The sequence below is a fragment of the Achroia grisella genome, unplaced genomic scaffold, assembly GCF_030625045.1.
Source record: "Achroia grisella isolate CSIRO2021 unplaced genomic scaffold, CSIRO_AGI_Agris_v1 utg660, whole genome shotgun sequence".
Classification (NCBI taxonomy): domain Eukaryota; kingdom Metazoa; phylum Arthropoda; class Insecta; order Lepidoptera; family Pyralidae; genus Achroia; species Achroia grisella.
Window position 1 is genome coordinate 7,377,370 of NW_026712984.1, and position 117,273 is coordinate 7,494,642.

Sequence of the window (117,273 nt, forward strand, 5' to 3'; positions counted from 1 at the left end):
CCGGCTAATCTCTGAAATTGCTAGCAATTTCAGAGATTAGCCGTTTGGACGGGACTTTTATTGGCAAATAGCTGACTTTTGACTACTGTTATTTTAGAAATATTCATTTAATTTAGAAAAATAAAGTAATATTGCAAAATTCCACGCGGACGAAGTCGCGGGTACAACTAGTACCTAATATTTCTTTTATCTTTAAAACTTTTAATTAAATTAAAAGTTTTAGAATAAAATTTTATTTTATTTATTTATTTTTGTTAGAGATTTATTTAGTTAATTTTGTGTCAATTAATGAAGGCTATTAATTTTAATTAAAAAAAAACACTGAATCACAAAAACTCCTGGAACCTTGAAAAAATATTATTTGTTTATAAATAAAGAGGTCACCTTATCAACTGTGATAAAGTGATCGCTTTGTTTATACATGACCGGTTTTTCTTAGAATGTAGTTATCAACGCACACTCACTCTTGTCCTACTGGATTGAAGTCGAGTCAGTTGGTCCATCGTGGTGAATCATCTGCGTTTTTTTAGAGGAAAGATCGCGTTCTGGTCGACCTAATGGATATATTATACTAGCTGTCCTGCCAAACGTTGTTTGGCCTTAAATTAAAAAAGAAAATTCAGGGGTGGACTACCACTAACATTTAGGGGGATGAAAAATAGCTGTTGGCCGATTCTCAGACCTACTCAATACGCTCACAAAATTTGATGAGAATCGATCAAGCCGTTTCGGAGGAGTATGGGAACGAAAACTGTGACACGAGAATTGTATATATAAGATTATTATAAAGCTAAAGACTTTGTTTGTTAGAACGCTCTAATCTCAAAAACTACTGGTTCGAAATGAAAAATTCTCTTTGTGTTGGATAGTCCATTTGTCGAGGAAGGCTTTAAGCTATATAACATTACGCTACGACCAATAGGAGCGGAGCTGCAATGAAAAATATTGCAAAAGGTGGGGAAATGAAATGCAGACGAAGTTGCGTGGGTCAGCTAGTAAGGTATAATGCTCAAAATGTGTCCACTAATATTGTCCAGATGTCAGTAATATTTTATTTTGTTGGTTGACAGAATTACTAATAATTATGACGAAGTAAATGGTGCTTCGATGCGTATTTTGCACTGGTTTACAACTAACAACCTTATGTTAAACGCTAAGAAAACAAAATGTGTTAATGTTAATTTTTCTCCGTCTAAAAGTTCTAATTTCTTTTACAACATAAAATTAAACGTCGAATCTCTCGAATTTATGGATTCTACTGTCTTTCTAGGAGTTATACTAAATAATAAAACTCAATGGGGTACCCAAATTCAGAGCCTTGCAGCAAAATTGTGGAATATAACTCTTTTTAATTTAAAAATTAAATTTAAGTTCTTAAATAAAAGTAACTTAAGTTACTGCTTATAACATTAGCTATTTGCTAATGAAAGTTTCATCAAAGTACGTCCACCCGATCTAGAGATTAGTAAGAACAAATAGATTTTTTTTTAAAATAATTTTTGATGTTGACATCGCGCGTGGATTCCAACCCGCCAGCATCGGAAGTAAGATGTGCTAGTGCGGGTAGTGGCTCCAATAGACAACCTAGTCCGTCTCAATAAAGTTACATGCATCTCTCTCAGACACGATCGGATCAGTTGAAGGTAAACTGCTCCCGGTGTAAAAAAAACCGACCTTGAGAACATGCGAACGTTGGGTCAGTATCCCGACGTTGTATGGCTAGGTTCGGATCGAGTTTTTGTAAGGATTCGCGGCCCACCAGCCTATATCCCGTCGGACACTGGCCATAGCCTGCAGTGTTGCCAACAACGCTTGAGCGAATCCACTCGACTGGATAACCAAAAACAACTAAATTGCTACTATTTTTTAAACGTTTATTTAAATTTAACTTTAGAACTAGAAGTAGAAATAATCTTCATTGAAATAAACTTAATATAAGCACTTTTAACAATCATATTTTTGTATTCTACCACTCATTCCGAACGCATGCTCAGCACAAGAAGAATGAGCGTGAAACTTGCGTATTGCTATTTTAAATAAATGATCTTCAGAATGTAATTTTTAAGAAGAGAATATACATTTACCTCCTCAATATTTGGGTTTTAAAAATCAAGATAATATATGTTTACCTGCTCATAATTTGCGTACCAAAGAATAAAATCCGCTAACCATTAGACACTAATTTTGCCCAACAAAATCTTTATACAAATAAACTTAATATAAGTACTTTTGAGTGAAAACACTTGTTCTTATTTTTTTTATTATAATGCTTATTCGGAACGCACACTCATCACAAGAAGAATGAGAAAGAAACTTACGTGTTGCAATTTTTAATAAATGTTGATATGGTGAAATAAGTGGTGAAAGCACTAAGGTGGCAACACTGATAGACTTGTCACCTCAGTGCTTGCGTGTTGCCCTGTTAAATTAATGTTGTTCAGAATGACATTTTTAAGAAGAGAATATATATTTTACCTTCTCCGAGACTAATATTGGCCACCAAGAGCACAGGCAAATTAACCAGATTTAGTGGTGAAACAGAAATAAAAATAAATTTCATTCGAATAAACTTTTAAACGGTTTTAAGAGTCATATTTTTTATTCTACCACTCATTCGGAACGCAGACTCATCACACGAAGAATGAGAAAGAAACTTACGTGATGCTGTTTTAAATAAATGTTGATATGCTAAAATAAGTGGTGAAAGCGCTTAGGTGGCAACACTGATAGGCTTGGCCAACTGCTGCCCACAGATAACCGGTTGCAATCAAATGGACCTTCACTCAGGGTTGCCAACAGTTTCAAGTCTACCGTCCATATAAAAGCAGACGAGATGGGATGGGGGGAGCATCTATATTCTGGTCTCCCCCATGGTGGGCGAAGGCGGGGAAGCTGGGATGAGTTCAGTTCAGTTCAGTTCTCAGCTTGTTTGTCATTTTAATAAAAAAAAACGGTCAACTTGGTTGCCATTTCGGTTACTTGGTCACTTATGGTCCACGCAGAATCATGTGACAGTGATCTGTCACAGTATATACTGAGTGTGGACCATATTGGTAAATCTTATTATTAATATTATAAACGCGAAAGTTTGTGAATAATGATGTTTGTTACTCTATCACGTAATAACTACTGAATGGATTTTGATGAAACTTTACAGTAATATAGCTTATACACCAGAATAACGTATAGTGAAACCGCGGGCATAACCAGTAATAACGTATACGTATAATTTTATATAGTTTTATATCTTTTCTTTTTTTCTCACATGAAAAAAAATAGAGTTTCTTTGTGCTTAGGAAAATTTTGTAAGGTTGACAACCCTGCCCTCATGCTGCAAACATCGGCAACACTTGTGAAGTTAATGAACTGTCTAGTGGCGATCAGTTTACGATGTAAACAAAAACTATTGTAAAAATGCTTATGTTAAATTACAATATATAAAATTCTCGTGTCACACCATACTCCTCCGAAATGGCTTGATTTTTATGAAATGTTTATGAAATATGCATATTCAGTAGGTCCGAGAAACGGCTACTATTTTTCATACCCCTAAGTAATTGTAATGTAATTTATTTATTTATACATCAAGAATAATAATATATTATAGATTTACGTGATAAGGTTTTTCCACTACTAACGTTTTTTTTTGGTCAATTTTTATTTTATAACTAGTTACCCACCCGCCTTCGCACGGGTGTACATGTATTAGACAAATAAACCTTCCTCTTGAATCACTATTAAAAAACCGCTTCAAAATCCGTTGTGTAGTTTTAAAGTTTAAGCGTACATATGGACAGACAGCGACAGCGACTTTATACTATGTAACTAGCTTTTACCCGCGGCTTCACAAGTCTCAGCCCGATCGGTTTAAAATTGACAAAGTTTCATACAAACTTTCATCCCCTATTTTATCCCCTTGGGGGTAGAATTAATCAAAATCCTTTCTTAGCGGATGTCTACGTCACAACATCTACCTGCATGCCAAATTTCAGCCCGATCCGTCCAGTGGTTTGGGCTGTGCGTTGATAGATCACTATGTCAGTCAGTCAATTTTGAGTTATATGTATATTAAACACGAAAGGTTAAAATTTTCTTTAAACAAATTTTGCATGTCATTGGAAAACTCTGTTCCCAAAAACTGGACCTATGTTTAACTCATTCGCATGAACAATCCAAGACACTATATAAATATGAAAAAATCTGGAAATCATTGCTGTTATAGTGAATTTTTAGAATAAGAATCCGTTCAGTATTTCGTAAGCTCTAGGGGGGGGGGGGGGTTGATTTTTGCATGACATGGGGGAGTGTAGATGATGATTACGTCATCGGTAATTATTTACTTTTTTTTACGCGAATGGCAACCCTCACATTAAAACAATACGTTAATTGAAAAACGTTTACGTAAGCATGGTGGGAGGGGGTAAGAGCTTTACTTGCTGACAAGGGGGATGGGGGGGAGTAAATAATTGTAATAAATCTGGACCCTAAGGAAATAAAATACTATATATTTACTGTAATAATAGAGTAAGTCGTGAAGAACTCAAAATTTACGGCATAATTTCAATTGAAAGTATTAGTATCGCGCTTGGGAGACGCAAGTGAATAGAGATAGAACGAACGCCGAAGAATATCCACCGTAACTTTATTGTGTGTACACTCGTCATAATAAGATTATGTAGAGTACGCACTCTACGTGCATACAGCTCCGCACAGCCGCTCCGCTCTCAATTGCCCCTGCATCCTGCGCCGGTCGTGATCAATACGCTTGTATCAAGCTTTAAATTGCTAGTAAACAAGTGGCCATTATTGTCAACTGCCGCAAATATATGTGTAACAACATAGGTCTCTATTCAGTTATGGTTTGTATCTATTATTATAACGTACGCATTTGTAGCGTTATCTAGATTATGTTATAAAAAGTAATGAGTTTTTATTTTTTGGGACTACTCTAAAGCCGCAGCTGGCCTTTATAGCTTCACCGGACGATAGGGACGATTGCAGATGGCACTCTAAACCTGCGGAAGGACGTATGTAATGGCTGAATGCAAACTCCCGCCTGACGGATACGACTTTAGTCTGAGGGCACCGCTAGGAGTTGAAACCTCGGATTAGGCCGTCGTAATTTCGATCCCCGTTTCAATTAGATGGGGGATCGATCGGAGGGGCAACCGAGAGGACTGGTGTGGAGCGCCCGGGCGCGCACTTCATCCGGTTGATTGCGCGGTATGGTGTTGTTGAGGTTGTCGTCTCCGCCGGCGGGGACGGTGTCGTGTGTGAAAGAGTGGTCGGGACAGAACGGGCGGACTCGTAGGGAGATTAACTGCTATTATTGTGTCGTCGGGAGACTATTGGAGAATAGTACAGGACTGGAATCTAACGACAAAAATCTTTACTTATATCTTATTTATTAAGTACTCTATATTCGTCTTCTCGCAAAACTACGTATATCATTACGGTTGTTAATATGAGTTGGTCAGAAGGTTTAAATCTATATATATATAACTCAAAGGTGACTGACATAGTGATCTATCAACGCACAGTCCAAACCACCTGACAGATTGGGCTGAAATTTGGTATGCAGGTAGAAGTTATGACGTAGGCATCCGCTAAGAAAGGATTTTGATTACTTCTACCCCCAAGGGGATAAAATAGGGGAAAAAAGTTTGTATGAAACTTTGTCAATTTTAAACCGATCGGGCTGAGACTTTGCATGCATAAAGCTACTATGACGTAGACATCCCCTAAGAAAGGATTTTGATAAATTCCACCCATAAGGGGATAAATTAACACGAGCGAAGCCGCGGGCAAAAGCTAGTTAAAGATAGGAAGAAAATAGAATTGTTTAACAAAATCTTCTCCAAAAAAGTCTCGTCTCTGATATTTGCCAATGCCACAAGAGGTGTTCTTTAATGTTTTTTATGTCTTTTCTTTACTGTATGTTACAAATAAAGTTTTGTCTATTTATTTCAACCTTGGAATCATTCGTTTAATCTGTCGGTCCCTCTCAATTGCACGTAATTGTGTCTCACTGCACAACATGATGCCAGAGGGGACGGCAGACATGCAGCGTTCTCATGCAAACGTAATTGATGTCGATGATCCAGCGGTTCTGTACACGGCCTTACATTCAATAGTCGCGGGTTCGAAACACGGTGTGAATTTTAGGTTTAAAAAAATATTCTACATATAGCAAGCTACATAATCGGCTAGTAGTACATATTTAACTAATAATTATAACTGTAGCATGTAAATGTTGGTTTTTTAGCGAAGATGGACCAAAATGTGGGCGATAGAATGAATGGACTGTATGTGTGATGTAAATCAAGCAATGGATAGAAAATGGTAAATACTTGTAATGAAGATACGTGTACAAACGGTTGTAAGACAAAAAGTGACAATAAACAAATATGACAATTATAAAAGATAATACATTTAAAATTGATAGAAAAATATACATATAAAAATTTGTAGAGTTTGCAACAATAATTCTGGCCAATTCACACAGGGCCTAGTCCCAAGTCTAATCCAAAGGTAAGCAGAACTTGTGTTATGGATACTACACACTCACGAAACTTTGTGTGTATAGATGGATGTTGGTACTCGTTCACGCAAAAACTACTAAACGGATTTTCATGAAACTTTACAGTAATGTAGCTTGTACATCAGATAACAGATAGGCTATAATTAAAAAAGATATGTAATTGAGCGAAATATAACGATAAATGTCAAGTAAGTGTGATGCAGACGAAGCGCGGGTCAGTTAGTACATAATATAGGTACATAGAAAGCCGCTAGACTGATACAAATAATTATACTCATGAATACAAATGTTTGTACCGTTCGAAGAATCGAATACAGGATCATAGGAGTCTGCGCCGTGCGAGGAATCTAACCTGCTACCATCGGAAGTAAGACGGTTTGCTAAATCACCAGACCGCCGATCTTGGGGACGGTACAGACCGTCCCATTTTCCATTCAATTACATTCACGTGTGGTTTGCGCAGTGCAAATAACCTTCGGCTGGGGGGAAAGGGGACTGTTAGTAATGTGGACTGATGATCTTATTGCTAGCAATGTACCATGTCAGGTCGACCTCCACGCGGTTCCCCCTGGAAACCATTGTGATAAATTCTTGGTGCATTTGTCACGATGGGCTAACTGACCTGACCTCATGCTCATCTTATCATCCTCCACTGGTGCCCCGCCAGCGTAAACCGTTAGCGCAGGCGGGAGCACCATTCCATTATCATCGTAAAAAAAAAAAAATAACCTTTGGCTGAAGACTCCTACTCATACATCTAGCTACTACACAAAATCCTTCAGTGTACAGGCGGTGCGTTTGTGGCACTCGCTGCCGCCCTCCATACGTAATGCTCAGAGCCAGCTCTCTTTCCAAAGATTGTCTGTAAGAGATTGAATTATCGATAATACCGCCTTTTTGTACTTAGTTTTTTTTTATGTTTTTAATTTTGTTCATGTCCTATATATGTTGGTGCAATAAAGTGTTATAATAATAATAATTCAATTTCAACATTTTACATTCAATTACATTCATTTACATTCAACCTGTGTTTAATCTTCCTAATATTATAAACGCAAAAGTTTCCGAGTATGGATGGATATTTATTACTCTTTCACGCAAAAACTACTGAACGGATTTTGATGAAACTTTGCAATAATATAGCTTACACATCAGAATAACACATAGGCTATAAATATCACGTGTGAGACAGCGGCTGCAGCAAATTTTGGATAAACTCAAGATCTCTACAATTGAAAGATTTTATTTAAACCTATTATGATAGGTTTAGTGGAATTTCAGTGGAAGTCACTCGAAGCGGGGTGGGGGAAGGAATGGAGGGGGAGGGGGTGGCGGGCTGCTAGTTTCAGTGAATAGCTACGGCTAACATATACGGCGTGTTTACGGCGTTACATCAGGACAAAGAACCAGTTATGTACAAGGGCCGCCTGGCTAATGTGTCGGCATTTAAGAAAGCATCTCAACCATGCTCAGCCGGATAAAGACGGCGCGGGGCCTGTAGCAAATAATTTCGAGAGGAATTGAACTAGCTTGTTAAATTACGTTTTATAAAACACTAGCTACTGGCCCCGGCTTCGCACGGGTGTACATGTATTATATATATAAAACTTTCTCTTGAATCACTCTATCTATTAAAAACCGCTTCAAAATCCGTTGCGTAGTTTTACCATTTAAGCATACATAGGGATAAACAGCGACAGCGACTTTGTTTTATACTATGTAACTAGCTACTCGCCCGGCTTCACGCGGATGTACATGTATTATATATATAAACCTTCCTCTTGAATCACTCTATTAAAAAAACCGCTTAGGAGGTCAACCTGATATGATACATTGCTAGCAATAAGATCATCAGTCCACATTACTAACAATTTCCTTTACCGTCCTTTCTTATTGTGTATTTCCAAAAAAAATCTATGTATTTGTATCAGTTCAGTCTACTACCCATAACACAAGCTCTGCTTAGCTTGGGACTAGATGGCGCTGTGTGAGTTGTCCTAAAAAATATACTCATTAATATTGGTGTGTAATACGGACAAACATAATAGTCGATATCGCATGTTTATTAATAGTCTGTAGTGTTAATGTCAGAAGATTACCACAAAGCAGACGGGTGTTTGTGGTTGACTGGTAGGCACATATATATGAGTTATTCACTGTTTACGCTAACTACAAGCCTACCTAGTGATGTTATGGGTATGAATTGTCGGATACGGATAGTCTTTCGGATATCCACTTATTAATTATTTAACCAGTTGTTGTGTATTCAATATTTTTTCTATTTGATTATTTAATTGAATTAGTGCTAATCGGCAGTTTGTATTCACACACTTAAACTTAAATTGTTAAAGTAAGAATAAAATTATTTAAAAGAGCAACATGCAAATTTTTTGCTCGTTCTTCTTGTGATGGCAGCAGCAGACAGCTTTCCGAATGAGCGATAGATTAAAAAAAATGTGATGACTATTCAAAAGTGCTTCAATGTAAGTTTATTTGAATGAATGATTTTATATTTCTATTTTTATAGTAATGATTATTATACCGGATAAGTATACGGATGCGGATATGAAAGTATTTCGGATTATCCGTTAGTTTCAGATAATTTCGGTTACGGATATTTTTTCTAGGAATTCTAAAAGTAAAGTACAAATAGCTAATAAAATGGTTACATATCGTGTCTCAATTAGGCTCCACCCCGATCCGATATTATCCGAAACTTTTATTTCGGATTCTGTTACGATTACGAATATTTTTTTATATCAGATATCCGATAGTTTCGGTTGCGGTTACAGAGCTCCCTAACATCCCTGATGCCTACCAAGTATAATCTGTGTAATGAGCAAGGGGATTTTTGTACACATGTTCTTGAAGGTATTAGAATGAACATAGGATACTTTTTATTATAAAAAGACAAATATTTTTTTATAAATACAAAAAAATAAAATAACATCATTTTGCTACTTTAGCGCCATCTATATAGCAGCCGGTAATGAAGTAATTTAATGGATTCAATGCGAGCGAAGCCGCGAGTAAAAGCTAGTAGAAAATAAAAAATAGTTTATTAGTATAGGACATTATAGCTTATGAACGTAATTTTTTTTTGTATCACTATTTTTTCCCTACCGTTCAGTTTAGTATGGTGATTCTACGATAAGAGGTTTTGTGTCCTAGAGGTCGTGGCCAAGCAAAAAAGTTTGCAATTTTTGATGAAACACAATATCAATTGAGAAGAATAGGCAAGAAATACATGCAACTGAATTTCTTTTTTTTAAAGGACAGTTCGTTTATGTCTTACATTAAATGAAAATCCCGTGCATCTACTATTGCCATCACGTTTGTCATTTTGTTTTTTGTTATCACTTTTATCAATCGGCCATCTTGAACCACCGAGAGCAATTCAAATTCAAAATATCTTTATTCATGTAAGTCTATTAGAGACTCTTATGATATGTCAAATCTACCGTCAGTTCGGAATGATTTCGAGATGAGAAGAACTGATAACAAACTCAGCTCGTATTCTTTTGAAATAAATGTTGTACATGTTTACTCGACTGACGACCTCGCTGGTCTAGTGGTCTAGCACACCGCTTTACGACCGATGGTCGCGGGTTCGATTCCTCGCACGGCACAAACATTTGTATTCATGAGTATGATTGTTTGTATCGGTCTGGGTGTTTTCTATGTATAATATGTATGTATTTACAAAAAAAAAATATCTATGTATTTGTATCAGTTATCTAGTACCCATAACACAAGCTTTAGCTAGCTTAACTTGGGTCTAGATGGCGCTGTGTGAATTGTCCTTAGATTATTATTATTATTATTACTATAATACAGATTCATTTTTAATTCAAATTATAGAATAGACCACCAACATATGCTATTGCAAAAGCAAAAAGTCTAATCAGTGTTCGTAACCTTCACAGACCGTTCACGAGTATGACGGATAACATTAAATAGCTCCCAACTCTTGAAGGTATGGTGCCTTACATTGTACGATAAGAGCACAGCGGCCGCACACCTCTGAACCCGAGATAACGCTATCTCTCGCTGGCGGCCGACACTTGCTCTAGGTTTTATCTTAGTATTTTTAATTTACTGGAATGTCAGACTTACTGACTGCTTACTTAGGACCAAGTGGTAATAAACGACTATATAATACTAGCTGATCCGCGCAACTTCGTCTGCGTTTCATATCCTCACCTTTTGCAATATTTTTCATTGCAGCTCCGCTCCTATTGGTCGTAGCGTAATGTTATATAGCTTAAAGCCTTCCTCGATAAATGAACTATCCAACACATAAAATAATGTTTCATTTCGAACCATTAGTTCCTGAGATTAGCGCGTTCAAACATACAAACTCTTCAGCTTTTAATATTAGTATAGATATTTAATACCATATTCAGATTTTAACAATTGCCTCATCTATACATCTATACATATAAATAAAATTGAAGTATCTGTTTGTAATAATAAAATAAGCGTTTTTTACTACATGCATATGAATATAAATACGGCACATACACCAAAATAACATTTTCTACAATTTTTGTCTGTCTGTCTGTTTATTCCGGCTAAACTCTGACATGGCTAGACCAATTTTGACGGGACTTTTTTTGGCAGGTAGCTGACGTAATAAGCAGTAACTTAGGCTATTTTTATTTTAGAAAAATAAAGTTAAATTCCACGCAGACGAAGTTGCGGGTACAGCTAGTTGTAAATAAGAATATAACACTCCTCTATATTTTGTATTTATATATAATATGTATGTATTAGTATATATAAATTGTATTATATATATATGTTAGTAGTATATGTAAATTATTATTATTTAGTATTGCTATGCCTTTTTTATTTCTCTAGTCGATTCTTGCGCCATCTACCACTTTCTGTCCTTTACCCAAAGGTTGTCTGGAAGAGTTTGCTTACGCGATAAGACAGCCTTTTGTAACTTATTACTTATTATTTGTTTGTTCTTTATTTAATTGTTTCTATTTCTGGTGCATCAAAGTGTTAATACGTAAATAATTATATAATAATAATAATGGCAATTTATATTAATGACTATATATGTCAGAATAAAGAGAAAAGTGTGATCGGATACGAACACAAAAAATTCGTACGTATATATTTACTACATTTATCTGAATAAATATATATAATAATTTTTGACGACCTCGGTGGTCTAGCGGTCAAGCACACCGCTTCACGACCGATGGTCGCGGGTTCGATTCCTCGCACGGCACAAACATTTGTATCCATGAGTATGATTGTTTCTATCGGTCTGGGTGTTTTCTGAGTATAATATGTATGTATTTACAAAAAAAATATATCTATGTATATGTATCAGTTATCTAGTACCCATAACACAAGCTTTAGCTAGCTTAACTTGGGTCTAGATGGCGCTGTGTGAATTGTCCTGAGATTATTATTATTATAATAATTGCCGTTTGTTTCCAGGCGTGCCAGGCGAGAAGCCGTCAAGTGGAAGTGCTCGTGTGATGCCCTCATGCGGCCAGGACCAGCTGTCGTGTGCAGACGGCTCCAGGTGTATACCAACAGCATGGCGATGCGATGGTCGCCCGCATTGCCGTGACGGATCCGACGAGATCGACTGCTGTCAGTACTATTTGTGTAATACTAGCCGTGCCCGTGACTTCACCCGCATGAAATATATAGCCTATTTGTTATTCTGATGTGTAAGCTATATTTCCGTAAAGTTTTATATAAATCCATTCAGTAGTTTTTAAAAATGACGATACTGCCATACAACCTTTCATCCCCCTTTCAACCCCTTACAACCCTTTTTCGCATTAAAAAGTCGCCTATATCCTTTCTAAGGATCTAGACTATCTGGGTACGAAATTTCCTATTTCTATTAATTTTTTTGACAATTTTTTATTTGTATAGTATAATGACTTGACATTTTCCTCATGTGGTGGTATGAGACCACCAATCCCTAATTTTAGTACTTAAATTTGTATAGCAAATCAACTTTTGCCGTGACAGCTAATGTATATATATAAAAATGAATTGCTGTTCGTTAGTCTCGCTAAAACTCGAGAACGGCTGAACCGATTTGCTTAATTTTAATCTTGAAATATTCGTGGAAGTCCAGGGAAGGTTTAAAACGGTGATAAAATATAAAGAAAATGCATGTAAAATAGTAAAAACAACAATTATATTTTCCTATACTAACGGCTGATACCTGTCAAACAGGGTGCGTTAAGAAATGTATGGCGTAACTAGACTTCAAAAAATCTTTGACATATTTAATTTTGAGGCAGAACGGAGTACGCGGGGTCAGCTAGTATATTATATGAATTTATAATATCCTTACTAATATTATATATACGAAAGTAACTATGTCTGTCTGTCTGTCTCGCTTTCACATCAAAACTACTGAACCGATTTAATTGAAATTTGGTGTGATAGTCTGGACCCTGAGAAAGGACATAGGTTACTTTTGAATGCGAAAAAAGGGTTGTAAGGGGTTGAAAGTGGGGATGAAAGATTATATGGAAGAATCGTCATTTTTGAAACTAAAAGCTTGAAACTTATTTTTGAGGCTGTTGATTAAATATGAATAAATAATACATTCAAAGTTTGTAAAAATTTTACCCTTAAGGTGGTAAAGTGTCATATATGCTATAATTTAAAAATATATAAATTGGGCGATATATAATGATAAGTGTGATGCAGACGAACTCGCGCGGGGCAGCTAGTAACAGTATAAAATATAAAATAATTAACGATAACATATGATGCAAGGTATCAGGTAGTCCGTATTAAGTTGTGATTCCGAGGCGACATTGTTTCAGTTTCGAACCGGACGTGCACTGCGGGACAGTTCCGGTGCCCGGGCAGCGGGCTGTGCATCGCGGCCAGCTGGCGGTGCGACGGTGACCCCGACTGCGGACCCCATGACCACTCCGACGAGGATCCGCACCTCTGTAAGTTTTTTTATACTACAATGGTTGCAAACAAGCATAAGGTCTCAACAACATATTTATAACACCTTATTGTTTACCTAGAGTGCTGCTACGAGTGCTGCTTGTAGGAACTGGTCTGCTCTTATCACTACGACTGATTTAATCTTATTGCATGATTATGTTTGACCCAAAAAATTAGTGCTTGTTGGTAGTTTGTATTCACACGTTTCGACTTGTAAATGTAAACTTACAAGGATTATTTAAAAGAGCAACACACAAGTTTCTTGCTCGTTCTTCTTGTGATGAGACAGCTTTCCGAACGAGTGGTAGATAAAAAACAAATTGTTATGACTATTCAAAATTGCTTAAATTAAGTTTATTTGAATAAATGATTTTCTATTCTATTCTATTCCTACATTTGGCAAATAAAGTATTATTATTATTATTATATTATTATTATTACGGTCCATCTGATGGTAAATGGTTACAGTAGCCTAAGTACGCGTGAAACATCAGGGGTCTCACCCCCTACCCTTCTTGAAAACCCCCATGATGTAGTGTCATTAGAAAACCTCGGCAGGTAAGTATTTCATTTCACAGTCTAATCTAATGCTGTTAACCGCAGCTGGCTCTACAGCTTCACCGAACCATAGAGTGCAGTGTGCACTCCAAACGCAGAAGGACTTATGAAGCGGCTGAATGCCACTCGCCTGACGGATATGACTTTAGTTTGAGGGCACTGTTAGGGGTTCTAACGTCGGCTCGTGCCGTATTAATTTCGATCTCAGTTTGAATTGGACGAGGGGATATTTACACCCCACACCCTTCCTATTTAACAGCTTGTTAACCCGTTACAGCTCACCATTTTAAATTGAAATTAAAAAAATCATTTATTCATGTAGGGCATTTTAGCCGCTTATGAACGTCAATTTTTTTATATTATAATTTTGCCCCTACCGTCCAGTTCAGTATATAGATCCAATTGAGAAGAACTGGCAAGAAACTCAATTGAATTACTTTTTTTTAATAGCCAGTTTATTTACAATGTATATTTATATAGGTGTCTATGTCTAACATTAAATGAAAAGCCTGTGCATGAATAACTATTGCCATGCACGCTCGTCATTCATGTAATCATTTAGTGGGTAATAGGCTTTTCTATTTCTTTGCTATTTATTAATTAATAGATAATTAAAAGTTATTAGAATTAGAGTGACTAGATTTTTAACATCTCTATTGTGCAGGCGAGGAGGACTTCAAGTGTCCCGGCAACCAGGCCAAATGCGAGGAGCCGTTTGGCGGGCAGTTCTTGTGCGTGCCCATCGTAGCGTTCTGTGACGGCGTGCAACACTGCCCCGACCGCAGCGACGAGTACAATGACATCTGCGGCCACTGTACGTCACCACCTCACCACACCATTTTACTATTTTTATTGTCACTTATTCTCGTGATAGCTTGTATGTTTTAATTAATTTCACTTTCTTTTAAAATGTTGTCTATTATTGTACAGAATTTATTTTCGAAAGATATGTTTAAGACTTGTAATTTATAAATTACTCTAGTAAATAGGGCTTCAAAAATACTTACAAATATATATACATAAAAGTAAATATATACCTACTATAATACAATCTATATATATATATATAACTCAAAGATGACTGACATAATGATCTATCAACGCACAGCCCAAACCACTGGATGGATCGGGCTGAAATTTGGCATGCTGGTAGATGTTATGACGTAGGCATCCGCTAAGAAAGGATTTTAATTAATTCTACCCCCAAGGGGATGAAACTTTGTCAATTTCAAACCAATCGGGCTGAGACTTTGCACGCATAAAGCTACTATGACGTAGGCATCCCCTAAGAGATTTTGATGAAATCCACCCCTAGGAGGATAAATTAACGCGAGCTAAGGCGCGGGCAAAAGTTAGTACATAATAATATTACAAATTTATACACGAATAAAAAGAAATAAAAGAGATATTTACATATATATTACGACAACAATATATAATTAAAAACCGTTTTGTAAACTCGGAAGTAAATCAAAAATTTCCCGTTTGAAAACAGGCTTACTCTGTGCTCTGTGCTGGGCTACAGGCAATCCATAGGGTATGTTATATTTCCAGTCAATGATGCGGATTGCTCCCCGCTGGGCTGCGAGTTGGGGTGTCGCCCGACGCGGGATGGTCTCGCCTGTTACTGCCACGAGGGATATGAGCCCAAGGACGGCCGGTGTATTGGTTAGTATACCTCGCTTACACACCATACAACCGTCATACCGTACATCAGCGCTGGATATTAATCAATAATCTTATATTATTAGATATTTTCTAATATATAAGTAACCTAAGTTACTTCAAGAAGAATGAGCAAGAAACTTGTGTGTTGCTCTTTTCAATAGATGTTTTTTTTTTATATTATTACATAATATATATTTTTTTTTAGAATAATAAAATTAAATTCCACGCGGACGATGTCGCGGGTACAGATAGTTTATAATAATGCTCTTCTCTTACTATTCATAAATATAATTGATTGAATAGCTAAAACAGAAGTTTTAATTATGATTAAATATTAAAATGAAATATATGGCAAGTAATGAACTACAAAACAAAAAATAATAAAACACATACTACAAAACATACATTATTTTGCTCCTACGCTTGGCCGTACTATTCAGTTTCTTCAGGAACAAACAGACAGACAGACAACAATTGTAAAAAATGTGGTTTTGGTGTATGTACCTTATTTATATTCATATGCATGTAGTAAAAAACGTTTATTTCAATATTACAAACAGACACTCCAATTTTATTTATATGTATAGATATTCTTTCTTGATATATGATAGCGTAGCGGCTTTTGTATTGATTGCCGCATGCATCCTCATGTAAAGTGCGAATACTGTAACTACCATATAGTAATTTTTGTAGCTGTGACGTGGTCGAGTGGAATGAGTAGTCATGCTCATTAAAATGTCCAGACATGTGGCGGCGTGGTGGGCCGGGTCATTGGGCTCCCTAAAATATGGTCGAGCGCAGTGATGGCTGGCTCATCCGTCATACTCGTGAACAAGTGCTTCTTGTAGGGACTGGTCTGCTCTAATCACTATGACTGATTTAATCTTATTGTGTTTTTATATTTAAGCCTAAATAAATTAGTGCTGGTTGGTAGTTTGTATTCACACGTTTCGACTTGTAAAATGTGAACTTACAAGGATTGTTTAAAAGAGCAACACACAAGTTTCTTGCTTATTCTTCTTGTGATGAGACAGCTTTCCGAATAAGCGGTAGATTTAAAAAAATGTTGACTATTCAAAAGTGCTTAAATTAAGTTTATTTGAATAAATGATTTTCTATTCTATTCTATTCTTTGTAATTTCTTAATGTTGGTAATAAAGGTTTCATCTGACTATCTATGTGCGTGCACAGATACTGACGAGTGCGCACTGGAGGCGTCGTGCGCGCAGAACTGCACGAACAAGGTGGGCTCGTACGAGTGCAGCTGCCTGCCAGGGTATCGGCTGGCCGACGACCACGTCTCCTGCACTGCCATCAACGGTACGTGTCTATAATACACTTTTTTTTTATTTATCTCAGGACAACTCACACATTTATTTGAAAAGAATACGAGTTGGGTTTTTTGTCTGTTCTTGTCATTTCGAAATCATTCCGAACTGACGGTAGATTTGACATATCATAAGAGTCTGTAATAGACCTACATAAATAGAGAGATTTGAATTTGAATTTGAACAGTCCCATCTAGTACCGAACTAAGCAAAGTTTGTGTTATGCGTAATAGATAATTGTTATATAGTAGTAAAGTTAATAGAAATATCTAAATATATATAACTCAAAGGTGACTGACATAGTGATCTATCAACGCACAGCCCAAACCACTGGACGGATCGGGTTGAAATTTGGCATGCAGGTAGATGTTTTGACGTAGGCATCCGCTACGAAAGGATTTTGATTAATTCTACCCCCAAGGGGATAAAATAAGGGATGAAAGTTTGTATGAAACTTTGTCAATTTTAAACTGATCGGGCTGAGATTTTGCATGCATAAAGCTACTATGACGTAGGCATCCCCTAAGAACGGATTTTGATAAATTCCTCCCCTAAGGGGATAAATTAACGCGAGCGAAGCCGCGGGCAAAAGCTAGTAATGTATATAAACAAACGAGTATATATGCTTGCGTCAAATGCGAGTATGTGTAACGTGTTTTTGTTAATTTAATGTATTTTTATGCTTAATTAAAAAACAATATTAGCATTCAGCGCTCCTTCTTTATATAAACTACTACCTACTCGTCCCGGCTTCGCCCGGGTGTACGTGTATTATATATAAACCTTCCTCTAGAATCACTATCTATAACCATATCCTAAACCTTAACCATATCTAAAAAATCCGCTTCAAATTCTGTTGCGTAGTTTTAAAGATTTATAGGGACAGACAGATGTGTGCGATATTGTATACTCCGTCGCCGTAATTACCGTAAAAAGGGGTACAAAGTTTTTGCTTCACGTATTAATATATAGATAAGTATATAAAAAAAAATTGTTTATTGTTGATATATTGAATGCTATTTGAGTACCTAAAAGTAACATCAACTGTTATATATTGCTCCTTTTTAAATGTGACATGTGATATGTATATTTATGGTATACAAATTAAGGATAATTATTATTATTGGCAGAGCCTGCTGACGCGCCGCTATCTCTAGTGGTGGTGACACAAACGGGCGTCGAACGCGTGTGGCTCGACGGCAATACGAGCACAAACACGCACGAGCACGCAAACAAAACGTCTCTGTCCGCACTCAACGTACACGCCATCGATTTTGACTACACTAATGGGTGTGTACAATTTTTTTTCCTTGTATATCCGCAATCAGTAATTGTTCTATAAGTATATGTTTTTTAAATAACGATAATATTTTAAGAAAGTGTTACATATGAATGTGGATGGTTATAAAGACAGAGGAAGGCCAAAAATGAGATGGATAGACTGTGTGAAAGATGATATGGTGAGAAAGGAAGTAAATAACGAGATGACTGCGAACAGGGATGAATGGAAGAGAAAAATATATTACGCCGACCCTATATAAATGGGATAAGGAAGAAGCAGATCATGAGTAAGTGTTCTATAATCGGGTAGGTTGTTAAATGTAGTCCAGTTCATTCATTTAAATAAAAGACTTTTATTTAAATGAATGAATTGGACTACACTTTATCCAACTTTAACGTTTGTGTCCTTTTCTGGCGTTTAGACCCTCTAAATGAGCTGACCTGTTAATGAGTAACTTCTGGGCTGGTTCATTAGGGTGGACTTTCAGTGGAGCCTTATATTTTGAGCTTGTGCTAGTAAGCTTCTCTGGTACTGTGGGTACATTCGAGAAATGTTGGATCTCCGAGTTGGATATAAACCATTGTGGGGGGTATAAGCCCACCATTCCGTGATAATGCTATTGATTGATTGATGAGGGGTTTTTCTAAATAAAACCGCCTTGGTTGAATGCTACTCGAACACTGATTTTTATTACTAAAATAAATATAATGAGGTGAAATTGCATGTGTAGGCAATTTACACAATTACCTACACATGCAATTTCACAGTAAGCAGGAATGTGCGGTTGCCCGTACAACCATGGTGTTTTAAGAATGTCCTATATGATGGCGTTCTGGGACCGTTGGAGCTACTAGAACTTCCCCACAGTTGTATGCCATAGGTCCAAATTGGTTTGATGGCCACTCTATATATAAGCAAGTTTTTGCCTACTAAGAGGTAGAGTTTCTATTGAAAAGCCGGTACAAATTCCTGAATCTCAGGTTGGTTTCATCGTTTTGTTTGATGTGGGTTTTCCAGATGAACCTCCGATCCAGATGTGTGTATAATTTAGTGATGTTGTTGACTTCTAACGATATATGGTGTTACTGAATAATGCGAAGGCGCTGTTAAGATGCTTTGTGACTTTGAGAGGAGTCCACGAATACAACTAAGATAGAGGTTTTATTCTAATGTTTACGCACCCAACGCACCGCTACGCGGGCTGCGGGGGCGGTGCTGCGCATCGGCAACTGCAGCCGGTGGCAGACACCACTTCTTGTCCGATCGGCACCGACACTTACCGGCTTACTAAATCATCCCACCATTCTAAGTGTTAGGAAATTTACTCTCTGCTACCAAAATGTTAGGGAAAGTACTATGTATATATATAGGGAAAAATATGTGGAAGCGTCTGTCTCGTACCTGTATGGTTCTGCGGATTTCTTGGGCTTCAGGGTCTCGAAGATATCTTCGCTAGCTTTCCAGTTTCACAGTAGGTTTAACACAGTTCTAATTTATTTTAATTCACAACAAATGCGCGCGCGCCTCAAGGCCGCTGTACGGTCAGTTCAGTACTAGGTAAGGGAGGGGAAGGCAAAGCGCGGGAACAGTCCACTAGTTTTCCAGGACTTAACAATAACCTACACCGACCTACAAGTATTATACAAAGTGTTTTATGCGTGCAGTACGATATGCTACGTGCATCACAACTTGAGCAAGTCGGGTATTGTGTGCGTGGACGCAGATGATTTCAGTCGCCGCACCACGCTGCCCACGCCCGCACTCTTCCCGGACGTCAACTGTGAGTAGCTCTACACATATACACAATACGCTACATTCATATATAACACGCTACATTAAGACATAACACGCTACATTAATACATAACACAGTATATTAATACACATGAAGATATGTTGATTTGATGATGTGTATGTGTACATCCAGCGGTGAGTCACATGGCGATCGATTGGGTATCAGAGAAACTAACTGCATTAATACATATACTGCTACATTAATACATAACACGTGTTCACCCCTCCGATCGATCCCTCGTCCAATTCAAATGGGGATCGAAATTATTTCGGGCTGAGCAGAGGTTCGAACCCCTTGCGGTGCCCTCAGACTAAAGTCGTATCCGTCAGGCGGGAGTTGGCCCTCAGCTGCTCCATAAATCCTTCCTTAGGTTTGGAGTGCCATCCGCACTCGACCCCTAACGTCTGGTGAAGCTGTAAAGGCAAGTTTTGGCCAACACCATTAGAGTAGTCCGAATAGAAAAATAACAGCGCTATATTGATCCATAACACGCTACATTAATACATATTATGCTACATTAATACATAACACACTATTTTAATATATATGAAGATCGATTTGTGTGTGTGTGCAGCGGTGAGTCACATGGCGATCGAGTGGATATCAGGCAACTGGTACCTGGTGGACGACGCGCGCGAGGCGCTGTACGTGTGCACCCGACAGCTGGACAGCTGCCGGCTGCTGCTCGACTCCGGCCTCGACAAGGTGCACGGGTTCGCGGTCGACCCCACCGCCGGGTCAGTACCACCCTACTATAATAGATTTCTGAACGAATGAACGAAACAAAAGTACCATAGAATTGTTATAGTCATGATTTCTGAACAAGTGAACAAAATCAAAGTACAACAGAATTGTCATAGTCATGATTTCCGAACGAGTGAACGAAACAAAAGTATCATAAAATTGTTATAGTCATGTGTAATGTGATTTCGGAACGAGTAAATTGCCAAAGAGGATACGGGTTTTGGAGTGATACTGACAAAAAATGAAAAATATTCAAACACTCAATCAACAATTGAGTGTTTGAATATTTTTAGTAAAAAGGTGTGTTTTGAAATATTACAAATGAAATTGTTCGATTTAGTCCTTGTTTTTAATACTACACATGTGTAGTTCTTCAACGCGCGGAATTCTCTTTCTCTATGTCTAAATTGACATGTACATTATTTTCTGCGTGAAAAGGCAACTAATGTGTAACCGGTCCTCGTCTCCGACGCGTTAGGTTGATGTTCTGGACGGTGTGGGGCGCGTCGGCCCCGAGCGTGGAGCGCGCGGAGCTGGGCGGCGAGGCTCGTAGCGCGCTGGCCCGCCTCAAGCTGGTGTACCCGTCGGCGCTGACCCTGGACCTGCCCGCCCGCGCGCTCTACTGGCTGGACGCCTACCTGGACACCATCGACCGCCTCCACTACGACGGCACGCACCGCCGCACGCTGCGATACCAGCCGCTGCGGAAGGGATACGTGGTCAGTCTTATACTGCCGTATGACGGCCTCTATGATGGAGCGCAGTGGCTGCGTACCACTTCAAAAAAAATAAAAACACCAAACCATGCGTACCCCTTAACGTAGCAATCACACTAATATTATAAATGTGCAAGTTTGTGAGTGTGTTTATATGTTTGTTTTACTGATAGCCGCACGTACCCCTCCTAGGGGTACGCGTACCATTAATTGGGAAACTCCGATCTAGCGCATTTCCCCTCAGTTTCCCAACGTGGGATTCACGTACCACAGGGGGACAATTCAAAAATAGAATCTTATTTATTATGATATGTTACATAGATAAAAATGTTGGCACTAAAACGATTGTATCATAATCATTGTAATCACAAGTATGATTGTGTTAAAAATTTAAAGAATTCGTTCAAACCACTACTGATTTGAATCGGTCTGAGTGTTTTCTATATATATATTATGTATGTATTTACAAAAAAAAATATCTAAGTATTTATATCAGTTGTCTATAACATAAGCTCTGCTTTATACTGAGAATAGATGGCGCTGTGTAAATTGTCCCGAGATATTCTTTCATTTAGATCGATTTATCTAAAAAATATTTCACACACTAATAGTTTATATAACAAATTATTTTATACTACAGTATGCTAGAAAATCGTAAACGATACATTCTCGGGTACAAAAATAATAACCATTGAATGAATGGAAATTAAAGAGAAATAGCACATCACGCTATCATAGCCGACTGCACTACATATGGGCATAACATAATATTAGCGCTCGACTGTTCAGGTACAAAAGCTACAGCTCATGTCGATCCTGGAGAGCACGGTGTACCTGCCGGTGTGGGACAACTCGAGCGTGGTGGGCGTGGCCCGGCACGAGCGGGAGCGTGCACGTGCACGTGTCGGCAACGTGCGTGCCCACGTGCACTCCCCGCCCGCAGCCGTGCTGGTCTACCACCGTCAGCGACAGCCGATAGGTAAGTTCGTTTGTGTTTATAGCATCTACAAGCGTCCAATGGCAGCTCTATTCATAAATTAAGGGTATCCATAAATTAAGTCATAAGTTAAGGAGGGGAAAAATGTTTTGATGTGCGCGGCCCTTATTACTTAGAGGTATAAAATATAAATAACAACCTATTCTTAGACCTGTATGTACCTATGAAATATCATGACTACTTCTCCGACACCGCTTCACTGATTGTTAAGCAGTTTCGGAGAAGTATGGCAACTATTTTTGTTTTTTTATATAGAAGGTTTTGGGCTATTATCTGGTGTTGAGATTTGTGACACTTCGATTTAAATAGATCTATTGTGCTCGCCCTTTTTCAAAACTACCTAGAGCCGTGAGGGACAAAAATGTAAAGGATATTCTTTGGAACGATGGTTTTGGTGGAAGAACCTTCCAAGGTTCTACATTTGGCATAACATGACGGGCGTCGACACCGACAATTTATGCCTGGCTGAAATTAGGCGAGGTACAATATCCAACTGTTGTTATTTTTTTTAATTAAATTTAATAAAATGAATGTCTCAATGTCCGAAATACAGTGCAGCACCCGTGCGCGCATAACCGCGGCGGCTGCGCGCACATGTGCGTGCCGGCGTACACGGCCGACGGAGCTCCCCACGCGCGCTGTCTGTGTCGCCACGGGTACCGCCGCGCCGGCCGCGGGGACTGCGTGCGTGAGTACCGCACCACGTGCTTCATCACTTTCCAGAGCTGAAGCTGTAGGCCTCGGGGCGATGTGTTTGCTCCAATTTTGTCTCGAGAAGCAACTAGACTGGACCCCTGGAATTATACCACTGATGTACTATTATTGACGACCTCGGTGGTCTGGCGGTCTAGCACACCGCTTTACGTCCGATGGTCGCGGGTTCGATTCCTCGCATAATTTCTTTCTATGTATAATATATATGTATTTATAAAAAAAAATTGTATCAGTTATCTAGTACCCATAACACAAGCTTTAGCTAGTTTAACTTGGGTCTAGAGTGCGTTGTGTGAATTGTCCTGTATTATTATTCTTATTAATTTATCTAGAAATTTTAAAGTGATAATTTTTTTTATGTATTGTCTTGTATATACTGTATAAATTTTCGGCAAGTTTTTTAATATCAATTTTTATAATGGATAAATATAGAATGATGCACTCACTTGTGCTAACGGTATACGCTGGGCTCGCTCCGAGCTTCAGGTCAGTGAACCCATTTTGATGAAATCACCACGGGGAACCGTGTGAAGGTCGACTTAATATATTACTTTGCGGTTCTAATTATTAACAAGCCCCTTCCCCCCGAAGAGGATATACTGCGTGTTGACTTAAAATAATGGGATAAAGGAAGGACAATTTTTATTATTGGTGTGTCGTGTGGTGCAGGTCCGGAGGTGGATCAGTACCTGGTGGTGGCGCGCGGGTCGCCGCCGCTGGTGCAGGTGCTGGCGGCCGCCGCCGACGCGGAGGTGGCCGCGCCCGCCGCCGACGCCGCGCGGCCCACCGCCGCCGACGTGGACCTCGCCCGCCGCCACCTCTACTACTGCGACGTGCACAAGTCAGTACTCAGCACTCAGCACTCAGCACTCAGCACTCAGTACCGCCCACCTCAGCCGACGCGGAGGTGGCCGCGCCCGCCGCCGACGCCGCGCGGCCCACCGCCGCCGACGTGGACCTCGCCCGCCGCCACCTCTACTACTGCGACGTGCACAAGTCAGTACTCAGCACTCAGCACTCAGCACTCAGCACTCAGCACTCAGTACCGCCCACCTCAGCCGGTGCAGGTCTCCGACCCCTCCATACTATTAGTGCAGGTGATGCAGCCGCGGCCCACGCTAAGGTACACAACTCAGAACTCCATGCATTAACGCTGAAAAAGGTATATAATCTCTTTAAGAGAAAAGCTCACATTTGTTCACATTATTTTTAATAATCATGTACTATTTTAAATCACAAGTGCAATAAAAAATATTTACAACATACAAAAAAACGTAAAAATTAATACCCAATAATGGCATTACTTCTTAAGTTACGTTAAGTTATACGATATACGTCTTTTCATAGAATAGACCTTATGCAGTACAATTTTAAAGTCCATTTTAATCAGTAATAGCGAGGGTGGACGAAATGTCCTCGCTCTTTCTCTAGCTACTAAAATGCGTTCCTTTGTAAATGGACGTTAATTCTTACAGATATGAGATAGTTCGACAAAAGCTGGACGGTACCGGCCGCGAGGAGTTCGTCGGACAGGACGTGGACAACTGCGAGGGGCTCGCCGTCGATTGGATGGGTAAGATTCTAGCTTTTCTATGGTTTGGTATGGTCAATGGTTTAGAGATATGGTAGAGTAAATAAGAGTAAGGTTAATGTTAAAGGTAGAAAGATTCCTGATAAAAATTAATTTATTTGTTTTGTATATACAAGAAATCTAAATATATATAACTCAAAGGTGACTGACATAGTGATCTATCAACGTACAGCCCAAACCACTGGCTGGGCCACTCGGGCTGAAATTTGGCATGCAGGTAGATGTTATGACGTAGCCATCTGCTAATAAAGGATTTTGATTAATTCTACCCCCAACGGGATAAAATAGGGGGTGAAAGTTTGTATGAAACTTTGTCAATTTTAAACCGATTGGGCTGAGACTTTGCATGCATAAAGCTGCTATGACGTGGGCATCCTGGACGGAACCTGCGTTCAAAAACCGAATGCCGCGGCTTTTTTTTTCGGTCTACTCTAATGCTGTTGGCCGCAGCTGGCCTTTACAGCTTCACCGGAAGATACGGGGCGAGTGCAGATGGCACTCCAAACCTAAGGAAGGATTTATGGAGCGGCTGAAGGCCAACTCCTGCCTGACGGATACGACTTTAGTCTGAGGGCACCACTAGGGGTTCGAACCTCGGCTCAGGCCGTCGTAATTTCGATCCCCGTTTGAATTGGACGGGGGATCGATCGGAGTGGTGCCGCGACTTACAAAATCCCTCCCTTATATACAGAGAAGATATGAGTGGGGGTTATACGCAACTAGTTTAACGATACCCAGTAATAATGAAACTAACCAATGCGGGCTGTCCGTACTAGTGAAATATGTATTCTAAAAATATAGAAAAAAAAACAATGGTCTGATGTAAAAATAAATTATATTTTTAAACAGAACATTTGTTACATACAGAATGTTACATTAAAGAAATGAAAAGTCAAAACCATAGAGTTAAAACACTATCCCACACACACATGTGAGATGCTTTGGTGATAGGTCGCAACCTGTACTGGACTGATGACGCACTGGGCCGTGTGAGCGTGGCGCGACTGGACTCGGAGGGCGACGCACGCGTGCAGCGCGTACTCATCAACGAGCCCAACTTCAACCCGCGCGCACTGGCGCTCGACCCTGCCAACGGGTACGTACTAGCACATGTTTTTTTTTATTTTAAACTGTGATTGATAAAACTAAAGAAAGTTTTATGGAAATTGCGTAAGGTTTCACAAGGTTTGAGCTTAGCAGTTTCCAGAGTCTGTCCTCAATTTGCCAGAAAAAGATTAAAATGTCTTATAAAGCATTTCCTTTGCAAAAAAAAGCTTATTATAAAATTGAAGAGTTTATAAATGATAATAATGTTGTTGTAGAAAAAAGACTAACTTAAAATTCATAGCGCTGACAATGTTATCTGATTGAACAAAGATTGAATGCGTAGCGGTTTCAATGTTAATTGTCGCATGCCTAATCCTTGTTATCATTATCGCAGCCCGGAAGACGTCCACTGCTGGACATAGGCCTTGTTAATGTGTATTTAATGAGAACAACATTTATTTAAAAGAGCATCACTCGAGTTTATTGCTCATTCTACTTGTGTACAGTGTATTCTAATTTCTCGTTGTCGTAAATGTTGACTAGTGAGCTATGTGTGCACAGAGTAATGTACTGGACGGTATGGGCGAGCGCAATGTCAGCGCACGGGCGAATAGAGCGCGCCAACATGGACGCGAGCAGTCGACACACGCTCCTGGACTCCGACCTGCACTGGCCCAACGGACTCGCGCTGCACCCCGACGGGGCCGCGCTCTACTGGTGAGTAGTACTGTCTAGCGGCCGACGCTGAAGAAGGGGACCCATTAAATATGTTTTGGATATCATCTGGCTCTCACTCCACTCCATGACCACGACCGTTCTGTCAAGAGCGTATCGAATAAAAAGAAGAAATGGTCCTTTGAGCCGGATAATGCACGAGTAAGTTATTTTAAAGTCTGCTCTATTTAGGTGATGTTAGATTTATATAACTAGCTACTCGTCAGCTTCGCCCGGGGGTACATGTATTATACATATAAACCTTCCTGTTGAATAACTCTATTTAAAATAAACATTAAAGATTTCAGCATACATAAGGACGGACAGGTAGCGACAGTGATTTTGTTGTATACTATGTAATGATGCTAATAACGTGTGTACATCAGGTGTGATACGTACCTGAACAAGATCGAACGGCTCGTGCTGGACTCGGGCACGCGAGAGCTGGTCGTGAGCGATACCTCGCAGACGCCCGTCCTCAAACCGTACGGGCTGGCGCTCTACGAAGGTAATATTATATTATCTTATACTAGTGCCCGCAGAAATTTATATGAAACGGATGAAACGTTTCATATAAATTTCAATATAAACCATAGTCTGTGTTACTCTGATGCATAAGCTATATTAGTGTAAAGTTTCATCAAAATCCGTTCAGTAGTTTTCGCGTGAAAGAATTACATATTACCATGATTACAAACTGTCGCGTTTATATTATTATAAAAAAAATATATAAAATTATGTGAAATTTTATATCTGAGGCTACTGTCTATTGTTTTAAAAATCACTTCGTAAATAAGCCCGTAAAAGGTAAAGGATAAAAAATGGTTATTGTGGGTTGTCCTTAAGAGATTGAACTTTTTAAGGTGTACAATACTGTAATACATTTTAAAGATTTAAGCATACATAGGGGCAGAGAGACAGCGACAGCGACTTTGTTTTATACTATGTAGTGATATAAATAAAAATCATACATTTACAAACATGCAGGGCCGTCATTCACCTATTAGAGGCCCTGGGCACATTAGGGTAATGGGGACCCTATGGCCATAGTAATAAAGCACTATTTTGTTAGAATAGACAAAGTTATTTTTAATTTAGAGATGTTTGTAGGGATGCCCTACCTTCACAAACCAACCAGGCAAAAATAATTTTAAAAAGTCGTTATGTGATGATGGGTTCAAGTTCTTACTAGACATTTATAAAAAATATAACAAAAACGAACTATAGTCGGTAATTTGTTAAGATTGATTTTCAGGTGAGAGTAGAGTAGCTATCGGTTATCGTTTGGTAAAGCAGTAGAGACTAGATTAGACTAGGGGGCCCCAATCCATCGCGGGGCCCTGGGCACGTGCCCAGTGTGCAGTGGAGAAGAGGGCTTGCATATATGGGTGTATTTTCACTAGGTATGGTGGTGTGGAGCGAGCACGGCACGGGTGCCATCCGGCAGCTGACGGCGGACGGTAAAGTGCGGCAGATGCGCAAACTGCCTCCACCACTCTACGACCTCAAGCTGGTCTCAGCCGCCGCCAGGACAGGTACCTACCATCTACCATCTACCACACACGTCACATGGCAATTGTTGAAATGACTGCGTATATTCTCGTAAAAGATTATTTATTTATTAAAGGAAAACCAAGGCTATTCAAGTACATCTTAAATAAAATCAATATATACGTCATAATAAGCCACTGACAGGCTTTCACTAATAACAATAGACTAATTCTTAAAAAAAATTACATCACTACGTATAAATTACCAATTTACTACCGATGGTCGCAGGTTCGATTCCACGCACGCAACATTTGTAATATGTTAAGATTTGTTGCATAAACTTAAAAGCGTATATTGTATGGTGAAATAAACCATTTATATTCGTATTCTTTAGTATGACTGTTTGTATCGGTCTGGGTGTTTTCCATGAATATTTTGTATGTATTAAAAAACTTAATTATTAATGTCAGTTGTCTAGTACACATAACACAAGCTCTGCTTAGTTTGGGACTAGAGGCCGTTACTTTTAAGGTATATTATATTATTATACTAAACTGCTAGACTCTACGATAAATCAGACAGAGAGGCAATTCAAATTTTATATATAAACAAATGTTATGTAAAAAAGCCTATTATAGGATAGATGAATTTATAGATGATAGCAATATATAGCAAGAATAAGTTTGTTTGCGGACAACGTTATAATTTCTTTTTCATACTGCTTTCTTGATATATGATAGCGTAGCTTTTGTATTGATTGCCGCATGCATCCTCATGTAAAGTGCGAATACTGTAACTACCATATAGTAATTTTAAGTAGCTGTGACGTGGTCGAGTGGAATGAGTAGTCATGCTCACTAAAATGTCCAGACATATGGCGGCGTGGTGGGCCGGTTCATTGAGCTTCCTAAAATATGGTCGAGCGCAGTGATGGCTGGCTCATCCGTCATACTCGTGCTGCTTGTAGGGACTGGTCTGCTCTTAACACTACGACTGATTTAATCTTATTGTGTTTTTATATTTGAGCCTAAATAAATTAGTGCTGGTTGGTAGTTTGTATTCACACGTTTCGACTTGTAAAATGTGGACTTACAAGGATTATTTAAAAGAGCAATACACAAGTTTCTTGGTCGTTCTTCTTGTGATGAGACAGCTTTCCGAAAGAGCTGTAGATAAAAAAAAATGTTATGACTATTCAAAAGTGCTTAAATTAAGTTTATTTGAATAATTGATTTTCTATTTTATTCTATTCTATTATACCTAAAAAATATATGTTATTTGGAAATTACGAATTATTATGTAATTAATTATTTCCTTTTGACAAAAATGCAATAGTATATGTTTATATATGTAATTGAATTTAAAAATAAATCTCTATTTTTGTAATCATTTATATTACATTTACAAGCTCATTAGGAAAGAATAATTGCTATATTTGCGCCGAAATGACTGTAACAAACGCGTATGTTTGTGTTGATAGATGAAAAAATGTGTTAATCGAGCATATGACGAAGAGCAGCAAACATCCGAAGGTTTACGTGCTGGAATAACTAATTTTGTTGGATCTCTTCTTATCCAATCTGGAGAATGCTGTAATCTTTAATTGTGTTTTTATATTTGAGCCTAAATAAATTAGTGCTGGTTGGTAGTTTGTATTCACACGTTTCGACTTGTAAAATGTGAATTTACAAGGATTGTTTAAAAGAGCAACACACAAGTTTCTTGCCTATTCTTCTTGTGATGAGACAGCTTTCCGAATAAGCGGTAGATTTAAAAAATTTTAACTATTCAAAAGTGCTTAAATTAAGTTTATTTGAATAAATGTATTTCTATTCTATTCTTTTGGAACAAATGTGGATGTTTTTTAACGAATACACCGATCTCCATGATAATCTCTGTCCATGATGGTCACTGAGAATCTTATTGTTCCGGAAATACTGCCTGCAAGACATCCTAGGCTGTACACCATTGATTTGTAGATACTATTTTTATATGTACGTTGGCATCCAGGACGCAACTCATGCTCAAAGGACAACGGCGGGTGCGCCGAGCTGTGCCTGGCCCGCAGCAGCGTCGGCGGGGGGTCGGGCCGCGTGTGCGCTTGCGGGGGCAGCCGCGTGCTGGTGGCGGACGGACGCACGTGCGCCGCGCCCGGCCCCGCCTCCGGCCCCGGCCCCGGCCCCGCGCCCCCGCCGCCGCCCCCGCGCTGCCCCGACGGACAGTTCCACTGCGGCCGAGGGTACGTGTGCGCTATATACGCTATACGTGGAATTGTAGATTTAATAATCCTCACTGTAACTCTGTCTCGCGTTCAGGCCACAACTACTGAACCGACTTAAATGAAATTTGGTACACAGATAGTTTAGACCAGTGATTCCCAAAGTGGTCTATATCGACCCCCAGTGGTCTATGACAAACTGCAAGGGGTCTACGACAGCGGTCGTTCGTTGTTTTTACTTTATGTTTTTAACACTAAACTTTACTATGGCAACGGCACAAAAAAGTTTGAGAACCTCTGGTCTAGTCCCTAAAAAGGACATAGGTTACTTTTTAATCCGAAAAAAGAGTTTTTTGGTCTCGAAAAGGGAGATGGAAAGTTGTATGGAAGTATCATCATTTTTAAAGCTAGAAACAATGATGAAGTTTATCTTTGGTTTTTTTTTTTAGATAGTGTTTATTGTAATAACTAGACAGTGAGTATACAGGAATAATAATAGTACTATTTATTGTACATTAATAAGTTTATTTCACAGTGTACTATATGGCTTATTAGTAACGCCTACATTCAACGCGCAATCGGAATTAGAACTATTGTACACTGAACTTAAATCTATGTTAGTGGAGACGTAAACTAATGGAAGGGTCTCAAGTGTCGACAGAAATATTACAGGTGTAGGCACAACATTAATAGATATTGTGTATTGTGCAGTCGGTGCATCGATTCGCTGTACGTGTGCGACGGCGACGCGGACTGCCCCGACGCCTCCGACGAGGACTCCTCGCCGGCTGGACCCTGCGGTCAGTACATACGCACATATACAAACATACACACACACACGCACGCACGCACGCACGCACGCACGCACGCACGCACGCACGCACGCACGCACGCACGCACGCACGCACGCACGCACGCACACACAGACTGTGCTACGCAACCCACAAAATTAATATGCAATTCATTCTCTTCTCTATTAGACAGTACCTTAAATTTAATAAACACACGCAGATTTTGCCAAGCTGAAGAGGAAATCGTTTAAGCCATAAGACCGCCTTTTGAACCTACAAAAGATGGCCTTATCGCTTAAGCGTTCTCTTCCAGACAACCTTTGAGTAGAGGAGAAAAAACTGAAGGTGGTGGATGGCGCATGATGGAATGAATAAAATATAAAAGATCGAATAAAAATTTCTTTTCTATTATTCCAGTTAACGTGACTTGCAGCGAGGATAAGTACATGCAGTGCGACGTTACCCGCTGTATACCCAAGAGCTGGGTGTGCGACGGACTTGAAGGTCGGTATTTTGATCAGAACTTCAAATCTATGCAGACTAATTTTTGTACTAATACAAAGTTACCAAAGGTGGAAGGACATACACACAACACACAATCTGGTGATTTGTAACTTGGGGGCGGTTTTCTGGTAACTTTATTTATCTAAATCGTCGGTGGATTCATTCTAAAAGAAAAAGAAATGTGTTTATATATTTATATCAGTTGTCTAGTATTCATAAAAGAAACTTGGGACTATGAATTGTCCAGGGATTGTCATATGCGATTCTGTATTAGGTTGATTTTAGCGTGTAGATATTTTGATAACACAAGTTCTGTTACTACGAGTACATCGCGCTTTGTAATTTATACAGGGAAATTATTATTGTTACTTATATTCTCTATAGGGATGACTTTAGTGTGCAGATCGTAGTAGTAGTAGTTAGTATAACATGTAGATTTTATTGTTACTTCCTATCTTGTTCTCTGTGGGGTGGACTTCAGTGTGGCTGATATATAGTTAGTATAATCTGTAGATTGTGCTGACGGCGCGGACGAGGCGGCTGCGTCTTGCTGCGGGCCCGCTCAGTTCGCTTGCGCGCGCTCCCGGCGCTGCGTGCCGGCCGCCTGGCGCTGCGACGGCGCGCAGGACTGCGGCCGACACGACGACAGCGACGAGCGCGGCTGCGGTGAGTGTACACGCGCACTACGGCCGGCGTGTGCCGGCCGCCACGACGACAGCGACGAGCGCGGCTGCGGTGAGTGTACACGCGCACTACGGTCGGCGTGTGCCGGCCGCCACGACGACAGCGACGAGCGCGGCTGCGGTGAGTGTACACGCGCACTACGGTCGGCGTGTGCCGGCCGCCACGACGACAGCGACGAGCGCGGCTGCGGTGAGTGTACACGCGCACTACGGTCGGCGTGTGCCGGCCGCCACGACGACAGCGACGAGCGCGGCTGCGGTGAGTGTACACGCGCACTACGGTCGGCGTGTGCCGGCCGCCACGACGACAGCGACGAGCGCGGCTGCGGTGAGTGTACACGCGCACTACGGTCGGCGTGTGCCGGCCGCCACGACGACAGCGACGAGCGCGGCTGCGGTGAGTGTACACGCGCACTACGGCCGGCGTGTGCCGGCCGCCACGACGACAGCGACGAGCGCGGCTGCGGTGAGTGTACACGCGCACTACGGTCGGCGTGTGCCGGCCGCCACGACGACAGCGACGAGCGCGGCTGCGGTGAGTGTACACGCGCACTACGGTCGGCGTGTGCCGGCCGCCACGACGACAGCGACGAGCGCGGCTGCGGTGAGTGTACACGCGCACTACGGTCGGCGTGTGCCGGCCGCCACGACGACAGCGACGAGCGCGGCTGCGGTGAGTGTACACGCGCACTACGGTCGGCGTGTGCCGGCCGCCACGACGACAGCGACGAGCGCGGCTGCGGTGAGTGTACACGCGCACTACGGTCGGCGTGTGCCGGCCGCCACGACGACAGCGACGAGCGCGGCTGCGGTGAGTGTACACGCGCACTACGGTCGGCGTGTGCCGGCCGCCACGACGACAGCGACGAGCGCGGCTGCGGTGAGTGTACACGCGCACTACGGTCGGCGTGTGCCGGCCGCCACGACGACAGCGACGAGCGAGGCTGCGGTGAGTGTACACGCGCACTACGGTCGGCGTGTGCCGGCCGCCACGACGACAGCGACGAGCGCGGCTGCGGTGAGTGTACACGCGCACTACGGTCGGCGTGTGCCGGCCGCCACGACGACAGCGACGAGCGAGGCTGCGGTGAGTGTACACGCGCACTACGGTCGGCGTGTGCCGGCCGCCACGACGACAGCGACGAGCGAGGCTGCGGTGAGTGTACACGCGCACTACGGTCGGCGTGTGCCGGCCGCCACGACGACAGCGACGAGCGCGGCTGCGGTGAGTGTACACGCGCACTACGGTCGGCGTGTGCCGGCCGCCACGACGACAGCGACGAGCGAGGCTGCGGTGAGTGTACACGCGCACTACGGTCGGCGTGTGCCGGCGGCCACGACGACAGCGACGAGCGCGGCTGCGGTGAGTGTACACGCGCACTACGGTCGGCGTGTGCCGGCCGCCACGACGACAGCGACGAGCGAGGCTGCGGTGAGTGTACACGCGCACTACGGTCGGCGTGTGCCGGCCGCCACGACGGAGAAAACACAACACTCCTCCGAAGCACAGCTTACAAAGCAAAGTGCGTGGCGGCTGAAGCACGTAGACAACAGCTTCGGTAGTCTAACGACTTAGGACAACGCCTTACTTGTGATGGTCGCGGGTTCAATTTCTTTCTCAAACATTTACATTAGTATTGATGAGTGTGATCGGTGTATGAGCCCGTGTGGTGCGTGCGCCCGCAGAGAGCCGGTCGTGCACGGCGGCGATGTTCTCGTGCGCGAGCGGCGCGTGCGTGCCGTGGGAGTACTACTGCGACGGGCGCGCCGACTGCGCGGACGCGTCCGACGAGCTCGCCTGCGAGCCCGGCGCGCGCCCGCACCCGCGCCCGCACCCGCACCACAACCAGCTGTGAGTACGATCCAATCAAACAATATTTATTTTAGGAAAACCAAGGCTATTTACAAACATAGTTATAAACATAATTAAATAAGAACGGCCACTTATAGGTTTTCACGAATAGAAACGTAATATAAAATAAATTACAGTACTAACACGAGAGGCGTGTTTGTGTCATAAGTACTCATAAAAACATATATAAAAAAATAACAATCTACTAAATTAAAACATATGCTGAAATTAACAAACAAACATTTTAATAATGGAAATGCATATAAGTAATATTAAATTCAATACTTATATCTCAAAGAATCGCCTGCTCATCACGGCCCTCGCTAAAGATATTCTACCGGAAAACAAATATCTAATACTCTACTTAATCTATTGAAGTTATTACTTGCTCGCCACATATAACTGTTTTGCCTATAGTTATATGATACAGAAGGTATAGAAATAGAAGTAAATCTGGTACGTTTAGTACTTTAAGATTATAGGACCTTTAGGCCGCTTTTAAACGTCAAAGTTTTGTATTAATATTTTTCCCTACCGTCAACCAACTGTGAGTCAAATAAAATCAAAAACATTTAATCTTATTTAATTTATCTCGAGGGGCGATATTAAAATATTTTTAATTAAATAACAATTTATAAACGTCTGAGATACATGAACACGAAAGGTATTTGACAGATTTTAAAATTCTTTCACCTGTGGAAATTTACTTAATCAGCGCGTAATATAGCTTATGATTGCAATTAAAAAAAATTCTAACATTATTTCATTCATCATGAATTTCGAAATGAAGCCGGGACAGATTGCTGGATATTACTATGATCTATTTGACGATTTTTAAAAATAAAAACCAATAGTAAGATCTTATGATGACTTTTTATGCTCTTATTATACCAAGTATATGTAATCACAAAACTCTGCCAGACGGCTATCACTGAAAACGAGAGATAATCTCCAGCAACTCACTGTAGCGTTAATAAAAAAATGTTTGTAAAATATATTTTTTTATGGAATTGGAAATGTTTTATCTACTTTCTGGTGCAGACACAACCGCGATCCCGACAGGGACGGCCTCTGTGAAGACCATGAGTTCCAGTGCATCAACGGAGAATGTATCAGAAAGGTATGTTACCAAGGAGTTATCCAATGGTTATGACAAAGAATGGCATATGGGAATAAGCTCGCCAATTTATTTTAAATAGTGCATTATCTTACTAATATAATAAACGCATATGTATGGATGTTTGTTACACTCACATTACGTCTTTCACTCAAAAATTATTAAACTGATTTTGATGAAACTTTACAGACTAACACATAGGCTATAATTTCAAAAGATATTATGTAAATTGGGCCAAATATAATCGTAAATGTCAAAGAACTGTGATTCCGACAAAGTTGCACGGGTCAGCTAGTAAATCATTACATAGTATAAAACAAAGTCGCTGCCGCTGTCTGTCCCTAGGTATGCTGAAATCTTTAAAACTATGCAACGGATTTTGAAGCGGTTTTTTTAACAGATAGACTGATTCAAGAGGGAGGTTTATATATATAATACAGGTACACCCGTGCGAAGCCGGGGCGTGTAGCTAGTAATGAATAAATAAAATAACTCCGAGATTAAAAAACAGACTATACGAACGTGTATCAATGTTCAGGAGTTCCAGTGCGACTCTCGCAACGACTGCGGCGACGCGTCCGACGAGCTCGAGTGCGACGACACCAGCGCGCCGGACACCAGCACCGCGGCCGCCTCCACCGCCTCCACCGCCTCCACCGCCTCCACCGCCGCGCCCGAGCCCGAGTGCGAGCCGCCGGCGCTCCGCTGCGACAACCGCACCCGCTGCGTGCCGCTGCTGCAGCTCTGCGACGGCATCGAAGACTGCGCGGACGGGGCCGACGAGGCCGATCGATGTGGTCAGTGCGAGCTAGATTCGATTTAGATTATATGTATAAATTTGTATCAATCATCATTTACTGAGGCAAAGATTTGTTATTAGATTATTTTTATTGTTCTGTCTGGTTGAAGTTGGACTTGCATTTACCAATATTATTAAAAAAAAAACATTTACAGCTTCTAAGTATATGGAGTTTTATAGTCACAAAGTATAAAAGACAGAGCTGCATAGAGCACTTAAAGACTGTTGCCAACTCTATTTTGATTTTAAAATTTTGAGAGGTGTTTGTACATGTTCTTTTTTTATAAAATCCGGCTCGAAGGACCAAGTAGTATTAGTATTGGTCCTTCGAGCCGCTTCATTACTTGGTCGCGTATGCCATAGTGTATTTAGTGAGAGTAACGCAGTCTATATTTACATTCGTACGTGCTCTCAGTTATTCTTTTGCTACACGCAAGATTCTTGCTCTTTCTTCTAGTAAGACAGCTTTTCGAATGGGCGGTAAATTTTAAAAAAATAAGCGTGATTATTAAAAAAAGTTTAAATTTAAGTTACAAATGTTAAGAACTAGCAAGAGCTCGCAGATCCACGTGCTTTCACACCTGTGACTAGCGCGAAAATGAAAAGTATGAATGTAAATTATGTCATGTAACTATGTGGTACTTGTGGCTACCAGAGTGAGCAGGCAGTCACCACGATTGCGTACTCACACACTTGCTCGTACCGACGTGAACATGACAAGCATGAAGGTATATTATAAAGTAGTTATGTGTCGTACATGCGATGTGGTGATATGCGCGATGAGTGCGTGCTCGCAAATGTCTAATTATGACTTGTATATGGAAAGTATGAACTTGTATATGAAAATTTTAACATATCACGATGTCATGTGTACTCGATGAGTGCGAGCTCTCGCAAGCACAGTATATTATGATGAACATGTATATATGTGGTGTGTGTGGTATATCGTGAAGGCGAGGCGATATGCGCAGTGAGCACGAGCTAGCACTCTTGCTCTCATACCGACGAGAACATGACAAGCATGAAGGTATATTATAAAGTAGTAAAGTGTCGTACATGCGATGCGGTGATATGCGCGATGAGTGCGCGCTCGCACATGTCTAATTATGACTTGTATATGGAAAGTATGAACGGATATTTTAACATATCACGATGTCGTGTGTACTCGATGAGTGCGAGCTCTCGCAAGCACACTATATTATGATGAACGTGTGCGGTGTGTGGTGTGCGGTGTGTAGGCGAGGCGATGTGCTCTGTGAGCGCGTGCTCGCACGAGTGCCGGCCGTCGCCGGGCGGCGCGGTGTGCGCGTGCCCGGCGCCGCTGTACCTGCAGGCGGACCGCGCGGCGTGCGGCGCGCGGCCGCCGTGCGCGGCGTGGGGCGTGTGCTCGCAGCGCTGCCGCCCGCACAAGGCGCGCCACCGCTGCGCCTGCCACCGCGGGTACCGCCTCGCAGACGACGGCTTCACCTGCAAGAGCACAGGTACCCGCCCACCACCACACCTCTCACTCCCCACTACTCATCTCACTACTCACTCCTCACTCGTTCCTCACTCCTCACTCAATCCTCACTCTTCACTCTTCATTTCTTACTCATTCATCATTCCTCACTCCTCACCCCTACACGCTCCACGGGTCGTCTTATTTGTTAAAAGAAAACTAAAACTAACTATACACATGTTAAATCGATATAAACGACGCACTAAAACACTGACAGACTGTTCGGGTTATACCGAAACTTTATAAAGATTCTGATAAGTAAAACTAATAAATGATACTGATAAAAACTTGATTAAAACTGTATATTGAAACTCAAAATATAACTGATTAATGATTGAAATGAGTACGCGCCGCGTCCTTGATGAACTAATGCGAACTGATTTTAATGAAATGTGAAATGTAAAATAGAATGTTAACATTACGAAATAATGTACGATGCTAGCTCATACACAAACTTTTACAATAACATTCCATATCACTACATATAAAGGCAACACATTATAAAATTAGCAGAGATATTGTTATACACAGATAATCTAAAATCAATGTACGGTGTAACTATACATTTTATTGTTAAGAGCTTTACACGATATGCTCGATAAATAATAAGGGTACACACCCTTATTATTTATCAAGTTTATATGCTACTCAGCCTTCATATCCATATATTAAAATATCATTATATATACTAATATTAAATAAAGACAAACAAACATACACACACACATAATAATACATCAACATTATATTTACACTTATATCTACTTTTTCTATACTATTATTATACTATGTACATCACGCTTTATCATATTAATATAGGTACATCTTACACAGCTCAACAACCCCCACAAGTTCACTAACTAAGCTCAAATACAGGCGCGTACTCATTATGATTGTCTTTTTTTTATTATATTTTAGTTTCAATGAATTTGTGGTTTCAATAAATAACCACACATTCTTTTATGGCTCGGGACATAATCTGCAGGACTGATGTACATCAATATTTTTATATACATTCGGTTCCTCGAACTTCTTATTTGCATTTATTCGAAGGTCCAACATTTTGATCCTTCGAGCCGGATTTTGTAATACTTAAAAACAATGGTATACCAACAGAAAAGACGACACCACTGCTGGTGTACAGCAACCGACACGAGATTCGCGCAGTTGAACTGCCGGCGGCGACGTCTCGGGCGCTCATCTCCTCGCTGAAGAACACGATCGCGCTGGACTGGCGCCGCGACCCGACATCCGGCGCCATACAGCTGTACTGGACCGATGTTGTCGATGACAAGATCTACCGGGGCACCATGGTCGGCAGCGGTCGGTACCCTATACCTGTCATCATCATTATCATCATCAACATCCGCTTCATCCTTATCCCATTCATTTGGGGTCGGTGTAATATATTTTGCTTTTCTCATCTGATCTTAGTTTTATTTTATACTAGTGAAACTTATAGCCTACCCGAAATTTGTAGCCTATGTGTAAGCTACATTAACTGTAAAGTTTCATGAAAATCCGTTGAGTCGTTTTTGCGTGAAGGAGTAAACATCCATCCATACTCACACACTGTCGCGTTTATAATATTAATAAGATAAGATCAATTATAAGTCATGTTGTAAAATATCTCAATCGTAAACGAATTTAACGTTTTAGCACACCGCCTTTCTTCCGATCTATTATGTGGATAAAATTGCATCATAGCTAGCATTGTACCATGTCAGCTTGATTGAAGATCACTCCTTCTCGATTCCCTCTCGAAACCATCATGATAAATTCAACAGGAATTTACCTTTATGATTTCTTTTTTTTTCTCTTTATTTTGACACATACAGTCATTAAAAAAATTTATTATTACTAAAAAAACAAGACATTGAGTGTCCAAAATTAATGTAACAATAGTATTAACTAAAAGGTATCGTTTCGTTGACATTTACTAATAAATTAAATATGACAATTAACACAGATTTTTCTAAATTTCAAGAGTTTCATATTATTTAATGTATTTTCCATGTAGAAACCATTGTGGTAAATTCCTATTTAATTTATCAAGATGGTTTCGTGTTATTTCGAGTTATTTATTAATGTATTACAGCTCTAAGCGGGATTGAGGTGATCGTTGAACAAGGACTGTCGACTGCTGAAGGCCTGGCTGTGGATTGGATCGCCGGAAACCTCTATTGGGTTGAGAGCAGTCTACATCAAATTGAGGTACCACTCCATTCTCACTAAGAGCAATTACATTATAGTAGTGGTCCCCAGTGATTGAAATTCCACCATAATTAAAATTATAAATTTGATCATTATTTATGTTCTATTGTAAAAGACTTGCTTCACTTGTTAGTATATATTACTTTGATAATAGCGCAGGAACAAACCTCGTATCGTATGACATTATTTGACATTGACGTTGTATCAGTCGTGTAATGTAATGGGTACTGTGTATTATGTTTTATTTAGTCATTTTGTATTTACTAACTGTGCCCGCGGTTTTACTCACGTTAAATTTATATATTAGAAGGTATATATATATACCTTCCTCTTGAATCACTCTATCTATTAAAAAAACCGCTTCAAAATCTGTTGCGTAGTTTTAAAGATTTAAGCATACATAGGGACGGACAGACAGCGACAGCGACTTTGTTTATACTATGTAATGATATAAATATTTGACTTGAATTGCCGTATTTGATAAGAGTGGTGTTTACAGGTAGCGCGACTAGACGGCAAGTACCGACGGACGCTCATTGCCGGAGGAATGGAGAACCCACGCGCCATCGCCGCTGACCCACGCTTCGGTGAGTTTGACCTGCCTCATGGTTATGTTGTGAGGTAAAGAGAGTTCTATCTGTAGTGGTCAGTCTGATACATGACGTCCTTAAAAAATATTTACCATGACCGATTGTAAGAAGCACTTATTATGACGGACGACTGAGGCTTTGAAGCCGGATACCGCAAGGGAAACCCAAAGTAGCGACCGTGACTTGTGACACGGGTATAGGTTTAAAAGGCCCTTTTAGAATGCATTAATACTCTCCTTCACTACTTGCAGCTTCCCCCCAGGCCCAACTAAGACCGGGATAAACCCATTGCTAATACAATTCACTTTAATATCCAAAACACAACTGGCACGCTCTGCGCTCGTCGACTGAATGCCGCGGCTCACGCAACGAAAGAGGATTATTCAACTACCGACCTCTGTATTTATAGACCAAAGTCAGTGTAGTAGGTTGTTCTATAAATACTAGATGGCGCTATTTACAATATTCGTAGTAACCCTTACATTGGGTTCTTCATTAGTTCTAAAAACAAATTACCTTCTTTTAATATATTTTTAAAATATCGGATTTTTTCTACAATAATGATGTGAATTCTAATACTTAATCTCATGAGTGTTAAACAATGATTCAAATGCGTGTAGATATGTACAACATTTAAAAAAAAAATACGAGCTGAACTTCTTGTCAGTTCTTCTCAGCTCTAAATCATTCCGAACTGACGGCAGATTTGACATATCATAAGAGTCTGTAATAGACCTACATGAATAAAGATATTTTGAATTTTGTAGATACTATGTATTTTTTTTTTTAATAATGGGATTGCGCTTGGTCGTATCTTATCTGATGGTAAATGATGGCAAGACCTAGGATGTAGCGCGCTAACACAGAAGAAATCTATTCACCATAGAAGAATCCGGGGTTTACAAGACTGTTGTAATAATAGCTTTTCCATCATCGTTTTTTAAGTTACGATAGTGGCAAACAAACAAACGATCTATCAGCCATCTGATAGTAAACGAGTATCATAGCTTATGCCTGGACGTCTGAATCATCGGGGGTGTCACGTACGCGTTGTCGACCCTTAAGAAACCTTAATATTTTTATATTATACAATTTGTTTTACGTGGCATATATATATATATGAATGTTCCTAAGCTCAAAAGTTGACGTTTTTGTCACATCATATATATAATATGTAGATTTTATTGTATTATTATGATTGATAGCATTCGACTTTAGTTAATACTAGCTGTACACGCGACTTCGTTCGTGTGGAATTTAACTTTGTATTTCTAAAATAAAGGTAGCCTAAATTACTCCTTATTACATCAGCTACGTACGAATAAAACTTGGGTCTAGATGGCGCTGTGTGAATTGTCCTGAGATTATTATGTGGATAATGTTTAAAAATGAACGTGACCGGTGGGTGTGTGGGTGCGTGTGTGGGTGCAGGGTACCTGTTCTGGAGCGACTGGGAGCAGGCCGCGCCGCGCATCGAGCGCGCGTCGCTGTCGGGGACCTCCTCGCGCGCCCTGGCCGCCGCCGGCGAAATTTTCACTGTTATATTTTTACGCTCTTTATAAAAATATAAGTGGTGTATCTAGAATCATGGGTGTCTTTTTTAAATATAAAAGTTATAACCTATTTTAGAAAAAGTTTTTTTTTTTTTTTTGGTTAATCAGCGATATGTACAGGACAGAAGAAGGGGTCTGTAATGTGGATGGACCCCATCGTTAGCGATGTAGCGTGTCAGGTTAACTACCATGCGATTCACTTTAAAATATCTCTAAACGCTCGACCTTGTGCTCATCTTATCGTCTTCCACGCGCGCCGTTAGCTCTTCAAGTATCATTTAGTAGGGTATATTTATATATCGACGCCATGATCCCTAATCATAATAGTTGAAACGCTACCAAACTATCAGTAACTCAAAATAAACAATATAAAAAGTATATACTGTTTTAAACTTGACGCGGTCATTATTTATACGTATAATTAGTCAAAATCACGGGATCTTCTATCGGGTAAACAGTTTACCCGTGATCAGGTGGTTGAAACACTACTGAAATATCGGGAACTCAGCAAATAAATATAAAACGTTTATAAAAATATAAATTGAAAAAGAAACCAAATACCATGTCTTAATACTAATTATTAAACTACATTTCTCCACACATAAATCAAAACAATAACATTTTTATATAGCTCTATAATCATGGGTGTCTTTTTTTATATAAAAAATTATAACAATTTTTGGAAAAAAAATAGTTTTAATTTTGATTAATCAGCGATATGTACGGACACTGACAGAAGAAGGGGTCTGTAATGTGGATGGACCCCATCGTTAGCGATGTAGCATGTCAGGTTAACTACCATGCGATTCACTTGGAAAATGTCATGATAAATTTCTGCTGAATTTGTCACGATGCCCTGAACTTAAACTGATCTAACCTTGTGCTCATCTTATCGTCTTCCACTAATGCCCTACTGGCGTAAACCGTTAGCTCTTCAAGTATCATTTAGTAGGTATAAATATATTTATATATGAGGCAGTGTTTCAACCGCCTTGATGACGAATAAACCGCATGATCCCTAATCATAATGATTGAAACATTACCAAAATATCAGTAACTCAAAATAAATAATATAAAAAGTATATACTGTTTTAAACTTGACGCGGTCATTATTTATACGTATAATTAATCAAAATCACGGGATCTTCTATCGGGTAAACAGTTTACCCGTGACCATGTGGTTGAAACACTACCGAAATATCGGGAACTCAGCAAATAAATATAAAACGTGGTAAGATCCCGTGATTTTTATTAATTATACATATTAATATAAAAAGTAGTAAAATCGCCTGATTTTTCCTAGTTTTACATATTAAAAACCGACCGTTAAACTTAAACCAATGCTGCAGAATTGTCGGCCTTCCACTATATTTCCGTGGTAACTGTTGGCAGGCTGGACACGATCCACACGGCGACGTACGAGGGCTCTGACTTCCGCGAGGTGGTGCGGCGGCACGCGGCGCTGTCGCACCCGTTCGCGGTGACGGTGTTCGAGTCTCACGTGTACTGGACCGACTGGCGCACCAACAGCGTCGCGCGCGCCAACAAGTGGAACGGCAGCGACGTCACCGTCGTGCAGCGCACGCTCACACAGCCCTTCGACATCAAGGTGCGTACCACACGCGGGACACGCCACCACTCACACACCGACCTCACATGGTAGATTATAATCATAGGACCAATCACACAGCGACATCACATGGTAGATTATAATCATAGGACCAATCACACAACGATATGACATGGTAGATGATAATCACATGACCATTCACGCAACGAAATCACATGGTAGATTATAATCATAGGACCAATCACACAACGATATGACATGGTTTATGATAATCATAGGACCAATCACACAGCGACATCACATGGTAGGTTATAATCATATGACCATTCACATAGCGACATCACATGGTAGATTATAATCATAGGACCAATCACACAGCGACATCACATGGTAGATTATAATCATAGGACCAATCACACAGCGACATCGCATGGTAGATTATAATCATAGGACCAATCACACAGCGACATTGCATGGTAGATTATAATCATAGGACCAATCACACAGCGACATCACATGGTAAATAATAATCATAGGACCAATCACACAGCGATATGATATGGTTGATGATAATCATAGGACCAATCACACAGCGACATCGCATGGTAGATTATAATCATAGGACCAATCACGCAGCGACATCGCATGGTTGATGATAATCATAGGACCAATCACACAGCGATATGACATGGTTGATGATAAGCATAGGATCAATCACACAGCGACATCACATGGTAAATAATAATCATAGGACCAATCACACAGCGATATGACATGGTTGATGATAATCATAGGACCAATCACACAGCGACATCACATGGTAGATTATAATCATAGGACCAATCACACAACGATATGACATGGTGGATGATATCACAGGACCATTATCACAACGGTGGTGAATAATCTGGTCAACACACAACTAAGTAAATAATAATCTTGAATCACACAGGATATGACATGGTTACACAGGACCATTATCACAACGGTGGTCAACATCTGGTCGACAAACTAAGTTAAGCTTGAATTATAGGTACTAGACAACTGATATATAAATATATGTAACTCAAAGGTGACTGACATAGTGATCTATCAATGCACAGCCCAAACCAATGTACGGATCGGGCTGAAATTTGGCATGCAGGTAGATGTTTATGACGTAGGCATCCGCTAAGAAAGGATTCTGATTAATTCTGCCCCCAAGGGTATAAAATCGGGGATGAAAGTTTGTATAAAACTTTGTCAATTTTAAACCGATCGGGCTGAGACTTTGCATGCATAAAGTTTAGTAGCTATGACGTAGGCATCCCCTAAGAAAGGATTTTGATAAATTCCACCCCTAAGGGCATAAATTAACGCGAGCGAAGTCGCGGGCAAAAGCTAGTTAATATATTTTCTGTACATACTTACACAATATACATAGAAAAGATCCATATTAATACATGCAATCATATACATGAATACAAATGAATCAAATCTATCAAAAGTTAAGCAGTGCACTAAACCGCTTGCCACCGATGAACACCATATGTTATCCGCAAGCTATGTTGTGGGTACTAGTGATACAAGTCCTAGGTTGTTTGTTTGTCAGGTGATCCACCCGAGCCGGCAGCCGCCCAGCGAATACAACCCGTGCGGCGTCAACAACGGCAACTGCACGCACCTGTGTCTCATCGACAGCGCGGAAGAGCGCGTGTGTGCGTGTCCACACGTCATGAGACTCGCGGCGGACAACGTCACTTGTGAAGGTAAACACACATAGTTCCCTCCATTCGATATACCGTCCAATTCAAACAAGGATTTAAATCACTACGGTCTGAGCCGAGCTTCGAAGTCCTACCAGTGCTCTCAGACTAATATCTTAACAGCCAGTCAAGGGCAGTACGGACGAGCGTGTGTCCACACGTCATGCGATTCGCGGCGGATAACGTCTCCTGTGAAGTTAAACACACATATAGTTCCCTCCGATCGATCTCTAGACCAATTCAAAAGAGGATCGAAATTACAACGGCCTGAAATGAGGTTTGAAGCCTTACCGGTGCCCTCAGGTTAAAATCGTAATCATCAGTCATCGACAGCACGGATAGTGCGTATCAGCACGTTATGAGACTCGCGGCGGATAATGTTATCTGTGAAGGTAAACACACATTAGTTCCGGGCCATCCTCCGTCCAATTCAAACAGGGATCTAAATTACAACAAGCTGAAATGAGGTTTGAAGCCCTACCGGTGCCCTCAGTAATAATACCTCAATAGAGCCATAAGGTTGTGTGTACGTCTGTAGCGCACGAGAAGGTGCTACTAGTGGGTCGTCGCGGCAAAGTGTTTTCTTTCTTTGTCTTTTTTCTTTATTTAATCAAAGTCACATTCCACGTGTGGTATTATATATATTTAGAAAGCTAATAAAGTTGGTGTATGTCTGTAGCGCACGAGAAGGTGCTTCTGGTGGGTCGTCGCGGCGAAGTGCGCGGTCTGGACGTGCAGCAACCTCTGGAGCACACGATCCCGACGGTGTCGAGCCCGCACCTCACCGCGCCCTCGCAGCTGCACTTCCTCGCCGCGGACCGCGCCATCTACTGGGCAGACGCGGAGGTCAGTACGCGGATCCACTCCTTGTGTACACAAATTAACAAATTTTAACTATCTGTATACATGTAATTAGTAAAAATCACAAGATCTTATTACCTTTTTGTTTAATTGAGTTCCCGATATTTCGGCAGTGTTTCGACCGCCAAGATCACGGTTAAACTGACAGTACGCGGCTTGTTGTTATTTGTGCAAATAAATAAAATTTATCTGTCTGTGTATATACGTATAATTAGTAAAAATCACAGGACCTTACCACGTTTTATTTTGATTATATCCTCGATATTTCGACAGTGTTTCAACTGCTATGATCACGGGTAAACTTACTGTAGCTGAGTTTCAGGCTTTCATGACATGGACACGGGAATACGCGTGCTGACGGCGCGCACGGTCCGTCTTGGTCTCTTTGTCTACATTTATTAAAGAAAAAAGAGATCTATGTATTTGTATCAATTATCTAGTACCCATAATTAAACTAACATAAGTTTTAACTAGCTGGGGTCTAGATAGCGCTGTGTGATTTTTCTTGAGATTATTATTATTTACGTGCACACTCTTTATTGTGCGAGAGCGTATATATAAGCTCTACGTTCTTTCGCGCCCTTTTATGACACGAACATAGGAATGCGCGAGCTAGCGGCGCGCACGTACCGTCTCGTTCTCTTTGTCTACATTTATTACATGTATAATATATATAACCTTGGTAAAGTATTAGGCGCCCCAGAAAAATGCACTATTCATGTTTACCAATTGAACAATGAATAAATGCTTATCTTAGATGGCATACCGGGGTCACAAATATAATATATATGGTCATATTTATGAACAAAAATTCGATTTTTTGCATTATTATTATCAATCAGTATTCAAGACTCTAACTAGTAAACAAGTTTTTATATCTGATTCAGTGATTAAATTGACGCCTAATTTGTAAAAATCGAAAATAAGTGAAATTAGTTTGGAAAATCGGTTCGAATTGTTCTGAGATGATTATTATTATTATTTACGTATACGTTCTTTCACGCCCTTTTATGACACGAATACGCGTGCTGGCGGCGCGCACGGTCCGTCTTTGTTCTGTTTGTCCACATTTCATATTTTCGTTCTCTCTATTTACGTGTACACACTTTGCTGCGTGACAGAGCGTACATATAAGAAAGTGGGGATACTGATGCAGGCGAACGAGATAAAGCGCACGGGCCTGACGGGCGGCGGCGTGCGCGTGGTGGCCGACAGCGGCGTGGAGTCTCCGCGGGGGTTCGCGCTGGACTGGGCGGCGCGCCTGCTCTACTTCACCACGGGCGCCGCGCTGGCCGTGGTCGGCGTCGAGGGCCACCACTACACGCTCGTCTACGAGGACAGCTTCGACAACGTCTCCACGCTCGCCGTCGACCCGATCAGGTATCGCCGTCTCTTTCTCTCGACTATTTATATTTCACGCAGTTATTGCGTCGGTTAGTTATTTGTTTATTGGGAAAGCCAACAGCTACCATGCAATCATTTATTATGTATGTAACTGTTTATTCAGTTAACCAGTAACTCAATGGTGACTGGCATAGTGATCTATGAACGCACAGCCAAACCACTGGACGGATCGGGCGACGGCGACGAAATTTAGCATGCATGTAAATGTTATGACGTAGGCATCCGCTAAGAAAAAATCGTGATTAATTCTACTCCCAAGGAGATAAAATAGGGTATAAAAGTTTGTATGAAACATTGTCAATTTTAAACCGATCGGGCTGAGACCTTGCATGCATAAAGCTACTATGACGTAGGCATCCCCTAAGAAAGGATTTTGATTAATTCCACCCCTAAGGGGATAAATTAATGCGAACGAAGCCGCGGGCAAAAGCTAGTTATACATAAAAAAGAGGTAGGTTTGTATATATAATATATGTACACTCGTGCGAAGCCGGGGCGAATAGCTAGTAAATAAATATACAGAGAACTTCTTGGTAAAGTGCTAAATTACCGAGGTTCTCAATGAGAGTGATATGGGCGTAAAGTTTGTTGTGTGTGTGTGCAGGGGCTCGTTGTACTGGGCGCGGCAGACTGCCGCCGGGTGGCAGGTGGAGACGGCGCAGTGCGACGGCAGCCGCCGCCGAGTACTGCTGGACCGCCGCGCCGACCCAGACCTCGCCCACGTGCACAGTACGCACACACTACTACGGACACGCACGCACCTACACTACGCAATATTTTTTATTATAAAACTTCTATATAGACAGAGTGTATTAGGATTTTTCGGTCAGGATACCACTATAATAATAATAATAATCTCAGGACAATTCACACAGTGTCATCTAGACCCAAGTTAAGCTAGCTAAAGCTTGTGTTGTGGGTACTAGATAACTGTATATGTATATACAATATACATAGATATTTTTTTTTGTAAATACATACATATTATACCGATATATAGATATATTAGACCGATACAAACAATCATAGTCATGAATACAAATGTTTGTGCCGTGCGAGGAATCGAACCCGCGACCATCGGTCGTCGCGGTGTGCTTGACCGCTAGACCACCGAGGTCGTCAAGTAATAAGTACTATAATAATAATAAATACATTAAATCAATAAAAACAATATTTCACACAATACCATGTATTTGACACACACACTCATAAAAATAAGTCTTTGACAATAGAACGTAAATAATGTTCATACTTAAAACGAGGTGTATTAGGGGGGAAGGGAATTGTTAGTAACTAGTGGATGATGGGATCACCATTACTAGCTAAATACCGTATCAAGTTGACCCCCACCTCCACACGGTTTTTTAATGGAATGGTGCTCCCGCCTGCGCTAACGGTTTACGCTGGGGGAACCGCGTGGAGGTCGACCTGACATGGTACATTGCTAGTCCTGAGTCCGCATCAGTAACAATCACCTCACCCCCCCCCCCCCCCTCTCCATTGTATTATCAGCAGAGATACATATGTATAACGTTGTCGGTACTGCGCAGGCATGGTGGTGGATCACAAGCTGAACCGCATTTACTGGGTGAACACCGCGTCGGCAACCATACAGTACATCGATAGATCTGTAGACAAACATAGCACGGTAAGTACACCACTGAAATCGTAAAAAAAAAATTATACACTGGTTGGGAAACTACTCTGCTACCAAAATGTTAGGGAATTTACTCTCTGTATATATATATTGAAAATGAGTGGAAGCGTCAGTCACATACCTGTATGGTTCTGCGGATTTCTTGGGCTTCAGGGTCTCGAACATATCTTCGCTAGCTTTCCAGTTTCACAGTAGGTTTCACAGTTCTAATTTATTTTAATTCACAACACAATGTTAAGTCGGTTCAGTACAACCAAAGGCGCGGGAACAGAAAACTAACGGACTCTAATATAATAATCTGTGCTTACGATGTTACAGGGTAGATTTTGAACATACACTACTATGTACTTTTTTTGTATGTGATAATGAAATGGGGCACCCGCCTACGCTGGCGGGGCACGAGTGGAGTGATAATATGAGCATGAGGTCAGGTCAGTTAGCCCATCGTGACAAATTCACCTGTAATTTATCACGATGGTTTCCAGGGAGAACTGCGTGGAGGTCAACCTGACATAGTACCTCTACCTCTACTCTTGACCCCATTGATAGCAATGGGGTCATCCTCACGGGTAGGTAACGAACTTTGAAAAAGGCGAGCACAATAGATCGTTTGAGCCCAAACTTCCCAATAAAAAAAACAAACATTAGATTATGATAGGATGAGTTATTTTTAAACATACATGTTTAATTTATTACATAGTATAAAACAACGTCGCTGTCGCTGTCTGTCCGTCCCTATATACGCTTAAATCTTTAAAACTACGCAACGGATTTTGAAGCGGTTTTTTTAAATCGATGGAGTAATTCAAGAGGAAGGTTTATGTGTATACATGTACACCCGTGCGAAGCCGGGATGAGTAGCTAGTTGTTTATATTATTATGAATGACTACAATGCGTGGACTTAATTACAATTTTAACTTTTGTTGTGAGATATATAATTTTTCTATTGCATAGTTATCAATGTTTAATATTAGAGTTACTTATTATAAATTTATTAATGAAATATTGTAATTTAAATATTGTAATGTGTGAAAACTGTGATTGTTTGTGGGACAGCCTATGCTGTAAATACTATAAATGACTTAGTGGAGTAACTTGAAACAGTCAAAGTTCAAACTTGTAGCGGCGTGGTGGACCGAATCAGTGTGCTTCCTCTAATATAGTTGAGTGCAATGATGGCTGGCTCATCGGTCATACTCGTGAACGGGTGCTGTGTGGAGCTGCTCTGTTCGAGTTGCGAACACTGAAATTACAATAGCATATGGTGGCAGTCACTCTATTCGCCCAAATTTGAATTTTAAAATGATTCTGGATTATTTTAAACAATATTTGAAAAGGATAAGATCCGAGTTTCTTGTTAGTTCTTCTAATTTCGTATAAAAACATCTCTCAACTACCCAATCGCACGATTGTTTTTGGGGGAAATGGTGTTTATTGATTTATCGCTGAGTGTCCCCGGTGACCGCCAGTGGCCCCTATGGCCCTCGGCGACCCCCGGCGACCCCCGGCGACCCCCCCGCGACCCCCCGCGACCCCCTGTGACGTGTGCGGTGTCGACAGCTGCCGCTGCCGGGCGGGTCGTGGCCGGCCGCGCTGGAGGTGTACGGCGAGGAGATCATCTGGGCCAACGGACGGGACGACTCGCTGTACGCCTGCCGACACGACGGAAAGGGGCTGCGGCTGCTCAGGAACAACACGCGTAATCATCTCTTTCATCTTACTATTATACTACCCACTAAAAACTAAAATACCATCCTGATCCATCTAGATTATTCTAGTTGAATGACGGTTTACCACTGTGCTTTATTCAGAAACTTTTTGCCACCTACAACCACATTGAAGAGTATAGTATATCCCGATGCGAATAATTAACGCTGGACAATTAACACAGCGCTATTTAGTCCCACAGTAAGCAGAGTTTGGGTTATGAGTACTAGACAACTGATATAAATACATTTTTTTGTAAACACATACCCAATATACATAGAAAACATCCAGACTGATACAAATAATCATACTCATAAATACAAATGTTTGCACCGTGCGAGGAATCGAACCCGCGACCATTAACAGTAAAGCGGTGTGCTAAATCGTTAGGCCACCGAGTCCATCCGTCATTATCCAATCCAGACTCCTGAAGTACAGTATAATTGTCCATGCATTATTTAAAACGTACTCTGGAAGTACAGTATAATTCACCATACATTATTTAAAATGTACTCTGGAAGTACAGTATAATTGTCCATGCATTATTTAAAACGTACTCTGGAAGTACAGTATAATTCACCATACATTATTTAAAATGTACTCTGGAAGTACAGTATAATTCTCCATGCATTATTTAAAACGTACTCTGGAAGTACAGTATAATTCTCCATGCATTATTTAAAACGTACTCTGGAAGTACAGTATAATTCTCCATGCATTATTTGAAACGTACTCTGGAAGTACAGTATAATTGTCCATGCATTATTTAAAACGTACTCTGGAAGTACAGTATAATTGTCCATGCATTATTTAAAACGTACTCTGGAAGTACAGTATAATTGTCCATGCATTATTTAAAACGTACTCTGGAAGTACAGTATAATTGTCCATGCATTATTTAAAACGTACTCTGGAAGTACAGTATAGTTCTCCGTGCATTACTCAATGCATACTAGGGAAGTACAGCAGGTTGTTGTCCGCAGCGGGCGTGATGTCGCTGCGCGTGTACGACGCGGCGGTGCAGCGCGGCGGCGGCGGCGCGTGCTCGCTGCGGACGAGGTCGTGTGCGCAGCTGTGCGTGCCCGTGTCGCGCACCGACTCCGTCTGCCTCTGCGCAGTCGGGTACCGCCGCAACGGGGACGCCTGCGAAGGTACCACAGATTCTATTACCGCACGGTTTTTGTACGCGACGGAATCAATTAGGAAATAAGTTTTAGCCGTAATTACTATAATAAGTCATCCCCAATAAAATATATAACCTAGTGTTTTTTATTGCCCTAAATATAAGTAAAGTGAATAAGATCAATTTTGTTAATAATAATATGTAAAACTGGTAGAAAATAAAGACACGCAACGTACAGTTTCAGTAGGGAAGGCCACCCGTCGGGCGTCTATATAAAGAGCGCGGTCCGCATTGACTGGCGAGACCCGATAGGTGCCGCCTTCCTACTAAGTGCAAACAACCGAGCATTTTTACTTCGTCGTCCAACCGTACGACCGTATGACCAGGGATCCTATAGTATATAGTCCTGTCACCAACAGTTTTATTACATTGCACATTTAATTTAATCTTAGGATCGAAGTTAAGACAGGTTCGAAGACCTAGTGGTACCCTCAGAATAAAGTCGTACTTGTCAAGTAAGAGTTGGCCTTCATGCGCATCGCCTTCATCGTCCGATGAAGTTGTAGAGGCCAGCTACGGCCAACAGTATCTAATACTTCGAAAAATATATATGACAGATTATTAGTTGATAAGTAAACAGTAATAAACACAGTATATCCAGGTATTTATTTAGTGGCATTATTATTACATTTTGATCAATAAAAGTGAAAAAAAATTGAATTGTGAGATTGTACTGTGCGATGAATCGAATCTGCGGCCATCGGAAGTAAGGGGGTGTGCTAAATCGATAGACCAAGGGTAGTCATCGAGGTAACTGACCTTACGTCACGTTGTCGTGTGTGCAGCGCTGGACGAGGTGGCGGTGGTGTCTCTGAGCTGGGAGGTGGTGGGCGTGGCGCTGAACGCCAGCGCTGACAGCGCCGCGCACTCGCTGCTGCCGCCCGTGCCGCAGCTCTCCGTCGCAGCCGCCATCGACTACCACGCAGGTCTGAGTACTTATATTTGTATCTATATCTATATGAATATCTATATCTGTATTAAAACAATAAATATACAGGGTGTCCCGTAAGTAGTGGTCAACGGGTTATGGGGGGTAGTAACCTAACAAGAATACTAAAATTTACAGCCCTAGGTCTTGTAGTTATTAAGTTATGTTTTGTTTTCAAAATGTTGTGAAAATATCATCCATATAAGCTAAATTAAATAATGTAGCTGAAATAGTAAAAAAAATGAGCAGGCTTGTAGAAATTTACGCAGGAAATTTAAAATTGGTCCACTACTTGTCCACTATGGGACACCCTGTATTTTTTTTAACAGATGGTAACGGAATTGTGTACTCGCCTACGCTAACGGTTTATGCTGGCGGGGCCAGTGGAGAATGATAAGATGACCCTAAAGTCCGGTCAATTAGCCCATCGTGATCAATTCATCTGGAATCCACGTCGGTTTCCAGGAGGGACTCCATCGAGGTCAACCTGACATGGTCTATCACTGGCAATGAGACCGATCCCTATAACTAGTAACCCCCTTTCCGACCAATTGGAAAAAAATTGTAATATAAAAACTTTTACGTTCATAAGCGTTAAAGTTATTGCACATATAATACAAAGCTATTATAATTTAGAGATAATGTGAGCAAAGGTGGACTTATCCCTAGAAGATCTCTTCCAGTCAACCTAAAACAGTGGGATATGTGGTACTGAGTGGGTAATAACTGGTGCAAACAAAAATCTCAAACTACTAAAACGTACTACATGAATAAATTATTTTTGAAGTTGAATCGCTCGTACTATACTGATTGTAATGGTCCATCCGCTACGCAGAGGGCGAGTGGCTGTACTGGGCGGATTCGGAAGCTGGGCGAGTGTGGCGCGTGCGGCGGGACGGCACGCAGCGCCAGCTCGTGGTGCAGCAGCCCGACGCCCCCGACGCCGCCACCGACGACTGGCGAGCCGGTATCTCCTCTCTTTCTCTAAGACAACTGGCGTGCGCCGACTCTCTTACGATCACGATTACGACTGTAGTTTTATGCTTCATCCCTAGCATATATAGAACATAATTGGATGAGAATTTTTATTGACATCTTTTCTACAGTTTTTCTCATTATATTATAGCACATTCACTTGTGAGCAAGCCTGCTTGTAGATACTGATTTATTCAGGTTATTGCCACTGATTATACTTTACTTTTGACAATATTGCAAATGCATATGCTGGTGGTCACTCTATTCTCCCAAATTCGAATTTAAAAATGAATCTGTATTTTTGTTAATCATGTACACGCTCATTTAAAAAGATTAACAGCTGAGTTTCTTGTCAATTCTTCTCAGTTCGAAAGCACTTCGAACTGACTGTAGATTTGACATATGTTAAGAGTCAGTAATAGACCTACATGTATAAAGATGTTTTGATTCAGTGATCGGTAACGGTGGTCTGTGGTGGTCAGGTCTGGCGGTGGACTGGGCGGGCGGCGCGGTGTACTGGTCGGACCCTCGCCGCTCGCTGGTGCTGGTGGCGCGGCTGGACGGCTCGCACGCGTACGTGCTGCTCGACACGGACCCCCTCGCCGTCACCGGTACGTACCCAACCGCAACTCATCTCTTATTTAAATGCATTTGATTTTTTTAACATTTAATATTCTAATAGAAGAATGTAGAATTATCTAAGAGAAGTGATAAGAGTTTTTTTATTGTATGATAATGAAATGATGTACACCCCCCTGCGCTAATAGATTACGCTTGGGGCGCCGGAGGTAGATGAGATCAGGTCAATTATTTTATAGTGAGAAATTTATCAAGAATTAATCCAGATGATTTCTAAGGGGACTACGTAGAGGTCAACCTGACTTGGTACATTCTTAGCAATGGGATCATCAGTTCACATTACTATCAATCCCCTTTCTCCACACTCATGAGTAATATTACAAAATTGTGACCTTATGACGGTATGACCGTGTACACGTGTCATAGTGTGCCCGTGTGAGGATATGAGCGTGTAGTTGTGTGCCCGTGAGACTATATGACCGTGTGCCCGTGAGACTATATGACCGTGTGTCCGTGATACTATATGACCGTGTGCCCGTGGGACTATGTCCCCGTGTGGGCGTGTGATGGTGCGTGCATGTAAGTGTGAGGTGGGTGGTGCCGGCAGCGCTGGCGGTGGACGCGGGCCGCGGCTGGCTGTTCCTGGCGGGCGGCGGGTGGGTGCAGCGCGCGCGGCCCGACGGCTCGCACCGCGACCTGCTCTACAACGGCACCGCCGTCGCGGACATCGCGCTCGACACGCAGGTGTCCACACTCATACCTACTAACGCCCTACGCAACTTTTTTATCACAACTATTCTAAAAGCTACCTTTACACGTACGATCTTTCACGCGGGAATCGGATTTGACCCAGAATATAATGTAGACAAAGAAAAATAAAAACCGCGTGCGCTTTACCGCATTTTTTAAGTAACACAAAGGACATCTGACTGTAAAATGTAGACAAAACTATAGCGTTATTGGTAATTGCCAGCGTAGGCAATTGTGAGTACGTGTAAAGGCAGTTAATGGAATGTGAATGCTAATGAAATACGTAGCTCCTTTTTTTTCGAAGTATTCTAATTCTGTTGGCCTCAGCTAGCGTTTACAATTTTACCGGTTTATAATAGGGCAGGAGTGCAGATGGCACTCCAAACCCGCATAAGGACTGATGGAACGGCTGACTGTCAACTCCTGCCTGACGAATATGACTTTAATCTGAGGGACCGCTAGGGGCTCGAACCTCAACTCAGGCCTTCGAAAGTCCTAATGATGGTGCTACTAATTACAAGACCACTTACTCTCCCACTTCAAAAAATCAACTGTTACAACATCCCCACACCTATACTCAACCACGCCACACAAGAGTTTAACTTATCAGGTTGAGCAATCCACTTTACTTATGTTCATGCAGACGCATTATATATTCTATGTATACGATATTCCTTTCTAAATCCTTCGTGGGATACACAGAACGAGATGGTGTACTGGGCGGACACGTGGGAAGCGTCTGTATGGCGCATGCGGTACGACGGCTCGCAGCGCACCCGCCTCCCGCGCCCCGCGCCCCCCCGTCGACTGGCCGTCGCCGCGCTCGCCGTGCACCGCGGCACGCTCTACTGGCTCGACACGTAACTATCGCAGTGTAGTACACCGCGCTCGCCGTGCACCGCGGCACGCTCTACTGGCTCGACACATAACTATCGCAGTGTAGTACACCGCGCTCGCCGTGCACGGCGGCACGCTCTACTGGCTCGACACGTAACTATCGCAGTGTAGTACACCGCGCTCGCCGTGCACCGCGGCACGCTCTACTGGCTCGACACGTAACTATCGCAGTGTAGTACACCGCGCTCGCCGTGCACGGCGGCACGCTCTACTGGCTCGACACGTAACTATCGCAGTGTAGTACACCGCGCTCGCCGTGCACCGCGGCACGCTCTACTGGCTCGACACGTAACTATCGCAGTGTAGTACACCGCGCTCGCCGTGCACCGCGGCACGCTCTACTGGCTCGACACGTAACTATCGCAGTGTAGTACACCGCGCTCGCCGTGCACCGCGGCACGCTCTACTGGCTCGACACGTAACTATCGCAGTGTAGTACACCGCGCTCGCCGTGCACGGCGGCACGCTCTACTGGCTCGACACGTAACTATCGCAGTGTAGTACACCGCGCTCGCCGTGCACGGCGGCACGCTCTACTGGCTCGACACGTAACTATCGCAGTGTAGTACACCGCGCTCGCCGTCACGGCGGCACGCCTGGCTCGACACGTAACTATCGCAGTGTAGTACACCGCGCTCGCCGTGCACCGCGGCACGCTCTACTGGCTCGACACGTAACTATCGCAGTGTAGTACACCGCGCTCGCCGTGCACAGTACAATGTGGAATCTCTTACCAGCAATGCTATTTCCGAACCAATACGATAGTAAAACTTCAATTTCTTTTTAAATGACCAAGCGCACTTGAAATTCCCCTGGTGCTACGGATACTCATGAGCGAAGTTAATCACTTACCTTAAGCTGGTTTGTGCTATAAAAAAAATGTAATCTCACCGTACTACCAAAACACAGCTTACAAACGACTTCTTATCATTATATCTGTTTGTAACATGGTGTTTCTCCTGCGCTAGGATGGTGGAACACGGCAGCCTGCTGGCGGCGCCGGTGAACAATATGAGCGACTACCGCGTGCTGCGCGACAAACTCGGTGACACACTCAAGGATATATTTGTAAGTGAACAAATGTTTCACTTCGCGCAATTCGAAACGTGTCGGTCGGTGCGAGAGTACACAACGGAGAGGGCTGTGTCCGCAGATATGGTCCCGCGCGGCGCAGTCGGCCCCGGGCGGCGCCGCCGGGTCGCCGTGCGCGGGCGGCGGCGGGTGCGCCGCGCTGTGTCTGTGGGACGGCGCGCGGCCGCGCTGCGTGTGTCCGCACGGGGACCTCGCGCCCGACGGCCACAACTGCACCCGTGAGTACACGCCCCGCACGTGGGCCTGCACGTGCAAGTGTTTTGTTTTATACTTCGATAGTGGTACTGCACCCGTGAGTACACGCCCCGCACGTGGGCCTGCACGTGCACGTGTTTTGTTTTACACTTCGATAGTGGTACTGCACCCGTGAGTACACGCCCCGCACGTGTGCCTGCACGTGCACGTGTTTTGTTTTACACTTCGATGGTGGTACTGTACCCGTGAGTACACGTCCCGCACGTGTGCCTGCACGTGATTTATTTAACACTTTGACGGTGGTACTACACCCGTGAGGACACGCCCCGAACTTTTTTCTCCCTACTCTAATGCTGTTACCCTCAGCTGCCTTTACACCTTCACCGGATGATAGGGGGCGAGTGCACTACAAACCAAAGAAGGACTTATGAGCGGCTGAAGACTGACTTCCGCCTCAAACGCCGCGCACGTGTTCCTGCACGTGCACGTGTTTCTTTTTACACTTCAATGGTGTCAAACAAGCCTACAGCTTATCTGATGGTAAACGGTTACTGTAGCCAGTTTGAAACACTATTCTTTATTTGAATAAACTTTATTTTGTACATATTTGTGTTAAGTATATACACTGTCGAAAAGCTTTGAATGTATGTAATTTTTTTAATAAGTCACCTTTGAAGTAATTGGACTGGAGCAATCATAGAAGATATTAACGTTTATTTATTTATTTCATTTATTCCTAAGTATTAGAAATGTCAATAAATATAGAAGTAATTTAATAATAATTTACAAATTGTTCAATCTGTTCACATTAACATTGATTCCTATACTAGGCTAGGCTTATACAGCAGAAACCAAAGGCTTTAAACTCGCACTCTGACTTTGATACGCGCATCGTATTCCGAGATTTTTTTTGTGGATGATAATGAAGTGGTGCACCCGCCTGCGCTAACAGTTTACGCTGGCGGGGCACCAGTGGAGGATGATAAGATGAATATGAGGTCAGGTCAGTTAGCCCATCGTGACAAATTCACTAGGAATTTATCACGATGGTCTCCAGGAGGAACCGCGTGGAGGTCGACCTAACATGGTATATTGCTAGCAATGGGAATTACTAGTTCCCATTACTAACAACCCCCTTCCCCCTATTTCGAGTTTTTTTTTATGATAATGGAATGGTGCACCCGCCTGCGCTAACGGTTTACGCTGGCAGGGCTCCAGTGGAGGATGATAAGATGAGCATGAGGTTAGGTCAGTTAGCCCATCGTGACAAGCTCACCAGGAATTTGTCACGATGGTTTCCAGGGGGAACCGCGTGGAGGTCAACCTGACATGGTACATTGTTAGCAATGGGGTTATCAATCCACATTACTAACAATCCCCTTTCTTTCCCCCCTATTTCGAGATATTAGATAGTACGTATATAAATTGATAATGGTCTCAGGATATTTACTATTTTAACAGAGTAGGTTTACTTCTTTGGACGGTAGGGAAAAAAAACTAAATTATAATATAAAAAAATTGACCTTCCTAAGCGGCTAAAATATCCTACATGAATAAATGATTTTTGAATTTGAACTGAATAATAAATAATAATAGTAAGTCCATTTATTGCCAATATCAGTATAGTAATATAGTTACACATTTATACATGTTCAATATGATTGGCAATAGGTACAAACTCAGCTATTGCTGGACTGATGGGCGTCCAGCGCTGGTTTTCAGTTGTATCTACGCAGCCGTACCTAATCACACGTGCTAGATAACCATACCGAAACATAATGAAATAAAAATTTAACAAATTAATACATAAATAATAATATCCATACGGATTACCGATACACACGTGACATGCATGCAACGCTTGTGTGCCTACACAAAAATTCACATTTTATGTCGAGATTTCTTGCCGCTATCCAAGGACTGTCTCTGTCTAACTAATATAATATTCCTTAAAGAATTTTTCAATTTTAGCGGTATTATCATTTGGCGTAATGACGTAATTCGTAAATTTAAAAGTAAGTAGTTCATTTTATGATGAGTTTTATATATTAACCATTTTGCAACATGTTTATTTCTACATATCTTATTGAGAAAATATATTTCTAATAATTAGGCCTATATCCAGCAGTGGACTGAAGTGATGATGATGATGGAGTAATGTATAATATAATTTTGTTATATACAGCATACAAATCGTTCCTGATGTACTCTCGCGTCACCAGTATCGAGAGCATACACCTGACTGACGAGAAGGACCTCAACTCGCCCTACCCGTCCATACAGAACAAGTAAGTTATTGCCTATTCACTCGCACATACTTTTAATCTGATGTTGTAATATAGTACTAGTTGTACTAAATTACACAAAAACGTTTTATTGTTAGGTGTAAACTCTAGAGTTTATAACCTACTAATATTACTAAGTTAATAAAGATCCGGCTCGAAGGATCAGAACATGTTTGTGGTATTAAATGAAGATCATCGCTCTGATAAAGATCTCTTCTAATACAAAATTTATGTCTTACTATTTCGTATATCACAAACTTTGCTTTACGAAAACAAGAAATAAAAAAAAAATTGATGATTTTAAAAATTGAAATGTATGTTGAAAGTAGTTAAGTATAATTTTATTTCTGGCTAACTAAACGAATTCATTATATACATAGAACACTCTTTGAAACGCCGTATTAATATTTATTCTTTGTTTAATAAAGACTAAGAACTAGTCAAGTGTAAACTTAATCTGACGTACTATAGGTATTCTACTATTCATACTATAGGTATCCACTCATTCATTTGTTATTCTTGTCTGAAATCTAAATTATAAACTCAAAGGTGACCGACATAGTGATCTATCAACGCACAGCCCAAACCACTGGACGGATCGGACTGAAATTTGGCATTCAGGTGGATGTTATGACGTAGGCATCCGCTAAGAAAGGTTTTTGGTTAATTCTACCCCCAAGGAGATAAAATAGGGGATGAAAGTTTGTATGAAACTTTGTCAATTTTATACTGATCGGGCTAAAACTTTGTAGGCATAAAGGTACTATGACGTAGGCATCTCTTAAGAAAGGATTTTGATAAATTCCACCTCTAAGGGGATAAATTAACGCGATCGAAGCCGCGGGCAAAAGCTAGTTAAATAATAATTGACTAATGGACCTATTTGCATGAGGATGTTTTTATTTGTTTAATAAAAATTGTAATACGTCAACGTATAAACTTAATCAGAATCAATCAAGCCAAATATACCGTTATTTGCCTTGCTATTTGACATAACATATATATCCATTTATTCATTCATTTGTCATTATTATGTCAAATTGAACAATAATTGATTAATAGATCTACTTGACTATAAATATTTTTAGTTATTTAATAAAAATGTGTGTATATATTATTTTGTGCGCACGCGCAGGGAGCTGATGCGCAACGCGATCAGCCTGGCGTACTCGTACAACGAGTCGCGGCTGTTCTACTCGGACATCCAGCGCGGCTCCATCAACACCGTGCTGTTCAACGGCACGCAGCATGAGCTGCTCATAGACCGTGAGTCGCTTTTTATCACTACTATAAAATACGTATATTTACATAAGTTAATTTATTAGAATAGAAAATTATGCACATATGTCAAATAGATATATTTCATATTATAAATATTCGAACTAGCGACTGGTATAAGTTTGTTAATGACAACTACGATGGTGGCAAAAAATACGGCCCATCTGAAAAATGGTTATCATAAGCGGCTAACAATGTCACGTGCGCATGAATAAATGATTTTTGAATTTGAATTTGAATTTAGAACTTTTAGTACACAAACTACATACTAGATGGCGCTGTGTTAAAAGTATACTGCAATATTGTTTCGTTCTAGTAGTGTGTATATATGTACGCCATTTTGTCCATATAAACCCTTTTTAGTTCAACAATCGTTGGTTGTTTTGTTTATTTATTATCACCAGAGGACGCTGTAGTAGTCCAGAGTTTAGTGTTGGGTTGTACAATATCCTTCTTGAAAAACTCCATGCTGTAGTCTCGTGGGAAAACCTCGGCAGGTAGTTCATTCCACAATGTAATAGTATGCGGGAGGAAGCTCCTCTAAAACCGCACTATCTGAGACTTAGATTGTAGCATGTAGGAATGAATTCCTTGTCGATGATCGCTACATTGTATCTCAACTCATCTCACAGGCATCTGTCTATTGATGATAATGATAGTGGAGTTTTACACAGCGCTACGGACATCACGTTATGATGTACCTTCTGCAATATGCATGAGTCCCTTATCATGTTATTTCACTATTTTTATCTTACCTCTCAACGCATACACTGCTTAGAAAGCAAGGTACTTGGTCGATACAGGCGAGACTGAGGTACTCGCGCAGACGTAGATTTCTATATAAAGTCAATCTCGGTAAAAATAAAGGAATTAACCGAAGTTTTATGTGCAATGTCGTATAAGTTACTTCCCGGTGTCCTAGTGAGATAATGTCGTAATGTGGGTGTGGTGTAGAGGTGGGCGCGGTGGAGGGGATGGTGTACTGCGCGGAGACTGGCTGGCTGTACTGGACCTGCAACAGCGCGGCCAGCGTGCGGGGCGCGCGGGTGCGGGGGGGCGCGCCGCGGCCGCGCACGCTGCTGCGGCTGCCGGCCGGCGACCACCCGCGGGGCATCGACCTCGACCCCTGCCACAGGTTACCATCGTCTCACTAACACGTGCCTTTACATCGTGTAGATAACTGATATATAAATACATTTATAAATACATACATATTATATATAGAAAACACTCAGACCGATACAAACAATCATACTCATGAATACAAATGTTTGTGCCGTGCGAGGAACGAACCCGCGACCATCGGACGTAAAGCGGTGTGCTAGACCGCTAGACCACCGAGGTCGTCAATATTTAATACTCTCTGTCTGTTAATAATTACTAATAACATGATATGTTATATAATAGCACAAAGTAGTTCATTCTTTCGTGCATGATGTCATATCAACGTACACGTAACGTTCATATGATATAATACTTTTGTTATAATCTTATATTTATTTTTCCAGAAACACGTTTCTTAGATACACGTTTAAAATATAACTATTATTATGTTTTTGCTGCATACCCAGATGTCCGCAAATTAGACAATTAGTTATTACTAGCTGTACGGGCAACCGCACATGCCTGCTTACTGTGCAATACACAATTGCCTACACATGCAATTTCACTTCTATACATTTCACACCTCATTATATTTATTTTAGTAATAAAAATCAGTGTTCGAGTAGCATTCAACCAAGGCGGTTTTATTTAACAAAAACCCCTCATCAATCAATCAATAGCATTATCACGGAACTGTGGGCTTAAACCCCCACACTAGCTTTACCCGCAACTTACCACGAGCCTACCAGACGTGCTCACTCACTTTACACTGTCCTTTACGTTGCTGCAATCTTTCCTGTGTGAAAGCCTATTCGTGCGTGAAAGAACAAACGTATAAAGGCAGCTAATAGGAACGTCAAATGAGCCTACCACAAGCCTGCTATAGGCCAACTTATTTTATCTAAATATATATGTAACTCAAAGGTGACTGACTTAGTAATCTATCAACGCACAGCCCAAACCACTGGACGGATCGGGCTGAAATTTGGCATGCAGGTAGATGTTATGACGTAGGCATCCGCTAAGAAAAGATTTTGAGTAATTCTACCCCTAAGGGGATAAAATAGGGGATGAAAGTTTGTATGAAACTTTGTCAATTTTAAACCGATCGGACTGAGACTTTGCATGCATAAAGCTACTATGACGGACGTAGGCATTCCCTAAGAAAGGATTTTGATAAATTCCACCCCTAAAGAGATATATTAACGCGAGCAAAGCTGCGGCCAAAAGCTTGTTGTTACTATTTTCCTAATCGGTATAACAAACCAGTTGATGCCCCACATTGTACGTTGTCAGACGGCTGTACTGGACCAACTGGAACGAGTCGCACCCCTGCATCCAGCGCGCGTACACCAGCGGCCAGGGGCTGCAGACCATCGTCTCCACAGACATACTGATGCCCAACGGACTCGCTCTCGACCACGCAGCTAAGAAGATCTACTGGGCCGACGCCAGGCTGGACAAGATCGAGCGCATGAACTACGACGGCTCCCATAGACACGTACGTACACGTACAGTTGTAGAGAGTCCACAATATTACCTAGGCACAGACAAACCGACAGATTTCTGCTTTACTGCTTGCTCCCTGTTAGTTTATAATATACTAGCTGTGCCCGGGACTTTGTCTGTGTAGAATAGTGATCTTGAATAGCATTTTTAATTAATTAGATTAATTATTTTACAAATAATACATGCATGACATCGTTATAGCTTGAAAAATGACGATACTTCATCATTCATCTCCCCTTTCAACCCCTTACGACCCTTTTGTCGGATTATAAAGAGGCAGGGATTTATCGTTATTTTTAAAATTATTCAAATTCAAATTCAAAAATCATTTATTCATGTAGGACATTTTAGCCGCTTATGAACGTCAAATTTTTACATTATAATTTTATTTTTTCCCTACCGTCCAGTTCGGTATATAGATCCAATTTGGCAAGAAACTCAATTGAATTACGAGTTTATTTACAATGTATATTTATATAGGTGTCTGTCTAACATTAAATGAAAATTCAGTGCATGAACAACTATTGCCATGCACACTCGTCGGTTAGGGAGTAATAGGCTATGCTCAGTAAATATGATTTAACAGATGTTTTGAATTTATTTAAGGGTAATTCCAACATATCCTTTGGTATCTTATTGTAAATTTTTATACCTATTCCCATAAAAGACCTATTGACTTTTTCTAAACGATACTTGGGGACAGCAAGTTTGTCTATAAATCTAGTATTAATATTATGAATTTTGCTGTTTTTTTGGAAATAACTCAAGATGTTTATGAACATATAGGATATTTGAATACCTATATAAATTGAGAAGCAACGGTGAGAATATTTGCCTCTTTGAATTTCTCCCTTAATGAATCACGACTCTTCATACAGTAGATCGCTCGATATTAATTGAGTTGTATGGTCTGTATGGAAAATTGAACAACGAAACTTTTTTATTGGGCTCTTATTGGGTTTGATTCTTGAATATTTTTCATTATTTGTCAAGATCACTATGGCATGCAGACGAAGTCGCGGGGCACATTTAGTACATAATATATACAGAAAATACTCAGATATTGTTCTGGGTATTTGTATTGACAAACAATCATACTCATGTATATGAACGTTAGCGTCGTGTAGTAGGTGTGAGTGGTGAGTGGTGAGCGGTGGTCGTGGTCGGCAGGTGGTGGTGCGGGCGCGCGCGGAGCACCCGTTCGGCGTGGCGGTGTGTGGCGGCTGGGTGTACTGGTCGGACTGGGTGTCGCACGCCGTGTACCGCGCCGACAAGCTGGCCGGCGGCGCGCGCGCGCTGCGCAGGGACGTGCCGCGCCCCATGGCACTCGTCGCAGTCGCGCCCCACCAACACCACTGTCAGTGCACACTTTTAATTTAACCTCATACTAAACTTACTTAACCTATGCTCGAAAAAAAACCCTTAACGTATTACCTGTCTCACCTAGTATGATACTACCATACCTCAATTGGTTATTTTTTTGTTGAAAATAAATGAAAACAAATTAACGGATACATTTCAATTAAATAGAATTATATCCGGCTCGAAGGATCGATAAAGGCAATATATGCTGCTGCTGTAAGCTGTGGCCAACTGTCGTAATATAATTGTAGGGACGTGGTGGACTGTGCGCTAGTTAACGAAATAGAAAGGTATCCGTCTCGAAGGACTAATAAAGCCAATATATGCTGATGTTGTCTTTCGTAATAAACTTATACAGGAACGGTAATGAAATATTGTATCCGCCTCGAAGGACCAATGAAGGCCATATATGTTCCTGTATATTAATAATTATATTACGATAGACAGCCCTGTCATAATAGAATTAAACTCGTGCGCGCGAGTTAACGAAATAAAATTGTATCCGGCTCGAGAGACCAATAAAGCCGATGTATGCTATCGCTGACTATCGTAATAAACCTATATAGGCGCGGCGGACCCGTGCGCGGTGGAGAACGGCGGGTGCGCGGAGAAGTGCTCGTCGGAGGCGGGCGGCGCGGCTAAGTGCGCGTGCGGCGGCGGGCGGCGGCTGGCGGCGGACGGGCGCGCATGCGCCGCGCCGTCCGCCGCCTGCGCCGCCGAGGATTTCGCGTGCGCGGAGGGCCCGTGCGTGCCGCAGGAGCTCGTCTGCGACGGCCTGCCGCACTGCTCCGACTCCGCGCACGCCAGCGACGAGGACCTTTACTATTGCAGTCAGTATCATCCTGTATATGTTTATAGAACGTAACTGCATACAGTTACGTTATGATTGATGGATGATTATTTAATGTGAACTTTTTAATAGTATATAGTATGTTGTTTTAATTAGATATTTTTTTTAAGAAATTTAAACTGGTACTATTTTAAACACAGATTACAAAGTAAGCTGTCTAACAGCTAAAATATCACGTAATGTATTGCAGAAGTAATTATATTCTATAATACACTTATGTGGTGGGCTATTGTAATGCATTTAGAAGTACATCGTCATACAAGGCTATATGCCACGTCAGTGTTCGGCCCCTTAGTCTTTGAGTTAGTCCAAGTCACTACTAGGTGGTCTCGTTACTTGATAATGAGTGCGTGCGTCCGCAGCGTCCCGCGAGTGTCCGCCCGGCACGGTGCGGTGCGGCGCGGGCGGGCGCTGCGTGTCGGCGAGCGCGGTGTGCGACGGACGCGCCGACTGCGACGACGCCGCCGACGAGGACGGCTGCGACTGTCCGCCCGCACACTACAGGTATCACACCGCACGGTACCGCACTACATCGCACGATACCGCACTACACCGCATGATAACGCACCGCACTAGAATACATCACACAACACAACAATTACGATGCTAATACCGAATAACATTTATTTCATTACACATCACAACAATTACGATACAACTAATACCAGCATATAAATTATTATATAAAATAAATGCATTAAATTAGAGAAGAAATTATTCTATAAAAAATGACAACAGAAATTTAAATAAAAAACCAATACTAAATAATAATTGCTAAGCTCTGCTACCAAAAATGTTAAGAATAAATGTGGAAACGTGTGAGGGATAAAGTCAGTCGTACCTTTTCGATGCGTCGAGGTTTTCGCTGATCTTCAGCTATTATGTTGGCAAACAAGCTTTCGGCACATCTGATGGTAAACGGTAGTATGTGGGCCACAAAATTTCCAATGTGTCGCGATGAATTACCTATTAATATCGAGCCGAGCCATGGTAAAAAATAGTTGTAGGCATCATGTCAAACAAATAATATACATAAAAGTATACAAATAATCGTACGAGGAATCAAACCCTCAATCAGCACTGAGTTTGGAGAGTTGCATGTGTTCAGGTGTGCGGATGGCACGTGCGTGCCGGTGGCGGCGCGGTGTGACGGCGCGGCGCAGTGTCCGGACGCGTCGGACGAGCGCGGCTGCGCGGCGGACACGTGCGCCGCGCTCGGGCCGGACGCGCGCGCCTGTCCGGCCGGCGCCGGCTGCTACCTGCCCGCTTGGCGCTGCGACGGACACGCCGATTGCCCCGCCGGCGGCGACGAGGACGACTGCCCCCCCGGTACGTACTGCGAGGAGACGACGAGGACGACTGCCCCCCATCCCACCTCGGTACGTAACTGACGAGAATTACTGCCCCGACGGTACGTACCTGTACCGGTACGTAGCTTTTTTCGGACTACTCTAATGCTAGCTGGCCTTTACAAGCTACACCGGACGGGACGGACGACGAGATGGACGATAGAGGGCGATTAGAAGACACTCCAAATGAAAGGCCTAATCCATTCAATAATTTTTGCATGATAAAGTAAAAAACTTCCATCCATCCATCCCAACTCACAAGCTTTCGTGTTTATAAATATCCGATTTTTAATTGAACTTTATTTACCCAAAAACAGTTTCAACAATGAGTGCAGAACAAGAGGAAGAGTTAATCGACTGCCTCCCGGATCAGTTTAAGTGCGGTAGCGTCCCGCGCGAGAGAGTTGCTAGTGGAGAGAGTAGCGAGAGTGGTGGAGATAGTCCAGCAGGATGGGAGTGCGTGCCGATAACATGGCGCTGCGACGGCCGCCCCGACTGTACCGACGGCTCCGATGAGGGCCCGCACTGTGGTAACATGTTCTATATTATACTACTGTAGGTATGCTATGCGAAACTACTAAGTATTTCTGAATATTTGTATTCTAGAATATTCTAGATTAGGATATGTTGGTACAGTAAGAATAGTATGTTCGACATCGTTTTCAACTTGTCACAGTACACGGGTGTATATTAATAAAAATGAAATTTAATGAATATGAAAAAGACGTACCGCAAGGATCATATTTGGGACCCGTGTTGATTTTGTTTTTCTATTAACTATTAGATATGAAACTGACATTTTAGGACTATTAATTTATTAAAAATACCGACGTGTTATCGAGAAATTATATATTTTTTAAGCCTTTTACCTTATTTGTAACGGCATCTAATAGTTTTTATGGGAACTGCAAAATAATTTTTATGTACTTGAATATTCATGAAATTTAGTATATACCTATCACTGATTTCGAACCAGGTCCTATTATTTTTACTTCTGTCACTTTAAATAAATCATTAACGCTGAATGAAGTTACGAGAAGCCAAGCATCAATAAGAGAACTTGTAAACGATTATCGTATACCGACCCTACTGTCTTTCTCTGCAGAGGCGGTAATTCGGGGCAGTAACTGCACGTCGTCGCAGTTTGCGTGCCCGGACGGCTCGTGCGTGCCGGCGGCGGCGCGCTGCGACACCAACCGGGACTGTCCGGACGGCGCGGACGAGGCCGCCTGCAGCTGTCCGCCCGAGAACTTCAAGTGTGCGCACTCCGATACCTGTTTAGAACCGGTACGTTAATACCAGCTATGGATTTTTTCATCATCATCATTTCAGCATGGAAAACGTTCATTGCTGAACAAAGGTCTCCGCGAAAAAACTCCACAACGATTGGTCCTGCGCTGCTATGAACCAACACTTTCCAGGAATCTTGATCATATCGTCGGTCCACCTTATCGGAGGCCTTCAGGTCTTGTTCTGCTGGCTTTTTTTAAAGTACAATCTTGGAATGTTCTTTAAACCCTAGACAATTCACACAAGCTATTATTTAGTCCCTAGATAAGCAGAACTTACGTTATGGGTCCTAAACAACTGATAGAAATATGTAGACATTTTTTTTGTAAATGCATATATAATAACTTGGATAACACCCAGACCTACACAAACATACTTACTCATACTTAGGAATATAAATGTATCATACTTAGGAATATAATGTATGCGAGGAATCGAAGCCGCGACTATCGGATATAAGGCTAAAAAGATCACCGACGTTATCAAACAAGACAACAGCTACCATTACGACTTTTATAAAGGTTTTGTTCTGATTGTGTAATGTGTACGGACCCTGTAATCATAATGCGTCGCAGAACCTGTACTGCGACGGCGACGTGGACTGTGACGACGGGTCGGACGAGCCGGCCGGCTGCGGGCCGCCGGTGGCTGCGGGCCCCACGGGCCCCACGGGCCCCGGGGGCCCCGCCGCGGGCCCGTGCGGGTCGGCGGGCGGCGCGGTGCAGTGCGCGGGCCGCTGCGTGCCGCCCGAGCACGTGTGCGACGGACGCGACCACTGCCTCGACGGCGGCGGCGGCGGCGCCGGCTCCGACGAGGACCCGCACCTCTGCAGTCAGTACAAACGAAACTGACTCTTATTTTTTTCTATTATAAGATATATTTTTGAATTCACATACGTCTAAGTCAGTGCAAATGAAACTAAGTCATATTTATTACCACGTTAAGAGATAATTTTGAATTTACTTTGTGATATAGCAATTCATTTCAGCACGTAGTATAATATAGTGCCAGTGTACGTTGGATAAGTCACTTTATCTAAAATGTATATAAATACTAAGTCATATCCCTACTGTGTGTTTATTACCACTGTCATCACAACATATATTAAGAGATAATTTATTTTTTAAAGATTACCTAAAGTCGTTAAGGAGCTGGCCTTCAGCCGCTCCATTAGTCCTTCCACGCGAGTGCCATCTGCACTCGCCCCCCTATAGTCCGGTGAAGCTGTAAAGGCCAGCTGCGGCCAACAGCAATAGAGTAGTCCCGAAAAAAAATACATATATCTGTCATAATTCTTAACAACAATTGTTAAAAAAATACATTTGATATGTAATCCTACTAATATTATAAATGCGAAAGTAACTCTGTCTATCCGTTTTTCTTTCATGTCAAAACTACTAAACCGATTTAAATGAAATTTGGTACACATATAGTCTAGATCCTGAGAAAGGCTACTTTTTAATAAGAAAATTTAGGGTCTAGTTCTAGGCCTAGGCCTAGGTCAAAGTCACTACAACACGTCGACGAAGTCGCGGGCACATCTAGTAATTTATCTGTACAGGCACGTTCGAGACGTCGTTCGGTCGCGGCGCGCTGGCTGCCACCGGTGAAGTGGCGGATGGTAGCGGACGGTGCGCGCGCGGCGAGTGGCTGTGTCGCAACGGAGCGTGCGTGTCGCGCGACAGACTGTGCGACGGCGGCGACGACTGCGGCGACTACAGCGACGAGTGGCGCTGCAGTATGTCAACACCTTTATGATTTTGTTAAGCGCATTCACACGATGTTAATGAAACGCTGTAGTGTACTTGCCGTTATGTTCCAGTTAAGCGCATTTACACAGTGTTGAGGACACCTATTGTAGTACATATTGGCGCTGTAGTATATCATCGCCTTTATGTTTTTGTTAAGCGCATTCACACGCTGTTGGTGAAATACAGTATAGTACAAAAAAATTGACGTGGTTTTTGTCATTGCCATTATGTTCCAGATTAAGCGCATTCATAGCCATGTTCTTGGTGAAATACATGGTATAGTACAAAAAAATTGTCATTATTTTGTTTAATTCCGTATTATATAAAATGTAAGTTCCCAACCCATTCTATGAGTCTCCATCACGAATTATCCAGATATAAGAAATAGAAGGAGTGTATGTCGGTGTGTTCGCAGACATCAACGAGTGCTTGATCCGCAACGGCGAGTGCGCGCATAACTGCACGGAGCTGGCGGTGGGCGCGGCGTGCTGGTGCCGGCGCGGCTGGCGGCGCGCGGGGCCGGGGGCGGGGGCGGGGGCCTGCACCGACGTGGACGAGTGCGCCGAGGACCAGCCCTGCGACCACCACTGCAGGTACTGCGCCTCCTCCTACACACAACTGCACAGAGCTAGCGGCAGGCGTTCATAACAATTATTTAAAAGAAGAACACGCAAGTTTCTTTCTTTCTTGTGATGCGACAGTTTTCCGCTTATCGCTAGCAGAAGGTTCGTATTCTAGCTACATACAATATTTTTTAACTTCTTAGCTTTAACAGATATCCGGCTCGAAGGACCAAAATTTCAAAATTTAAGCGTATTTAATATTAAAGAGATTTTTTTTACAATTATATCTATCTGTGTTATTGTGTACATATGTACAGAAAATAAACATGGTGCTTATGACCTGCAGGAACACAATTGGAAGCTTCGTGTGCTCATGCGCTGCCGGCTACCGCCTTATGGACGATGAGGTCAGCTGCGCACCCATCTCATGTACGTATTGTTTTCTGTAACATTAACCTAAGTAATACGGATGGCAACGACATAATGTCTTCTATGGTAAAATAAATGACTCACCAATTATCGCACAGCGGTGCCAGCATCGGTGATCTTCACGAACCGGTACTACATTCGACGCACGTGGGTGAGCGAGAAGGAGCACGCGGGTGCGAGTGAGACGGCACCTACCGCTCTGCTGGTTCGCAACTTGACCAATGCAGTGGCGCTGGACATGCACTGGGCGAGCGGCTGTCTCTACTGGAGTGACGTCACACTCATGGGTAGTGCCATCCGCCGCTGGTGCGGTCTCAACCGACAGCCGACTGTTGATGCGGCTGATCCGGTCGCAGAGGCTGCCTCCGACGGGTACCAGGTTGGTTCTAGTAGTACTTTCAAGTTCAATCTGTTTAATATAGACTACAATGCTACAATCTAAATATATATAACTCAAAGGTGACTGACATAGTAATATATCAACGCACAGCCCAAACCACTGAACGGATCGGGCTGAAATTTGGCATGCAGGTAGATGTTATGACGTAGGCATCCGCTAAGAAAGGATTTTGATTAATTCTATCCCCAAGGGGATAAAATAGGGGATGAAAGTTTGTATGAAACTTTGTCAATTTTAAACCGATCGGGCCGAGACTTTGCATGCATAAAGCTACTATGACGTAGGCATCCCCTAAGAAAGGATTTTGATAAATTCCATCCCTAAAGGGATAAATTAACGCGAGCGAAGCCGCGGGCAAAAGCTAGTTGATTGATTAATTTATTATTCGATTCGAATCGATTCGATCGAAAATCAAATGTAAACTATTTTAATATCATATTAGCGTAATTGCCTGAGTGCGTAGATGGCGTAGGCGCCATTTCGTTGATAGGACGAACTATTTCGCCTTACTCAATAACGATAGCAAAATTTAAGAACCAGTGTTTTATTAGAGGATTCTTCGTTACTATTACTACTAACTACTTCGGTTGCCACTATACTGTACATTGAAACGTGTGCGATGTCAGCTGCTGCACGGCGGCACGCTGCAGAACCCTGACGGGCTGGCGGTGGACTGGGTGGGCGGCAACGTGTACTGGTGCGACAAGGGCACCGACACGCTCGAGGTATCCCGCCTCGACGGCCGCCACCGCCGCGTGCTGCTGCGCGGGGGGCTCGCGGAGCCGCGCGGGCTCGCGCTGCATCCGCACCACGGGTAATAACTGGCTCAGTACCTACCTTTACACGGATGCTCTTTCAAGCAACGGACGGTGTAATAACTGCCTTTATACGGACGCTCTTTCATGCACCACACGGGCTGCCTTTACATAGACGCTCTTACATGTACTACACGACCTAATTACTGCATTTTCACGGGCGCTTTACACGGACACTCTTATATATACCACACGGCCTAATACCTGCCTTTACACGGACACTCTCACATGTACCACACGGACTTATAACTACCTTTACACGGACCCTCTTTCACGCACCACACGGGCTAATAACTACCTTTACACGGATAGTCTTTCACGTACCACATGGGCTAAAAACTGCCATTACACAGACGCTTTTTCATGCACCATTAGACCTAATAATTGTCTTTATACGGATGCTCTTTCACGCGCGCATCGCCTTTTACGCAGCAAAGAGTGTGCATTTTTTTTATATACTACATAGGCGGTTTGCCACCTATGTAGTATATAAAAAAATGCGTACAACCCATGTGAAGGTAAACGAAACCATCAAATTAGAGGGAGCATATTTTTGGTAGTTATCCCTCCCTACCTTGCGATCACGAGTAACGAGTGCGTGCGTCCGCAGCACGCTGTACTGGTCGGACTGGGGCGCGGAGCCGCACATCGGGCGCGCGGGCATGGACGGCAGCGCGCGCCGCGTGGTGGTCCGCCGCGGGCTGCGCTGGCCCAACGCGCTCACCGTGTGCCACGCCAGCCAGGAGCTCTACTTCGGGGACGCGCACGAGGACTACGTCGCCGTCGCCGACCTCGACGGCGGCAACGTCAGGATACTCTTCTCCAGGGGTGAGTACGACCTATATTAATGTGGGAAAACAGTGATATGAGTGAATGAGTGAGCGAGGTATACAGTGTAGTGTGAGAGAGATAGCACACAGCAGCAACGTGCGCATACTATTCTCAAGGGGTGACTACGCGCCATATGTCATTGTGAGAATACAGTGATTGTATCAATCCATTGTATGGAGTGCGAAAGAGATAATACACAGCAACAACTTGCGCATCCAGGGTTGAATATATGCTCATATGTTTATTGTTAATGTGGGTATACAGTGATAGAATGATGCTTCAAAGAGAACGTAAAATGAAGGAATGAGATATACAGTGAAAGAGTGAGAGATATGCACATCCTATTTTCTATATGTGTATTGTTAATGTATAGAATGTCTGAAGTGGATGGAACTGATTCAGATCCGGCTCGAAGGACCAATGTTTGGATTGTACCTAATAAGTCTAATGTATTTCTCCATTTCTATTTTTTTATTAATTACAAATGGAATATTTATTCAGATGTCTAAGTATTTCTATCAGTTGTCTAATAAAATATCCATAACACAAGCTCGGTTTAGTTCAGAACTAGACGGCGCTGTGTTAATTATCCTGGGCTATTATTCTTGTATTGTAGTATACATCAGTACATTGGTAAAAGTATACGTCATGTCATACTCGTAGACCGGATGCCGTGGCTGCGACTGCACCACGTGTTCGCGCTGGCGGTGTGGGAGGGCCGCGTGTACTGGAGCGACTGGGAGACGCGCACCATCGAGTCGTGCCGCCGCCGCCCCCTGCAGGGGCTGCGGGGGGGCGGCGGGGGGGACGCGGGCGCCGCGCACGACTGCCGCACGCTCACGCACACCGTGCACAAGCCCATGGACCTGCGCGTGCTGCACCCCGCGCGGCAGCCGCCCATACCAGGTACGGAGGGGGCGAGGGAGCCTGCAGGGGGTGAGGGGGCCACGGGCGAGGCGTACGATTGCTACACGCTCACGCATACCGTACACAAGCTCATGGACCTGCGACCTTTTTGCGAAAGAACGATTAAACAAATCGGCAAACAGCTGCTAACAATATTTGAAAATTTGACATTCACACCTGTCAATTTAGTCTCCGAGATTAAATAATAGACTATAGTGTCACATCTTTACATGAAATATATCAGTGTTGCCTAATATACTATTCCCCATTCTCCAGAGTTGTCAGATCAGTGTGCTGCTTTGAATTGCACGGGCCTGTGCCTGCTGTCTCCGGCGCCGGAGACGGACGGTGATGAAGAGGCGACGGTGCGGGCGACAGCGGCGTGCGCATGCCCAGAACACTTCGTGCTGCAGCCGGATGGCCGCACGTGCACGCCCAACTGCACCTCCGCGCACTTCGTGTGCGCTACCACCCTCAAATGCATTCCCTTCTGGTGGCGCTGTGATACACAGGTACATACCACTTATTGGGGGCTAGATGCTCGCCTTGAGGGAGGCAAAGCCCCAAAGAAAATGGAGCTGAGGTGCATATCTTGAGAGATGCAATGTCACAAATAAATGGGGCCTTGGTACTCGCCTCGAGGAAAGTTGCGTCCCAAAGAAATGGGGCCTAGGTGCTCGCCTAGAGGGAGGCATAAGCATATAACATAATAATACATTTGAATATATGATTGCGCCTAGAAACATTCATTCGGCAATATTTCACATTTCATATTACTTTTTATTTATTCACAAAAGCGCGTATGAATTACGATTATATTTATTATTTCTCCCCGTCAGTCAACCATAGATGGTGTCGAGAATAATTGACTGTTCTGTTGAACTGTCCTATGTTCAATGATGATCTTATACTTTACAATTGCATAACTGGAATGCATATTGGCTCGGTGTCGCAGGACGACTGCGGCGACGGGTCCGACGAGCCGGCGTCGTGTCCGCCGTTCCGGTGCTCGCCCGGACAGTTCCAGTGCAGCAACGGACGCTGCGCGCACCCCGCCGCCATCTGCGACGGCGTGCACCACTGCGGCGACGGCAGCGACGAGACCGACTGCGACACGGTACGCCCCGGCCGAGACCCCGACCGAGACCCCGGCCAAGACCCCGGCCGAGACCCCGGCCGACTCTAACGGGGATCGAAATTACGAGCTCCGAAGGTTGTTGCCCCAGAGATAGAGCCCTCATAAGAGGGTTCAGATGACCAGATTCATTCTATAACGCATCCATTACCTTATCAGCCATTAAAAAATAGGAATAACTTTTATTTCGGAAACTTAAATAAGGTATAGTTTGTCTATGACTCCAAATTAGGCTATGCCTGTGTCATGGAAGTCTGAACAAGTGTACGTAGTAAAATATGATGACTTGGACATAGTGGCTATATGTATATTTGAGTATGTTATACCCTTTAATATTAATTGTGAAGACAATAATTTGAAGAATATATAATATGACAATACTACCAAAGATAAAGTTGTATGGGCTGAGTCCTTTTGCCTTTCCCCGAGTTAAAAAACCAGAAAAAATTTGTCTATATATTCTTTTGTGTGTGGTTACAGTTCACGTGCCTATCGTCGCAATGGAAGTGTAACGGCAACTCGACTGCAGGCGTGAGTGCGCGCTGCGTGCCGGCTAATGCGCGGTGCGACGGCCGCGTCGACTGCCACGACGGCGGTGATGAACTTAATTGCCCGCCGGTTACCTGCCCCCCGCACCACGTACGTATACATCCCCGCCCTCCTCTATACGTATAGACGGTCCGCCCTCGTTCAAACACTGCTCTACGCACCACGTTACATAAACACGTTCGGCCTTTGTACTATGTACGTACTATATACCTCGCTTCCCGTCAAACGTACGCACAGTCGTTCAGCCCTACGCACCACGTTTCGTAATCCTGTCCTACCCTCCGCTCTATGAACGTACATACACCTCTGTATGCCTACCTCCCTACTCCCCTCTCCCCGCTATAGATACGTACAGACGTTCCACCTTACACACCACGTACGAACTGATGCTTCGCCTTATGCACCATGCACGTACTCTCGTCCCGTCCTTCGCTTATCCTTCCTTCGTCCTTTGTAAATATGTGTGCTCAGTTTTGCGTGCGTGCTGCTGGTGTGTGATAACAGTTTGAACGAGGGCACTTCGTGATACACATTTTACTCAATGTCACTAGTCTACCGTAATGTTTCCAACTATAACGTTGCGTGTATACGCAGTTCGCATGCGTGTCCCAAGTGTGGGTGTGCGACGAGGACGCTTCGTGATGCTTGGTTTTACTCAATATCTAGTGATATTGAGTAAAACTAGAGAATACAGACAGAAACAATACGGTAGTGTAGTGTCTACCGTATTGTTTGACTATATTGTTGCGTGTATGTACGCAGTTCACATGCGTGCCCCAAGTGTGGGTGTGCGACGAGGACGCTTCGTGATGCTTGGTTTTACTCAATATCTAGTGATATTGAGTAAAACTAGAGTACAGACAGAAACAATACGGTAGTGTAGTGTCTACCGTAATGTTTCCAACTATAACGTTGCGTGTATGTACGCAGTTCACATGCGTGCCCCAAGTGTGGGTGTGCGACGAGGACGCTTCGTGATGCTTGGTTTTACTCAATATCTAGTGATATTGAGTAAAACTAGAGAATACAGACAGAAACAACACGGTAGAGTAGTGTCTACCGTATTGTTTGACTATATTGTTGCGTGTGCGTGTACGCAGTTCGCGTGCGCGAACGGCGCGTGCGTGCCGCAAGTGTGGGTGTGCGACGAGGACGCGGACTGCGGCGACGGGTCGGACGAGGGCGCGCTGTGCGCGGCGCGGACGTGCGCGCGCGGCGAGTTCCGGTGCGCGTCCGGGCGCTGCCTGCCGCGCGAGTGGCGCTGCGACGCGGAGCCGGACTGCCCGGGCCGCGAGGACGAGGCCGGGTGCGGCGCGGCCTGGCCGCCGGCCTGCGAGCCGACCTACTTCCGCTGCCCGGACGGGCGCTGCGTGCCGGGCCGCTGGCGCTGCGACTACGAGGACGACTGCGGCGACGGCGCCGACGAGCTGCACTGCGCGCCGCGGAACTGCTCCGAGACCGAGTTCCGGTACGTGTTTGCTAAAATCGACCTTATTGTGATTGGGATATGAGTAATTTTTGATTAATTTAAATAATATTGTGATATCTTTGAATTAGTAAGATCGCTTATAATACTTACATTTTGTTCAAATATGTAATATCTGTTTACTCTAACGTCATGCTCTATTTATATCATTATTTTAATTATACACACAGATGGCGCTGTGTGACAGACAATTCACACAGCGCCATCTAGTTCCAAGCTAAGTAGAGCAGAGAGCTTGTGTAATGAGTACTAGACAAGTGATATGAATACGTGGATACATTTTTAATATTAGACATAGACAAGACATATATAATATTCGTAGAAAATAGCCAACATTTGCACTGTATAAGGATTCAAACCCGCGACCATTGGTAAAACAAGGTGCTAATCCACTAGATCACCGAAGCCGTCAATTTCCATATTTAGTACAAAACTAAGTAACCTGTACGTATAATATCGATGTTGTATTAAATCACGGCTTTTGAACGACAGGTGCAACAACGGCGTGTGTATCAGCGGGTCGCTGCGGTGCTCGGGCGTGGCGGAGTGTCCCGACGGCGCGGACGAGGTCGGGTGCGGCGCCGCCTGCGGCCCGCTTGCACGACGGTGCGCGCGCGCAGACCAGTGCGTGCTCAGGTAAGTGCCGGAACAATCCCACTCGAACGGTGAATTGGTCTTTCGAGCCAGATTTCCTAGTAGTTATGTCTTCCAGTTGATGCAGTGCTGTTATTGTATTATGAAGTTTTTCTAAAGGGTTGTGTGCTTAACCGCCGCGTCGTTCGAACGATGGATTGGTCCTTCGAGCCGGATTTCTCAGTTGTTATATCTTACGTTTGATGTAGCGCTGTTACAATAACATATGAAGTTTTTCTAATGGGTTGCGTGCTCAGGTAACTACTGCGCCGCTTGAATGATGGATTGGTCCTTCGAGCCGGATTTTCCAGTTATATCTTACATTTAATGTAGTATTGTAAGTTGGTTTGCCTTAATAGTATGCATGTCTTTAATGGGTGACAGTGGAATGGTGCCCTGACATTAGCCTGTGCAGACGATATACATCAGCGAGGTTCTAGTGAAAGATAATTATTATGAAGAAGTCAGATCAGCCTATATTGAAGAAGATAATTCTTCACGATGGTTCCTAGTGGGTCTACTTGAAGATCGACCTGACTTCGTACGATTTACCATTAGATACATACAGCCTGTATGCTTGTTTGCCACCATCGTTGTACAAATGAAAATAGTCATATTCGTACCGTACCCTATTGACATCTGAAACATCAGGACTATTACTTGCTCGTTGTCGACCAAACAAAAATGTACACAGTCAGTAGTCCCGGTTACCGACGACCCCTTACAATAAACTGGCAGTTAAAAAGAAATAATAATTAATTCAATCAAGTTTTTTACCAGTTCTTCTCAATTAGATCTATATACAGAATTGGACGGAAAAAAATTATAATATAAAAAAAATTACGTTCATAAGCGGCTAAAATGTCCTACACGAATAAATGATTTTTGAACTTCCGTGTTTAATATACATTATTTAAATTATTAACCGGATCTTAACACGAATTGAAACATCGAGAGTACCTTTATTTGCCATAAAATTATTTCGTGTTAAGACCCGATTAATAATTGAAATAAATTATATTTGAATTTGTATAAGTAAGCGAGCGGTGTGTTGCAGCGAGTGGTGGTGCGACGGCGAGACGGACTGCGGCGACGGGTCGGACGAGGAATCGTGCGCGACGGAGCGTCCGGCAACGTCGCCGGACGCGACGTGCGGCGCACGTATTCGCTGCGGCCGGTCCGGCTGCGCGCCGGCCGCATGGCGCTGCGACGGCCGGCCGGACTGTCCGGACGCGGCGGACGAGCGGCCGGACGCGTGCGTCGCGCATGCCTGTCCGCCGCCCATGTTCCGGTGTGGAGCCGGACGCTGTTTGCCGCCCGCGCTCGTTTGCGACGGATACGCCGACTGTCCGCAGGACGACCGCAGCGACGAGGATCCAGAACTATGTAAGAAGATAGATAGAACATACTTTTGAGACATAGATAAAATATGCTTTTATTTGTGATGCAGTAAAGTACACATAAAAAAACATATTGAAGAACACATGGTTTCCTTTTACATTTTTTATTTAGGCTTTTTTTTTGACAATTCACACAGCGCCATCTAGACCCAAGTTAAGCTAGCTAAAGGTTAATAAAACTACTTGATTTATGATATACCGTATGTAGATTTCATGAAATTGCCTAACAGAGATAACTAATATATAAATAATATGATCAAATATGTAATTATACGTAAAGTCGAAGTGATACTTATTAGTTTGTTCTGTTACAGGTATGCGACGCGCGCAGCTGGAGAAGTCGGACGCCGGACAGGACGCCGGGCTGGCTGCGTGTCCGGCGCCGGACGTGCGCTGCGCGGACGGACGCTGCCTGCCCGCACACGCCTGCACCGCCGGTAACCGTAAACTGCCATGTCGCATTCAGACGCTGTCATGTAGCACTCACACATTGTCATGTGGCACGCACATACTGTCATGTGGCACTCACATACTGTCATGTGGCACTCACACGCTGTCATGTGGCACTTACATGCTGTCATGTGGTACTTACAGGCTGTCATATGTGCACTGACGTTTTATGTTCATCATGCTGTTTATGTGTGTTTATTACGTGAGAATATTTTCTCGTTGCATACTTTTTAAAACGTAATTAATAATTTACGTCTATCTAGTAACAATTTTACACAAATACATATATTTGTGTACTATTCTCTTAAATTACATAATACACAAACATGATTATGTTATATATGTACTTAATACGTGTATGTATGTATCAACAGAGGAGGGTCCGTGCACGTGGCGCTCGTGTTCCCAGCTATGCCTACCCAAGCACAACAATTTTACATGCAAGTGAGTATACCAACTTACGAATACTAGTGTACTATATACCAAAATAATACACTAGTGCATATAAGGTTTAATGGTAGATCTCAATACAGGTACAAAAAATGGTTATTATTGCTTTAAATTGGACGGGGGATCGATCGGAGCGGCGACCGGGGGCGTCGATGTGCAGCGCCCATATGCGCGCAGGCGCTTGGTTAATTGCGCGGTGTGGGTGTAGTTGAGGTCGTCGTCTTCGCCGGCGAGGACGGTGTCGTGCTTGTATGTGAAAGTGTGGTCGGGACTCAACGGGCGAAACTACGGGATGTTAACTGCCGTTATGGGGTCGTCGGGATCAAAAATTGTTATAATATAAAATACATACGATGTTTCTACAAAACGAAACATTAGCGCGTTGTAACTTTGTTACAGCGCCATCTATTGACGTTGCATGCAAACAATAATACTTTATTGATAATTAATCTAATTTTAATTTAAATTCTAACATTAACTGTAATGTCATACAAATCGATAAGCTCTAATATTTTTTATGTAAATATAATGACTGACAGCCCATCTAGGGATAAATGCAATCGCCAATATGTATATCTAACTCCTCCACGCAACTTCACCTGCATCACATTATCCCCGGTCTTGCAACATATTTCATTACTGCTATGCTCCTATTTGGTCATAGTGTGATGTTATATAGCCTGTACCCTTCCCCGATAAATAAACTATCCAACAGTAAAAGCATTTCTAAAATCGGATCAGTAGACTACAGCTATAAGTGAGACAGAGGTACCTGTATTACTCACTGTTTATATTATTTTTAAAACCTAATATTCATTTCACACTAATATTTTATACATGCTATATATAATGGCCTATGCGTCTATTGTAGACGATTTATGGCGTAATGGCCCGTGAACAGCTCTTTTCGTGGCGTATAAACCGATACGAGAACTGCATGGCCTACCACAGGCCCGACAAGGAAAACTATTGGCAGTAGTCTGTACTGAGCCGCCTAAGTGGCGCTTCCGTCTCTTCTCTTCTCGCGCTACATACATTACATACATGCTACAACATAGTAATTTTATTAAATTTATTAAATTATAACTATGGAACCTAATACAGTTAGTTATATAACTATGTACGGATATTTAAGAATATTACTATGTTTTACCCCGTATGTACCACGTACAATGGGTCTCGTATAATTTGCACTATGATATTCAAGATTATGACGACAAACTGTAATAGATATATGGAACAAGATTTGAGCCTAGCGGTACTCCAACTATTTCCTATATGTGTTTTACGTCATCAATATATACATATTTTTTCTTTTACATATCTTTCCAAAGAGACTCTTATGAGTCTCTTTCGTTAATGCGTGCTTTTTATATAGCTAATTTGTATATTCGTTTAGATGTGTCCCCGGCTACAAGCAGCGGCAGCTACCGGACGGAAGCTTCGCGTGTGAGGCGCAAGGTATGTGTTTATCCCATCAAAAACATAAATGTGAAATGATAGCCGAGTTCAATATTATGATATATGCCTTGATTGTTGACTTCTACGACAAAAGAGATGAGATCTAAATGGGTGCCAAGTTCAATAGTCTGTCCTGAAATGTATTTATAACAATATAAAAATCATTTCTTATAACTTAGGATAATGTATTGTAGCCTAAGGTCTGACTTGGCTAGTTCTCATATACCAATTATTACTTTCGATGGCTAGTTACTACTAATAATAAAATAGGAACCGAAAAGTAACAGGTTTAGAACTTGCGAAGGCTACAGTATATTTCGTATATATACGTCTATATGTCAAGATATATATGTCTCTTTCTTTCAAAGCGCGATGGCGGCTCTCTCTGTGCGTCGCGTGGCTGCCGTAGTCCTTTCTCCGTCGCTACCAGTCTTTCTCTTTCTCTCACAACGCGATGTATCGTCTACCCCCTCCATAAAGCTTTTTCGTGACAGAAAAATCCTAATACACCCCATCCATATAGAAGTTTTATATTAATACATGTGAGTGTGTCCGCAGGCGCGCGGCTGGTGGTAGCGAGCGGCGGCGCGCTGCTGCACTGGGAGTTACACCGACAACAACCACATCCGCATCCGCAGACACATCCGCAGACACATCCGCACCCGCAGCAGCGGGCCCGCCGCCTGGCGCCGCCCGCACTACCGCCCTCCGCGTACACGTGAGTGCCCCTCCTTATAAGTCGCCAGCTTTATTCATGAACAGCTTCACGGATGTCACATGCGTTGCCATTAGAGAGGATCAAGATGTCATGCCTGAAATTCCGTAATTTTCTGCCTAATTTTATCCTACAACAGAAATATAAGCATCTACTTCCATGCAACTGAAATAGGTGAGAAGTATCCACGCTGAGCACTTTGCACAAACTAGAATAAATTATATATATATATATAAAAAAACTAAGATATGTATCTAAAATTGAAGACATGTTAAAATACAAATCGATGATCAGTAAAATTACAGTTTTGTACGTAATTTCATGAAACGCGTTTTTTAAGTTGTACGTGCGTTAGTTCATTTAAAAACCATGAAAACCAAAACAAACTGTTTTACAGTGTATTCTTAAATATATTTTGATGAGACGGTAAGAATACGCTTGAGTAGTGTTTACTGCGTACGTTGTACGTGCGTACTCGTGCGGTAGCATGCGTTTAACTGCGGATGTATGCGGTTAACTGCGGATGCGTGCGTGCAGGCTGGCGGAAGGCGGCGGCGAGGTGGTGAGCGCGTGCGGCGCGCAGGTGGACGGCGCGTGGCGGCTGTGGTGGGCCGCGGCCGACGGCGGCCTGCGACACGCGCGCCTCCCCCCCGCGCCCCAGCCCGGCCCCGCCCCCGCGGCACCGCCCGCGCCCGCTGACGCCGAACTTATAGTGAGTACACCCAGTCTATACTTTATATCTTCCAATTTTGTTAGAATAAGACGGTTATTAACTCTGATCAGCGCGACGGTGGACCGGTAGAGAGTGTCATTAGTATTAAATTCGCAATGTATACAATTTGAGGTGCAAAATAATAAATAAATAAATAATAACTGCCTTAACTAGCGACTAGGAGCGCCAATTAACGTGGGAAATCCAGCGCCCGCAATCTTGAGGGATTGCATTTTACTATTTTTTGTGATAACTCATTGGCGCGTGATAGCGCGTATTAGTCAAGTAATTTCACTTTCTTTCAAATTGGCAATTGTTTTTATACAATGAATGAATTATCGCCAAAATTTAGGCGTTATAGTTATAATAATTCAGTAATAAACTAATAATATCGATTGACACCTAACGAAAATTTGTGTTATGTACCTATCTATATTTGACATATAATGTAATTTTTAATTGTAAATTCATTAATTCTATATATAATTTATATATTCCAAATTATAACTTTTAAATTGCAGAAGAAATCTGCGGTATTTTATTCACTTGCCTGAGTGAGGTTCCAATGACCTCAAAATATTGAAGAAGACTGTACTCATGGAAATAGGAAAGAGAAAGCGGGACTCATCGGGCTAATTATATGATAACTTAAAATGTGTTTGATTACTAATTATAAATTAATATTTGTACTAATTGTAACACGGACGTGTGCAGATGAGTGCGGGCACGGGCGGGTCAGCACGAGCAGTTGCGGTGGACGGTCCCACCCGCCGCCTCTACTGGACGGCCACGCTGCAGCCGCGCGGCGGCGCGGTCTACGTCGCCGCACTCGACGCCAGGCGCCGCGTCACGCTCTACACGCACGACGACGCGGAGCCGGACGACATCGTACTGCATCTTGACAACGGGTGACTATAGAATACGCACTCTCACATACCTATGCACATCTCTTACACTTGCTCAAGCTCTAGACGTGCGTGCTCGCACGAGAACGCACGGGTTCGTGCGATTCGTAACGCAATATGTACTGACCAGCACGGTGTACTGGTCGGACCGCGGGGGTTCCCCGGGCGTGCTGGCCATGCGTGCGGACGGCGCGGGAGGCGCGCGGCGCCTGGTGCAGTGGCGAGTGCGGCGGCCGACCGCGCTGGCGCTGTACGCCCCCGCCGCCCGGCTGTACTTCGTGGACGCGTACTACGACACGCTGGAGTCGGTGCGGCTCGACGGCAGCGGCCGCGTGCTCGTCGCCGTGTTCGTACACGCTGCGGCGCGTGTGCCGCACTCGCCCGTAGCCGCTAACGGTACTAATGGTGAGAATTTTTTCAATATCTAATAATATTTTTTTTATTAATTTTATATTAATTATGTATTCAATATGCAGGCTACTTTTGGTTAATTATTATTATACAAGGTCACTCTATTCTCCCAAATGAATTTAAAAATTAATCTATATTATTGTAAACATGTACAACATTTATTTTAAAAAAATACGAGCTGAGTTTCTTATCAGTTCTTCTCATCTCGAAATCATTCCGAACTGACGATAGATTTGACATATCGTAAGAGTCTGTAATAGACCTACATGAATAAAGATATTTTGATTTTGAATTTAACATATAACAACATCAATTACACTACAATACATACATAAATTCCTTGTTGTGGCAGACACTCAGTGTATGCCGGAGCAGCTCATTGTAGCGGCGCTAGTATTCTGTGTCAGGCGTTAGTGATGTGCCTACACTTGTAATATATATATATATATTTTTTTTATTCATTTATTTATTAATATATTTCTGTTAACATTCGAGAACTTTTCATTAGTACCTTTCCAGATAACATAGATTTAAGTTAAGCGTAAAACTAGTCTACGGTCCCGACTCCGGTTACTAATAAGCCATGTAGCACACTATCTAATAAACTTACTAATGTACAATAAATATCACCCGTATACTCACTACCTATATCATATGCGCTGTAGCATGGTGCGGGCAGTGTCGTTTCACTCTTGAAAGTTGTCACGATTTATAAATTATGACTTAGTATTTCAACTGTACCATAATCGTAATATATTAAATCGGTAATAACTGCAGTAACTTAAATTTAGCAATTGTTAGATGTTTTTTGTTTGTACCTAAGCACATATTTACTGCAACATTTAATTTTACCACCTTGTCCTCTGGTTCAAACTGTCTAAACTGTGTCACCCCACCTTACATTTTCCTATTGTTATTTAGTAAAAACAAAAACAGCAATATTCATAATATTAATACTAGATTTAAAGACAAACTTGCTGTCCCCAAGTATCGTTTAGAAAAAGTTAATAGGTCTTTTATGGGAATATATAAAAGCCCTATTAACTTAATAAAAATTTACAATAAGATACCAAAGGATATGTCTTTTTGGAATTACCCTTAAATAAATTCAAAACATTTGTTAAATCATATTTACTGAGCAAAGCCTATTACTCACTAAACGATTACTTGAATGACGAGTGTTCATGGCAATAGTTGTTCATGCACTGAATTTTCATTTAATATTAGACATAGACACCTATATAAATATACATTGTAAATAAACTGGCTTTAAAAAAAAAGTAATTCAATTGAGTTTCTTGCCAGTTCTTCTCAATTGGATCTATATACCGAACTGGACGGTAGGGAAAAAAAATAAAATTAGAATGTAAAAATTTGACGTTCATAAGCGGCTAAAATGTCCTACATGAATAAATGATTTTTGAATTTGAATTTGAGTATATAAGATCATTATTTCTATGTACATATTGTCAGTTTATTACCATCTGTAATATACATCGTCTCGACCAACAACATAGTATCATTCACCCGCAACATGGTCCGTTAGAGAGCGCCACGACGATGCACGTGGCGGGGTATAACTCATCCCGCGCGGTGGCATGGCGCGGCCCCGCGTGCGCGCGCATGGCCGCGTGGGAGGAGTGGGTGTGGTGCGGGTCCGCGCACGGGCTCGCCCGCCTGCCGCGACGACTGCAGCGCGCGCCGCCGCCGCCCGCCGCCGCACGCACCGCCTTCACCGCGCTCGCGCTGCTGCTACCCGCGCGCGCGCATGGTCAGTGCACACCTTTATTTTTTTATTTATGACTCTTTATTTTTTTATTGTAGATGATAATGGAATGGTGCACCCGCCTGCGCTAACGGTTTACGCTGGCGGGGCACCAGTGGAGGATGATAAGATGAACATGAGGTCAGATCAGTTAGCCCATCGTGACATATTCACCCGGAAGTTATCACGATGGTTTCCAGGGGGAACCGCGTGGAGGTCAAGCTGACATGGTACATTGCTAGTAATGGGGTCATGAGTCCACATTACTAACAATCCCGTCCCCCCTATAACTCTTTATTGCACATTAAAAAACATATTCATAGTATCTAGGTACAAAAGACGGTCTTATCGCTTAAGAGATTTCTTCCAGACAACCTTTGGGTAAAGGAGAAAATACAAGGTTTTATTTATTTATTAAAGCTTTTGTTCATGCATTTACAATTTAAGAGCCACGCTCTTGTCGATGGAGCCCTTGTCACTTTCCAGGATCTTCCAACATGCTCTTTAACTGTTGATACGACACGACTCCAATTGTAGCTTTAATTTGATTTTGTGACTATGGGTTTGTTGGTCTTCTCTTCCCCCTCTTTTCTTCTATTTATCTCTCAGTAATATTTTTTCTGCCAGATCCCAATCCATGCGAGTTGTCGGAGGGCAAATCAGCGTGCGACTCGAGTGCGCTGTGCGTCCGCGCGGGCGGTGCGGGGAGCGCGGGGGGCGCGGCCGGGGGACTCCCCTACTCGTGCCTGTGCCCCGACGGACTCACGCCCACGCACGACACTGCTGATGTTAGTATACAGAGAGAGACTCTATAAACGATCTGTTGTAATTGGCTAATCAGATATGTATTTTATATTCTAAATTTGTATTTGAATTTATAGTTCTTTTATATTACATTCTTGTTTTTGATACTTCAATTCCTTCTTTCTATTCCTAATTGTCAGTAGTCTATATTAATATATTTTCACCGTTTACTTAGTCTTTTTTCTTATTACTATAACACGATCAGTTTCAATTTTGCGATTACATCTTTCGGTGGTATCTACTGGCTGGTACCGCGACGGTCAGTTCGAAATTTAATAAAAAAAATAGCAAATAGTAAAGGTAATGGAACTTAGGTCTCTGCTCAATAAAAATCAGCTGATTTTGACAAGCTGAAGAGGAAACGCCACTACATACGAGGTTGTAGCCCACTCTTATTTAAACGAAACATCTTTGGAAACTATATACTCTATCCTGAAGATAAAAATCATCGCTACTAAGAATACTCGATCTTTGTTCCTAACGGATGTAGGTAGCGTTCGAAAAAAGGCGCACACGATAGATCTATACATGTCGCAGTGCAGTGACAATAGTCGAAAATTTTCGACTAGGTCAGGTGGCAACACACATAGTATTCAGATCAACTATGATCGACCATTAATCTCTAATATCTATTAATCTAATTAAATTATAATTTAAAAATTTATTTATATTGGTAGTAGTTTGAATAATTTTTTGGTTTTAAATAATTTACACACCTTGAATGGTAAATATTACACCTTGAATGGTAAATATATTAATTGTTGTGTAAGATCTGCCCTATGCAATTACCAGTATTTTGAATTATTTTACCTAATATATCTTAAAATGATTTAAAACCTTTTTTGAGCGAAAGACGTCACTTTGTTACCTGGTAATCCTATCTTAAAATGATTTAAAACCTTTTTTGAGCGGAAGACGTCACTTTGCTACTTGGTAATCCTATCTTAAAATGATTTAAAACCTTTTTTGAGCGGAAGACGTCACTTTGCTACTTGGTAATCCTATCTTAAAATGATTTAAAACCTTTTTTGAGCGGAAGACGGCACTTTGCTACTTGGTGATCCTTAATTATAAAAAGGTAATGGAATATAATAATAAATAACCCTGGATCACTGACACATCGCCATCTAGCACCGCTTGCGAGGAATAGACAATTGCATCGGAATTTTTTTTGTAAACATGCTTAACATAGAAAACTTAGACCGATACAAATAATTATATCGACTGATTTGCTAGTCTAGCACTAGCGAATCAGTCGATATAATCTGACGACCTCGGTGGTCTAGTGGTCTAGCACACCGCTTTACGTCCGACGGTCGCGGGTTCGATTCCTCGCACGGCACAAACATTTGTATTTATGAGTATAATTGTTTGTATCGGTTTGGGTGTTTTCTATGTATAATATGTATGTATTTACGAAAAAAAATCCATGTATCTGTATCAGTTATCTAGTACCCATAACACAAGCTTTAGCTAGCTTAACTTGGGTCTAGATGGCGCTGTGTGAATTGTCCTGAGATTATTATTATAATGTCAGTTTGTAAGGTGAGTTTGAATGTGTCAGGAGCGGCGCAAGTGCGTGATATCGAGCGGGGCCGGGGGTGGTGCGGGCGGCGAGGCGGGCGCGTGTCCGCTGCGGTGCGGCGCGGGGCGGTGCGTGCGCGGGGCGGCGGGCGCGCGGTGCGCGTGTCCGCCGCAGCTGTCGGGCGCGCGCTGCCAGCACGCTCGCTGCTCGCAGCACTGCCTGCACCGCGGCCGCTGCGTGCTCGACACGGCCGACCCTGCCGTGCAGCCGCCGCCGCTCAAGGTCACTACGCACGCTCACGCTGAACATAGTCCCTATAATTACTGTTTGTTTTTTTGTACATCATCATCATTACATAGTATAAAACAAAGTCGCTGTCCCTATGTATGCTTAAATCTTAAAAACTACGCAACGGATTCTGAAGCGGTTTTTTGTGATTCAAGAGAAAGCTTTATATACAATATATAATACATGTACACCCGTGCGAAGCCGGGGCGAGTAGCTAGTCTTGTGTATAAAATTCTCGTGTCACAATGTTACTTCTCCGATACGGGTTAAAAGATTTAGATTTAATTTTTATATACGTAGTCGGTATATCTGAGAATAGATCGTTATCTGTTTTTTATACTATGGCCGTGGTCCTAATCCTATTTGTTTTATTGTACGCCTCATCTTGTATACAAAATTCTCTTATCACAATGTTGGTTGACATACTTCTCCAATAGGGGTTAAATTTTGATTAAATTTTATATGTATATTCATTCTGAGAATAGGTTGTTATTTTATACCCCTTAATGATAAGAGTGTATGACAATATAATTATAAAACAATTTAATTAAAGAAATAAACATTATTAAACTAAAAAGTATATTACAGTCATTGAACAAATAATTTTATGGTCCTTCGAACCGGATAAAAACTTTAATAATTTGGACATTTCCAATAGATTGATTTTTTTAGGAATTTATTATATATTTTTAGAATACAATAGAAGATCATTTATTCAAATAAACTTAATTTTAAACACTTTTGAATAGTCATACTTATTTTTTTGTTCTAAACTCGCTAATACGTACTTTTTTATCTACAACAGTGCATATGCCCGACCGGATACTCTGGCGCTAGATGCGAGCGCGTGGATAACACTAGTACCGAGGCGACCGCGTGTGGCGTGCGCTGCGAGAACGGAGGTTCTTGTCGTCTTACACGCTACTCTGCGCACTGCCTCTGCCCGGAGGGATATCACGGTACGTAATGCCGCACATGTTTGTTACATGCTTGCGTATTTGCATACAGACATATATGTATATCCCACTTCCTCTCAAATGCCTCGAATTCGACGGTAGGGTTGGTAACAGGAAAGGTTAACGTTCAAATACAAATATCATATACAAAGATTTGGCCTATGATTTCTGGGACTATGAGGACTGATTCTGACCTATTTATGTATTGTATTATGTATATGTATACAATACATGTATACGGAGGTAGTAATAGTAATAGAGTGGTGTTGTGTAGGCGCGCGGTGCGAGCAGTGCGCGGGCGGGCCGGCGTGCGGCGCGGGGGACGTGTGCGTGCGCGGGGCCTGCGTGCGCGCGGCCTGCCTCCACTACTGCCTCAACCAGGTACACACCCATACATTGTAGACGTACTGGTGCGAGCAGTGCGCGGATCTCGGGCATCATACATTGCGTTGCGCGCGGCGCGGGGGACGTGTGCCTGCGCGCGGTACACACCCATACATTGCCTGCCTGCGCGGGCCTGCGCGCGGCCTGCCTCAACCAGGTACACACCCTACTGCCTCAACGCAGGTACACACCCATACATACACACCCATGTAGCGTGCGCGCGGCCTGCCTCCACTACTGCCTCAACCAGGTACACACCCATACATTGTAGACGCTGGTGCGAGCAGTGCGCGGGGCCTGCGTGCGCGCGTACTAGTGCGAGCAGACGTACTGGTGCGAGCAGTGCGCGGGGCCTGCGTGCGCGCGGCCTGCCTCCACTACTGCCTCAACCAGGTACACACCCATACATTGTAGACGTACTGGTGCGAGCAGTGCGCGGGGCCTGCGTGCGCGCGGCCTGCCTCCACTACTGCCTCAACCAGGTACACACCCATACATTGTAGACGTACTGGTGCGAGCAGTGCGCGGGGCCTGCGTGCGCGCGGCCTGCCTCCACTACTACACAGATACGCGCTCCCATACAGACAGATGCAAGTCTTCCGCTGGTTCCGTCGGTTGGGGCATCGGGGCCATACCTTTACCCTAGTATCAACTCCGGGAGTCTAGAACTCTCGGGTATAACAATAAATCTTTATATTTACACTTAACGGTGGATAGATGTTCTTTTTTAATAAATGACAATGGTATGATTCAGTAACGGTTTACACTGGCAGGCCACCATTCAGTCAGGTCAATTAGCCCAAATGGCAAAATTCATCAAGAACTTATCAGGAGAGGTTAACTTGACATGGATAGTAAATTAAGTAATTTTGAAACCCGATTCGCGTGTGAAAGAACGTACGTGTAAAGGCAAATGACACGTGTTCTGATACGCAGGGCACGTGCACATATTCCATACATATGACACGTGTTTGGATACACAGGGCACGTGCGTAGTAACGGACAAGGGCGCGGTGCGGTGCGAGTGCGCGCCCGAATGGGCCGGCGAACGTTGCGAAGCGTGTGTGGACGCGGCCTGCCACCACACCACCGACGGTCACCAAGCAAACGACGGTGACCACGCACACGACCATCGCGACAACGACTCCGCAGCAGACGTCACACGTGAGTCGCTTTATCTTATTACTAAAAAAACAGAAAATAAGTAGCTTAAGTGTATATTTATACGCTATACTTAGAGAATTTAAAAAAACAATGGAAGGTTAAAAAAAAAAAAAAGCAATCCACTATGATCGTAGTTCTTAAGTTAGGCTAAGTTTGTACCATTTAGGGGCGTGCCCAACTCTACGCTATTCCTTTATTCGCCACTGGGGCTAAGGTTCACGCCTTGGGGGACACCACATACAAATGGTCTCGAATGTGTTTCCACAATTGAGTAGAGAACTAGATCGCCCTAACAATGAGATGAGGCCTGTCCTATACCATCTATGTTCAGGGCTGCCGTCGGAGTCACGGTAGAATGCTAACGCGACTTCGCGTCTCCGCTCGCAACGCGATGGCACTCGTAGGTACACCGTATGGTCTTTTTATAGGTGGGATTTTTGCCCATTAAAAAACCATATGGTATTATACCCCCTCATCGCCCCTCTGACGAGGAATAGTCTTGACGTGACATTTTTTCAGACGAAAAAAAGTGTACCTCTAAATGCCATACGTAGAGCAGTAAGTGTTTAAAATAATTAATAACAAAAAAGAACGAATCCCCAAGTATGGTACTAGTTTTTAACTTAGCAAATTTTTATACTATTTAATTAATTTTTATTTGACAACTGAAAACTAAAAAAGGATAACCTACAGATATAGTCAAAGTGCTTTCTATATTATTTAATTGTTTTTGTTCTCGAACAAAAAATTAAAAAAAATTGTCCAGTTCTGAATGAGAGACAAAATTATTTTCGCTGTTTTCGTGGGTATAATAAGACCTAACTCCAGTTGTCTCTATTGCTCTCTTCGATGAAATATCGGGTGGGAAGGAGACATATATAGATTGTAAAATAATGCCGCTCAACCGCTGCAGTTAAGTTTTAAAACCACTAGTTATGATGACGACTTAGGCCCTGATGCCGGCCACCGATGGTTCAGGGAGAGAACCCCAAGTAATGAACCTCCTAATACCTTCAATATTCACAATTACCTATCTCTTATTTGTTTTTATAATAATAAACACTCCAACCTTTTCGCTCCAAACTCCCGCTACATAACTGACGTGCATCCATCCATCAATCTACTTGTCAATGTCATAAAGATTATTTAGGCTCTGGTCTCTGCCGTTTCGTTTCAGGTTACTCTGAATACCTTAGATAAAGAAACATGATTATTGACCCTTTTTAAATAATAGTGTTTCACACGATAGTTAACATAAGACTATAAAAGTTCGCGCTACAACTGTTTAATTTTTCGTTGCTGGTTTCCCTATTAAACTAAATATCGATGTTTTAAGACTTTTTTTATATACTACAATGTTCTACAATAAGATATACATTAATAACAATACGGACATCACGTTATCATACGACATCCGTGATACTTCTATTCTATCACAATAAGTCATGCTTAATCTGTAGATACGTAAGGCATGTGCTTAGGCTATAAATAAATCCAATAATTTCACTGCCTTATCTGCACTCTACACCAGAAACAGCTTACGAATCGAGCTGCTTGGCGACTGAAATTAGTGATACTTCAGTGATAATTAGTGATAGTGAGGTAGAATGCAACTATACTTTAAAAACACGCAGACGAGTTTTTTTTACAAAGCAAGCTGTTTGATTGCTGAAATACGAGTAGGTGACACTGAGGTAGGATGCAACTATACTTTAAAAACACGCAGACAAAGCAAGCTGTTTGATTTTGAAATACAGACCAAGCTGTTAAAAACACGGACGAGTTTTTTTTACAAAGCAAGCTGTTTGGCTGAAATACGAGTAGGTGACACTGAGGTAGGAGGTAAAAACACGCAGGATGCAAGCTGTTTGATTACTGAAATACTTTAAAAACACGCAGACGAGATTTTTACAGAGCAAGCTGTTTGATTACTGAAATACGAGTAGGTGACACTGAGGTAGGATGCAACTATACTTTAAAAACACGCAGATGAGTTTTTTTACAAAGCAAGCTGTTTGATTGCTGAAATACGAGTAGGTGACACTGAGGTAGGATGCAACTATACTTTAAAAACACGCAGACGAGTTTTTTTACAAAGCAAGCTGTTTGATTGCTGAAATACGAGTAGGTGACACTGAGGTAGGATGCAACTATACTTTAAAAACACGCAGACGAGTTTTTATACAAAGCATGCTGCTTGGCGGCTGAAATAGGTGACACTGAGATAGGATGCAACTATATTTTAAAAACACGCAGACGAGTTTTTTTACAAAGCAAGCTATTTGATTGCTGAAATACGTGACACTGAGGTAGGATGCAACTACGCTTTAAAAACGCAAACCAGTTTTGGGCTGAAAAGGATACATCATCAGTATGTTTGCCTTTTTCGTTACAAACAAAGTATCTTATAAAAAACGCAATCACAGTTCGCCGCTTGACATAAGATGAGCTGAGGGAACAAAAAATGCTCAATTTGACTTTTTTCCACGGTGTTGCCTCGTAAGTGGCGACGACCTTTGAAGAGGAAAATTGACCGTAGCAACTACAGGCCAGCTAAATGGTCATTATGCGTACATTACTTGTACGGACTTCGGACTTCCCGCTCGTACGAAGTAATGAATTAAACAAACACTTGTAGAGCTATTCTGTAAGCATCACTTACGAATTCGAAAGCGGAATCCGCGGTGAGTTTGTGTATTGATTGATTGTAAAACTCGATAGCGACATGCATGAGGGTGGGATGGAGGTGAAACCGATACGATATTGAAATCTTTTTTTATTTTTTTATTTATTTAGGTCACCAACAAGGTTTACACCAACACTGTTACATTATATATATTACATTACAATCTATTTATACTAAGCGCAACCTTAATTATAGGCAACTACGACATTTATGTGACAAATTTGTGCTTACAATTAACAATTAACAAAACATAAAAAACAACTTAAAATTCTATCTATATAAAACCTGTACTGATTCAACTAGAACTTATAATACTATTGAGACATCTGCGAAATTTGCAATAACTATTACTAAATATGTCAACTGATGAATGTTTCTTTGAATAAGTGTTATAAGTTCTCATTAGCCTGTTTAAAGGTGAGTAGAAGCCCAAATTACTTGGTGCGAGATTTTCTATAAATAAATTATATTTACCAAGTCTAGGGAGTTTAGGTGGTATTCGATTCATTATTCAATACATTTATGAAAATATCATCTATGCCAGAAGGAATATAGACAGTTTCAAAAGAGTTAGTGATTGCACTAATAAAAGCTTACGTAACAATAACAAACTGATTTTGGAAATGTAATTCGTTTGAAATTGAAAAAAGAATGTCAAATAAAACGTTAACGATAATAATGTTTTTATAGAAAAACTTTGAATCCATAGCACTGACAATATTATCTGATTACATTAATAATGAGTGCGTAGCGACTTCTATGTTGATTATCGCATGCCTCTTACTTGTTATACTGTAATTATTTATATAAAAAAAAACATCTATTAAAAAGAGCAACACACAAGTTTCTTGCTCATTCTTCTTGTGATGAATCTGCATTCCGAATGAGTGGTAGAATCAAAATATGACTATTCAAAAGTGCTTGTAATGAGTTTATTTGAATAAAGATTATTTCTATTTCTATTTCTATTTCGAATATTAACTTTATACAACAACTCTGAACAGTTCAATATGCCATTCCCTAATTTCCAAAGAAACATAATATCTAGTACTTGTCTTCTATCAGTTAGAGGGTTCAATTTAAAGTATTTGAGTCTATCTGAGTAGTGATCTTCAAGAAAAGAGCTTATTCCTTTTTAAAAGGCCGACAACGTACTTGCAATTCCCCTGGTGTAGCGGGTGCTCATGGGCGGCAGTAATCACTTACCATCAGGTGAGCCTCATGCTCATTTGTCCACTGTGTTGTATAAAAAAAAGGCTCTTGTGATTTTGTTAGAAATATAGGCATTCTCAATAGCTCAGTAGGAACTTTATATTTGACAAGTGAATTGAGTGAAGGTGTTGGATTACGAATCCTTATAAATTAATATATAAAAGAGAGAGTGGACTGTATTTATTGAAAAGAAAATAATTAATGGAAAAGTAAGTAAAAATACGATTTCGACCTGGAAGAACGTCTTCCACACTCCGAACACCCCAAAGTAAGCAATGTAACACCAAACTTACTCACCTTTGCTCAGGAACGTCCCGATGTGTAGTACTGTTTAGTGGCCACGCACTCTACAGTGTATATTTTCATCAAAAACAATTATATTGTGTTAAATAAACTTAATTATCTTGTTTTCTATTATTTTCATCAAAAACATATTGTGTTAAATTTCTAATTATCTTGATAGATAAAAATACGGAGCGTCCTTTTAATTCCAGTTCTTATTTTCAATTGTTTTATTATTCTTTTTTTGAAATTTAAGTGGCCACATGTTTTTATATGTGGCCAGTATTACCGAGCGCCCTTTGCTCCAGTAAGCAAGCCGGTGATACAACTTGCTTAGACTAAGGAGATTCGGAATACGGAACAGAAGGTATGAGTGAAATCTATAGAAATATTATAAGCTAAAGAGTTTTTTTGTTTTTCAACGCGCTAATCTCAGGAGCTACTGGTTCGAATTGAAAAATTATTTTTGTGTTAGATAGTCCATTTGTCGAGGAAGGCTTTAAGCTATATAACATTACGCTACGACTAATAGAAGCGAAGCATCAGTGAAAAATGTTGCATTAACGGCGGAAATTATTCATATTTGAGGGCTTCCGTTGCCCGCGCTGCGCGAACGAAATCGCGGGCACAAATAGTGCGTTGATAAAACGCTTACAGAATACCAATGCTGAACATGTCCTCAGATTTTCCTTTACGCAGTTTTTTTAATGAATTATTATGATATGGTATGCACCCGCCTGAACTAATGGACTTACACCGGATTGCCCTGTATGATCTTTTCTGTTGTTATTGTAATAATAATCTCAGGACAATTCACACGGTGCCATCTAGACCCAAGTTAAGCTGGCTAAAACTTGTGTTAGGGGTACTAGATATTTTTTTTAATACCACGTAGATGGCAAACAAGCATACGGCCCATCTGATGGTAAACGGTTACCGTAGCCTATGAACGCCTGAAACACCAGGGGTATCACGTGCATGTTGCCGACCCTCGAGAAACCTTAATATACCCTTCTTGAAAAACTCCATGCTGTAGTCTCGTGAGAAAACCTCGGCAGGTAGTTCATACCACATTTATACAAATACATAGATTTTTTTTCGCAAACATATACAAACCGCTACAAACAATCATGAAAACAATTTTCGTGCCGTGCGAGGAATCGAACCCGCGACCATTAGGAGTAAGGCAGTGTGCTAAACCTCTAGCCCACCGAGGTCGTCATGTTATTATTGTAATAGTACCAAATAAAGGAAAAATGTTTAAATTTCACCAAAATCCAAAGAAATAAGTTTCAGCTTAATTCATAAGCTATAAAAATGACGAATGTCCATACAAACTTTCATCCCCTATTTTATTTTACCACCTTAAGGGTAATATTTTTACAAACTTAATGTCATATTTATTTATATTTAATTATTAGGCTAAAAAGTTACAGCCCATTTTTCGCATTAGAAATATAGAAGAACTTTGAAAAGGGTGAGCACAATAGAGCGATGTAGATGCAGCACTACAGGTCCAAGCACCTGACAATAGCCCGAACCAATAAAAAAAATATTATTTACCATTGTTTTTTTAAATCAGTCTTTTTTTTTTAATAGTAAACGGTTACATAATTATGTGTCTGAGTTCTTACGTACCACCGACCGGGCCGAGGAAGGTCATGGTCGTCCGGTTAGGAATGTTCTAACATTATTACGTCACAACAAACTTTTACTAATACTTGATGCAGTATTAAGTCATTTTAGCACAAACGAAGCACAAATAAAATCTTATTAATATTACTAGCTGTACGCGCGACTTCGTCCGCGTGGAATTTAACTTTATTTTTCTAAAAAAAAAGTAGCCTAAGTTACTCCTTACTACATCAGCTACCTGCCAATAAAAGTCCCGTCTAAATCGGTCCAGCCATTTCAGAGATTAGCCAGAACAAACATATAGCCAGACAAAAATTGTAAAAAATGTTATTTTGGTGTATGTACCGTATTTATTCATATGCATGCAATAAAAACGGTTATTTCATTTTTTTGACGGTCTTTGACGGGACTTTTATTGACAGGTAGCTGATGTAATAAAGAGTAACTTAAGCTACTTTTATTTTAGAAAAAATCTTCTATTTTAGAAAAATAAAGATAAATTCCACGCGGACGAAGTCGTGGGTACATCTAGTTAATAAATAATATTAATGGATTTAAGCTGTTTAAGTTAAAAGTATTATATAAATATAGGTATGTGTATAATTTTATACTACAACAATACTATAAAAAAAACTATTTACCTACCCCGGCTGCGCACCGGTGTACATGTATTATATATATAAACCTTTCTCTTGAATCACTCTAAGAAATTTTGTTTTTTTTTTATTATTCAAAAGTTACTACTTCTATTAACTATCGAGTAAAAGTCCCGTCAAAATAGGTCCAGCCATTTCAGACATCAGCAAGAACAAACACACAATTTTTTTTTTATACTTTCATATACATTTAGTGAAAAGCTGTTAATTTGAAATTACAAACAGACACTGTAATTTAATTTATGCATATATAAGCTACTCGCCTCGGCTTCGCACGGGTGTACATGTATTATATATATAAACCTTCCTCTTGAATCATTCTATCTATTAAAAAAACCGCTTCAAAATCCGTTGCGTAGTTTTAAAGATTTAAGCATACATAGGGACGGACAGACAGCGACAGCGACTTTGTTTTATACTATGTAATGATACGTCATTTTTGCACTTTAGTATGTTATGCGGAGGAATGAGGACCATGTCTTATGGAAAGTGTATAATATGAATGTGGATGGATGTAAAGGGAGGGGACGCCCTAAGAAAAGATGGATGGATTGTGTGAAAGATGATATGAATAAAAGAAGACTATGTTCAGATATGACGACCGATAGAGAGCAGTGGAAGAGAATGACATACTGCGACGAGCACAGATATGGGATGCAATGAATATAGGAAGTATGTTCAGATATGACGACCGATAGAGAGCAGTGGAAGAGAATGACATACTGCGACGAGCACAGATAATGGTATAAAGGCAAGGCAATGATGAGTTTTTAATATAATAACCATATTTATATAATTTTATACTACTTCTAAACACTGTATAAAAAAAAGTTATTTTTTACACTTTAGTTTTTGGTAAAATCTGTTTTATAAGTTTTAGGCTTTTTATATACATATTTATATAATTTTATACTACTTTTAACACTATATATATAAAAAAACGAGAGCCACAGCTGTGGGCCGGTCGGTATGTGGGCGCGGTGAATCATGCGCCGTGGGGGAATTCAATGTTTGCGTATATACGTCACATTGTATCTACAAAACCTGTTATTCAATCTGTATGTATAGAGGATTGTCTGCATATACTGGCTTGTTGATGCAATTAATCAGTGTCTCTATATATTTTATGTATATCATTACATAGTATAAAACAAAGTCGCTGTCGCTGTCTGTCCGTCCCTGTGTATGCTTAAATCTTTAAGACTACGCAACAGATTTTGAAGCGGTTTTTTTTATAGATAGAGTAACTCAAGAGGAAGGTTTATATATAGAATAAATAAATGTACACCCGTGCGAAGCCGGGGCGAGTAGCTTGTATATACATGAATTAAATTGCAGTGTCTGTTTGTAATTTCAAATTAACAGCTTTTCACTAAATGTATATGAAAGTATAAAAAAAATTTGTCTGTGTGTTTGTTCTTGCTGATGTCTGAAATGGCTGGACCTATTTTGACGGGACTTTTACTCGATAGTTAATAGAAGTAGTAACTTTTGAATATTAAAAAAAAAACTAAAATTTCTTAATTTACTTTTTGATGTAAGTACCGTATAATACCTTCAAATGCATTCAGTGAAAAGCTATTAATTTGAAATTACAAACAGACACTTTAATTTTATCTTACGAGAATCGAACCCACAACCATAAGAAATTGAGGCGGTGTTCAACCACTATACCGTAGGTCGTAGATTGATTTCTAATACTTTATATCTGCACTACTCGCCCCGGCTTAGCACGGGTGTACATGTATTATATATATATAAACCTTCCTCTTGAATCACTCTATCTATTAAAAAAACCGCTTCAAAATCCGTTGCGTAGTTTTAAAGATTTAAGCATACATAGGGACAGACAGCGACAGCGACTTTGTTTTATACTATGTAATGATGATAGTGCTCGTTCAAGTGTCACAATTGCTTGCGTAAACGTATCTCGAGCTACGGATCTTACCCACTTTGAATGTCTCAAGGAAATTTCAAGGAAATAGATTGCTGTCGATAGCGTAGATTTTTGAGAACACGCAACTGACAAGTGTGGTTTTCCTCTTTATTAATAACTAGCTGTTCCCGCGACTTCGTCCGCGTGAATTTAACTTTATTTTCCTAAAATAAAAGTAGCCTAAGTTACTCCTTGTTACATGAGCTACCAGCCAAAAAAAGTCCCGTCAAAATCGGTCCAGCCATTTCAGAGATTAGCCGGAACAAACAAACCGACAGACAGACAGACAAAAATTGTGAAAAATATTATTTTGGTGTATGTAACGTATTTATATACATATGCATGTAGTAAAAAAAATGTTATTTTAATATTACGAACAGACACTGCAGTTTTATTTATATGTATAGACTATCTGACCCCGCAAAAGTTGTTTTGCCATATAAATTAAAGTAGTTATTTAAAAATAGGGGTTGGTGATAGAAGGGTGTTAAATATCCTACGATTTATATATCTATACATCTATACATATAAATAAAATTGGAGTGTCTGTTTGTAATATTGAAATAACCGTTTTTTACTACACGCATATGAATATATGTATGATACATACACCAAAATACTTTTTTTACCATTTTTGTTTGTCGGTCAGTTTTATCCGGCTAATCTCTGAAATGGCTGGACCGATTTTGACGGGACTTTTAGCAGGTAGCTGATGTAATAAGAAGTAACTTAGGCCACATTTATTTTAGAAAAATAAAGTTAAATTCCACGCAGACGAAGTCGCGGGTACAGCTAGTATATACATGTATGCTTATGCATCAAAATAACATTTAGGCTATGAATTTCACGCAAGTGAAATCGCGGGTAAAGCTAGTAATGAATAAAAAGGGACATACCGATATAATAAAAATTAAGTACGAAGCTGTATTACAAAGTCACTGTTTATGGAATCGTAAAATTGAAACGTGCAATAAAACAGTCCCTAGCGAGCTTTGTATTTGAAGGTCACCCATCAGCTCATATTGTTGAACGTCAAAACGAATAGTATACAGCAAAAATAAAGTTTACACTAGCATTCCGCCTCGGCTTCACACGGGCTCAGTATTCGAGGTTCTTCGTTCTTAAAACTAATCCTGAATAATGTTTAGATATATATATTATAGAAATATATATGTTCAAAATCTACCCTGTATCATCGTAAGCACAGATTATTATATTAAAGTCCGTTAGTTTGTGTTCCCGCGTCTTTCCTTCCCCTCCCTTAACTAGTACTGAACCGACTGTACGGCGGCCATGACGCGCGCGCGCATTGTGTTGTGAATTAAAATAAATTAGAACTGTGTTAAACCTACTGTGAAACTGGAAAGCTAGCGAAGATACCTTCGAGACCCTGAAGCCCAAGAAATCCGCAGAACCATACAGGTACGTGACAGATATAGTAAATTCCCTAACATTTTGGTAGCAGAGAGTAGTTTCCCAAACAATATATATATTTAGGTTTGTTATTGTCAATTATTATGTTTACTTTGTTACTTGTAGTTTAAAACTTAACTTAATATAGATAGATAGAGTTGTATATTTCTTTCAGAATAACATACATTTTGACTTAACACATAGTGCTGACTGTGTCATTTATTTCATCACTTAGAGACAATAGCTTTCTCCACTGCTCCTGAGTTAAACTAATGCCCTTCTTCCCTGGTAATAATTCACCATTCTTCTCATAGAATTCACGTACATCAATGTAAACTTTGCCTTTAAATTCTCTGACTTTCACCAACTTCTTCCCTTGTAAAACCCAAGTTGGCTCTTTGTCATCTGTTCTTGAACTTGTTTTGGCTTTTTTCTCTGGTGGAGGATTTCTATCAACAGGTCCATCGTCGCTGTCGCTGCTAGAACTCATTTCCTTCTTCTTATTTTTTGGCATTGTTTAGTTTTTACTGGACCGTAATCCTAAGCACAAAAATAAAGAAGGGTGGATATTTTAAATGTTAAAGTGAAATAGGTATGATAATTATGTAGAACAAAAGTGGTAGTACTATTGAAACTGCATTTACTTTTTATACAATCTAATAAGAAATGGACGTTTAGGCAAAATATAAAGACAATACTGCTAATGCTATTGTCGTCGTCGATCTCACATTGTATTTTACTGATGAAGGCTGTAACAGAATAGCAGAGAGGGTGGACTCACTGCCCTCACTGAGTTATAGACCGTTTTGTCTCATTCATTACTTTTAAATTATATTATTGTATGGGCAACAGTTGTATTGTGTGGAAAGTTTTTGACTGAGACAAATAAAAATTATTATTATTATTATTCTTTTTTCCCTTTTTTTTCTCTTCTTTTATCGATTTAAAAGAAGGTAATACTCACCTACACGGGCCTTGGCCAAGTGTGGGAGAGGTTGTGCTGGGTGAAGATATTGTTGAGGAGGATAAGAATTTTCAACTCACCTACACGGGCCTTAGCCAAGTAAAGATATTGTTGAGGAGGATATGAATTTTGTTATGCGACGTATTTAATATTTCTTTCTGTAGGAGATATGTTTTGGATGGATGAATGTTTAATGTTTGCAGACTATTTTGAAGTGTTTTGGGTATAATACCGGTAGAGGAAAGTACAAGTATTATTATCTAAAGTGAAATCAAATGATGTAAAGGACAGTTTTGTTCAAAATTAAATACTCATAATAAATTACGTGGAGAGAAGATGGGAGTCGTGTCGTATCAAGAATTAAAGAGCATAATGGAAGATCGCGGAAAGTGGCAAGAGCTCCACCGACAAGAGCGTAGCTCTTAAATTATGAATGAATGAATGAATAAGTAACGTAATTATTGGGATAAGAATTAATATCATGTTTATAAAAACACTTTCGAAAATAATGCATTTTTAGAAGAAATTTGATTACCATAAACGGTTATAGTGAGTTAACCTTAAAACCTAGGCCTATGCACAACAAAAATCCATGTTTTAGTATACAGTTCTTGCTCGTTCTTCTTGTGATGAGACTGCTTTCCGAATGAGCGGTAGATTGGAAAAAATGTGATGACTATTCAAAAGTTTATTTGAATAAATGATTTTCTATTCTGTTCTATTCTAAAGTGCCTCCGAATATCTTTCCTAACATTACATTCGTCAGTATATTTAATGTTTTACCACGAATAAAGCATGTTGATCTTGATGATAAAAACTTTACATTGTTCTTAGAACATCTCAAGTCCTCTAAGCAACTAATGGGATTTCGCACCTTGAATCATTTTTTTCCTTAATCGATAACTCTAAGGTGACCAAGTATAGTCATTTACTGAGTTTTGTACTTGTAGCACGGTTGAGTTATCCTCATCACTGTAGCATTATATATGATGTGATATGTCGCTACATAATATATTATTTATTGTAGTATGTAGGTAGTGAGTATACAAGTGAAATAATTGTACTATTTATTGTACATTATTAAGTTTATTGGTAGTGTACTACATGGCTTAATAATAACGCGTCCAGTCGACGCGGAGTCGGGACGTAGACTGATTTTCCACTTAACTTAAATCTATGTTAGTGGAGACGTAAACTAATGGAAGGGTCTCAAGTGTTGACAGAAATATTACAAGTGTAGACACATACTCCTTTTTCGCAAACTCTCTTTTTACTATTTTCAAATCCTGTACTCATTTGTATTTATGAAAAATTTTTGTAGATTATTATATTTTAATTTTATTAATTAAATATTTAAAATTATGTTGTCAGTGATTTAAATTTCACGTGCGCATATTGCTTGCCGTTTCAGGTACTAATGCTGCTGTTGAAAGAGTATTTTCACTAGGGAATGATTATTTGAGCAGTCTGTAAAAACATTATCTGCCGTCTTAACAATCAAATTTAATATGCAAAATTAAAGTTGTTCGGATATGGCCACATTATTAGACGAACATCCGCATTTAACAAAAAAAACACTCCGAAGTAACATTTGTTTTTAAAAGAAAAGAAAGATTTTATCTTTTTTTGTTTTTTCTTCTTTTCTTACCTTTGAAATACTCTTTTTAAACAAAAAATAGTTGGTCACCTTAATAATACAATGACATGAGGACGACACTGGTCTGCGCGGGCGCATGCATAGTCGCAAAATCGCGGGCGTGCAGCGCGCACGCGTGCTCACTGCGTGCTCGATCGTTTGCACATATTACAGCCGTATTTTTTGTAATATATTATTAAAAAAATACATTACATACAAGCTTACCCGCGCAACTTCGTCTTACTTGACATTTACCATTATATTTCGCCCAATTTACATATATTCTGATGTATAAGTCATATTACTGTAAAGTTTCTTCAAAATTCAGTTTTTACATCAAGAGTTACATCCATCCATACTCAGAAACTTTCACGTTAATAATATTAATCACATAAAACGTATAGAAAACGTTTCAGTATTAATTGATATAAGTGAATGATAGTGTTTAATTTAATTGCACGAATAAATTCTTTCAACAAATTAGTTTTGATTCGTAACGCAACAAAGTTATAATGTTATTACTTAATTATGTGCAATTAAAGATGTGTAGTTAGAATATTAATTAAGTGTTAATTTAACTGTGAACTTGATAGTTAAATTGTGCAATGGGCAGGTTAAAACGATGGCGAGATTATGGTAAGTACATACAATTTTGAAAGTAAATTATATTGAAACAAAACAAAATGTTTATGCATATAGGTAGGGTTGCCATCTCTAAAATATAGAAAATGTCCAAGACGCATGATACCCCGGAGTTTAGAGTTCAGAACCCATGTACATTAAAGTCATGTGTGTATTCAAACAATTATTTTTATAGAGTTTACACAATTCATTGTCCTTCGTCGTGTTCGAGTTAGGCAAAGTTTGCTTAGGTTCGATTTGCCTAATTGGGCGTGATTTATTACGAAATAAAACTATTTTATTCTAGTAAGTTTTAAAAAGTATTTCAATAAATATATCTATAGAAGTCCATTTGTTAACATGTCGGAAGGTTTTTTAAACGTAATCAGTGTAATAAAAAGCGTTAGAAATGTCATGTCAATGTCATCATCTTTTTATTTTTGGACCTTAAAATTAAATATAGCAATTTTTTATCATAATTTTAAATATACCTAACAAAACTGAATCTTATTACAGTTTGTTACAAATTGTTTTAATATTCAGATCGATTCTTTTTATTCTTAAAATTTTTAATATATTTAATATTAAACCTAAAAAAAATTACATACCCCGGACGCTCCCCGGATGCCCTCAAAACGGATGGCAATCCTACATGTAGGTCTATTACAGATGATGACCTCGGTGGTCTAGTGGTTTAGCACACCACTTTACTTCCGATAGTCGCGAATTCGATTCCTCGCACGGTGTAAACATTTGTATTCATGAGTATGATTATTTGTATCGATCTGGATGTTCTTTATGTATATTATTGTTCTTTATGTACTTACAAAAAATAATATATCTAAGTATTTATATCAGTTGTTTAGTAGCCATAACACAAGCTCATCTTACCGCATTGACAAATAGATCATAGATCAGCCATATCTATGTATTTTTTTTTTTTATTTTTACGTTACGGAATATATTTTTTCTGTGAGTCAATAAAAAGTTTCATCAATAATTTGTTCTTATAACAAAATACTAATAGTATAATTGTTACATAGTATAAAACAAAGTCGCTGTCGCTGTCTGTCCGTCCCTATGTATGCTTAAATCTTTAAAATTACGCAACGGATTTTGAAGCGGTTTTTTTAATAGATATAATGATTTTAGAGGAAGGTTTATATATATAATAATACATGTACACCCGGCCGAAGCCGGGGCTAGTAATAATAATAAAGCCCTCTATTCTGAAATTTACAATTATTTTATAAATAATTATAAATTTCAGAATTGTAAATTGTAAATTTCAGAATAAAGCTTAAATCATACAATTTTACAATTGATCTATAATTTCAGTGTAACAAAAGGCCATAGGATACTTCCAGCGACTTCCATTGGTTTATATCATGCGCCACTCATCACAAACTTTTCTCCATTTTGTCCCACAGTTGACTTCAACTCATCATCCCATTTCTTTAACTGCCTCACTCTTTCTGTTTCGTTCTTTACGATCTATTATTCTTCTTCTCCATTTTGCCCTTGTGTCACGCATTATCTGACCAGCCAATGGCCAATTCTGCTGGTTATTTTTGACAGTATATTAATTAATTTTGTAAAATATTAATAAGAATCTTACTGATATTATAAACGCGAAAGTTTTGTGAGTACGGATGGATGGATGGGTGTTTGTTACTCTTTCACGCAAAAACTATAGAACGGATATTAATGAAAATTATTATAAGAAAAATTACATATGAAAACAACCAAACAAAAGAAATAAACAAATCGATATAAAAAAATATGATATTATATACGTTATTTACCATAAAATTATTCGTGTCAAAAGCCAATTATATAATAGTAAATTACTAACAGATACTTTATTATTGTAGATCATATTCATAAAAAAAAATGTTTTATTTTTTTTATTGCTTATAATTTACGCATAACGCCCGCCATTTATGCATAAAATTAATCAGTTGAACGTATAAATAAGTTTAAAACCATGAAATCAATGACAGGATGTGAGTAAGCAATAAACAACCTACGTGTAGTGGTAATTAGATAACAATTAAAGCAACAACGTATACTCTAACAACGCTACATCAAGCAAATTAAAGACAAAATTGGAGTCGTGTTGTATTTTAAGAATGAAGATCATATCCTAAGGACGGTGTTACATATGAATGTGGATGGTTATAAGGGTAGAGGAAGACCGAAAACGAGATGGATGGACTGTGAGAAAGATATGGTGAGAAAGGGAGTAAATAACGAGATGACTGCGAACAGGGATGAATGGAAGAGAAAAACATATTACGCCGATCACAAATAAATGGGATAGGGAAGAAGCAGATGATGGGGTCGTGTTGTATTTTAAAGAGTAATGAGATCTTCCATTACTCTTTAAAAGTGTAGTGTAGTTTAGTAGTGTCGTGGAAAGTGGCTAGAGCTCCAAACGACAAGAGAGCGGCTCTTAAATTATGAATAGCTGCGCAACTTCGTCTGCAATATGTATCATTATATTACTCCCAATTTGCATAATATCCTTTTAAAGCGTAGCCTATATGTTATTTTGATGTATAAGTAATGTGACCAGACGTCCCGTAATGAACGGGACAGTCCCTTTTTATAATTACGAGTCCCGGTGTCCCCGAAACGGACTCTGGAACGCAAAATTGTCCCGTTTTCGGTAACGGTGCGAAATTTTGGGTAGACGAGCCGGTTGTTAGTTGTTGGTAGTTAAGGTGAGTATAAAAAAAAAATGTGCCAAGAGTGTCATTCTTACTTAAATACTTCTTAAAAAGTCAAATTTGTTCCTCCGATACCAAAACATTTTATTTTTATCAGATAAATATAAACTATCTATGAATAAACAAAATGTTTAATTATATTTATCGGATATATTTCTTAATTGATAACTTTTTTTGAATAGATAATTTAAATAAAGAGTTTTTTTCATTGGCTGTCTGTTAATTGTGTCCCGTTTTGAGTCGAAGAATAAATGGTCACATTATGTATAAGCTATATTCCTGTGCAGCCTCATCAAAATCCATTGAGTAATTTTGCGTGAAAGAGTAACAAACATCCATCCATACTCACAAACTTTCGTGTTTATAATATTAATAAGATAATGCGGTGATGCAATGTATGTATACCTGTTACATAAGACTGTATGAAGGTTCTAGTTTGATTCCAAGCGGTGACCTTCATGAGAAGCAAACCGAGACAACCACTTACATTTGACTGCCTATCTAATGTACTACATGACTAACATACTTATATTAAAAACCCAACTATATTTAGTAGTCAAAGATTATAAAAACTATTACAGTAGACTTTAAAAATTCGTCTGCTGTAAGCTAAGGAAACTTGAGAAAAAATATCTCCCCAAGAGAATGGGAGAATAATAAAATTTATGAAACAATTTATTACATTTATTTATTAATTGTGTAAATTTATACAACAATATAATTTATTAATTATATTTGTAAATATTGATGAAACTATTAGCTTAAATAAGACTGTAATGAAGGTTCTAGTTTGGTATAAAATTAACCGAGACTACCACTTACATTTGACTGCCTATCTAATGTAATACATGACTAACTAACATATTTATATTAAAAAACTCAACTATATTTAGTAATCAAAGATTATGAAACTATTAAAGTAGACTTCAAAAATTCGTCTGCTAAAGAAACTTGGGAAAAACTATCTCACTAAATATTGCAATAATTAAGTTTATTGTGAAAATTATGAAACAATTAAATTTATCTATAAAATTTATGAAATGAAATGAAATAGTTAAATTTATTAATTGCATATAAATTTATGAAACAATTAAATTTATTTATATTGTGAAATTTTATTATACAATTAAGTTTTCATAGAATATGAAACAATTAGCTTACATAAGCTTAGATAATTATGGTTCTAGTTTGGTATAAAGCAGAACCGAGACTACCACTTACATTTGACTGCCTATGTAATGTACTTCATGACAAATATTAAAAAACCCAACTATATTTAGTACTTCAAGATTATAAAAACCATTGAAGCAAACTTTGTATACATTCGCCTGCTATATGTAGGCTATAGAAACTAGGGGAAAAAATGTCTCCCTAAATTCGTTTGCTAGAGCCCTTAGCTAATTCGTCTGCTAGGGGCTAAAGAAACTTGGAATAATGTCTCCCCAAATGGGGCAATAATGAATTTTGTGAAAATTTATGACTCAATTAACATTTATATATTAATTTTGTAAATTTATGAAACAATTAAATTTATTAATTGTATTTATTATATTTGTGAAAAATTATGAAATCTTTAAACTTATTTATATTATGAAAATGTTATAATTAATCTTTCAAAGAATATGAAACCATTAGCTTACATAAGAGTGTAATGAAGGTTCTAGTTTGGTACAAAGCAGAACCGCGACTACCACTTTTGACTATACATTTAACTGCGTATCTAGTGTACTGTATGTATGTACATGAGTAATATATTTATATTAAAAAACCCAACCACCGTTTGTACGCACAGATTATAAAGCCATTAAAATAGACTACGTAAACATTCTACTGCTATATTTAGGCTAAAGAAACTTGGGAAGAATATCTTACTCAATGTCGCAATAATTAATTTTGTGAAAGTTTATTTTAAAAATTATGAAACAATTAAATTTATCTATAAATTTTGTGAAAAATTATTATTAATAATAATAATAATCTCATGACATTCACACAGCGCCATCTAGACCCAAGTTAAGCTAGCTAAAGCTTGTGTTATGAGTACTAGATAACTGATACAAATACATAGATATATTTTTTCGTAAATATATACATATTATACGTAGAAAACACCCGATACAAACAATCATACTCATCAAGTGTTTTGTACCGTCCGAGGAATCGAATCCACGACCATCAGAAGTAAGACGGTGTACTAAACCGCTAGACCACCGAGGCCGTCATTGTATTATTAACTAATTTATTAATTACGAGGTGGGTCACCTTTATCACTTAGGGGTTTACAAATTAGACAATAGCCTATTCTCAGACTTCCCGAGTATAGATATTTTCATCGAAATACTTCAAGAAACTTCTTGGTATTGCATTGTGGAGGATAGGCGAATATTATTACAAAAAATTTGACGTTCATAAGCGGCTAAAATGTCGTACATGAATATTATTTTTGACTAGCTGACACCCCGAACTCCGTTTCGCCACAAAATTAAATACGTCAAAGATTTTGAAGTTTAGTTACGCAATAAATTTCTGAACGCACCCTGTTTGACAGGTATCAGCCGTTTGTATGGGAAAATCAAATTGTTGTTATTACTATTTTACATGCAATTTCTTCGTATTTTATCAACGTTTAAACCTTGCCTGGACTTCCACGAATAGTTCAAGACTAAAATTAGCCAAATCGTTTCAGCCGTTCTCGAGTTTTAGCGAGACTAACGAACAGCAATTCATTTTTATATATATAGATTTCGTTTGATTTATATATACACATACGAGTGTACATGTATAATACATATAAACCTTCCTCTTGAATCACTCTATCTATTAAAAAAAACTGTTCAAAATCCGTAATTTTAAAGATTTAAGCTTACATAGGGACGGACAGACAGCGACAGCGACTTTATTGTATACTATGTAATAATGATACGCAATTTTTATATATTACAAGCGGACCCTGCAAACGTTGTTTTGACATAAATTGAACTTAGTATTTCGTTATAAAAAAACAGGGGTTGATCATAAAAGGGTGAATTTTGGATGTTATTTTTCAATGATAAATATTTATAAAATAAAAAAAATTAGCAATAATAAATATTTTTATATATTTTTGAATATGCAAAACAGATGTTGGCCGATTCTCAGACCTAGTTAGGTAGCTGATATGCACACACTTTTTTATATATTAGAAGATGATCTAATTGTAATGAATTTACTGTGTGTAATAACAAGTAAACACACAAGGCTCACCACCATTGTTTACAGATAAAATCTATTTACTCATTACAAGTTGTTCATAGTGGGATTTCCGTGGAAACACCAGCCTTTTGTTTAATTTTATTTTATTACGTTGATCCAGAAATATCTGTGTAGTCTTTAGTGACAATAGAAACTGATCTATACATCTATACATATAAATAAAATTGGAGTGTCTGTTTGTAATATTGAAATAACCGTTTTTTACTACATATGAATATAAATACGGTATATACACAATAAGATTATTTTTTAATATTTGTCTGTCTGTCTGTCTGTTTGTTCCGGCTAATCTCTGAAATGCTAATGTAGATGTGACAACAGTTTTTCATCTACCGTCACTAGATTGTTCAACGAAAATTCGCGACACACAGCACTCACGGTATCCGTACACTTATCGACTGTTGATGATATTGAACTTTGTTTGAATTAATGTTAAGTGCAACCGGCTATATTATATATATATTATATATTCGGAATATTGGAATGTCAATAATATATTATTAATATATAATAATGATATATATAATAACTAGCTGTTTCCGCGACTTCGTCCGCGTGGAATTTAACTTCATTTATCTAATTTAAAAGAATTTTTCTAAAATAAAAGTAGCCTAACTTACTCCTTATTTCATCAGCTACCTGCCAAAAAAAGTCCCATCAAAATCAGTCCAGCCATTACAGAGATTAGCCGGAACAAACAGAACGACAGACAGACAGACAAAAATTGTAAAAACTGTTATTTTGGTGTATGTACAGTACAGTGTAAATACGGTATTTATATTCATATGCGTGTAGTAAAAAACGGTTATTTCAATATTCACAGACACTCCAATTTTATTTTTATGTATAAATGTATAGATAATGTTTATAAGTATTTAAACTACTGATTATAATGTAACTAACACTCAACTCAACTTGCTACGCGCTTAAGAACGCGCTGAAATCTAAAGTCGTTACTGAAATTGGCGTGCTAAAACTTAAGAACAAACAGATAAAAATTGTAATTTTTTTTACTTAAATTAATGTTACCTACCACGTGTACAAAGTGACGACGTGGCTTGTTTACGACTTTATTTTAAGTAAGTTTATATTTATGTTGGCAACGCCCACGCGCTCCTGGTGTTTCAAGCGTCCATAGGCTACCATACCATAGGTAACCTTTTACCATAAGATAGGCCTTACGCTAGATTTATACTAGAGCTCTAAAATAAGTATGATTGGTCCTTGCAGACGGTGGGACAACGGTAGGAGAGTGCAGATCGGGAGACTGCAAGAACGGCGGACACTGCGTGAGCGTGGGAGAAGGTGGGGACGCCGCGTGCCGGTGTAGCGGAGCGTGGGGCGGAGCGCGCTGCTCGCACTACGTGGGGCACGACCACGCCTGCCTGCACCTGCGATGCCCGCCGCCCTCGTTCTGCGCGTGGCAGCCCGCTGGTGAGTGCACACTGCTCGCATTACGTGGGGCACGACCCGCCGGTGAGCAGCACGCTGCTCGCACTATGTGTGGCACGACCCGCCGGTGAGTAGCACGCTGCTCGCACTATGTGTGGCACGACCCGCCGGTGAGCAGCACGCTGCTCGCACTATGTGTGGCTCGACCCGCCGGTGAGCAGCACGCTGCTCGCACTATGTGTGGCTCGACCCGCCGGTGAGCAGCACGCTGCTCGCACTATGTGTGGCTCGACCCGCCGGTGAGTAGCACGCTGCTCGCACTATGTGTGGCACGACCCGCCGGTGAGTAGCACGCTGCTCGCACTATGTGTGGCTCGACCCGCCGGTGAGCAGCACGCTGTTCGCACTATATGTGGCACCACACACACTAGTTGTCGCACTTCCATATCCTGAATCTTCACTGGGGTACCCCACTCTTTAAATCGGACCATAGCGTATAGAGCGAGCTTCCTACATACACATCTTATCTCTCAATATTCTTTTGTCTATGCCTAAGAAAAGTATTCATTTTAAGTTTACATATTTCGCAGCGGATCCGTCATCAGCAGGCGTGCCTTACTGCGCGTGCCTGGCGGGCGCGAGCTGCTCCCCGCCTGGTGAGGGGGTGACGGGGGTGGCGGGGGCGGCGGGGGCGGTGGGGGGTGCGGGCGGCGCGTGGGCGGGCGCACTGCTGGCGCTGGCGGCGCTGCTGGCGCTGGTGGCCGCCGCACTCTATATCCTGCACAGGCGGAGACAGTCAGTATATCTTATACTATACGCTTATGTGGTAGGCTGTTGTACTGACTATGTACCTGTTCTGACGCTAAGGAGCAGGACTTTAACGACTACATACGGATCAGGAGGAATCTGCCATAGCCACATCGCGAGTTTCAAGACGTTCGTGGACCGGGTGCCCTCCGACATGCTGCCCACCTTTATGAAGGAGGACTACTGGCCGAAGGGTGTGGTCAATCGGAGCTACCGTAGCAGATTGCCGTCGTCAGTCCCGTGACCAAACAGACAATTTCAATATTTCTATATCTTAGTTTTATAATATTAATTCATATGTAAGTTAGTCTATAAGGTATATATAAAAATTAAAATGCACTAATATAATATTTGGTGTTTGTAGCGGTGCGTTCGTGCACGCACGTCTGGCAGACAACGTGGAAATCAACAACCCGATGTACCTCGCCGGGGAGGACGAGCCCGAACACCGGCAGCCCACCGCGCACACGGTCAGTATCGCACGAAGGAGGCCGGGGGTGTCCGGACCCATTTGAAATTTATAGCCTATATATTATTGTGATATATAAGTTATATTATTGTAAAGTATCACTAAAATCTATTCAGTAGTTTTTGCGTGAAAGAGTAACAAATTCAAATTCAAATTCAAAAATCATTTATTCATGTAGGACATTTTAGCCGCTTATGAACGTCAAATTTTTACATTATAATTTTATTTTTTTTCCCTACCGTCCAGTTCGGTATATAGATCCAATTGAGAAGAACTGGCAAGAAACTCAATTGAATTACTTTTTTTTTTTAAAGCCAGTTTATTTACAATGTATATTTATATAGGTTATAAAAGAACAAACAACCGTCCATCCATCTACACTCACGAACTTCCACGTTTATAATATAAGTAAGTCTCAACAATTCACATTAACACAGTGCCATCTAGTCCCAAATCCTTATAAGATAATTGATCCGGCTCGAAGGACCATAAAGATGTATGAGTCTGCTGTGACAATCTGCTATGATGTAAAAATGATAAGTTTTCCTTGCTATCCAGATTTATTGAGTACACCATGCTTGGTTGTGTAGATTGTAGGGAAAATGGTATGTTTGGACGTTATATGGATGGAGAGCGGTGTAAAATACTGACGGCATGTAATGTGCCAAGAATCGAACCCGCGATCATCGCAAGAAAGGCGGTTCATTTGTCTGGTTTGCAGGTTGACGTGAGAATATAATTGTATCCTAAAGATTACACAGGTATTTTTTTAACTGAAGAAATTATTATATTATCTGCTAATCTTCTTGATTGTTATAGAACGGAGGAAATCACTTCTCAAACCCAGTATACGAGAGCATGTACGTGCCACAACAAATACCCACAGAGGTGAGACTGCCTTATGTAGATTCATAAACGATATACCAATAAAATCCAGAATTATTCTTGTAAAACTGAACCATATTTGTCAAGAAATAAAGCTCAAATCTGAATGTAAACTGTGAATTCTTAAATGATTTTTAGGTAATCGCACTGATAGAATAGAAAATCATTTATTCAAATAAACTTACATTGAAGCACTTCTGAATAGTCATTACATTTTTTTAATCTACAGCTCATTCGGAAAGCTGTCTCATCACAAGAAGAACGAGCAAGAAATTTGCGTGTTGCTCTTTTAAATAATTTTATTATTACTTTACATTTTTAAGTTTAAGTGTGTGAATACAAACCACCAATTGGCACTAATTCAATTAAATACTCAAATAGAAAAAAAAATAGAATATATAACCAACTGGTTAAACAATTAATAAGAGGAAATCAGTCATAGTGATTAGAGCAGACCAGTCCCTACAAGCAGCACCCGTTCACGAGTATGACGGATGAGCCAGCCATCACTGCGCTCGACCATATTTTAGGGAGCCCAATGACCCGGCCCAACACGCCGCCACAAGTCTGGTCATTTTAGTGAGCATGACTGCTCAAAACACTAGAATAGATAGTAAATAGTACGCGGTAATCTTAAATAAAATAGTGATTACAGCCGCCAGTAAAAACATATTACAACATATTAATAGATATACTTTTTTTATATAGGAGCACGCGAACTTACTGGATGCAAGTGTAGCTGAAAGTTCGTCCCCGCCGCCCGAGCGATCCGCACTGCTATGAACGTAAACCGGTCTTCTACCATCAGGATCAGGACCAGATCGCCACCAGGACCGAACTGACAGGACCCCTGGTGACTCATAGTTTTAAGTACTACAGCGCTCGACCATGACCGTCAGTAATGTGCCAATTGTAAGAAAATGTAAAATTGTGCACATTATGTAAACGGGATCAATTGAAATTGATAATATTGTAGTGATAATAAAATCACTCACTTAGTTGTATTTGAGATAATTTATAAATTATGTACATAAATTATATGGTTGGATCCAATGAACATGCCAGCAGTGAGTGAGACGGCAATAATCGTGCGATCCCGCTTGCACCTTGCTTATAAATATATCCCAGGCGCTCGCGTTGCGTTACCCCTCCCATCGGTCCCCCGTCCAATTCAAACGGGGATCGAAGTTACGACGGCCTGAGCCGAGGTTCGAACCCCTAGTGGTGCCCTCAGACTAAAGTCGTATCCGTCAGGCGGGAGTTGGCCTTCAGCCGCTCCATAAGTCCTTCCTTTGGTTTGGAGTGCCATCTGCACTCGCCCCCTATCGCCCGGTGAAGCTGTAAAGGCCAGCTGCGGCCAACAGCATTAGAAAACTCCCAAAAAAAAGCTTCCGAAAAAAAAAAAGCGTTACGCCCCTCATCATTAACTAAACAGAATTCCTATGTATTATTACAATAATAGAATAATCTATTGCTGTCCTCGTCTTACAACAAGTGTGTGACAAGGATAGCATGATGCTAATGCAGCGAATTTAACAGAATTGGTATGTTTTCATAATAATACTATAACCTATTGCTATCCTCGTCTTACAACAAGTGTGTGACAAGGATAGCATGATGGTAATGTGAAATTAACAGAATTGGTATGTTTTATAATAATAATAATAATATAATCTAATTATTATACATATAAGTATAATGTGATGTGACTTAAATATGGAACTCATTGCGTTTTCTTGCCTCTGAATATTATATGTTAAATGTTGTAGTACAAGTCATCGGTTGGTCGTTAAATCTATTAATATTTTTTTTGTAATCTATACATCTATACATATGAATAAAATTGGAGCGTCTGTTGTAATATTGAAATAACCGTTTTTTACTACATGAATATCAATATATATGCGGTACATATACCAAAATAACATTTTCTACAATTTTTGTCTAACCATGTGACAGAATAGCCGGATATCCGGCGGAACTTAACTAACTAATAAATTAATTTTCTTTCTATAACAGTCATTTACTATTGATTGATTAAAAATTTAATACTAAAACTAATTTTATTCCTTAGGTAATACTAAGACTAACTAAATAAAGAAAATAATTACTTAAAAAAAAAATTATCCAGATATTTTTTTTTAATTCGGCCGGATGCCTATCTGCCCGAATAGTAGTTATCCGGTATTCGGCCGGATTAGTATTAAGTCGGCCGGATAGGCAGGCCGCATACCGGATAGTTACCGGATATCCGTTTCAACTCTACGAATGATATTAAAGATTTTAACGACCGATCGCTTGTGATTACAAACAAATCCTGCATGTCACCAAAATAAATTATAAATATTACGGTCAGTATATTAAGTACTATATTTAGATTTATTTTTAGTTTTAGTCAACATATATTGTGATGAATTTATTGTTGTAAATACCCCAATTATGAAAGTTTAGTTAGTAAGTAGAATGTAGGTAACTAACGAGCCCTGGTTTAATTATGTATGTAACGCAGTTGCTAACAATTTAGAAATAGATTCCAAATCAAGTTTTGTGATTGCCATTCATAAGTTTCTTACTATCGATACATATAAATAAAATTGGAGTGTCTGTTTGTAATATTGAAATAACCGTGCAAGCATATGCATATGAATATTAATACGGTACATACACCAAAATAACATTTTGTACAATTTTTGTCTGTCTGTCTGTTTGTTTCGACTAATGTCTGAAATGCCTGGACCGATTTTTACGGGACTTTTTTTTGGCAGGTAGCTGATGTAATAAGGAGTAACTTAGGCTACTTTTATTTTAGAAAAAATCTATTTATTTAGAAATATAAAGTTAAATTCAATGCGGCCGAAGTCGCGAGTACAGCTAGTTATTAATGTAGTTTTAACACGAATAATTTTATCGTAAATAAATGTACCTGATTGGCTAAATTCACCCACATGAAATTATATAGCCTTGTGTCATTCTGAGCTATTTTTCTGTAAAGTTTCATAAAAATCCGTTCAGTAGTTTTTTGAACATCCATCCATTCGTACTCACAAACTTTGGCGTTTATAATATTAGTAAGATGTAACAGTTGCAATACGGGTGTTGGTTTTTCATTAGAGGGTTGAATCCCTCAAGTAAAAACTCTAAAAGTATATATATCCATTTGTTACAATGATCAATTGTTAGCAACTACTTTACATAATAGAGCAGACCGGATGAATTTTTAATTTTAAGTAAATATAATTTGATTAATCAATAATTTTTGCAAAGCTCAAATTTCAAAC

At 40.7% G+C, this 117,273-nt stretch overlaps 4 protein-coding genes and 3 long non-coding RNA genes across 7 annotated transcripts; 6 read left to right on the top strand and 1 right to left on the bottom strand.

Annotated features, from left to right (window-relative positions):
• The first annotated feature begins 27,040 nt into the window (after positions 1 to 27,040).
• LOC131849894 (uncharacterized) lies at positions 27,041 to 30,239 on the top strand. The gene is made up of 3 exons (XR_009357808.1): positions 27,041 to 27,156; positions 28,052 to 28,183; positions 30,150 to 30,239. It is a non-coding gene; the product is annotated as an uncharacterized LOC131849894 (long non-coding RNA).
• Positions 30,240 to 36,723: 6,484 nt separating this feature from the next.
• On the top strand, positions 36,724 to 66,500 carry LOC131849713 (prolow-density lipoprotein receptor-related protein 1-like). The gene is made up of 26 exons (XM_059199827.1): positions 36,724 to 36,928; positions 37,342 to 37,584; positions 38,718 to 38,924; positions 39,700 to 39,815; positions 40,315 to 40,402; positions 41,837 to 41,929; positions 43,308 to 43,567; positions 45,120 to 45,276; positions 45,953 to 46,119; positions 47,291 to 47,514; positions 48,143 to 48,267; positions 49,089 to 49,186; positions 50,757 to 50,895; positions 51,887 to 52,054; positions 52,872 to 53,012; positions 53,850 to 53,981; positions 54,472 to 54,600; positions 55,176 to 55,312; positions 56,021 to 56,178; positions 57,184 to 57,283; positions 57,369 to 57,525; positions 59,688 to 59,790; positions 63,466 to 63,670; positions 64,849 to 65,035; positions 65,607 to 65,870; positions 66,253 to 66,500. The coding sequence occupies exons 1-26, from the start codon at positions 36,724 to 36,726 to the stop codon at positions 66,498 to 66,500; spliced, it is 4,251 nt and encodes a 1,416-aa protein (XP_059055810.1).
• Positions 66,501 to 67,142: 642 nt separating this feature from the next.
• Positions 67,143 to 69,221, top strand: LOC131849714 (low-density lipoprotein receptor-like; the record flags this gene model as incomplete). Its single annotated transcript, XM_059199828.1, has 4 exons — positions 67,143 to 67,219; positions 67,557 to 67,769; positions 68,345 to 68,526; positions 69,105 to 69,221. Coding segments are annotated over exons 2-4 (504 nt in total), but the record flags the coding sequence as incomplete, so codon positions are not given.
• Positions 69,222 to 69,279: 58 nt separating this feature from the next.
• Positions 69,280 to 70,782, top strand: LOC131849895 (uncharacterized). The gene is made up of 3 exons (XR_009357809.1): positions 69,280 to 69,360; positions 70,091 to 70,267; positions 70,696 to 70,782. It is a non-coding gene; the product is annotated as an uncharacterized LOC131849895 (long non-coding RNA).
• A 387-nt stretch (positions 70,783 to 71,169) lies between these two features.
• Positions 71,170 to 86,226, top strand: LOC131849715 (prolow-density lipoprotein receptor-related protein 1-like; the record flags this gene model as incomplete). The annotated part of the gene is made up of 19 exons (XM_059199829.1): positions 71,170 to 71,272; positions 71,371 to 71,651; positions 72,299 to 72,486; positions 73,098 to 73,315; positions 73,982 to 74,224; positions 74,501 to 74,736; positions 75,180 to 75,341; positions 75,840 to 75,998; positions 77,009 to 77,376; positions 77,887 to 78,030; positions 79,085 to 79,413; positions 79,742 to 80,011; positions 80,252 to 80,321; positions 81,727 to 81,788; positions 82,347 to 82,506; positions 83,041 to 83,215; positions 83,930 to 84,123; positions 84,251 to 84,525; positions 86,078 to 86,226. Coding segments are annotated over exons 1-19 (3,786 nt in total), but the record flags the coding sequence as incomplete, so codon positions are not given.
• Positions 86,227 to 101,406: 15,180 nt separating this feature from the next.
• Positions 101,407 to 101,922, bottom strand: LOC131849892 (RNA polymerase II transcriptional coactivator-like). The gene has a single exon (XM_059200032.1). The coding sequence runs from the start codon at positions 101,749 to 101,751 to the stop codon at positions 101,431 to 101,433; it is 321 nt and encodes a 106-aa protein (XP_059056015.1). The 5' UTR covers positions 101,752 to 101,922; the 3' UTR covers positions 101,407 to 101,430.
• A 10,618-nt stretch (positions 101,923 to 112,540) lies between these two features.
• LOC131849893 (uncharacterized) lies at positions 112,541 to 114,972 on the top strand. The gene is made up of 4 exons (XR_009357807.1): positions 112,541 to 112,629; positions 113,006 to 113,111; positions 113,930 to 113,998; positions 114,704 to 114,972. It is a non-coding gene; the product is annotated as an uncharacterized LOC131849893 (long non-coding RNA).
• The last annotated feature ends 2,301 nt before the right edge of the window (positions 114,973 to 117,273 follow it).

Bases quoted from the DNA above. Each gene is read 5' to 3' on its own strand.
- LOC131849892 (XM_059200032.1), bottom strand. From the start codon at position 101,751: ATGCCAAAAAATAAGAAGAAGGAAATGAGTTCTAGCAGCGACAGCGAC.
- LOC131849713 (XM_059199827.1), top strand. From the start codon at position 36,724: ATGTCATGTAACTATGTGGTACTTGTGGCTACCAGAGTGAGCAGGCAG. The intron at 57,526-59,687 runs GTGAGTACACGC...TGTTATATACAG, and splicing joins CGACGGCCACAACTGCACCC to CATACAAATCGTTCCTGATG. The intron at 63,671-64,848 runs GTACGTACACGT...CGTGGTCGGCAG, and splicing joins ACGACGGCTCCCATAGACAC to GTGGTGGTGCGGGCGCGCGC.